This window comes from Salmo salar, chromosome 14, assembly GCF_965601325.2.
Source record: "Salmo salar chromosome 14, fSalSal1, whole genome shotgun sequence".
Classification (NCBI taxonomy): Eukaryota; Metazoa; Chordata; class Actinopteri; order Salmoniformes; family Salmonidae; genus Salmo; species Salmo salar.
The window spans coordinates 70,556,214-70,678,109 of NC_138304.1; the positions used below are offsets into that span (position 1 = coordinate 70,556,214).

General features: G+C 43.1%; 4 protein-coding genes across 6 annotated transcripts; 3 read left to right on the forward strand and 1 right to left on the reverse strand.

Moving 5' to 3' along the window:
* The first annotated feature begins 8,878 nt into the window (after positions 1–8,878).
* On the forward strand, positions 8,879–35,408 carry LOC106570002 (voltage-dependent calcium channel gamma-7 subunit). Its single transcript, XM_014141844.3, has 6 exons — positions 8,879–9,341; positions 17,809–18,004; positions 24,548–24,637; positions 28,606–28,746; positions 33,487–33,632; positions 34,893–35,408. Exons 2-6 carry the CDS (start codon positions 17,815–17,817, stop codon positions 35,382–35,384), a joined length of 1,059 nt encoding a protein of 352 aa, XP_013997319.2. The 5' UTR covers positions 8,879–9,341; positions 17,809–17,814; the 3' UTR covers positions 35,385–35,408.
* An 8,296-nt stretch (positions 35,409–43,704) lies between these two features.
* Positions 43,705–54,339, forward strand: LOC106570001 (voltage-dependent calcium channel gamma-4 subunit). 2 transcript variants are annotated; one of them, XM_014141841.3, is made up of 6 exons: positions 43,705–43,864; positions 46,954–47,244; positions 47,962–48,189; positions 51,255–51,338; positions 51,937–52,077; positions 52,676–54,339. In XM_014141841.3, exons 2-6 carry the CDS (start codon positions 47,214–47,216, stop codon positions 53,491–53,493), a joined length of 1,302 nt encoding a protein of 433 aa, XP_013997316.1. In that variant the 5' UTR covers positions 43,705–43,864; positions 46,954–47,213; the 3' UTR covers positions 53,494–54,339. The 2 variants fall into 2 exon arrangements, with proteins under 2 accessions (XP_013997316.1, XP_013997317.1); XM_014141842.3 differs by lacking the exon at positions 43,705–43,864 and adding an exon at positions 46,748–46,829.
* Positions 54,340–57,117: 2,778 nt separating this feature from the next.
* Positions 57,118–107,943, reverse strand: LOC106570000 (voltage-dependent calcium channel gamma-6 subunit). Of its 2 annotated transcripts, none has more exons than XM_014141840.3 (5): positions 107,870–107,943; positions 61,584–62,542; positions 60,795–60,869; positions 59,748–59,885; positions 57,118–58,708 (listed from the first exon to the last, which is right to left on the reverse strand). In XM_014141840.3, exons 2-5 carry the CDS (start codon positions 61,996–61,998, stop codon positions 58,485–58,487), a joined length of 852 nt encoding a protein of 283 aa, XP_013997315.1. In that variant the 5' UTR covers positions 61,999–62,542; positions 107,870–107,943; the 3' UTR covers positions 57,118–58,484. The 2 variants fall into 2 exon arrangements, with proteins under 2 accessions (XP_013997315.1, XP_013997313.1); XM_014141838.3 differs by lacking the exon at positions 107,870–107,943 and adding an exon at positions 65,307–65,427.
* On the forward strand, positions 99,178–109,035 carry si:dkey-14o18.2 (uncharacterized). The gene is made up of 5 exons (XM_014141835.3): positions 99,178–101,196; positions 102,928–103,654; positions 103,798–104,048; positions 105,039–105,218; positions 106,102–109,035. The coding sequence occupies exons 1-5, from the start codon at positions 100,453–100,455 to the stop codon at positions 106,309–106,311; spliced, it is 2,112 nt and encodes a 703-aa protein (XP_013997310.1). The 5' UTR covers positions 99,178–100,452; the 3' UTR covers positions 106,312–109,035.
* Positions 109,036–121,896: the final 12,861 nt, after the last annotated feature.

The window sequence follows — 121,896 nt, forward strand, 5'->3', positions numbered from 1 at the left end:
TAAAAATCAATTTAAATTACAGGTTGTAATGCAACAAAATAGGAAAAATTCCAAGGGGGCGAATACTTTTGCAAGACACTGTAGCTCTCTCTGCTTGTTCATTTAAGTGTTTGTATCCCATCCACGTTTCTCACCACTTTATTGTACATACTCATCCCCCTCCCTCTTTCTCTCCATAGACCACATCTCTCTCTCTCCTTCTCTCCTCTTCTCCTCCCTCCCCCATCCCGAACTCCCAGCTTCCTGTCTATCCCCTCTGTTTTTGCAGATGATAATTTCTTTTTTATCTTCCTCCCTCTCTCCCTCTCACTCTCCCACCTTTTTCTTCTGATATAATTTCTTTGAAGTCATGGTTGTCCCAGCAACAAGGTAATGACATTGAAAATATTAAAGACAATCTTTATAAGGAGAGTGGGAATTTCCAACAGGACGCACCCCCCAAACAAACACATTGAAACACGTTTGATGCATGTGGCGTCTTCATATATATAAAAATTATGTTGTAACATTTCCTGTTATACCTTGGTTCTCTTTATCATGCCATACTGGAAAATCATATTCATTGGCATAGGTTCAAGTATCAACATTGATCTGAAATTCTAAGCAGTTTTCTATGTTTCTTACGTGTGTATTTAATGCGTGGCGGTCAATGTACCGCATGCTATTTATATCACTATCCATGTATTGGATTTCCCTGGCATGCATCTAAAAATAGACTGGGAAAAAAGAGCAAAAGGACGAGGGGGATGGGGGGTTGGGGAGGAGGGGGAGGCCACAGAGGAATACAAAGCGGAAGACAGAGGGAGGGACGGTGAACGGTTAAGACTATGCTTCTCCTCTTAGTGTTGTTGGTGTTCCCTGAGCTAGGTTCAATCAATCAATCAATCAGTCAAATGTATTTATAAAGCCCTTCTTACATCAGCTGATGTCACAAAGGGCGGCAGGTAGCCTAGTGGTTAGAGTGTTGGACTTGTAACTGAAAGGTTGTAAGATTGAATCCCCGAGCTGACAAGGTAAAAATCTGTTGTTCTGCCCCTGAACAAGGCAGTTAACCCACTGTTCCTAGGCCGTCATTGAAAATAAGAATTTGTTCTTAACTGACTTGCCTAGTTAAATAAAGGTTAAAAAAAGGAAAAAAGTGCTGTAGTAAAACCCAAAAAGCAAGCAATGCAGGTGTAGAAGCACGGTGGCTAGGAAACCCCCCCTAGAAAGGCCAGAACATAGAGAGGAACCAGGCTATGAGGGGTGGCCAGTCCTCTCCTGGCTGTGCCGGGTGGAGATTATAACAGAACATGGCCAAGATGTTCAAATGTTCATAGATGACCAGCAGGGTCAAATAATAATAATCACAGTGGTTGTAGAGGGTGCAACAGGTCAGCACCTCAGGAGTAAATGTCAGTTGGCTTTTCATAGTCATTCAGAGTATCTCTACCGCTCCTGCTGTCTCTAGAGAGTTGAAAACAGCAGGTCTGGGACAGGTAGCACGTCCGGTGAACAGCTCAGGGTTCCATAGCCCCAGGCAGAACAGTTCAAACTGGAGCAGCAGCACGACCAGGTGGACTGGGGACAGCAAGGAGTCATCAGGCCAGGTAGTCCTGAGGCATGGTCCTAGGGCTCAGGTCCTCTGAGAAAGAAAAAAAAGAGAAAGAATTAGAGAGAGCATACTTAAATTCACACAGGACACCGGATAAGACAGGAGAAATACTCCAGATATAACAGACTGACCCTAGCACCCCGACATAAACTATTGCAGCATAAATACTGGAGGCTGAGACAGGAGGGGTCGGGAGACACTGTGGCCCTGTCCGATGATACCCCCGGACAGGGCCAAACAGGCAGGATATAACACCACCCACTTTGCCAAAGCACAGCCCCCACACCACTAGAGGGATAACTTCAACCACCAACTTACCATCCTGAGACAAGGCCGAGTATAGCCCATGAAGATCTCCCCCACTGCACAACCCAAGGGGGGGGGCGCCAACCCGGACAGGAAGATCATGTCAGTGACTCAACCCACTTAAGTGACGCACCCCTCCTAGGGACAGCATGGAGGAGCACCAGTAAGCCAGTGACTCAGCCCCTGTAATAGGGTTTGAGGCAGAGAATTCCAGTGGAGAGAAGGGAACCGGTCAGGCAGAGACAGCAAGGGTGGTTCGTTGCTCCAGTGCCTTTCCATTCACCTTCACACTCCTTGGCCGAGACTACACTCAAATCATAGTCTGCGTCTCTCACATAGATAGGCAGACCATTCCATAAAAATGCAGCTCTATAGGAGAAAGCCCTGCCACCAGCTGTTTGCTTAGAAATTCTAGGGACAGTAAGGAGGCCTGCGTCTTGTGACCGTAGCATACGTGTAGGTATGTACGGCCGGACCAAATCGGAAAGATAGGTAGGAGCAAGCACATGTAATGCTTCGTAGGTTAGCAGTAAAACCTTGAAATCAGCCCTTGCCTTAACAGGAAGCCAGTGTAGAGAGGCTAGCACTGAAGTAATATGATCCAATTTTTTGGTTCTAGTCAAGAATCTAGCAGCCGTGTTTAGAACTAACTGAAGTTTATTTAGTGCTTTTTCCGGGTAGCCAGAAAGTAGAGCATTGCAGTAGTCTAACCTAGAAGTGACAAAAGCATGGATTAATTGTTCTGCGCCATTTTTGGACAGAAAGTTGAATTTGACATTATGTTTCCGAATGACCTCACCAAGAGGTAAAATATATAGTGAAAACAATAGTGGTCCTAAAACGGAGCCTTGAGGAACAGCGAAATTTACAGTTGATTTGTCAGAGGACAAACCATCCACAGAGACAAACTGATATCTTTCCGACAGATAAGATCTAAACCAGGTCAGAACTTTTCCGTGTAGACCAATTTGGGTTTACAATCTCTCCAAAAGAATGTGGTGATCGATGGTATTAAAAGCAGCACCAAGGTCTAGGAGCATGAGGACAGATGCAGAGCCTCGGTCTGACGCCATTAAAAGGTCATTTACCACCTTCACAAGTGCAGTCTCAGTGCTATGATGGGGTCTAAAACCAGACTGAAGCATTTCGTATACATTGTTTGTCTTCAGAAGGGCAGTGAGTTGCTGCGCAACAGCTTTTTCAAAATGTTTTGAGAGGAATGGGAGATTCGATATAGACCGATAGTTTTTTACATTTTCTGGGTCAAGGTTTGGCTTTTTCAAGAGAGCCTTTATTACTGCCACTTTAAGTGAGTTTGGTACACATCCGGTGGATAGAGAGCCATTTATTATGTTCAACATAGGAGGGCCAAGCACAGGAAGCAGATCTTTCAGTAGTTTAGTTGAAATAGGGTCCAGTATGCAGCTTGAAGGTTTAGAGGCCATGATTATTTTCATCAATGTGTCAAGAGATATAGTATTAAAAAACTTGAGTGTCTCCCTTGATCCTAGGTCCTGGCAGAGTTGTGCAGACTCGCTTTGGAGGAATACGCAGATTTAAAGAGGAGTCCGTAATTTGCTTTCTAATGATCATGATCTTTTCATCAAAGAAGTTCATGAATTTATTACTGCTGAAGCGAAAGCCATCCTCTCTTGGGGAATGCTGCTTTTTAGTTAGCTTTGCGACAGTGTCAAAAATACATTTTGGATTGTTCTTATTTTCCTCAATTAAGTTGGAAAAATAGGATGATCGAGCAGCAGTGAGGGCTCTTCGATACTGCACGGTACTGTCTTTCTAAGCTAGCCGGAAGACTTCCAGTTTGGTGAAGCGCCATTTCTGTTCCAATTTTCTGGAAGCTTGCTTCAGAGCTTGGGTATTTTCTGTGTACCAGTTTCTTATGACAAATGTTTTTTGTTTTTAGAGGTGCGACTGCATCTAGGGTATTGCGCAAGGTTAAATTGAGTTCCTCAGTTAAGTGGTTAACTGATTGTTGTACTCTGACATCCTTGGGTAGGTGGAGGGAGTCTGGAAGGGCATCTAGGAATCTTTGGATTGTCCGAGAATTTATAGCACGGCTTTTGATTATCCTTGGTTGGGGTCTGAGCAGATTATTTGTTGCGATTGCAAACGTAATAAAATGGTGGTCCGATAGTCCAGCATTATGAGGAAAAACATTAAGATCCACAACATGTATTCCATGGGGCAAAACTATGTCCAGAGTATGACTGTGGCAGTGAGTAGGTCCGGAGACATGTTGGACAAAACCCACTGAGTCGATGATGGCTCCGAATGCCTTTTGGAGTGGGCCTGTGTACTTTTCCATGTGAATATTAAAGTCACCAAAAACTAGAATATTATCTGCCATGACTACAAGGTCCAAAACTAATTCAGGGAACTCAGTGAGGAATGCTGTATATGGCCCAGGAGGCCTGTAAACAGTAGCTATAAAAAGTGATTGAGTAGGCTGCATAGATTTCATGACTAGAAGCTCAAAAGGCGAAAATGTCGGGAGGGTTTTTGTAAATTGAAATTTGCTATCGTAAATGTTAGCAACCTCCACCTTTGCGGGATGCGCGGGGGATATCGTCACTAGTGTAACCAGGAGATGAGGCCTCATTTTAACACAGTAAATTCATTAGGCTTAAGCCATGTTTCTGTCAGGCCAATCACATCAAGATTATGATCAGTGATTAGTTCATTGACTATAACTGCCTTGGAAGTGAGGGATCTAACATTAAGTAGCACTATTTTGAGATGTGAGATATCACAATCTCTTTCAATAATGGCAGGAATGGAGGAGGTCTTAATTCCAGTGAGATTGCTAAGGCGAACCCCGCCATGTTTATTTTTGCACCACCTTGATCGAGGCACAGACAGGGTCTCAATGGGGATAGCTGAGCTGACTACACCAACTGTGCTAGTGGCAGGCTCCACTAAACTGGCAGGCTGGCCAACAGCCTGCTTCCTGGCCTACACCCTGCTTCCTGGAAAACACCCTGCTTCCTGGCATACACCCTGCTTCCTGGCCTACACCCTGCTTCCTGGCCTACACCCTGCTGCCTGGCCTACACCCTGCTGCCTGGCCTACACCCTGCTTCCTGGCCTGCACCCTGCTTCCTGGCCTACACCCTGCTGCCTGGCCTACACCCTATCTCATTGTGGAGCCAGGGGAGTTAGAGCCCTGTCTATGTTCATAGATAAGATGAGAGCACCCCCCCAGCTAGGATGGAGTCCGTCACTCCTCAACAGGCCACGCTTGGTCCTGTTTGTGGGTAAGTCCCAGAAAGAGGGCCAATTATCTATAAATTCTATATTTTGGGAGGGGCAGAAAACAGTTTTCAACCAGCGATTGAGTTGTGAGACTCTGCTGTAGAGCTCATCACTCCCCCTAACTGGCAGGGGTCCAGAGACAACTCGATGCGACACATCTTTCTAGCTAATTTACACACTGAAGCTATGTTGTGCTTGGTGAGCTCTGACTGTTTCATCCTAACATTTGTTGGTACCGACATGGATAACAATATCCCTATACTCTCTACACTCGCCAGTTTTAGCTTTAGCCAGCACCATCTTCAGATTAGCCTTAACGTCGGTAGTCCTGCCCCCTGGTAAACAGTGTATGATTGCTGGATGATTCGTTTTAAGTCTAATACTGCGGGTAATGGAGTTGCCAATGACTAGGGTTTTCAATTTGTCAGAGCTAATGGTGGGAGGCTTCGGCGTCTCAGACCCCGTAACGGGAGGAGTAGAGACCAGAGAAGGCTCGGCCTCTGACTCCGACCCGTTGCTTAATGGGGAGAACTGGTTGAAAGTTTCTGTCAGCTGAATGAGCGACACCGGTTGAGCATTCCTACAGAATTTCCTTCCAGAAGCCATGAGAAAATTGTCCGGCTGCTGGGACTGTGCTGGGGGATTTATACTACTATCTGCAAGTACTGGTGGCACAGACTCTGTTTCATCTTTTCCTACACTTAAAATACCCTTGCCTAATGATTGCGTCTGAAGCTGGGCTTGCAGCACAGCTATCCTCGCCATAAAGCGATCGTTCTCCTGTATAGTATGAGTATAGCGACTGCAATTAGAAGGCATCATGTTAATGTTACTATTTAGCTTCGGCTGGTGGAGGTCCTGACGAACCACGTCCAGATAAAGCGTCTGGTGTGAAAAAGTTGAATGAAAAAAGTTGAGCGAGGGAAAAACGAAAAATATAAACGGTAATTAAAAAGTTAAAAACGTAAAGTTGTCAGGTAGCAAAGTAAGGTTAGCAACAAACTGCACTGCAGCACGTAAACAAGTCTACAAGTTGTGACTGGAAATTACATCTCTCTATTCCAATCGGGTTTGGGTCGATATAGTCTACAAGCCCCTCTGTTAACTTAGGGATAGGCGTCCCGCTAGCGGGACAACTTCCGGTGAAACTGGAGGGCGTGCAATTCAAATAAATAATCATAAATATTATGGATATTAAACATTTAGGTACACATAAGTGTCTTATATCGGCTGAAAGCTTACATTTTTGTTAATCTAATTGCACTGTCCGATTTACAGTAGCTATTACAGTGAAAACATGCCATGCAATTGTTTGAGGACGGCGCCACATATCAAAATAAATTTATACCGGCACAGGTTTCATACATTCACAAATAACGATTTAAATATTCACTTACTTTTTGAAAATCTTAAAGGGGCCCAGCTATAACATGTAGTGTCGTTTTGTTAGATAAAATACTTCTTTATATCCCAAAAAGTCTGTTTAGTTGGCGCCATCGATTTGAGTAATCCACTCGTTCAACATGCAGAGAAAGGAATCCAAAAATCTACCCCTAAACTTTGTTTCAACAAGTCAAAATACGTTTCTATTTACTCCTCAGATACCCTAAAATGTAATCAAACTATAATATTTCTTACGGAAAGAAGTATGTTCAATAGGAAACTGATTTTAGCAGGTGTGTACTGTCTTCATGGCGCGTGCAAACACGAATTTCGAAGACTGTCGCTGTACTAAAACGAATATTTCTTATTCGTTTTTTAAGTCACAAGCCTGAAACCTTGAACATAAACTGCCGACACCCTGTGGAAGCCATAGGAATTGCATCCAGGGAGCTAATTTCCAATATGACCTTTTACTTGCCTTTCTAAGAGGATGGTTACTCAAAAGAAAATTCTGGTTGGTTTTTCTTTGGATTGTCTCCTACCATATCTATTGTGTTATATTCTCCTACATTATTTTAACATTTCTACAAACTTCAAAGTGTTTCCTTTCCAATGGTACCAATTATATGCATATCCTGGCTTCAGGGCCTGAGCTACAGGCAGTTTACTTTGGGCACGTCATTCAGGCGGAAATGGAGAAAAAAGGGGTCAAGCCCTAAGGATTGTATTCAAATGAAGGCTTCCGTTTAACATATATATTTCAGTAAGATATAAAGTTGTCTCTAGTTTTTCACTCTTGCATCCTATTTTAGATTTTGTCACAGATTACCTTTACTCGTCTCATGTTCGTGGCAATGCATCATTGGTGTGCATAACATAGTCCTGTCTCTTTAGTCTTCTCAGATATCGGCTCTTTCCCCAGAGCTTAAAGATTCTACAATCCAGGTCCAAGATATGTTTGTCACTGTAGGAGTTGGGAAGAGAGCACAAACATATCTGGGACCAAGCTAAAATTCCATTGCAGTTCCCAATCACCTTGATCTATGCAAAGGTGCCATAGCAGTGAACAGTTATACTCAAGTACAGAAAACAGGCAGTTATTCATTATTATAAACTGGGTGGTTCGAGCCTTGAATGCTGATTGGCTGAAAGCCATGGTACATCAGACAGTATACCACTGGGTTTGACAAAACGTTTATTTTTCTTCTCTAATTACGTTGGTAACCAGTTTATAATAGCAATAAGGTTCCTCTGGAGCTTATATTATATTGCCAATATACCACTGCTAAGGGCTGTATCCAGGCACTCCACGTTGCGTCGTGCAGGAACAGCTCTTAGCCCTGGTATATTGGGCATATACCACACCACCTCTGAGCCATATTGCTTAAATATAAGCCACATCGCACCTGGAAATAGCTAGTGGCTAACAACTCATGCAATTCAATGGAAAATGTATGCTAAATGTCAAAGAGAATCAGATCAGACCATGATTGACAGCTATGGTGATAGCATCCATACGGTCGAAAGGTCTAATTTCCCACATCAATAAAATAATCTCTGTTCTACTTTGTGACCTTTCAGTCTATTAGGAAGGATAGGCGGTACGTGGTACGTGGTGGTTGTGTGTGTTGGAAAGGGATCGATTCCAATGCTGACCAACCACACTGCTTCCACATGCCCCGTTGACGCACAACCATTCCCATCAGTCTGCTCAGGTTAATGTGACTGCTCGAGCATGAACGGGCGCATGCGATCATAAACACACACACACACCCTCCTTGGTGATTTATACAACATCTGGACGACCATGAAGTAAGGTATCGCCAGTGTCTGTGTGCGCGCGCGCGTGTGCGGCTGTGCAGGTGGCCGTAGGCATAGAAGCAGAGCGGTGTACGTCATGCTGTGGAGCGGCACACTTAACTGAGCCACTATAGCCAACCCCTCCTCGCCTTCCCTTCCCTTCTACATACAAATATCCCCTTACAACAGTACAACTTCAGCTCACACTACAAGCCAGTGCAGCTCACTCACATGCCATGTTAAGTATGCATCAAATATATTTCTGATCATAACATATAATTGATATATGATTCAAAACCATGCACATTGTCTGTGATGATCACTCCTCTCCCAAAAAACGGTTTTGTAATGTAAGTCCTCATTTGACTCTAACTCATGAGCAGTTTATACGTGTTCTTTCTCTGTTTCAATTTAAATGCTACTGTAAATGAATCAAGTAAACGTTTCCAAGCAAAGTAGATCTGGTAACATAATCACTGTCCTCATTACCCTCTCTCTCAATACCACGTTGAATACAGTGTGTGTGTGTGTGTTGCTTGCTGCGTGCGGGCGCGCACTTGCGTGAGTGTAATCGCCAACCCAACTGGGTGTCCCCGCTGGCTTCTGTGTCGTGTGTTTTTGGCTGTCTCCTTGCAACAGTAGAACGTCTCAACTCGCAACTCTCCACGGTCATGCTGCCTGTCCCTCGCTCTGTGTGGCGCTTCCCCCCGCTTCCAACCATCTCACGCATCTCCCGCGCCGTCCTCAGTATAGGCTATTCAACCGATTCTCCGCAGTGCTGAAATAGAGAGTGAGTGAAACGAGGGGGGCAAAAGAGAGAGGGAGAGAAGCGAGGGGGCGATACGGGGAAATACACGAGAGAGAGAGAGAGTCAGAGAGAGAGAGAGAGAGAGAGAGAGGCGCAAAAGGAAAACTGCACAATCTGAAAAGGCTCCCTAGCGCGCGGATCTTTCGACGGCTGCACCATTCATTTGGACTGTCGGAAAGGGTGAGTAGTTCCTAGTGAGTATGTGTCATCACTGCGCTATACAAATTACCATTAATTTAATAAACCGGCTTAAAAAATGTCTCATCATAGTTTTCATTTTGGGTTATAGCAGTTCACACGTTTCGTGCTTACGTCGGTCTGTCAGAGTGTTGTGGGCTACAGTCAGTCTGTCTGTAACATTTGCTGCGTCTATTTAGTCTGGCTGAATACACACAGGAAATGCATGCAACTGACATTTGGGTCTGAAATTCTGAAAAAGCACTGTCTGTCGTTGTATAATATACGGTCTCGGGTCTCTCTCTCTCTCTCTCTCTCTCTATCGCTTGCTCCCCGCAAAATGTGCGTGTGGTAGGCTCTGAGAATGTTATCTTTATGAATATTTCCTCCCCGTGACATGTCTTGGTGATTAGAATCATTTGCGTGTCGCATTTGCCACTGGCGAGCGTTGTTCAATGCAGTGCTATAGGCGCACTGGAGTGAGTGGTAAAGCTCTATGTGGATGTGTGAGGAGAGGGAGAATCAATTTTGATATGTAGTTGGTATGGGAGACAAAAAAGTCATGCCTGTTACTTGGGGAACCTGAGGGGAAGATGTGTGTGTGTGATGTGTGCTGCACTAGCCTAGTTGTTGTGTATCTGGGTCCATGTGCATGTTTAAAATTGTGTGTGTGTGTGTGTGTGTGTGTGTGTGTGTGTGTGTGTGTGTGTGTGTGTGTGTGTGTGTGTGTGTGTGTGTGTCGAGTTTTTGATGGGAGTGTGACAGGAGGAAAGAGAAGGGGAGGAGGAGAGATAGAGAGCGAAAAAAGTGTGGCTCTGAGTGTCCAATTTAAATGTTTGTTCACCTTTATTCAACTAGGCAAGTCAGTTAAGAACAAATTATTATTTACAATGATGGCCTATGGGGAACAGTGGGTTAACTGACTTGTTCAAGGGAAGAATGTCAGCTTGGGGATTTGATCCTGCAACCTTTCAGTTATCAGCCCAATGCTCTAACCACTAGGCTACCTGCCGCCCAACGATCTAACCCCTGGGCTACCTGCCGCCCAACGCTCTAACCACTGGGCTACGTGCCGCCCAACGCTCTAACCACTGGGCTACCTGCCGCCCAACGCTCTAACCACTGGGCTACCTGCCGCCCAACGCTCTAACCACTGGGCTACCTGCCGCCCAACGCTCTAACCACTGGGCTACCTGCCGCCCAACGCTCTAACCACTGGGCTACCTGCCGCCCCGGGTTATCCCTGTCTCTTTCAGGCAGTCTTAATAGCCTTCAATGCCTCAGCATATAATGCTAAAGAAAACAGACATGGCTGTCCATGTATTTGTGAATGGTGGTTGGTGCCTGTAACTGTAGGTATAGTTGGCCATGTACAGGCATGTGGCACTCCTGTGTGTGTGTGTGTGTAGGCTGAGTCAGAGCGCTTGGATTCTCCTAACATTATTTGGGCCAAGGTCTTTCCCCAGATATGTCTTCCCCTCTCTCGCCCAATCCCTCCCTCTCTCTTTCCCTCTTTCTATCTCTCCATATCTCTCCCCCTACAGTTTATCTTCCCACATTGAGCACATTTGATGTTCACTATCTTTGTCATTCATGCATTTTAATGCACTGCACTCTGTACATGCATACAATGTACTGCACTCTGTACATTACTGTGCTGTTCATGTACTTTCTCCGGTACGTGGTTCTTATCATTCAAGAGGCTGATGTCAGACCACCTACTTTTCCATCCCTGCTTTAAATACTGCATTCTTCATGCCAGTTGGCCGAGCCTGTTGACAGGGGAACATATTGCCGCCTCAACAGAAAACGACACCCCATCCTGAGCCTTCCATGGCCGCTTAGCTGGGAATACCATCTGTGGGGCTGGTCCCGCTGCCTTGGGAGTTGTAGTTTCTGTACGACTCAGCAGTTGTCTTGGTCCACTGGACCCATGATTGCTCCAAATTGCCTCATCCATCCCTTCTTTCCCTTCCTCTTTCCATCATACTGTACTACGATGTTTAATGCAATGCTCCAGGGAGACAATGCACAATGAAGCACTGTGCCTCTGCATAGTATACCAAGTATTTCTCCCGATTTGATTCTATAAACTGCAGAAGCCTGAAGCACACATTAAAACATGTAGCTGTGTGTCCTTGAAAGTGGCTGGATCTGCTAAATGTCATTGAGAGAACCCTCGTCCCATTTGACTGTACCTAATATGTATATCATAACACCTCTATTACATGGTCATAACACATTCATTAGAATTACATGAGACCTGTCATAACACGTCATGGCGGTTCATGTCAAGTTATACCACTGTCATGACACGTGGAACATTTTCAACACCAATTTTTCTTATGTATGCTGACATTGGATTCACTAGTAATGACCTATCATGACATGTTAAGATAATGGATAATGTGATTCTTATCACAACCCTATAATGCTGTGTGCTACAGGGCACAATACCTCACGTAAAGTGCCTATTCCCTGAATTATTCACTGGTGGAAGGTCTTAATTAATCAAACGTATTAATATTATTACCAGTGGTGAAAAAAGTACTCAATTCTTATACTTGAGTAAAAGTAAACATACCTTAGTAGAAAATTACTCATGTAAAAGTGAGTCACCCAGTAAAATGCTATTTGAGTAAAAGTCTAAAAGTATTTGGTTTTAAATATACTTAAGTATCAAAAGTAAAAGTATAAATAATTGCATATTACTTATTTTAAGCAAACCAGACAGCACAATTTTCTTGTTTTTTATTTATTTACAGACAGCCAGGGGCACACTCCAACACTCAGATATAATTTACAAACTAAGCATTTGTGTTCAGTGAGTGCGTCAGATCAGAGACAGTAGGGATGACCGGGGATGTTCTCTTGATAAGTGCATGAATTGGACCATTTTCCTGTCCTGCTAAGCATTCAAAATGTAATGAGTGCTTTTGGGTATCAGGGAAAATGTATGGAGTAAAAAGTACATTATTTTCTTTAGGAATGTAGTGAAGTAAAAGTTGTCAAAAATTGAAATAGTAAAGTAAAGTACAGATACTGAAAAAAACTACTTAAGTAGTATTTAAAGTATTTTTACTTAAGTGCTTTACACCACTGATTATTACACACTTATTAACACCTGTATATTAATGACCCCAAATTACTGCCTTAATTAATAAGCCTAGCTAATTCATTAAGTGTGAAGTTTGTTAATTAAGCTACAAAAAGGAGCTGACCCAGTACAGTAGTGTACTTGGACCCATACACGAGACTATAGGCAAGTAGTGTCCTTGGTTTTACACTATCTAGTTTTCTGGTATTTCAGCACCTCACTAGTGGACAGCTCCACACTCTAACCATGACCTCAAACATATTCCCCCTCAGCCACACTCTCTCTCTCCCCGCCCTCCCCCCACTCTCTCTCCAAACTCTTAGTTTTATGCTATCTATTTTTCTGTTATTTCAGCACCATACTAGTGGACAGATCCACACTCTCACTGACCTCAAACATTATTCCCTTGAAGCTTCTCTCTCTCTCTCCAAACTCTCCTCTACTGATCCCTTCTTTTATTTGTCCCTTCCTCCATTGATTCCCTCCCTCCTTCATGCTATAACATAAAGCACACTCTTAAAGGGAGTGCTCCTAACCGCAGCTTGTTACATGTATAAAAGACACCTGTCCACAGAAGAAATCAATCAATCAGATTCCAAACTCTCCACCATGGCCAAGACCAAAGAGCTCTCCAAGGATGTCAGGGACAAGATTGTAGACCTACACAAGGCTGGAATGGGCTACAAGACCATCGCCAAGCAGCTTGGTGAGAAGGTGACAACATTTGGTGCGATTATTCGCAAATGGAAGAAACACAAAAGAACAGTCAATATCCCTCGGCCTGGGGCACCATGCAAGATCTCACCTCGTGGAGTTGCAATGAGCATGAGAACGGTGAGGAATCAGCCCAGAACTACACGGGAGGATCTTGTCAATGATCCCAAGGCAGCTGGGACCATAGTCACCAAGAAAACAATTGGTAACACACTACGTCGTGAAGGACTGAAATCCTGCAGCGCTGCTCAAGAATACATACAAAGCGACAAGAATACATATACATGCCCGTCTGAAGTTTGCCAATGAACATCTGAATGATTCAGAGGACAACTGGTGGAAGTGTTGTGGTCAGATGAGACCAAAATGGAGCTCTTTGGCATCAACTCAACTCGCCGTGTTTGGAGAAGGAGGAATGCTGCCTATGACCCCAAGAACACCATCTCCACCGTCAAACATGGAGGTGGAAACATTATGCTTTGGGGGTGTTTTTCTGCTAAGGGGACAGGAAAACTTCACCGCATCATTTGAGGGGCCATGTACTGTCAAATCTTGGGTGAGAACCTCCTTCCCTCAGCCAGGGCATTGAAAATGGGTTGTGGATGGGTATTCCAGCATGACAATGACCCAAAACACACGGCCAAGACAACAAAGGAGTGGCTCAAGAAGAAGCACATTAAGGTCCTGCGAGTCCGGAGTGGGGACAAAATCCCTCCTGAGATGTGTGCAAACCTGGTGGCCAACTACAAGAAACATCTGACCGCTGTGATTGCCAACAAGGGTTTTTCCACCAAGTACTAAGTCATGTTTTGCAGAGGGGTCAAATACTTATTTCCCTCATTAAAATGCAAATCAATTTATATCATTTTTGACATGCATTTTTCTGGATTTTTTTGTTGTTATTCTGTCTCTCACTGTTCATATAAACCTACCATTAAAATGATAGACTGATCATTTCTTTCTAAGTGGGCAAACGTACAAAATCAGCAGGGGATCAAATACTTTTCCCCCCCACTGTAAGCTCTACCAGTCCCAAGACAAAGTGGTGGAGCCTAGAGCTTGAACGATGAACAAAAAATGATCGACACCGACCATACCCATAACTTATCGCAGGAATCTTGCTGATATTGTTCATTACGATATGTAGCCTATACTAGAGAAATGGGAAGTTTAACATGAAATAAGTTTGCTAATATTGGTGATTGTTAATTGCACAATTGACAGTTACAGACATCAAATTAGTAGTAGTAGTTTGAAGGATAATACAAAAAACTGGTGCAAATGAATGTTGCAAACTTATCATTGTATTTATTGTCATCACATCAATTCAGGCAATTTATAGCAATATGAATTTTGGTCCATATCGCCCAGCTCTAGTGGAACCTAACTGAGGCTGCAGCATGGGAATTGTGGTTTATTCTGTAGGCTTTAACTACAAAGGGAATCTCATCCACCTCAATGCCCCATCTTAGAGAAACATACAGTGGCTTGCAAAAATATTCACACCCTTTGGCATTTTTCCTATTTTGTTGCCTTACAACATGGAATTACAATTTATTTTGGGGGGGGTTCGTATCATTTAATTTACACAACAAGCCTACCACTTTGAAGATGCAAAATATTTTTGGGGTGAAACAAACAAGAAATAAGACAAAAAAACTGAAAACTTGAGCATGTATAACTATTCACCCCCCAAAGCCAATACTTTGTAGAGCCACCTTTTGCAACAATTCCAGCTGCAAGTCTCTTGGGGTATGTCTCTATAAGCTTGGCACATCTAGCCACTGGGATTTTTGCCCATTCTTCAAGGCTCCTTCAAGTTGGATGGGTTCCGCTGGTGTACAACAATCTTTAAGTGATACCACAGATTCTCAATTGGATTGAGGTCTGGGCTTTGACTAGGCCATTCCAAGACATTTAAATGTTTCCCCTTAAATCACTCGAGTGTTGCTTTAGCAGTATGCTTAGGGTCATTGTCCTGCTGGAAAGGGAACCTCCGTCCCAGTCTCAAATCTCTTGAAGACTGAAACAGGTTTCCCTCAAGAATTTCCCTGTATTTAGTGCCATCCATCATTCTTTCAATTCTGACAAGTTTCCCAGTCCCTGCCGATTAAAAACATACCCACAGCATGATGCTGCCGCCACCATGCTTCACTGTGGGGATGATGTTCTCGGGGTGATGAGAGGTGTTGGGTTTGCGCCAGACATAGCGTTTTCCTTGATGTCCAAAAAGCTCAATTTTAGTCTCATCTAACCAGAGTACCATCTTCCATATGTTTGGGGAGTCTCCCACATGCCTTTTGGGGAACACTTATTTTTTTCTTTAAGCAATGGCTTTTTTCTGGCCTCTCTTCTGTAAAGCCCAGCTCTGTGGAGTGTACGGCTTAAAGTGGTCATATGGACAGATACTCCAATCTCCGCCATGGAGCTTTGCAGCTCCTTCAGGGTTATCTTTGGTCTCTTTGTTGCCTCTCTGATTAATGCCCTCCTTGCCTGGTCTGTGAGTTTTGGTAGGCGGCCCTCTCTTGGCAGGTTTGTTGTGGTGCCATATTCTTTCCATTTTTAAAGAAAGGATTTAATGGTGCTCCGTGGGATGTTCATAGTTTTTTATATATTTTTATAACCCAACCCTGATCTGTACTTCTCCACAACTTTGTCCCTGACCTGTTTGGAGAGCTCCTTGGTCTTCATGGTGCCGCTTGCTTTCTTGGTGGTGCTCCTTGCTTAGTGCTGTTGCTGACTCTGGGGCCTTTCAGAACAGGTGTGTATATATTCTGAGATCATGTGACAGATCATGTGACACTTAGATTGCACACAGGTGGACTATATTTAACTAATTATGTGACTTCTGAAGGTAATTGGTTGCACCAGATCTTATTTAGTGGCTTCATATCAAAGGGGGTGAACACATATGCACTTTCCGTTTTTATTTTTTTGAATGTTTTGAAACAAGTAATTTCTTTCATTTCACTTCACCAATTTGGACAATTTTGTGTATGTCCATTACATGAAATCCAAATAAAATTCATTTCAATTACAGGTTGTAATGCAACAAAATCGGAAAAATGCCAAGGGGGGTGAATACTTTTGCAAGACACTGTAGGTCTCTTCATGTTACTGAAACCAAGGGAATTGTTCTTTCTCATATCTTCAAAATGTTAGCGCACACAATGAATGACCCATGAGGGATTGACCCTGGCCACGTTCCATGCCTCTTACTCAATGTATTCTGTACTTAATGTGTTCCATCCATAAGGCCAGATGGTATCTATTACCCTATCCACACATTGTGCCATCCCGAACTAACTGTGCTGGCTTGGATATTTTCTTCTCATATTATGCTTTTCAGAATGTTTCCAACAACTATTGTTGTTTTGGCTTGGCTCGGTTGCTCAGTAGTGTGAAAAGCCCTTAAATCTAAAGGGAATTGGATGTTTTACTACAAATGATCAAAGTATCTGTTTGAGACTGCGGTCTTCACTCTCTCTGGCTGCCATGTCTAACACGCACAGTCAACATTGTTTATACAGAAGAAGCCTCTTCTCAGCTGCCATTCAAATTCATCTTCACATTCTGTTTGACCTTGCAGACACAAGTATGTGTCATACACAAATACTGAGCACCACAGATGCTAACAGTTGCACCTCCTTACCACCTCCTCCTCTATCCTATCATCGGTGGTTGCCTTGAGGGAATCTTGACACGTACACAGTCCCCCCTTTACCCTCGGTCACTCTCTCCTTGAGGTGACAATGTTGATTCAACCACTTTCTGAAGGTCTGGGTTGACTGGGTTCACGCGACGTAGGCAGGCCGGGGCTGCTTTTTACCATATCAAATATTTGTAACGGGTGAGTCATCATGAGTGAGAAAAATCCATTGTGACATTGCTGAATGTGCACTGCTGCATCTCAAAGCAGTGATGAGGTCATTTGTTCGGCACCACGGTAGCTCTCCTCCTCTCCTCCTCTTTTCTTCCCCGTGCAGGTTTTTCTTTTTTTCTTTCTTCTCACCAGTGAAGCATTTGAGTGAGAAAAGCCACACAGTATCAGTGGAGGAGCCTCACCTCTAATTTGCTGCACGCTGTTCTGTGATGGTGAGGTCATTCCACTCACTGGCACAGCGGGCTGGGAAGTCATGTGGTCCCTGTGTTGCTTTTATCGCTTTGTATGTATTCACTTTTTCGCTATACCTATAGCCTAGTTAAACCAGACTGAATCATCATTGAGTGCAGCATTCAGCCTGGTTTAACCAAGATAGTATTTACCGGATAGGTAACAGTAGTTACCGTATGTAGCCACACTGGTGGATAAGCCTCCACTTCCCTCAGTCTTTGCTATTTTAAGATGAGTTGAAGACAGAACAACGAGGTGATGCTGGTTAATTATCTTCAATGAAATGTGAAGCATTGTGATAGAAGGGATCATTCAGTCATGTGGAGAAGTTTTCTTTTCATTTTTCTCAACGCTAGAGTGGTTCCTCCACTGAGTTTGTCTCTGTTGAGTTATCCTGATGAGAAAACCCACCAGGGGAGAGGTCAACTCCATTTCAACCATGGTTTCCATTCACATACAGAATTAGCTGAACTGAAATAGACTCGACCCTAAACCTCACCTGGCCTCTCACCTCCTCTCTCCTCTTTCTTATCCTCTCTCCTCAGACAAGCATGTTTAGCACGCGGGCACTCACGCTCCTGTCCTCTGTGTTTGGGGCGTGCGGCCTGCTCCTGGTGGGCGTGGCTGTGTCCACAGACTACTGGCTGCTGATGGAGGAGGGCGTCATTCTGCAGCAGAACCAGAGCATGGAGGTCAGGATGGCCCTGCACTCCGGCATGTGGAGGGTCTGCTTCGTGGCAGGTATGCCAGAAAAGACACATTTCGTTTATATGTACAGAAGCATGCATAAACATATAGTATACATATTTACACATAATGCTTTGTGGCAGGTTTTGTGTGAGGAAAGCAATACGCATAAACAGTAGTTCATATGTACAGAAGCACACCTACACATACATTATTGTAATGCTTTGTGGCAGGTACTGGAATAAACATAGTCTATATTTCAGATTTCATTCCTTAACACACACACACACACACACACACACACATATTATTGTTACCCCATTGTCTTACGTCAGATCGCGTCACTCATATGCGATGCCCATCCCTCAACGGTTGTCACTAGTTACCACAGCCATAAAGTCAAAATTGTCTAAATCGTAAAAATGTATGAAAATAAAAATGAGCTTTTTGCTCTTCATTTAAATGTAGGGTTAGGCATAATGTTAGCTGTGTGGTTAAGGAGTGTAGCACCTATTTCTCAAAGCCAGAAATGCATACACTGAGTGTACAAAACTTTCCATTACATAGACTGACCAGGTGAAATCTATGATCCCATATTGATGTAACCTGTTAAATCCACTTCAATCAGTGTAGCTGAAGGGGAGGAGACTGGGTAAAGAAGGATTTTTAAACCTTGAGACAATTAAGACATGGATTGTGTGTGTGCCATTCAGAGGGTGAATGGGGAAGACAAAATATTTAAGTGCCTTTGAACAGGGTATGGTAGTAGGTGCCAGGCGCACCGGTTTGAGTGTGTCAAGAATTGCAGCGCTGCTGGGTTTTTCACGCTCAACAGTTTCCCATGTGTATCAAGAATGGTCCGCCACCCAAAATACATCAAGCCATCTTGACACAACTGTGGGAAGCATTGGAGTCAACATGGGCCAGCATCCCTGTGGAACGCTTTCAACCTCAAATAATTGAGGCTGTTCTGAGGGCAAAAGGGGGTGCAACTCAATATTAGAAAGGTTTTCCTAATGTTTTGTATAATTAAGCTATAAAGCACCAGGGGGCGTGGTGTATATGGCTAATATACCATGGCAAAGGGCTGTTCTTAGGCAGTGTCCCATTTTTAACCATTTGATGTGTCTGAAGGTCAACTCTGCCTACCCGGCGGGCCCGGAGACCTGATCAAGTGCACCTATAGGCCTACCACTGGCCAATCAGATAGCTCAGATCACTGTGTCTGCCGTATTACGTCATTGGTCTGAAGCTTCCACGAGCCCACAGCGAAGTTGGTGGTCGACTCTACAGTGTGAGATTTAAAATCTTTAAAAACCAAGACTAACGAGAAAGACTGTCAACTAATACAGCAAAGAACCACATTTTTTATGAATGTTTAATATTTTATTCATCACTGTCAACACTTTTTTCAACACTTAATGAGCCATAAAACGTCCTCTCCCTATCCACTCGCGCTTGTGTCTTTTTCATATCGAGGAATATTTCACTTTCTCTGGTCAGATGAGTTACAACAGGAATTGATGCATGAGTCAGAAATAATGTGTAAATCGAGTTTGGCAATCAGCTTGAAGAAGGTGTCCCCTTTTTGGTCAGTCAGCACTCAGCGGAGGAAGAGCTCAGGGAAGGTGAGAGGCAGCCTTCTCGCTCTCGCTCTCCCTCCACTGAGACTGACCATCAGAGGCACCATCAGTCCAGTAAAAAAAAGAAAAGATTTTCCTTCATGCCTCACAAGTAATACACAAATGATATATTACCAGTGTGATGATAATTGGCAGGGCAATTCAAGAATAGCCAATATGCAGTGATCATTTATTAAGCCTGTAGCCTTCGGCACCAACCTCATTGCTACAGAACAGTTTTTAATAGGTTAATGTTGAATAGGCTTACATTTTTTTAAGACATGTTTAAAGAAAAATCAGAGCGGTAGATCTCTGCCTGCATTTTGATTCAGAAAGTGATCTCTGCTCAGAAAAGGTTGGTGACCGCTGAGGGAGGGCACCTTAAAGATATTCCATACACTGGACTGATGGCAGATTTTAGGAACGGAATATGGAATATGTGGGGTCTGCACGTTGCGGTAACGTTGTGACTCCGGGGGAGTTTTATACATGGCCTGCCTAGTGGGGGATAAACTGAAATGCGACACTTCGGCCAAGGATCCGACTGCGGATCTGGTGGCATTTCTGAGAAGCCCTGGAGCCAGACTTTCTTTGGACGGGTGCATTGTGGATTTTGCTCAATGGGATTTTTTTTCTTTTTCTTTTAGGATCAATGTTATCACAGTTCGCTATTTTCTTCCTCCGTTTCTGAATACATTTTTTGTTATTTCTTTCTAGTTGGCAAAATAAGTGAGCTAGATTTTTTGTGTGTGCTGCCATGTCAATAACATAGCTAAGTTTGTTACTGGTATGGGCTAGTGAGTATCCTAAACCCAGCTAGCTAAACAGATAGCCGGAAGTTAAAACAGGGTAGAGAGGGAGAGGTGAAATTATGATGAAATTACATTTTTATTATATAAAGACTGTAATTGTGTCTATGTTGTGAATATTGTAGAAAAATCCTCACAGCCATTTTCCATACTACAAATGTAAGTGCCACTTGGGGTGCACCAGTTTACCATCTACAGGCAATATGTTCTGAGTTTTTTGCGTTCTGAGCTTTTCACATTTGCATGTTTCTCCGCGATTGTTACTTTGGGGTCAGCGAGCGCAGCAGCAGCTGGGCTGGCGGCAGATCAGGCGCTAGTTGCTTCTCCAAACGTATTTGTTGTGATAAAATAATGTTGCTAAAGTAGCTTGCTAGCTAATGGAGAAAGCACTTGGTGTTTATCATTGAGTGTGTGGACCAGGTTAGCTTCCTATTCATTTCATACGAAGTGACTGACTTAGAGCTAATGCCATGGACAAATTTAAGCTAGTTGTCGGGCACATTGTCAAAATCAAGAAATACCAAACTTGTAGTTGTAAAATTGAGCGACATAGACTTCATCAGCAAAAAAACTTCACAATCAATTACGTATTTATTTTTACACTGAGTTTATAATAATTTGAGGGTGAAGTGGGTTCATTAGGCAGTGTCACCTAGGTAATTGTAACGACTGTTGAATGGAGTAGACCAAGGCGCAGCGTGGTTAGTGCTCATCATAATATTTTAATGGAACACTTACAACAAAACAAGAAACGAACGACAGCCAAAACAGTTCTGTCAGGTAAACACTAAACAGAAATTAACCACCCACAAAACCAAAAGGAAACCAGGCTACCTAAGTATGGCTCCCAATCAGCGACAACGAAGTACAGCTGTCCCTGGTTGAGAGCCATACCAGGCCAAAACAAAGAAATACAAAACATAGAAAAAGGACATAGAATATAACCCCAAAACACACAGAAAACCACCCCCTGCCACGCCCTGACCAAACTACAATAACAAATAACTCCTTTTACTGGTCAGGACATGACAGTAATATCAGACAGGTAGGCCAAGCGACAGCCCTTTCTTTTCCCAAAATCTGTCCCTCATTGAATATAAAAAAAAATCTATGAATCTCATTGTTAGGGCGGAAACAAAAGCATCTCATCATTATATCTATATCTCTGGTAATATTTATGGCAGCCCATTGTAGCCAGATTACTTTCAAGCTATCCCATTACCCTTTGCGAGATACGAGTAGGGTCTGTCTGCGGACCGCAGACTGGTGGGCGCGGCGTGTAGTACCGATCGAATACACACAGCACCCACCAAGTAGTACCACGCTAGAGTTGGGTTCAACAGGGTCTGGCTCCAGCAGATATGTCTACTAGCTAGCTAACTAGCTAGTGTGCATGTAGTGACGTAATGCTTGTAGTGATGTAATGCTAGTGGGCGAGGCATGTAATTATGTAATACTAATGGGCTTCGTACTGTTACAAGTACCCTCAATGGCAGTGGGTGTGGAGTGGAGTTACTGCAGTCCGCAGATAGATATTTAAGTGATAATGCCAGAGAAGCCAGTGTTTGGAGGATATATTGGCACTGGTGTTGTTAGGCCCGAGACGAAGTCGAAGGCCGGCAAACTGTGCCAATATATTCTCCAAACACCGGCTTCTCGGGCATTATCACGTTATACAATGGGTTACCAACATAATCAAATAATGATTGACATTTTTCATAAAAAACGTTATTTGGATTAATTTATTCATACTATTTCATCCTTCCACAATATATTGTCCCGAAACAAATCTAAGGTTGCTACCCAAGCCGGCTGGTCGTTCGTTCTATTGGTTCGGTTGCCAGAGACGCTACCCAGTCGTTCTGTAACGCGGGTCGTCTAATGGGGACCAAGACGCGGCGTGTGAAGTGCTCATATTCACTTTTATTTAACTCAAAATCAAACAAACAACAAAATGACCGTTAACAGTCCCGTCAGGTGCAACATACACAAAACAGGAAAGAACCACCCACAAAACACAGGAACAAACACCCCTACTAAATAGGACCTTCAATTAGAGGCAACGAGGAACAGCTGCCTCCAATTGAAGGTCAACCCAAGAAACTTAAACATAGAAATAGACACACTAGAACAAACATAGAAATATACTAACATAGAACATAAACCAAAACACATAAAACAAACACCACCTGACCAAACTACAATAACAAATAACCCCCTTTACTGGTCAGGACGTGACAGTACCCCCCCCCCCCCCCCCCAAAGGTGCAGACCCCGTATGCACCTCAAAGAAAATACAAAATAAACCCCAAATAAAGGGAGGGAAGGGAGGGTGGCTTCCGTCACCGACGGCTTCCGTGCTACACCCCCCCTTCCCAAACCTCCCCCCATGGAGGTGGCTCTGGCGCCGGGCTTAATCCCCATTCTAACCTGTCCACCCCTGCTGAAGGCTCAGGGCTGTAGCCCACCGCTGAAGGCTCTGGGCTGAGGGGCGACTCTGGCTGCGCCGGGCTGAGGGGCGAACACCCCCTGCCACGCCCTGACCAAACTACAATAACAAATAACCCCCTTTACTGGATAGGACGTGACACGTTCAGTCTTTTTGTTCTGTATCTACAGACGCGACCCAGTCATTCGTTCTAAACGTTCCATTGCCATACTGCCTGGCAACATTCTTATCCCTTGCTTGCTAACTAGCCAACTATGGCTAACTTACAGTCACGTCAAACAGTGCAGACAGAATAACAACAGTAGCTGCATTTGTTTAAGATGATTTCTAGTGACATTTATTTGGACACATCCATAATGAGCTAATGAAGCACGATTTTGCCTAGCATAGAAAATGTGCTCTCTCATTAGGACACTGTTGTTCAGAGGAGCTAGCCAACAACACAGCTAACACAACCACTTCAAACTGAAGCTGGAAAGAATGCAAACTAGCTGCACTTCGTTTCGTTTTCAATTCACATTTCTTTGTATATATCCATACAAATAATGCCAGCTGATTCATGATTTCGACTGGCTGAGAAATGCTGCCTGCCTCTCTCTGGTCCAGACTCCCGACCCCTACACATTCATTATTATGGGACAGGTTATTTCGATTTGAATATTGAAACAATGTTGCAAATGTTGGAGAGACCGACAGCAAGGTCTATACAAATCTCCGCTGTTGAAAACTAAATGTTAGTCTAAAAGAAATGTGTGGTAATGTCTAGATGCTTTTTATAGTGGAGATGAAGTTTATAACTTCCCTGCCAGGGCTGATGAGACATTGGATTGCGCAGTCAGATGGAACAGAGTAAATAGGCATTTTAACGTCATAACTTGTGGAATAGACACCGGCTGGAATGTGCTTTTAACCAATCAGCATTCAGGATTAGACCCACCCGTTGTATAACATTGGACAGATCAGTGCACGCGGAATCAACGCGCTATCTGACGTAAGACAATGATTGTTACCCATGACTCAGAGACTTTAGTCTGCTAAGGTCGAAGGGAAGGCTTAAGGAAAAATGTGCGCACACACGCACGCAGGCACGCACACACACACACACACACACACACACACACACACACACCCCCTTTAGCCAGGGTTATATTGGTGGCCCTCCAGGGGAATGGCATTGTATGTGCTGGTGCCTGGTACATAAGGTGAAAGGTGAAAGATGCTGCTGTCGTGTGGAATGTGGCTTTCCTCACTGACTGTTCACCTCTGTGCCACTCTGATTAAGTGTCCCCCTCTCTGTCCAAATTCCAGGTTAATGACTTCCTCTCCATTCCACCCCTTGTGTCTCTTCTGCTCATCCCCTATAAACCTTGATTTCCACTCTCCCTCTGGGCTTATTTTTTTTCTCTCTCTCTCTCTCTCTCTCTCTCTCTCTCTCTCTCTCTCTCTCTCTCTCTCTCTCTCTCTCTCTCTCTGTCTCTGTCTCTGTCTCTCCCTCGCTCTCTCTGTCTCTCTCTGTCTCTCCCTCTCTCTCTGTCTCTGTCTCTGTCTCTCCCTCTCCCTCGCTCTCGCTCTCTCTGTCTCTATCTCTCTCTCTCTGTATCTGTCTCTCTCTGTCTCTGTCTGTCTCTGTCTCTCTGTCTGTCTCTGTCTCTCTCTCTCTGTCTCTCTCTCTCTCTCTGTCTCTGTCTCTGTCACTCTCTCTCTCTCTCTCTCTCAGGACCTGAAAAGGGGAGATGTGTAGCATCAGAATACTTCACCACTGAAGCTGAGATAGATATTGTGACCGAAAACACTGCAAATATACTGAGTAAGTGATGACACCTGACCACAGTGGGAAACGTAGAGGAAAATGAACGGGGGGGGGGGGGGGGGGGGGGGGTCAAAATCAAAAGTAACAGTCAGTATCTGGTGTGGCCATTAAGTACTGCAGTGCATCTCCTCCTCATGGACGGCACCAGATTTGCCAGTTCTTGCTGTGAGATGTTACCCCACTCTTCCACCAAGGCATCTGCAAGTTCCCAGACATTTCTGGGGGGAATGGCCCTAGCCCTCACCCTCCGATCCAACAGGTCCCAGACGTGCTCAATGAGATTGAGATCCGGGCTCTTCGCTGGCCATGGCAGAACATTGACATTCCTGTCTTGCAGGAAATCACACAATGAGAACAAGCTCAGTCCGATGATGCTGTGACACACCGCCCCAGACCATGACAGACCCTCCACCTCCAAATCGATCCTGCTCCAGAGTACAGGCCTCGGTGTAACGCTCATTCCTTCGACGATAAACGCAAATCTGACCATCACCCCTGGTGAGACAAAACCGCAACTCGTCAGTGTAGAGCAGTTTTTGCCAGTCCTGTCTGGTTCAGCGACGGTGGGTTTGTGCCCATAGGTGACGTTGTTGCCGGTGATGTCTGGTGAGGACCTGCCTTACAACAGGCCTACAAGCCCTCAGTCCAGCCTCTCTCAGCCTATTGCGGACAGTCTAGGCACTGATGAAGGGATTGTGCATTCCTGGTGTAACTCGGGCAGTTGTTGTTGCCATCCTGTACCTGTCCCGCAGGTGTGATGTTCGGATGTACCGATCCTGTGCAGGTGTTGTTACACGTGGTCTGCCACTGCGAGGACGATCAGCTGTCCATCCTGTCTCCCTGTAGCGCTGACAGACATTGCAATTTATTGCCCTGGCCACATCTGCAGTCCTCATACCTCCTTGAGGCATGCCTTAGGCACATTCACACAGATGAGCAGGGACCCTTGGCATCTTTTTTGGGGGTGTTTTTCAGAGTCAGTAGAAAGGCCTCTTTAGTGTCCTAAGTTTTTATAACTGTGACCTTAATTGCCTACCGTCTGTAAGCTGTATGTGTCTTAACGACCGTTCCACAGGTGTATGTTCATTAATTGTTTATGGTTCATTGAACAAGCATGGGAAAAAAGTGTTTAAACCCTTTGCAATGAAGATCTGTGAAGTTATTTGGATTTTTACGAATGATCTTTGAAAGACAGGGTCCTGAAAAAGGGACGTTTCATTTTTTGCTAAGTTTATTTGAATTATTTAAGATGTGGAAACTTGGAAAACCTTATAAACTGTAGAACATTGTGGCCCAAAAGTGGACTGTATAGACCACAATGGAACCTGACACACTAGGACAAAGGGCATTGACCTTACTACAGTATAGGGTTCTATAAAGCATGCTGCAGGCGTAACAAACTGTTGGGAATGATAAACATTTTCCCTTGGGAATCAATGTTACTTAATCGTTATTTTAGATGATTTCCTTTCTTTGTGATTGACAAGTGATACAATTGAATTAGGATGGTGGGGGCTGGTATTAAACAAAGCATGTATTTCTGTACACAATTGCTCCTAATCCCAAGTCAACCTGTGTAACTACTTCATAAAGACTTTATAGTCATGTAAGAGAGGAAGGAAGTGAAGTAGATGACAATCTTTCTCTGTATAATTCATGTGTTCACTCATGACTTTCATTTGAATTAATAACAATTATTATTTGCAATGACAGCAAGAGGCAAAAGGCCTCCTGTGGGGCAGGGGGCGAAGATTAAAAGTGTATGGCAAGACAGACAACACACGGAAGACACTTGGCAACAGCACAGATACATCAGCAGACAGTGGAGACAAAGCACATCACGACAGGAGAGACACCGCCACAGTACATGACGGGAGACCTATGGCAACAAGACGACATGGCACACGCATTGTTAAGGGCAGACAACAGTACGACAAAATAGGCAGAGACAAAGCACATCACGACAAGCGGGACATCACAACACTACATGATGGGAGATCTATGGCAACAGTGTAAAACATTGTAGGAACAGGCAACAGCATGAGGGACAAGTGGCAGACTACAATACAAGTAACATAGCACTATTGAATAGACAAATAGACAAGGCAACAAATAATTGCAGAGCAAGCAGACAGATATAAAAAAGACGTAATCAGTAGCCTGAGTTATTGGTTTGCATGTAGTGCAAACCAAGCATGATGTTTGCATAACAGCTACAACATAACAGCTACAGCTTAACAGCTACAGCATAACAGTTACAGCTTAACAGCTACAGCATAACAGCTACAACATAAAAGCTACAGCATAACAGTTACAGCTTAACAGTTACAGCTTAACAGCTACAGCATAACAGCTACCGCATTACAGCTACACCATAACAACAACAACATAACAGTTACAGCTTAACAGCTACAACATAACAGTTACAGCTTAACAGCTACAGCATAACAGCTACCGCATTACAGCTACAGCATAACAGCTACACCATAACAACAACAACATAACAGCTACAACATAACAACTACAGCAGGACAGCTACAACATAACATCTACAACATATCAGCTACAACATTACAGCTACAACATAACAGCTACAGCATAACAGCTACAGCATTACAGCTACACCATAACAGCTACAGCATAACAGCTACAGCATTACAGCTACAACATAACAGCATTACAGTTACAGCATAACAGCTACAGCATTACAGGTACAGCATAACAGCTACAGCATTACAGCTACAACATTACAGATACAACATAACAGCTACAACATAACAGCTACAGCATTACAGCTACAGCATTACAGCTACAAAATAACAGCTCCAGCATAACAGCTACAGCATAACAGCTACAGCATTACAGCTACAGCATTACAGCTACAACATAAAAGCTACAACATACCAGCTACAACTTAACAGTTACAACATAACAATTACAAAATAACAGCTACAGCATTACAGCTACAACATACCAGCTACAGCATAACAGCTACAGCATAACAGCTACAGCGTTACAGCTACAGCGTTACAGCTACAGCGTAACAGCTACAGCGTAACAGCTACAGCATAACAGCTACAGCATAACAGCTACAACATAACAGCTACAACATACCAGCTAAAGCATAACAGCTACAGCATTACAGCTACAGCATAACAGCTACAGCATAACAGCCACAGCGTTACAGCCACAGCGTTACAGATACAGCGTTACAGATACAGCGTAACAGCTACAACGTAACAGCTACAGCGTAACAGCTACAGCATAACAGCTACAGCATAACAGCTACAACATAACATCTACAACATAACAGCTACAGTATTACAGCTACAGCATAACAGCTACAGCATAACAGCTACAACATAACATCTACAACATAACATCTACAACATAACAGCTATAACATAACATCTACAATATTTCAGCTACAGCATAACAGCTACAGCATTACAGCTACAACGTAACAGCTACAGCATAACAGCTACAGCATTACGGCTACAACATAACATCTACAACATAACAGCTAGAGCATGACAGCTACAGCATAACAGCTACAGCATAACATCTACAACATAACAGCTACAACCTAACAGCTACAACATAACAGCTACAACATAACATCAACAACATAACAACTACAAATCATTCATATAATTGTATACCAGTTTAGACCATTCATATTTGTTTAATGTGTTATGTATAGTGCATTCATTTATTTATGAACTTAATTATTCATAAATAGAGGAAGAGAATAACAGAAAGCATTTTCCACTGAATGCAGCTTAAGTTTTATTATCCCAGTGGGACACTGAAACTTGGTTTAAAACGATGTAAGAAATGTTGAATCTTTTGACTATGTTTGATTTTTTTATTTAATTGTTTTACTTAACTCTCCCTCCTCTCAATATATCTTTCTCTCTTCTTCTGTCTTTCTCTCATCCTGTTTCCTTCTATCCCTTCATCAGAGATGGTACGGACAGCCACGCCGTTCCCCATGGTGTCGCTGCTCTTCGTCTTCACTGCCTTCGTCATCAGTAACATCGGACACATCCGGCCACAGCGCACCATCCTGGCCTTCATCTCCGGAATATTCTTCATCCTCTCAGGTACGGAGCCACATGCTTTTTTATGATGAAAGGAAATTAAGTTTCCCATTGGCTGTTGTTTTAATGATGTTCAGTATTTAAGATACTTATTGGTTGATGAGAGCTGCCAATGGTTTGTAAAGTTGGTTCTGTGTGGTTTGGGTCTGGAACCCCCCTGATTGGTTGTTGGTTTAGTGGCTTGGCTGACAGCGTATCCTGATTCTCAGTTGTCTATAAGATTACATCAGTTTCTATTTGGGGGTATTGCAGATCTTGCTCACAGATGCTAGCCTAGCATGAGATGCTGCTGACAGAGCAGTTATGTGCCCATCTTGTCCTTATTATATGTCACTGGCCTGCAGCAGTGAACAATTGCACTGTTTCAGGCTCAAATGTATTAAGTAATGGTTTTCTAGTAGTTAACTCAATGAAGGTATTTTTTTGTGTAAATATTGAATTATAAATGTGCTTTCCTGTATTATACAGTGCATTCGGAAAGTATTCAGACCCCTTGACTTTTTCCACATTTTGTTACATTAAAGCCTTGTTCTAAAATTGATTAAATTGTTTTTTCCCCTCATCAGTCTACACTCAATACCCAAAAATGACAAAGGAAATACAGGTTTTTAGACATTTTTGCAAATGTATTAAAAATATAAAACTGAAATATCACATTTACAGAAGTAATCAGACCCTTTACTCAGTACTTTGTTGAAGCACCTTTGGCAGTGATTACAGCCTCGAGTCTTCTTGGGTATGAAGTAGAGGTCGACCGATTATGAATTTTCAACGCCGATACCGATTATTGGAGGACCAAAAAATTCCGATACCGATTAATCGGCCAATTTTTATTTATTTATTTGTAATAATGACAATTACAACAATACTGAATGAACACTTATTTTAACTTAATATAATACATCAATAAAATCAATTTAGCCTCAAATAAATAATGAAACATGTTCAATTTGGTTTAAATAATGCAAAAACAAAGTGTTGGAGAAGAAAGTAAAAGTGCAATATGTGCCATGTAAGAAAGCTAACGTTTAAGTTCCTTGCTCAGAACATGAGAACATATGAAAGCTGGTGGTTCCTTTTAACATGAGTCTTCAATATTCCCTGGTAAGAAGTTTTAGGTTGTAGTTATTATAGGAATTATAGGACTATTTCTCTCTATACGATTTGTATTTCATATACCTTTGACTATTGGATGTTCTTATAGGCACTTTAGTATTGCCAGTGTAACAGTATAGCTTCCGTCCCTCTCCTCGCTCCTACCTGGGCTCGAACCAGGAACACATCGACAACAGCCACCCTCGAAGCAGCGTTACCCATGCAGAGCAAGGGGAACAACTACTCCAAGTCTCAGAGCGAGTGACGTTTGAAACGCTATTAGCGTGCACCCCGCTAACTAGCTAGCCATTTCACATCGGTTACACCAGCCTAATCTTGGGAGTTGATAGGCTTGAAGTCATAAACAGCGCAATGCTTGAAGCACAGCGAAGAGCTGCTGGCAAAACGCACGAAAGTGCTGTTTGAATGAATGTTTACGAGCCTGCTGCTGCCTACCACGGCTCAGTCAGACTGCTCTATCAAATCATAGACTTAATTATAATATAATAAACACACAGAAATACGAGCCTTAGGTCATTAATATGGTCAAATCCAGAAACTATCATCTCGAAAACAAAACGTTTATTTTTTCAGTGAAATACAGAACCGTTCCGTATTTTATCTAACGGGTGGCATCCCTAAGTCTAAATATTGCTGTTACATTGCACAACCTTCAATATTATGTCATAATTACATAAAATTCTGGCAAATTAGTTCGCAACGAGCCAGGTGGCATATACCCTGACTCTGCGTGTAATGAACGCAAGAGAACTGACACAATTTCACCTGGTTAATATTGCCTGCTAACCTGGATTTCTTTTAGCTAAATATGCAGGTTTAAAAATATATACTTCTGTGTATTGATTTTAAGAAAGGCATTGATGTTTATGGTTATGTACAGTCGTGCAACGATTGTGCTTTTTTCGCAAATGCGCTTTTGTTAAATCATCCCCCGTTTGGCGAAGTTGGCTGTCTTTGTTAGGAAGAAATAGTATTCACACAGTTCGCAACGAGCCAGGCGGCCCAAACTGCTGCATATACCCTGACTCTGTTGCAGAGGTGACACATGGTTGGTTTTTGCTCTGACATGCACTGTCAACTGTGGGACCTTGTAGAGACAGGTGTGCCTTTCCAAATCATATCCAATCAATTGAATTTACCACAGGTGAACTGGAAACAGGATGCACCTGAGCTCAATTTCTAGTCTCATACCAAAGGGTCTCAATACTTATGTAGATAAGGTATTTCTGTTTTTTTTATTTGCCAACATTTAAAAAAAACTATTTTCAATTTGTCATATGGGGTATTGTGTGTAGATTGATGAGGAATTGTTTTTAAATAATCCATTTTAGAACAAGGCTTTAATGTAACAAAATGTGAAAAAAGAGAAGGGGTCTGAATGCTTTCCGAATGCACTGTACTTATGCTAAAATGTGTATTCTATTCTACTGAGCCATTTCCTTTATGTTCGTATTCTTATATTTTATTATTTCTTATTGTTGTTGAATAGACAAGAAGGAACCTGCAAGTAAGCATTTCGTTGGACTAATACAACTTGAAACTTGACACATTTTGGGCTGTGAATTGAGAAAAGAAAACTTAAAATATTGTAAAACCACAACAGCTTCAGATAATGGGTCCCAAGAAACGACTTGAGAAATTGACTGGACTTATTGAGTTTGTTGTTGTTATTCACTCTGTTTCTTTGAAGCCATTTGAACAAACGGACAACTCTATAGATGCTCAGCGTGGTATTGTTCTCAATGTCTTTGCCCTAGAAAAGATGTTTTGGTTGCCAATGAATTCAATTTCATTAACATTCCACAACACAAAATATAGAAAATGTAACGTTCTCACACACCGATCCAGGATCAGGATCATACACCCTAACCCAAACCATTCTGAAAAAAACAGAATGGAAGTTGCAAACTGGCTCCGGTGCAGCCTGCCTTTCTTCAGAGAGGGACAGCTCTCTGTTCTGTGTTTTCTAGCACGCCCACGCAGAATGGCTGACTTCTGCTGAGAGGGAAGCAGGCGAGGAGCTAGCAGCAGCTAGCCACAGCTCCCCCTGCTGAGACAGTAAGGGGGAGCCAGGTCACTGGTTCCCAGGAGCTTTGGTCGCTGCTGCTGCAGCTGCTGTTACTGCTGCCTGCTGGAGCCTGCTGCCTGAATCTCCTGCTGTTGTTTTTGTGCTGCTGGTCAGGGCTGATTATGTAGTGGGGCTGTTATGCTGGTTAATGGTGGTGGAGGAGTTTGGGGTCAGAGGCTGCAGAAGCCGAGGCTGGCTGGCTGGCTGGGGAAAAGCACTGACACATCGTTTAATGGGGGTTTCTTTCTCTTCCGTCACTCCGCTTCTATTTTGTCCACGTTTATCGCAAATTCGCAGGCATGCAGGCAGTGGTTGGGATTTGGTTTCCATTTAGAACGTGTAGTAAGGCTAATTTATTCAAAATAATGATTCATGAAAATGTGGTTCAAGAAGGGGTCTTGAGGATCTTCTTATTCAGTTGTTTTATTGTTTTTTTTTAATGCGTCAGGGGAAATGTGCTCAAATGTTTGGCCATACGAGCTCTTTTCAGTGTGAAGGCTGAAACATGGAGCAACAATGGTGGCTGTCGGAAGGCTATCTGAGCAAACAATTGCGATACTGCGGTTATTTTCAGCAGTGGCACTAATTTAGCTAGTCTAGTGTACTACAGCTGTGGCGCTCATATTTGTAGTAGTAGCAATGTATCATAATCACGTTTTACTATCTATAATTTATGATTCTTGTTTTCATAAAATAACACTCTCATAAACAAAACACACATTTCACTTTGACCTGCATCGTTGTGAAAACAAAAAGATTTTCACTGTACCCTGTAATCACACCTGCAACCCTGTACATGTTACTATTAAACTTTAAATCCTTTATAATACCTGGAATTCTACCTGGAACCAAAAAGGGTTCTTCAAAGGGTTCTTTTTAGGTTCTAGATAGCACCTTTTTTTCTAAGAGTGTAGGCCACATACTGTCCCACTTTCGGGTCTGTCTTGCCCTCTATGTCAAGGGGATCTATTTGGATGCCAAGACAATAAGCAGTCAGAGATGTACTCGTATAAAAGAATACTATGTCTCTCCACCTTTCTTTTCATCTCAAACTCTCTCCCTCCATCTTGCTCACTGTGTATCCTGCTGTCTCCAAATCTCTCTCTCGCTCTCCCTACTACCCACCCTCCCCTTCATGTTCACACTCTCTGACCCATTCCCCCACCCACTCTCGCCCCTGGCGTTTGTCCCTTCCCTCCTCCCTTCTGCTCTCTTTCCTCCACCCTTCTCTCTCTCATTCTCACTTATGATTCCCCATCACCCTTCCTCTCTCGCTCACTGTTTCCTATAATCTCCTCAACACTGCGCACTCCCTCTCTCCCCCTCTCCATTCTTTCTCTCTCTCCTCTTCCTCTCTCCCCCCTCCACTGGCTCGCCGCTTCTCCCCTCCTCCTTTCTCTCCCCTCTTCTCTCCCTCTCTCCATTCCATCTCTCTCTCTTTCCACTACTCCTTCCCATGTCTTTCTCTGCCTCTATGCCCCTCATTGCCTCTTTTTTTCGCACCATGCTTTCTCTTTCCCTCCCTTTTTCTCTCCACCCCGTCCTCTCCTCCTTCTCAGGGCTGAGCCTGGTGGTGGGCCTGGTCCTCTACATCAGCAGCATCAACGACGAGGTGATGAACCGGCCGCGTGAGCCCGAGCACTTCTTCCACTACCATTACGGCTGGTCCTTCGCCTTCGCTGCCAGCTCCTTCCTCCTCAAAGAGGTCAGCACACCTGTCCGCCTGCCAGCGTAGCGCCCGACCACTAACTATTAACCCCTGCTAACTGCTAACCGACTAGCTTAGTGCTTCACTGTTAGGACCCCCCCCCCCCCAATCTTGCATCAATATTCATAAATGTTAATAGCGCACACTTTAGGGCGACAGCTCTGTCACAGCGGCAGCTTAAAAACGCTGCTGTTGTCACATGAATATACTATTCGCTAGAGGGCTTTTCTTTTTTTCCAGCCCCTCTGCAGTGGCAGGAGGAAGAGGAGGGGGAATAAAGCTTAGCATTGGTGTCGACGTGCTCAAGTTTCAAGGATGTTGTACTAAGATGTCAGCGATGAATAGTGGATGAGGATGTAAATGTTTGTGTCGGCTGTTTGGCGCAACATTGCATTTTTGATAAGGAGTTATTACACAGAGGAGCGGTTTGAGCACTGTTATGTCTTCAGAGGTTTGTGCATCATAGAGACATATTCCACAGTTGAAAATAACTCACACATGTAATGTTATTAAAATGTTTAGTATTTATATTAATTGAAAACGTTGTGTAGCTCTTTCAGGATGCTACATTACGTCCTGTTGTATTGTGTTTTTATTAAAAGCACAGTGCAGTCAAATACGTGATTTACCTGTGTTTTATATATATTCTTCCACACTGTGAAGTTGTGAAAATTATTATAATGCCATTTTATGTAAGCACTGTTTGAAAAGACTGCTAGAAAGGTCTGCCTGTTTTGGAGTTTATAGACCAATAATAAAGACAGTTTCAAACCTCTCTGCCAGTAGCAGCTAGTTTTCAGTTTTCCCTTCCCAACTTCCCAGACAGTCCTAACAAAATCCTTGAATGAGAAATGACTCTTTGCTAAGAAGCTATTTTTGTTTCTTCTTGACCATTTTATTTGAAAACAATCACTGTGCTATAAAATTACTACTACTACTACTACTATTTCTACTTTAATTGAAAACAGTCACAGTGAGGTACTTCATCGTTACCCAGACATGATTTGATATTGAGATAAAAACGGCTGCATTGGACCTTTAAATGTTCCAGTGTTTGTGTTTCATAGTCCAATACTGTATGTCATTTTTATATAATATAATACATTTTTATTTAGGCTTATTTTTGCTGTGGTTCATAGTGTGCCTGATGTATGACGGCCAAATGTGTCACTTATGACTTCTTTGGGATGGTGTTTCATGTCATGTAGTAATATGAGTCACGGTATCTCATAGTGTGCTTGCGCTGCTCTCTCCCAGGGGGCTGGGGTGATGTCAGTGTACCTGTTCATGAAGCGCTACGCCGAGGAGGAGATGTACCGGCCCCACCCATCCCTCTACCGCCCCCGCCTGTCCGAGTGCAGCGACTACAGCGGCCAGTACCTTCACCCCGAGTCATGGCCTCCTCCACAGCGGGGCCGCAGCGCGTCTGAGGTCTCCAGCGACATCTCCATCCAGCTGAACCAGACGCCCCCGCCGCCCAAGGGCAGCTCCCAGCAGCAGCAACAACAGCAACAGCAGCAGGCCCCGTCCTCTGGCCCCTCCTCGGGCGCCAGCTACCAGCAGTCTTCCTCCTCCTCCTCCTACCCCCACCACACCATGTCCTCCCACCCCCTCCACTCCAGCCACCACACCATGTCCTCTCACCCCAGCGGGCCTCCTCCCCAGTCTATGCCCATGGCCATGCCCCCCTCTGCCCAGCCCCCTCCCCGCTACCACCAACACATGCGCATGAGTGCCTCGCCATGCTAGAAGGGGGGGTGAGGGATGAGAGGGGGGGGGGGGGGGTAGACAGAGTGGGGGTTGGCTCTGTTATACGCGCAACACACAGAGACAGATGCAAACACACACGCACGTACACACACCCAAGCACACAGATGCACGCATGAAGAGTGTGGGAGGAGAGATGGAAGCAAGGATGAGAGAAGGAGATTTAGGAGATCAAGAGAAAGAAGGGAATGAACGAGGGAAAGAGAACGAGGTGGGTGGAGGATGATTTAAAATGTATGCTGTGCCTCAGAGGAAGACAGACATTTTAGCAAACTTTCAGAGAGAGGGGGGGATATGATAATTATTTACACAATAAGAAAAAGAGGGAGGAGAGGTATGGGGGGCTGTGAAAAAGAGTGCTGCTGTTTCAGAAGAATAAGGATAAGATGCATTTCAAGCACTAACACACACAAGAATCAAGGACACATTGTATATGCATAGAGATTTATACTTCAACTGTATAGACATTTTTCTTTAAGTGCTGGGAAAACAAATGTTGAAAAATGAACCATGTTTGTCTTTCATGAGATGTGTATTACTGTATGATTAGGTCTATCATTGTATTCCTTGTTTGTTTTTGAGAGGCATTGTTGGATGAATGCTCCCATAGACTTCTGAAGATCATTCAAGATGGTTCTGTGACTCAAACTGTACATATTGTAACATATCAGATTCTCCTCTGCAGTTAGCATTCTTCTACTATACATGTCCAGGCTTCAGCATCCATTTTGGAATCCATAAAAAAACTTGAATTTTTGTTGTTATGTTTTTTGACTAAAATGTCATGGTAACAAAGAAAATCCATAACTTTCCATAATTTATAAATATTTACGACTGAGAATATAAGAAAAGCACCTATTTTACTACCAAGAATGAGAGCATATTTGCGGATCCCGCGAGGCTTAGGATCTTCCTTTGATTGCTAATTAGCTTGAGTGTTCATATTCTGTAGCACATGGCTGATTACCAGTAGAATATCGTCTCTTTATAGTTACCAGAAGAGCTTCCCGTTTAGCGATGGAGTAGATTGATGAAGTAAAGACTGTGTTTGTTTTGAAATGTTTACTTTTCTCCTTCTGACTGTGACTGGGTTTATATAATACATGCTGCCTATGTAGCCTACCTACTGTACTACATGTTTACATTCTATTCTATGTGTATTGGTATACTTATAGTAAATGTAACACACACACACCAGCTTCAACAGTCTTGCTATAACTACAATTACTACTACTACTACTATTTCTACTACTAATATCAAAGTAAAGATTGGGGCCATTATCATTAGCTATGTTTATAAAAATCTGTATTATAATAATAATGTAAGTAAATGCAACACGACAACTTATGAAACGATAAATGAGGATGTGAAAGAAAGAAAGGGGTTAATATGAATTTAACATGGTCTAATATAAAGCACAGAAATATATTTCAAGATAGCGTCTATGTTAGTGAGGTCTAAAGGAAAGCAAAACATAACCAATGGGTCTCTGTACCACCCTCTAGTGCTGTTGCTGTGAGTCTGATAGCTCTGCATCAGGGTTGAACTTTTGTATCATGACATGCACACTTTTGTAGCGAACAAGACCGATAGCAATTCCTGATTTGGGGATAGATTTATAACAAAGTCTTGCAATATCTCCGTACAAATAGTGAACAAATCCCACTAGACATTGAATTGCGTTCCAATTGTTTTTCTAATAAGATGTGATTGTTTTTCCGAATTCCAGATCTTTTCCTGCAATCAGATAACTTGATCAAATGTATTTTAATATTTATATTGTTCATTATGTAGCAGATGCACATACACATGTGATGGAAGGTAGTATTATTTAGTTTGGGACCCAGGACAGTGATGTACAGCCTATAATAGACTATAGAGTAAAATATATTAATTCAATTTCAAAGAACAGGACTGGCTCCTGCTGGAGAGAAAATGATAAGACAACTAATATTTGTAGCTTGTTCTATAATCATAATAGGTAGAATTGCGTATTGGTGTAGTTGTATTAAAGCTATAGTGTAATATATATATATACATATATATATATATATATATATATATATATATATATATATATATATATATATATATATATATAAAATATAGGCCTATTATAGGCCGATTATGATTTGGTGTGAGAGGTTGATTAATTGAAAGAGGGAGAGAGCGAGAGGGAGAGAGAGAGGGAGAGAGAGGTGACAGGGGTAGCTATAAGAATTGTTTAAAACGAATGCTAAAACTTTTTTGTATTTTGTCAATGAAGTATTATCCTCTGTTGTTTTTCCTCATTAAACTACTCTGTTAAATTGAGGTTTACTTTCAGAGAGCCATATGGCTTCACTAGCCAACGAATGTTATTGAAGTTGAGGACAATTGGGGTTTTCTGTAGTTAAAGTAAGATTCTGTTTTTCTTCAAGTTTGCCTTTTTTCCCCCCAACTGTTCATTGATTTCCTTAGGCTTCTTTGATTGCCTTCACTTCTTCCTCTTCTCGCTTTCCATCCCCTCATGACTACCTTTTGAACTTTATTGATCATTTGTCTTGGTTTGTTTCTCAAATCCCCATTAATGTAATGTCTCTTCTCTTTGCAGGCCTCGTTTCTCACTCATTCTCGATTTCTTTCTTCTTTTTGTAAAGGCGCTCTCTTAGAACCTGTCTATGAGCTTATTCAAATGAACTGTGCCTAACAACAGTAGCAGAGATCAAAGCTATTCATTATTAGGATTATTATATGATAATTATTGTTGTTACTTACTATTATTGTTAGTGTAAATATGTTACCCATATTTACAACAAACTCAGTGGTACTATTTAGTAGTAATAATGACAATAATGCCATTTTCTTTTTGCTAAGCAATGCACTAATGAATCTGAGCGATTGTTCATAACTGAGAACATGAATAATGTTATGCCTGGGGTTGTTGAGTAACATGTCATTGTTCTACAGCTATTGAATAAATCCTAGGGGTAAATCTGTGTGTGTGCTTAATGTTCGTGGTCAGATGTCTTTCTGTTTTTTGATTGCACGCACAATCACACACAAACTTGCAAGAACCTACCGCTGATGTCAGGAACTTTTAGAGCTGAAAAGATCAACATGGCTAAACTATATTGAGGTGAAATCCTGTTTGCACACTGGTGTAGAGAATGAATAGCAGGACTGGAGATTGACATACTGACATATTTTATATAGCTTTGTAATGCCCGCTGCTATTGTGTTACAGTTTTTTTTCAATTGTTTAAGCACAATTTTGAAAACAGGGCCCGGTTTGTCAAAACACCACACAATTAGCACAACCCTACACCAAAGTAGCACAACACTTCAGATCATTTGCAAAATGGAACACTTTGTCAAAACTATACACGACTTCATAAAAACAATATTTTGTTACCATACGAAACACACACATTTCATATGACTTCAATCTTTTTGAACCAGTTACACACTGCTGTTGCTAACCTAAAACCCTTTTAGCAAGTCTAATTGTCAGTGATTAGAGTACTGGAAATGAAGTACACAGAGAATGTGCAACTATACAAACACTACACAAGACCAATGCTGCAGACTGAGGAAAATATCATTTATTTCTCTCCATATACCCAAATCAGTCAACATGGAGAATCACAACAAAACATGTCCCAGTTTTCATGCTACTACAGTAGTGTGCATAACACTGTTAGCTCAGCAAACAGACAAACGTAAAATACTGTATCCAGTACAATTACAGTAAATAACAACAACAACAAACATAAAAAAATTATCTGAAAGAAACTGACAATATTGTACAGAAAATACTACAGTAAACATACTATACATTATCTCTTCGCCTAGCTGGATCTGGCCAGAGAATTTCATCAACATCACAAGCAATATCCTCATTAGCAAGACAACGCAGGAAGAACCGTCTTGAATGTCGAATCCATCCTTGCACAGCTGCAGCGCCGACTTGGTCACAGGCGTCCTCCATGGCCTGAATGAGGGGTACCTGAGCCTGGGGCTGGAGATCGTAAACCTTCCACCGCCATGCAGAGAAAAACTCTTCGATAGGGTTTAGAAACGGAGAGTATGGTGGAAGGTATAGTACTGTCAACTGTAGATGGTGTTGAAAACAGTTCTGGACCAAAGCAGAGCGGTGGAATGACACATTGTCTCAGATTACAGTGTATTGCATCTGGTGCATTTCATTACCTGCTGTGACGATGTGGTGCTGATGTGGTGCGGTCCAAAAATGCGAGAATGTGAGGTGTGTTGTAAGGGCCCATTTTGGCATGACGGAGGAGAACCCCATGCTGTGAAATGGCAGCGCAAAGGGTGATGTTACCCCCATGTTGCCCTGGGCCATTGATTATAGCCCTGTGGCCAATGATATTTCTGCCTCTCCTTCTTGCTTTTGTGAGGTTGAACCCTGTCTCATCAATATATATGAATTCATGCAGGATTTCCTCAGCATACATCTGCAAAACTCCCTGAAATACAGTGAAAGACAAGATTGTGTAGTTCAGGATAGGTCTAGTATACAGTCAATGTAAAAAAGTCATGTGTGCAGTATGCAACATCACAGTGCTAAAGTGAACAATACAAACCTCCACATACTCATGCCGCAGCCGTTTGACCCTCTCTGAATTCCGCTCAAAAGGCACTCGATAAAGTTGTTTCATTTGAACCTGATGTCTTTTCAGGATGCGTGCCAGTGTTGACTGAGAGACCTGATGGACATTATTGAAAATGGCATGGTCACCGATAATGTTGGCTTGTAGTTCTCTGAGCCTGATAGCATTATTGACCAAAACCATGTTTATTATCTCTCTCTCTTGTTCTTGCGTGAATATGGGCCTCCTTCCTCCTTGTCGTTCCCGACCCTCAATCCTATGTAGAGAATAATACATGTAACTTACTGTACAATGTCACAGGAAGGGGTATCACAAGTGCTGATATGGTGCATACAATAAGCGGCTGATTACTGTATCTGTAGACAGATCTTTTACCTGTTTTCCTGTCGAAAAGTCCTTATGACAGATGCCACTGTATATCTTCTAAGATTTGGCTGAATTCTCAGTCCAGCCTCCCTCAGCGTCAATCCGTGGTTCACAACATGGTCCACTAGTGTTGCACGAATGTAATTTGATAAATTTGGTCCTCTTCTTCTTTGTGCACGTTCTCCTCCTGCTTCAGGTCTTCCTCGACCTCTGGCTCGGCCTCTGCCTCTTCCTCTACCTCTACCTCCTTCTCCTCCTCTGTGTACTCCTCCTCTCACCCTCACTCTTCTTCTGACTCCTTCCATTTTGGTTGCATTTTTATAGTGCTTAAACCTGATTGATGTGCCTACAATTTAGCAATCATGTGTTTGTGCAATCTGATGGCTGTGTTTAACATATTGGCTAATAGGTTTGGTAATTTGACAGTCAGTGCTTTGGAATTGCAAGGAAGTGACATCATGACATACTTCTGTGTCTGATGTATACAAGTGTGTTTAGTGTTTTGCAAATCACTGTGTGTAATGTTTTGCAAATAGTGTGAAGCTGACAATGTGCTTACAGTTGTGCAAATCTAGCCTTGTGTTTTGCTCCTTGAGTGTAAGGTTTTGCTAATTGTGGGAAAAGTTCAATTTTAGTGTGTAAGCAATTGTAAAAAACTGTAATCCAAAGCTCAGCTTATTCAAGGCCATAAGAAATGTATCAGTTCCTTGTGTGTGTGTGTGTGTGTGTGTGTGTGTGTGTGTGTGTGTGTGTGTGTGTGTGTGTGTGTGTGTGTGTGTGTGTGTGTGTGTGTGTGTGTGTGTGTGTGTGTGTGTGTGTGGGGGGGGGGGGGGCGGACTAGTAAAGATGTAATTTAACTGTAAAAATGTGTTACCTTTTAATGTTCCATGAACACAACCAGTATTGATGTTTTCATCTGATTGTCAAACAAATCACTTCAAAAAGGAGGTTACCTTCACACGTTCATCCAAAATAATTCCAGCATCCAAACTTTGAACTGTGCACCCACCAACCTTCCTTCAATTCGCATGGCTGAAACTATCTCACCGAAGAAAGAATCCGAGCAACATGCCATACTATTTTTGTCCAGACAGCATCAGATACATTAGCTATACTCGAGCAGATCATGTGGGGGCCTTAAGCGGAGAAACTATATATATTTTCAAAATGTTTATTTTACTATGCCCAGCTCACGAGTCTGCCACTTTGTGTGTGTGTGTGTGTGTGTGTGTGTGTGTGTGTGTGTGTGTGTGTGTGTGTCTTATGGGGGCGGGGGGAGGGGGAGTACAGGTTACACATTACCTATACTTAATCACCTTTGGATATACTGGAAATACAATTGCAGACCATCAAAGCTGGCAGTGAACAGGTATTTCAGGTTTGCATTATGTTTTATGCCTATGTAAATAGAATTTTAATTCTATGAGTAGGCCTACAAAGACTGTTAGATGAATTACCTGTCACTTTGACTTTAATATGCATAACATCATGAATTCAATGCATTGTCACAATTAGGTTTTACATGACTTATGCCAGGATGAACAGCAATTTATCTCTCAATTTACTTCATTTATTGACCCACCAAAGGCTATAAATCACTTCAAATTGCACAGTAAAGCTTATTTCAAACATTGTACAAACTGTAGCCAATACCATGAACTGTTGGTGATAGCCTACATTTGAACATGGTATACATTTTTATCCCTGATTGCTAGCTGATGCTTCATGACACATGCAGGAAATGCTTCACAGGCTACTTACCGGGTGCAAGTGGACACAGCCCAGGTATTCTGTACCGTAGCGATTTAGGTTGTCACTTAAAACCCTCACAGACTTTTGCAGATGCACAATTGAGAGCATCCTGTCGAGCTGTATCACCGCAGTGCTCTCCAGAGGGTGGTGCGGTCTGCACAACACATCACCGGGGGCCAACTACCTGCCCTCCAGGACACCTACAGCACCCGATGTCACAGGAAGGCCAAAAATATCATCAAGGACAACAACCACCTGAGCCACTGCCTGTTCACCCCGCTACCATCCAGAAGGCGAGGTCAGTACAGGTGCATCAAAGCTGGGACCGAGAGACTGAAAAACAGCTTCTACAGTATCTCTAGGCCATCAGACTGTTAAACAGCCATCACTAGCACAGAGAGGCTGCTGCCTACATAGAGACTTGAACTCATTGACCACTTTAATAAATGAAACACTAGTCACTTTAATAATGCCACTTTAATAATGTTTACATATCTTGCATTTCTCATCTTATATATATATATACGGTATTCTATACTATCTATTGCATCTTAGCCTATGCCGCTCTGACATTGCTCATTCATATATTTATATATATTTATATATTCTTATTACATTCCTTCACTTAGATTTCTGTGTATTAAGTTGTGGAATTGCTAGATATTACTTGTTAGATATTGCTGCACTGTCATAACTAGAAGCACAAGCATTTCGCTACACTCGCAATAACATCTGCTAACCATGTGTATGTGACAAATAAAATTTGTTTTGATACCTAGAGATCCTATTAAATTACTGGAGGAGCTATGTCCTAAACCCCGCAATGTTCCAGAATGGAGTAAAAATGGCAGCCATATTGGTCAGGGAATGAATGGCAGTAGAGGCATAATCCTGAGTTTACTTATGCAGGAAAATCTAAGTAAGGCATTTTACAAAATATATTATCACAGCACTGGCAATGACCAACTCTCTGACCAAAATGGCTGACCTTTATACCATCATAAGAATGTTAATGACCATTCTAGTATTCTAATTCCTAATTCTATGTTCTGTATGGTGAACGATAGTGATTGATGTCATAATATAATATACTTATGTTAATGTCCCTCTTGGCTTCAATGTTTTACGGTATCAAATTAGAAACTGTTGGCTGATTTCTTTAGGAAATGGTGAGGACACCGGTCATAACAAGTTGATTGCACGTGTGCGAAGCTGTCTCGTGACTTCACTGCTAAAATTGGCGCGCTTCGACATGATTGGATACAAACCTTTTCCGTTAAACTCGTTCTCAAACCTTTGTCACGGTAGCACCTGTCAAACGTGGCTATGCATTTTATATAGCTAATCCTATTGCATAATATATCTATATTTTTTAAAGACTTGAGACTGGCATTACGTTCATATAACCCCCTCCACCCCCTTTATAATACACCTTGATATATTATTTTCATAATAACACAAAAATCTATAGGCTAGTAATTCATGCAATAATGTATATTATAATTGCTGTTATAATGAAGGAATTGAACGTCTGATTTGACCTATGGATTTGACCTATTATTCAAAAACACCTTTTTCACACACTCTCCCCCTCCATCCCACCACATCCCTCGACGTCGTTTAGTTCATTCTATTCTTGCAATGTCTACGGCTTTTTCTTACGTCTCTTGCCCATGCCTCGCATGCAGAGTCCGTCCACCGTCACCACTGAAGAAGTTCAACAATTACAGGTAAAACATTGAGCAATATTCTTTCCGTAATAATCTTTATCATTCTAATAAGGATAGTATGTAATACTGTTATACTTGCATGATAAAATGAGGGATGCGGACGTTAAGTGTTTGCAGAGCAGTTCCAGGTACTATACATAATTAACCTAGTATACATGTTTAACAGTATTAGCCTTTTACAGTATTAGCACATACTTAACCTATATGTTTATTTTTTTAATATTGCGTTTATTCATTTTAGAAAATACATATTTATTTTATGTTTACACAGAAATGTAGCCTACTTCGTACAATGATAGCTATGTCCAAATCAATAGCCTTGAGACTATTTACGTAAGCAAAGCACTCAAATATTCGTTGAATATTCCTATTGTGCATCAACTCTGTTCAGATGAATAGAGACTACTCAAAAGCTGTTAATAACTCAGCATCTTATATTACATCTGATTTTGTCAGGTTTCTTAACCTAGCGTCTCCCTCTCTCTCTGTTGGTGTCGCAAGTGGTATTTGTGTTAATTAACAAAATGTATTGATCTTAGCCAACAAGACAGAGGAAGTTCTACATCTAGCCAGACCTTCACTTGTCGGTTTTCTTGGTCCATGTACATTCAGCGGTTAATCAATACAATGGTTTTGCTTCTGCTTTCTATGACGCTTCAGTATGCAATACATGTTCTTGTCCCTTCAGCAGCAATTGCCAATGACTATAAGGGCATAATTGCTTAATCAGGGTGTTGTGCATTTCTTTTCACAGATAGCGATAGCCATATCAATGCAATGGTTCTGATTTATGATTTCAAGCACACATGCACGCACGCACACACATTAAGTATTCAGAGCTACTTGCCTCACCTCAACTTTTGCCAGACAGTTCTTCTTTACCGTCAGTAAATACAGTATGTAAATCAGGTGACTGTTCAGGATTCAGACCAAATATAAGGAAAGTGTGTATCTCTGTGTGTGCTTCTGCATGTATGTGTGTGTGTCTCTGTGTGCACAATGTTTTTCATGAAATTGAATACACACAGTGGAGAAATGCAATTAATATCAAGGTTATCCTCTTGTTGTTTTGGCCCATACCTTTTTATCACTCAACAATGTTATATTCTTACTGAATCTCCCCAATCACTCATCATTTAATGCCACATATGCCCCATGGCTGTATGTTCATGCATTTCAGTATGCGGTTCTGGTTGGTCCTTGAACTAGATCTCTTCATTTATTATCTTCTGTGTTTATGTTGCCGATGGCAACATTTCCTCCATATCTGTGCATCTGGGTTACTTGCTTCTAAACAGTACATACAGGAACAACTATAGAAACAAAAACCTTTTGTATGATTCAAACGAGTTTCAGTGGGTTCAGGTATAGATTGAACTAACTTTATTTTTTGAAATAAACTTGGTTTGAAATTGTGAGTCATAAACCACTGTTAGATGACTATCACCTAACTTTTCATCTATTATATTCTCATTACAATGCTCCTACTGCAGTAAACTGAATAATTTAATGCATGCTGCATCCATCAACGAACGTAATAAAGAAACAATTGCGTTGTAGGTAATTACTGGAAACATAACCGTATTCGCTGCTCATTAATCATACTGTACATACATTTTCAGTTGATGATACCAAAGATGCAGCATATGCATACAGCATAGGATAGCTCAACTAAATAATGATACTGATCGAAGAGCTTGTCATCATCAGAATGTTCTTGATTACTTCCTTAATTGAACAGTACAGTTTAAAGAGTCGCACCCGTGCGTCAATCTAAGTAACACAATACAAAAATCCCCATCAATATCCGTCAATTTAAGCTAGATTTAAATACGTTTTTGTGTATGGCTTGCGTCTCAATTCACCGCATCTGTCTATGGCGGCCTTCCGTATATGCGGTTGAAGGTGGTGGAGCAACAGCGCTGTTTGTCAGACCATGAGACATCTCGAAAATCGGTCTTCTCACAAAAACGTCTGTAGTGTCCGAACCGTTTGAGCGTCAAACTAATATAACCCCACTATGGAAAGGGGAGATATAACCCCACTAGTCTGAAAGTAACCGATACAAAACAATGGAAGTATGGAGGTAGTTTTGTGCCAACAAAAATAGGGGTTAAATATGTGTCAAAAAATGTAAATATTCCGAGCTTTCTTAAATCTCCGAGATATAAGACAGACACTTCAAAAAATTGTTCCTTATGATACATTTTTTTACTGTCTTTTTAACATTTATGAATGTATTTCTATGGCCTGTAGTGGTAAAGGCCAAATTCAATATATTTTGCATGTTTTTTTATTTAACTAGGCAAGTCAGTTAAGAACAAATTATTATTTACAATGACGGTCTACCCCGGCCAAATACTACCCAGACAACACTGGGCCAATTTTCCGATGCCCTATGATGGGACTCCCAATCACGGCCGGTTGTGATACAGCCTGGAATAAAACCAGGGTCTGTAGTGACGCCTCTAGCACTGAGATGCAGTGCCTTAGACCACTGCGCCACTCGGGAAACTTAAAACAAATGTTTTATGAAATATAATTTGGGATTTTTTTGGGGGGATACCTAAAGGGGTCCTAAAATAAAAAATCTAATATCTAAATGATCCATGATATGACCATCTTAAAACAATTCCATATGTTAGCTTAGTACTTATCATGGATTTTAAATGACTCACTCTATTAAAAATATATATTATATTGAGGTCTTCAGCATTGGTACTTATATGTGGTTTAATGTCGGCAAAATCCCCTCAGCTGTTTCAACTGCCCCTCACCCCCCACTCGCTTCTCGCTCGCCGTGTTCAGTTCCGTCCTAGACTTTGGAATTCGCTGTTGCCATGGCAATGGATAGAGCACGCTCTCTCACTTCTTTCCCGTTCCCTCTTGCTTTATATATCCCTCTCTCAGGGTGAAATGTGGAAACAGATCAGCTTCTTTCCTTTCTGGTCTGTCATCGCAGAATGTACAAACCCAATTTTATTAATGATTTATGTTTTTGTAAGGTTCGGAAAGAACATTTTACTTGGCTTCCCTCTCACGTCACATTCATTTATTCAATCCTTCCTTTTTTCTTCTTCTCCCCACAGGAGCAACACTGAGATGCCTGCCAGTGCCATGACCACCCACTGAGAAGAGGGACGGAACCTTGAGTTGCGGATCCACGCTCACATACAGACGAACCAGAGAGTGTGAAAGAGGAAGAACACGGGAGCAGAGAGAGAGAGAGACACAGGGGAACGAGAGAGAAGACAGGAAACGAGAGGGAGGAGCGGTCGATGGATGCCGCTTGGACAGAGGGGACTCTGAAGGCGCACTCTTCACTGACGAGGAACAGCAAGCTGCAGACATGGAGGCAAAAGGCAGAGGCATGCCCCAAGGTAACACATATTTCACTAGAAACGCACGCACAAAACACACACACACACGCTTAGGAAAATACACACTTAACAGATGCCTGTATTCAAAAGACAACAATATGATTTACCCAAGTCATTATTCTATAACTAGACTAGACTGAAGTCTTTTTGCCCTTTTTAGAAATTAGCTTTTGTATTAAAACAATTACAAGTCATCAGAAAGACAAAGCACTGACAATGCCTTTTTGTAATTGGCCCTCTGGGATTAATAAAGTCCTATTGAATTGAAATGAAAGCGAGACACACGGTTTTTGACATACAGCTCAATATCGGGTACATTTTGTTTTATCGGTTGTTACCTTGGAAACAACCAACAAATCCACACCAATCAAGACAATGCTTTTGATTTCTAGCTTTCAGGCGTCCTTACTATTTCACCAACTCTCCTTCTCTTTCTCCATCCCGCTCTCCTCCTCTCTCTCTCTCTCTCCTCTCTCTCCTCTCTCTCTCTCTCTCTCTCTCCTCTCTCTCTCCTCTCTCTCTCTCTCTCTCTCTCTCTCTCTCTCTCTCTCTCTCTCTCTCTCTCTCTCTCTCTCTCTCTCTCTCTCTCTCTCTCTCTCTCTCTCTCTCTCTCTCTCTCTCTCTCTCTCTCTCTCTCTCTCTCTCTCTCTCTCTCTCTCTCTCTCTCTCTCTCTCTCTCTCTCTCTCTCTCTCTCTCTCTCTCTCTCTCTCTCTCAGTCATGGTGTGGTGGGAAAAGGGGATCCAGGTTGTCCTCACCACTTTGGGGGCGTTTGCAGCCTTTTCCCTGATGGCGGTGGCCATTGGGACGGACTACTGGCTGTACGCACGGGCCTTCATCTGCAACAGCACGGCCAACTCCTCCCAGGACGACCCCAACAACAAGGACAAGAAAGACCCTGGAGCCCTCACACACTCTGGCCTCTGGAGGATCTGCTGTCTGGAGGGTAAGGGGAGGACTAGATGTGTGAGGGGAGGTGTGTGTGTGGAGGGGTGATGGGGGTCCAGTGTATTTCCAGAGTTTTGGTGGGGTCAGATGAATGGCTCAGTGTGTGTGTGTGTGTGTGTGTGTGTGTGTCTGGGTGGATCTGAAGTCTCTGAAGCTACTCAAAAATGTGCAGTTTCGTCACACGGCACAATGCTACAGATGCCTCAAGTTTCGAGGGAGCGTGCAATTAGCATGCTGACTGCAGGAATGTCCACTAGAATGTAATGTTCACTTCTCCACCATATGACGCCTCCAACGTCATTTTAGAGAATTTGGCAGTACGTCCAACCGACTTCACAAACGCAGACCATGTGTATGGCGTCATGCCATTAATCCGCCACCATCACTTCATGTTTCGGCATGATAATGCACGGCCCCATGTCGCAAGGATCTGTACACAATTCCGGGAAGTTGAAAATGTCCCCGTTCTTCCATGGCCTGCATACTCACCAGACATGTCACCCATTGAGCATGTTTGGGATGCTCTGGATGGACGACAGCGTGTTCCAGTTCCCACCAATATCCAGCAACTTCGCACAGCCACAATCAAAAGCCTGATCAACTCTATGCAAAGGAGATGTGTTGCACTGCATGAGGCAAATGGTGGTCACACCAGACACTGACTGGTTTTCTGATCCACGCATGTTTTTTTTAAGGTATCTGTGAACAACATTCCCAATAATGTGAATTCCATTGATTAGGGCCTAATGAATTCATTTCAATTGACTGATTTCCTTATATGAACTGTAACTCAGTAAAATCTTTTAAATTGTTGCCTGTTGCATTTATATTTTTGTTCAGTATATAGTTAACATTCGACATCTACATCTAGTTACATATTGATCTTCCATCCTCTCAGGCCAGGGGAACAATGTATGAATTTATTTAGCTCGCTATGATGCTTTCTTCAGTGAGATACACTATATATACAAAAATATGTAGACACCCCTTGAAATTTGTGGATTCGTCTATTTCAGCCACAGCCGTCACTGACAGGTGTATAAAATCGTGCACACAGCCATGAAATCTCCATAGACAAACATTGGCAGTAGAATGGCTTTACTGAAGAGCTCAGTGACTTTCAAAGTGGCACCGTCATAGGATGCCACCTTTCCAACAAGTCATTTCATCAAATCTCTGCCCTGCTAGAGCTGCTCTGGTCAACTGTAAGTGCTGTTGTTGTGAAGTAGAAATGTCTAGGAGCAACAACGGCTCAGCCGCGAAGTGGTAGGTTACATAAGTTCACAGAACAGAACCGCCAAGTGCTGAAGCGTGTATTCTATAAAAATTGTCTGTCCTCGGTTGCAACACTCACTACTGAGTTCCAAACTGCCTCTGGAAGCAACGTCAGCACAATAACTGTTCGTCAGTAGCTTCATGAAATGTGTTTCCATGGCCGAGCAGCCGCACTAAAGCCTAAGATCTCCATGCGCAATGCCAAGCGTCGGCTGGTGTGGTGTAAAGCTTGCCGCCATTGAACTCTTGAGCAGTGGAAACTTGTTTTCTGGAGTGATGAATCACGCTTCACCATCTGGCAGTCTGACGGATGAATCTGGGTTTGGCGGATGCCAGGAGAATGCTACCTGCCCCAATGCGTAGTGCCAACTGTAAAGTTTGGTGGAGGAGGAATAATGGTCTGGGGCTGTTTTTCATGATCCGGGCTAGGCCCCTTAGTTCCAGTGAAGTGAAATCTTAACGGTACAACATACAGTGATATTCTAGACGATTCTGTGCTTCCTATTTTGTGGCAACAGGGAAGGCCAATTCCTGTTTCAGTATGACAATGCCCTCATACACAAAGTGAGGTCCATACAGAAATGATTTGTTGAGATTGGTGTGGAAGAACTTGACTGGCCTCCACAGAGCCCTGACCTCAACCACATCTAACACCTTTTGGATGAATTGGAACGCCGACCTCGAGCAAGGCCTAATCACCCAACATCAGTGCCCAACCTCACTAACGCTCGTGGCTGAATGGAAGCAAGTCCCCCTAGCAATGTTCCAACATATAGTGGAAAGCCTTCCCAGAAGAGTGGAGGCTGTTATAACAGCAAAGGGGGACCAACTCCATATTAATATCCATGATTTTGGAATGAGATGTTCGACGAGCAGGAGTCCGACACAGTGAGACCTGGATGAGTGCATTCAGAGCAGTGGAGGCTGCTGAGGGGAGGATGACTCATAATAATGGACAGAATGGGGGGAATGGAATGGTATCAAACACAACGTTTTCATGTGTTTGATAGCACTCCATTCCAGCCATTACTATGATTTGTCCTCCCCTAAGTAGCCTCCACTGATTCAGAGGACATCCAGTGGGCAGTGGCAGACAGTCAGTAGGAGAAGGCTCATTTCAAGAGCTGCTTATCTAATGTATTGCCGTCTGCGAGAAACTAGCCTCATCGAGAACCAGGCGTGACAATGACGTGATTGTGGAGGTATGGCTATGCGAGACTAGCGAATGTCAAAGAGGACAATTATGAGCGATGAGTCAGTGGTGATAGTCTGATGGAGTGGTTCTCCATTTGCGGTAGACAGCTTCAACAAAAGAGGACAACAACACAGCCATTTTATATCATATTTGTGGTGTCTGCTCAACATACTGAAACCACTGATTATGGCTCCTTGATTATTATATAAAGTTTTTGTTGATTTAGTCTGCTGTTTTCTTCTGAGTACAAGGGGGGGTGGGGTTGTGGTTCATATGACTGTCATGAAAAATACATTGTGTTTGAGCTATTTCAACCGACTTGGAAAGAGATTCAAATGAATACTTAATATGTCCAAACACCAAGCCCCAGATATCTGATTCTCTCTCTAATACTCCCTAATCTCTCTCCAATATTTCTGTATCTCTCTCTCTGTCCATCTCTCTCTCTCTCTCTCTCTCTCTCTCTCTCTCTCTCTCTCTCTCTGTCTGTCTCTCTGTCCATCTCTCTGTCCGTCTCTCTGTCCGTCTCTCTGTCCGTCTCTCTGTCTGTCTCTCTCTGTCTGTCTGTCTGTCTCTCTGTCTCTCTCTCTCAGGGCTGAAGAGAGGAGTGTGTTCTCAGATCAATCATTTCCCGGACGATGCAGACTATGATCAGGATGCAGCAGAGTATCTCCTGCGTGAGTAAGGGGACGTGGGCAGTGGGAGGATGTCACTAGAGAGATGTGATGTCGAATTGAAAAGAAAAACCTGGGAAAACGCAGCTGTGAATGCCCAGGTGCAGGGTTATGAGTAAGCTAACTCAAAGAGTATCTCTCATTTGACAGAGGGAATTATGACAAAGCAATAGGATATTCCAATCAAACCAGAACATTGGTTGGAATTAGAATGTAGGATAGATTTATTCATTTATGTAAGGTGTTACAGAATACTGTAAATGCTTATTGTAGCACATTACTTTACTCCAGATGGTGACAAAGTAACATATGCAGCCTGAAATGTCACCTTCACGACTTCAGCTTTAATCATTCATCTTTAATATATTTTTGCTACGCTCAGCAGGTTATGACACCAAAGGTTGCAGTCGCTTCCAATATTATCAGAGGATAGGAAGTAATATCTAAGCAGAGCTCCAGGTAGAAGATACCCATAGGCACATATCTAGGATCAGCTACAATCTAGGATCTCCAAATGATAACTATAACCACCAACCACTGTCAACATAAAACTGACCTTAGATCAGCAAGTAAGGACAATTTCACCCCCATCCGTCTGCAGGTGTGGTCCGAGCCTCCAGTATCTTCCCCATCCTGAGTGCTATACTCCTCCTGATGGGAGCGATGTGTGTTGCATCCAGCAGCTTCTACAAGAGCAAGAGGAACATCATCCTAGGAGGAGGCATCCTGTTTGTGGCTGCTGGTAAGGCGCTGGTGTCTTGGTCTTGACTGTTTCTCTATTACTCAGTACACATGGGGATGGTTTCCTGGACACAGTTGAAGCCTAGTCCTGGAGTTAACATCATGCTCGATGGTGTCCCATATTTATTTTCCTCTTGTTCAGATGGAATGCAATAGCCCTACTCTTAAATGTTCTCAACGGTCTCTGAACTAATTCTCCTTTTTAACTGGTAAATAGTGTTATTATCAAGGAAGTTCCTCATCCTTTCATCCATCCATGATATTCACCTTTGTGTTGTTTTTCCCTCCTCATAACTCATTTCATGTTAATGATATTGGTTGCGGCTTAGATTTCCCAAATACATCATCCGTTGAGTGGAGACTCAGGTCAACAAGGCACAACACAGCAGTAGGGATAAAGTTTGTTCATTTAGTATTATGGGATAAATTACCTCCTGAGTGGAGATATGGGTCAATGAGACATTACACAAGAGAAGTAATCAAGTTGAGATGGCTCCCCCACCCCCCCATGGAAAAGCTCAGAGAAAATCAATGGCATATTATATTATAATCTCACAGAGCGTTTGACACCTCTCACTTCCTCTCTCTCTTTCCGCCAGGCCTGAGCAACATCATCGGTGTGATCGTGTACATCTCTGCGGCACTGAGCGACATCTCGCCCAAGAAGGATGAGGACAAGAAGTGGCATTACTCGTACGGCTGGTCCTTCTACTTCGGAGGCCTCTCCTTCATCCTGGCTGAGATGGTGGGTGTCCTGGCCGTCAACATCTACATCGAGAAGAACAAGGAGCTGCGCTGCCGCTCACGCACCGAACTCTTGAAGAGCACCACGCACGCCATGCTCCGCCTGCCCAGCTACCGCTTCCGCCGGCGCTCCCGCTCCAGCTCGCACTCTTCCGACCCGCCACGCTCCCCTTGCGACACCTCACCCACAGGCGCCAAGAGTTTTGCATTACCGCCATCTGCCCCGCCTTTCTCCGTGGCCACCCTGCCAAACCCGCACCATGCTGGTGGAGGAGTAGGGGGCGACATCTCCATGTATACCCTGACCCGGGACTCCAAGATGGGGAGTCTTGGTGGCGGGGGACCCCCCCTCTACGGCACGGTGGACCGGGCCTCCCTCTACCAACTGCACAACTACTTCCCCAAAGAGGAAGTGGGGGTGATGATGAGCGGCACGCTGCCTTCTCTCTCCAAGTCCAACCTCTCTGCGGCGGGCCAGAATTCCGCTGTCGGAGCCACTGCCATTGCGCCCCTGAATACCTTGTCGTCCTCCGGTCCTACCCCCCAGCAGCCACCTCTGCCCACTGGCACCATGGAGAGAGAGAGGGGCATGGGCACCCTGGACCGCCTGGGGGGCAAACGGAACAGGGACACCGACTCGGACACGCTGAACAGGAGAACCACGCCAGTGTGAGCCTCGGAGATTGGAGCAAGAGCCATGGAGGTGGAGGGCAAAATGGCGGGTAACGCTTTACAGTAAATCCCTGTCGCACAACCTACTTTTCGCTGCCATAACAATGACTTAACAAGTAATGCTTTACAGTTCACTACTGGTAAAGCCTACTGTTCGCTGCCATACACAACAATGACTTTGCGGATTTTATAAGCAGTCACGACAACTAGTGTACATTCATAACAACTGCCTTAACACGGTCATGACGGCTCATACAGTGGCCTCAATTCTGTAGTTAGCTTGCATAGTTAGCTTGCTGTATGCGACATACTAGTGTTTGACTACCTAATGTATTTGTGTTTATGACTGCTTATGACACTGATATTTTGAGGACTGTATGACAGGGCTTCTGTAAAGTGTTACCAAAAAGGGCTGTAGAAAAATGTAAGATAACTGAATGAGAATAATTGGCCATTCCCTGCCCTATCACTCCATCTCAGTCTGTTTTTGACTACTATGAATACATCTATTCCACTGACTAGAATATCAAATGTATTATTAACAATATTATTGAGTATATATTCATTTTGAAATGCACAATATGTCTATAGTGGTACTCTTTGGGTTGTCTTATCATTCTGAGTGCTTGATTATCATAGCCAGGTTACACGAGTGTAAAGATTGTAACTTCTTGAATATTATCACATTGCTGTTGTTTTTATTCTCGTAATCGTAAATGCAGGGTAAATTTGTACATTTTGAACTATGATTTTTGTATTTTTCTATTTCTTTAAAGTTGAAAATGTTCATTGATATCTAGCTCCATCACACTTAATCCGATGGTGTCAGGCGGGAAGCATGTGCGCAAATATGAGTGTAATATTGTATTTATATTTTATTTTAAATATATTTATTTTATTATTATTAATAATAATAATAATAGTCACTATTATTATTATTATTGTTATACTTATTGTTATTATTTTTAAGGCAATTTTTTTTGTTTGTTAATACAGATATAACCAACATAGCCTAATCTGTGTTTTTTATTGTTTATGACAAGTGTATTAGATTATAGACTTTATATGAGCCTATTTATTTTAGCGATGGTATATATTCTTAATGTTATTCTTTAAAGCAGCGATTCTCAACTGATGGGTCGCGACCCAAATTTGGGGTCGAATGGGTCACAGTCTGAACTTAAACGACTAAAACCAGGTAGTAAGTGATTAAACAATTGAATTTCTGAAATATCTTTCTTCAAACATAGTATTTTCAAAATAGAGCTAGCAGGGCTATTTAGCAGATTTGGTTGATTTTGTGGTCTCAAACCAGTGAGCTTATCAACATTCTTCATCAAGAATATGGGCAAATTTGGCTTATTTCCTTAGCATCAAAAATACATTCCAGATTACATTTTTTGGGGGGCGGGGGGGGTTACACTATGTGAATATTGGGTTGCGACTGGGACAACCTGGTTTAATTTGGGTCCCGAGGCAGAACCAGTTAAGAACCGCTGCTTTAAAGAGCCTACTTGGGGTTAGCGGGCTTTGATCCTGTGATCCTGTAAGTGAAGAAGACAACAATCTCTTCATGGTACATGATATTTCTACTCTACTGCACATGAATCAAACTAAGGACATTTGTGATGTTTAAGCAATACAAAATTCTGAGCCTCAAAAAGAAATACAAAAAATATATTCAATAAACTTCTATATGAAAATGTGTTGTGTGGAGTGTGTTATTTAACATCTAACCAAGATGGTAATATAACAAATGAATGTCAAAATGTTTGCCACCGCATATCTGGTAATTACATGGTGCTCATCGTTTCCATTCATATAGCTGGAGATACAAAACATATAACCTGGGACATGGACTCATCTCAACAGAAGACAACTTTTGAGGTAACAGAAAACATCTGAAAAACATGATTTTGGAGTGTAATGGCTCTTCAATACCTGAACAGGGGACCTTGAGTGTCCAGTTGGTATTGGGTCAGAGGTCAGAGGTCACAGAGATGAAAGCTGGGGCTAAGAGAGATCCAGGCCCAGGAAAGCAGCAGAATTCCTTAACACATGACTACAAAGGCAGTTAATTAATAATAATTGAATAACACTGAATCTCTTCACTCTTGGGATGGAAACGATGAAGACGATCTGCCCAGGGGGAAAGTGACTGTTTTAATCTCATTAAAGTAATGACTTTGGAGGAGGAAGGAAGCTAGGGAGGGAGAGGGATGCTCTATTTGTTCAACAGCATGGAGTGCACAGTTAATGTGTGATTTAGTTGGGGAGTTTAATTAGTCCTTCCTCTCTGGGGAGCCCTGGGTTGTGTTCAGTAGGGTACACTTTAGCAAAACGTTATAAAACATTACAGTGTTTCTTATTGGACAAGGTCAGGTAATATCTCCCTGTTTCACTCTGTTTCAAAATGTTTTGAAACACGACCCTGGTGGTGCAGTCTCTGTGGGTCTCTCGCCCTCAGATATCCACTCTGTACTGTACTGGTCTGGTTACGCATCAATCATAGTTACTGGAACCTTGCTATGAAGGAGAATGTGGAAAATAAAATCTATTTGGTTGGGTTGGCACGATAGTGTGACAAATTTCAACGTGCCCCTCGTCCCCAGAAAGCACCCCAAGAGGAAGAGGGACCGGTGACATGGACAGGAGACCTGTAAACCCTGCTGGTTCAGTACTACCATCATAACAAGGTGAGTTACGAGGTGGCCGGGCCTCCTCTATTTTGGTAACGTCAAGAGAGGCCAGTTCTTCTTATTACCTCTTGATCCTTGCTGACACACACAAAAGGTCGTAACACCCACGATCGCCATCACACACACCCGGATACAAACATATACAGTCTATACATACTTGCAAGCAAATGCATTGTAAACGATCAGACACACACACACTTCACATGGCCACACCGACACGCACCCACGCACTCACGCACACACAGACACACACACACACGTCAACAACAGGATTTGAGAGAAGCACTCCCACCACCGGACCCCCCCCCCCCCCCACACTGTTGAAAACGATGAACATCTATATATACAGCTTGGGCCGAGTGTCAGGTGTCTAGTGATGGTTGATTTGTGTTTCAGGGCTGCATGCGGAGTTGGCCAGGTCAGGAGGGGGGAGAACGAGGGTAGAGGTTAACACAGCACAGACTCCACCACCAGTCGTCTGGACCCCGTCCCACAGCAGCAGCCACCAGAGGCGGGGTGAGACATGAGTGACGGTGCGTGTGGCATTTATAGAGACACATGATAGGCCTACATGAGGACCAGACTGGACTGACTTCAGCAAGTAAGATGAAATAAAAGCTTGTGTGAAGGGTGGGCTGAGTTGGTGGTTGGGGAGGTGGGGGGGGGGGTCTTTGAATTGGACAATGTTGGCGATGGGGATCACAGTTTGAATCCAAGGTTTGTGATTCTTATAACCACTTCAGCAGGATTCACCACGCTCTAAATTTAGCGGCAGAGGGTGCCAACATGTGGGAGACAGTGGAGACAGAGAAAGCTGGAAACGGGTCAAGATGGTGACTGGGATGTGTGTTGAAGATGATGGAGAGATGAACGATGGAGGAGGGCAGAGTGGAAAAAAAGACAGAAAGAAAAGCACAAGAAAGGGATACAGTATGTTGTCTTCACATTTAATAATAAATCAAGTCTTACATACGCAATTATTTCCATTGAAAACCACAGACACAATTTACCTTTCAATACCCATTGAAATACAGATATGCACAGATTACCTCTGACAACTATCTCACTAGAAAAAGACAAAACAGATACAAAATCTTACAGTATTTATAAACGTGTGACATTTGGGTTACACAGAACACATGAAATGTTTTTACATTATTCATTTACAACACTGAAGGCTCATATGACTTTGAATAGTGTATTTACAATGCAACCTTATATTACTGGTTAGTAGCCAAAATGCTACAATAAATTGTAGCACTTTACCTCTTCAATAGGGTTTACGATGAAATTGCCTGTCCTTTCAGGCAGAGATGTTTTTAGGCAGTGCCGCTTTAATAATTTATTGTAATTTCTATAATATAGTCACCCACACACCAAGAGCAGATGGTGTATCTAAAATTTTAAGGGACATTAGACTCCAAAATCAAAATTTGTCAGATGTTTTTAGACCTCGAAGGTAGTCTAATGTCAATAGGAGTCCACACATCTTACACTACACAACTTAATGGAAAACATAAGCTCTGCATATCTGGAATTTGCATGGTGCTTGTCTTTTACATTACTTTTATATTGTGACATATAACTGAATCTACAAAACATGATGGCCTGGGACGTAGACTAATCTTGACCTTTGAGGTCTGAAAACATTTGGATTTAGAGGCTAATGTCTCTTTGATATATACTCATCTGTATATTAAAGACAGTTGTAAAAACATTGCAATATCATGAGATTGTGTATGTATTTATTTACTAGAAACTCTAGAATTTTTGTACTGTACTTTCATTCTGTGCAATACATCTGAATCCCAATTACTATCCTTAAGGATTATACTCTCTAATAAGACTGTCGATCAGAATATCACCAAAGATTTGGCAAAAATAATGAAGTAATGTTTACCAATTCAAAACACAACTGCAAAATGTTGTTTTTGTTAAATTCATTTAAAATGATTTTGAATTCAATTGAATTTCACACTTGGGGAGGGGGGGAACATACTGGCACATTACATTTTGCACATTCAATGTGAGAAAACATTTGCTGTCAACTAGCACACAAGTAATTTGGCATTGCGTTAATTCTTCACCTTTCATAAGTCAAGAACAGCATAGTGTCCCTTTAATGACCTACTGATTTATGCAAAATAAGGAGAGAAAAAACGTCCAAGACGATGAACAACTTGAACCCCTCTCTACACAACTTCAAATGATTCAATGCAAAATTGCAGGAGACCGTCCATTTCTCAACAGTTATAAGACAATACAGGTAAAGTGCAATACCTCCTCTTCGCCACTAGCTGTCACTTTCATTTTTGGGGGGAAAACACCTTTGCCAGGGGCTGAATGGTAGCGCAAGCAAGAGAAAGAGGGTTCCGCCCAAAATAAGAATGCCCCCTGCACACCCAACACAGGATACTGACCAAGACAACTCGTGATGCAACGGCACCGAGTGGTCACTGGCTAGGAAGGAGAGTACCGATTGGTTGAAAACAATAAGAGACAGGAGAATCAAGAGGCCTAAGAGAGAGGAGGAAAGAGTGATAGAGAAAGGGAGAGAGAGAAAGAGAGGGATAAAGAACAAAAGAGAGAGATATCAGGGGCTTGGTGTGTGTGGAGTTGGTAAATACATTTTACTGGTGGGATGGTGGAGGTGGTATTGATAACTGTGGTCTACTTCCCAGAGCATCACAGTATATCAGGACTGGACAGATGCCATGACTAATGCCCTGTGTATCTAATTAGTGAGCACCCTTGTTACACTTGAATAACGGCTATGTTTTTTTTTAAAGTGTTGAGTACCGGTAGCTTTTTTTTGCTGCATGCACAGGTTGACTCCTAACTGACTCCTAACTCTCTGCAACTGTCACACCCTGATCTGTTTCACCTGTGTTTGTGATTTTATCCACCCCCGCTCTAGGTGTCACCCATCTTTTCCATTATCTCCTGTGTATTTATACCTGTGTTTTCTGTCTGTCTGTGCCAGTTTGTCTTGTTTGCTAGGTCAACCAGCGTTTTTCTCTCAGCCCCTGCTTTTCCCCAGTCTCTCTCTTTTATCACCTTCCTGGTTTTGACCCTTGCCTGTCCTGACTCTGAACCCACCTGCCTGACCACTCTGCCTGCCCCTGAGCCTGCCTGCCGTCCTGCACCTTTGCCCCACCTCTGGATTACTGACCCGTCTGCCCTTGACCTGTTTTATGCCTGCCCCTGTTGGATTATTATTAAACTGTTGTTAATTCGACGTTGTCTGCATCTGGGTCGTACTGTACCTTCAAACCTGATAGCAACATAGGGAAGATCTCAATTGCGTACTCCTCGTGTCCTCGCTCCTCTCTTCTCGTCTCCTTCTCAAAACCTTGGATGACAAAGCCAGAGGTCTCTCCCCTCTGACCTTCTCCTCTAATGGGTTTGGAGAAGGAGATGAGGAGAGAGGACACGAGGAGTATGCAATTGAGATCTTCCCATGGTCTCATTAGCCATGTCAAAATAGTAACATTTAATCATTGTATTTATACATGTACAGTATGTCACCTTGGCTGCCATATGTCTACTCACTCACCTGACAGAATGAAGCAAACCGATGCAGCCTTGAGGAAGAATGATTCTCCTTTGCTGAGGGCTGTGGTGATGCATATGGCCCCTGTGACCATCAGGAAGAGACCGAAGAGGGCCATCATGGCCGCCGCCACATTCAGACCTGGGAAGAGAGAAACAGTTATTGTCTTGAAACAGGTGCATTCCATTATTCATAGTACACTGGCACCAGGTACGTTTACATTTGAGTAATTTAGCAGACCCTCTTATCCAGGGCGACTTGCAATGAGTTCATTCAACTTAGGTAAGTAAAATAACCAAATAAGTTAAACCTTATTCAAAATGGCCAATCCACAAAAGGTAAAGTCCTTGCATCCACTTGTAATTCTAACAGATATTGGTACATCCCCTCACTGACATACTCTAGGGCAGAGTTTCCCAAACTCGGTCCTGCGGACCCCAAGTAGTACACATTTAGTTTTTTGCCCTAGCACAACACAACTGATTCAAATGATCAAAGCTTGATGATGAGTTGATTATTTGAATCAGCTGTGTAGTGCTAGGGCAAAAAACTAAATGTGCTCCCCTTGGGGTCCCCAGGACCGAGTTTGGGAAGTGCTGCCCATGCTGCCCTAGGAGTTACTGACTTGCCTAGAGGATAATAGAAACGTTAAATATCGCACTCCTGACATGTAGGGCATCATACCCATTGAAACGAACCAAAAATCCAGAAGATAGTTTATTTTGCGCATAATATATCCAAAGAAATAGAATTTGGCCATCAGTGCCCCTTTTAAAAAATGTGGCGCATGACACCTCTGGTTTAGAGCCCCCCCCCCCCCCCCCCAAAAAAAAGGATTTCACCGTTTTTACACATTGACCCATGAAGAAACAGTCTTACTGACTTCAATGCTATAATGGAAAAGGAGTAGGTGGAATACATTTTAGACACTCACTGCAGTCAATGGCTGACCCAGTGCAACATAGATGACAGACTTGAGGAAGAAAGAAAGCGTGTGGGTGGGCAAGGTGAGACATGGGTTGAAAGAAGGCAGGGGACAAGCTGACTCACTCTTTTCTGTTGTCTTCTGGAAGATGACGGCATTCTCTCCAGTGGTGTAGAACTTGAAGTAGGTGCAGTTAGATTCTAGAGGAGATAGGGAGAGACAAGGAACTTATTTGAAACAGATGGAGACCTTATCAACTTGCACATCACCATAATCTTATTGAGATTCATACGGCTTGCTGCACACTAATTATTATGCATTCATGCACATCGATGACAATGCCAAGGTTATGTCTTCTATGCAATTAGTGTTATGGCATCTTGTAGTCTGATAAAAGGTAGTTTATCCTACATATAGACTGTGCTCTCTAGTAAGACATTTTAGTACAGTATTTGTGGGTTATAGGTGTGTGAGTATAAGGTAAGCATCTATCCCTACAGAATGTAAATGTATATTGCAGTCCATCTGTGACCCAGTCTACACCTGAAGGCCAGTCATTGGATTGTGGCCACAATACAAATAACTGATATCTAGCTGTATCTAACGGGGGGCTATAGCTAAGTAATCATATAATTGTCACTTCTGGCCTTGAAATTTGGGATCATGAAATTTGGCTACCTTTAAAATCTAACATAAAGGGCCATAGGATTTCTCAAGAGAGTGTTTTGTATAGTTTTGAATGTATGAGTTTGAGTGAATGCGGTTTGGTTTACACAATTTGCCAGTATGCAAAAAATGGGTCTGTGATTTCTGATAGGTGGTTTTGTACAGATTGGATTGCATGAGTTTGAGTGGATACCGTTTGGTTTACACAAAATAATGTAGGCCTATTCATGCAACTCCAGAGCAGTTACCTCCGGGCAGTTCAGCCGGCCCACAGCTCTCTCGCTCAGGGTCTATGTCAGCCACCCACAGAGTCCGGGTGCATCCTTTCCACAGCCCGTAGTGTGCTGCCAGACACGTCTGGTTGTTGTAGAAGTTCTTGGGCGGGGACAGCTCCACCCAATACTCTGTGCCCAAGCCCAAGACAGTCAACACCACACCCACGATGGCCACGAAGAACGCCAGCTTGATCTTGCCCTCCTGGACCTCGCTCATGCCTCCTGATGTTGACGCTTTTGCACGGCGCTTAACTCCCATAGCACCAGCCCCAGCCCCTCTGCCACCCATGACACCGGTCAGTCCCAGAGTACCTGCTCCGGGTCCTATTCCCGCCCCTGGTGGAATCGGCCTGCCATCCTCTTCGTGCAGAAAGAAGGTGGACCACATGGCTTTGCAGATGTTTACGATTGAAAAAAATAAATATGAATAATGGATAAAGACAGGCAGAGAGTGTAGGAGACAGGGAATGGGTTTATCAGGTGAGGTGGCAGTGGAGCGATAGAAAGGATGGTAGACAGGGGTTGGTGAGGAAAGAGGAATGGAGGGAGGGAAACAGGAAGATGTGGGAGGACAGGAAAATAAGGGAAATGGGAATTAGCAGCACTGATGACTCAGTTTATAAAGCAAACATACCAAACCCACCATAAAAAAAGGATAAGGCATGTTAAGGATTATCAGTGCAGAAAATATATATTTGTGTTTTTTTTTTTTTTTCGGCACAAATCATTAATTGTTAGGTATTAACACCAGACATCGAAAGCTTGATGTAAAAGGTGGTTTGGAAGAAGTATGTAATGACCGAGTCATAATGAAAAATGGTTCAAAAGATAGAATAGATTAGAAAAAAAGATCAAAAAGAGAGGTAGCTTCCGTGTAAACGTTGGGAAACAGAGATATGGAGGAGAAGCCAGGAGGGAGAAAGCAGCTTATACTAGAAGAAAAAACAAGAAAAACAACAACAATGAGTTTTAACATCAGTAGAAGAAAATCTACTGACTTTTATCCATCACAGTGTTAGTACAATCTAAAATGAACAACTGCCATGTCACCTTATAGTGTCTGATCCAATCCAACATGGCAAATATCATTTTAATGCTGCAAAGAATACTTTCCAACTGCATGGTTGGATATCAATACTGAACCAGCATGTTAATGAGTGCTAAATGGATACTTTCTCTCCTTTTCATAGCAAATATTGTGTGCACCAGTGGAGGTCAGTACCGTTTTAAGATGAGGGCAGACACAAAAAATGTTTATGTGCATGGCCTTATTTCTATCACAGCATATTGGATGACTGTCATTCATATTCCATTCCTCCAGCTCAAAGTAACATTGATAGGTTTAGGCTACTACATCATACTCCAATTTTCCCTGTACCCATCATGAGGTTGCTACAACTAGCATATGAATAAAAGTTTACAACGTAGGTGCACAGGTCGAGAGAATGTTTTGTAATCATGGTGACAGATCGGGTTACATTCAATACCGCCTTGCACACACTTTTGCCAGCATTTAATGTTAGCTGATCTAGGGTGTAATCATTAGTCCTACAGTTGAAAACGAGTGTTGCTATTGGACATATTCAGGCATGTTTATACCTGTTTCTGTCACGTTCTGAATCCTCAAATTCCCTGTCATAAAGGAGCCAAGGTGCAGCGTGCCGGTAATTCCACATCTTTATTTAGCGAAACCGAAACAAAAACAATAAACAGGTACGCAGTAAGAACGTAACGCATTGTGCCGTACACACACAGAAATAACAATAACCAGCAAACACAGGTGGGGAACAGGCTGCCTAAGTATGATTCCTAATCAGAGACAACGAAAGACAGCTGCCTCTGATTAGGAACCATACACGGCCCAACAAAGAAATACAAAAACAACATAGACATACAACACATAGAATGCCCACCCCATGTCACACCCTGACCTAACCAAACAGAGAAAAACGACTCTCTCAGGTCAGGGCATGACAGTTTCGTCACGTTTGCTTCCGTTTAAGAAACATTTTTCAACAGAATTGGAGGAATGAATACACCCCTGATCACACGCAAACACAGTTCACTTTCATAGCAGCCATAAACAAAGAGCATGATCACTTTGTTTGTTGTAATTCCTTTTCGCATCTACGCACGCTACTCCTCTCTCACCTTTTCCCTTCACTTGTGGACTTCAGTGCACAACACATTAGCTGTCTGTCCCCAGGCAAAAAAAATACTTTCCAAGCCAACCCTTCATAACATAACCGCTAACTGCTACACACAGCCTACATCGTTGTCACTATATTATCTAACGTCATAGTCAACATAGCTAATAGAACTAACGCATTAGTAAACCTGCTACAATCATGCAGTACAGTGTTCAGTCAGCAATCAGTTTAGCAGTTACACCGGCAGGCCCCAGTGGCAATAAATGAATAAAACCTTCCTTGACTTGGAAGACTTCCAGTGTTGGATAGCCATAGCCAGCTAGCTAACCTAGCACCCCTCTCCGTTTGAGCCGGGTGTTTGAGTAGGCTAAACTAGCTAGCTAGCTAAGCTAGCTAAGTACTGTAAGTGAAAGTGAAAAAAATACTACGAAAACTAGCTCTCTCGCTCTCCATCTTTCTTCAATTTTGAAGAAATGTATTTGTTAACTGTAACTATTGTCTTTCTATCTCTTCGAGTCAACTACTCACCACAAGTTATGCACTGCAATGCTAGCTGTAGCTTATACTCTCAGTACTAGATTAATTCTCTGATCCTTTCATTGGGTGGACAAAATGGAAATTCATGCTGCAAGAGCACTGATAGGCTGGAGGACGTCCTCTGGGAGTTGCCATAATTACTGTGTAAGTCTATGGAAGGGGGTGAGAACCATGAGCCTCCTAGGTTTTGTATTGAAGTCAAATGTACTCAGAGGAGAACATAAACTAGCTGTCCTCCAGCTACACCATGGTGCTACCCTACAGAGTGCTGCTTAGGCTACTGTAGACCTTCATTGCAAAACAGTGTGTTTTATCAAATATTTGGTGAAAAATGATAGCTTTTTTTATGTTTCACTATTTTTATGAAATTCTGTGAGGAGCCTCAACTGGTATGCACGTCATTAAGTCAGAGTTGTGTTAAAGTCACTTACACATCTTAAAGAACTATATCTATATTTACTGTAGACTGAAAGATGAACAGCAGTAGTAATTATCCTACACATAGCTACCTTACAAAGAAGTCTAAGCAACTAGTATGCCAACTAAAAATAAGACAATGAAAAGGTTTCATCACGAATATTTGCACAGCATTACTGTTACCCTCGCATGACATACAAATTGACAGCTTAATGAGAGGAAGCTCTGAACTATAGAGATTACAATTACAGATGCAAAACAATCCTCTATGATTCAGTTTTGAATACTTAAAGTGCCTCGCAATATTCCATTCAAATCAACTTATTCAATTACAATACACATTGAAATATACAACAGTGTGATCAACATGAAATTGAAATAAGCAAAAACACAAACGGCAACAAATGCAGACAGCCCAGAACAACATTCAAGGCCATCATTTGAGCATAAGCAATTCAGTTAATTTTTCAGCGATGTAATTCAATATCTACAACGGACACAAATGAATTAACTTCTACTCATTTTGCTTTACTATACACTTTAGTCATGACCACGTTACGAATCATAACAATGATATGAAGAAGTTGCTGACCTGCCTGGTGTGTGTGTGGTTCAGTTCGGGAATGAAATAGGGCGAGGCGAAGAGAGGGAGTGAGCGAGAGAGGGATCGCAGAGGAAGAGAGGAGAGGAGGTATGGGCAGTGGAAAGAGGGTGGAGGCCAAAGTAGCCTTGTGTTGCAGAGAGTTGATGAATGGGTGGGTTTAGTAACTATGTAGCCACATGCCTACGTGGTGTTTGAAAGTGTATATGTTTGTTTAGACATGCACGTATGGTTGTGCTGGAACTATCTGTCTTTGCTGGCCCCTGTAAAATGTATTTGCGAGAATATGCGTCATGAGTGTGTGGTCTCTATATCACTCTGTGTCTGTGTCGTGTGTGCGTGCGTGCGTGCGTGCGTGAATATGTGTGTGTGTGTGAGCATGCACCCGTTACTGTGTGTGTGTGTGTGCATGTGTGTTTGCGTGTGCCTGCACCTGATAGTGTGTTTGTCTGAGTGAGAGAGAGAGAGAGCGCGTGTACACGAGAGAGTTTGGTGTGTGTGTTTCTTCATTCTATTTTTGACAACCACCTGTTAATGACATAAAAAAAAGAACTAGAGGCAATGGACCCCGACGAGGTTATGTCAGGAAAGGGGGTGGAGGTAAATTCCTGGGGCTTCTGCTAGTATTTTGTTGATTAAAGAATTGTGGCTGCAACACTTCAAGAAAGAAACTCTGCATATAGCCTTGATGTGACGTAGGTGGAGCAAGATTGAGTAACGGCAAGGGGCAAACCAAATACTCTGCCTCTGCTGACAACATCAAACCCACCATTTATCCATGGTCAATCTGGGTTTGTGTAGGAGACAGTATTATCTGATTACAGCTAAGCAACTGGACTTGCAGGATCTATTCACAGGGTCTATAACACTTAACGGTAATGTACCCTTGAGCAAGATCCAACCTGTACTGCTTGAGTTAATGCAAAGTCTATTTTAAAGCGGCTATATAAAGCGGCTATATAAAGCGGCTATGCAAAAGTAAGTGTGACTTCTGTACATTGCCCTAGATAAAGGCGTCCTCTTGGCAGGAGGAAGATGAAATGGAGACATTTTAGAAATGTGCTTAATGTGTTCCATTCTAAAGGTGACATTATTACAGTTGTTGCTGGGGAGACTTATTAGTGAAGGATTTATAAAAACTCTAAATCAAGTCAACTCAAAAGTAAATGTCACTTTCTCCTGTATCGGAAAGTAAAAAAACAACAAATGTGATCGTGCATGTAAATCTTTTATACTGCCGCTGCCCAATGCTGAACCTTATACAGTGAGTGCATGGGGATGGCTGTTACCAGCACATACCGTTCAGATCCTATGTCCTGAAGCACATACTGCACAGTACACAACATAGGCATAAGGACCTCAACACCATACCCCAACTCCCTATCAGGGTGAAAGACCTATTTAGTTAGGTCATAGAGGGAATCCAGGGATGACTGTCTCCAAACCTTGCTACACTGAAAGACAGGACGAGGGTAATCAGTTAAAGCCAGTCGAAACAGTCATCCTGAATTGATTAATTGACTTGTTTAATGTATTTATTGTACTAGTTTTGCATAAAAAATTATACATACTGTATGAACAAATAATTGTTTAACAAAAATACATGTACTGCTGGTATGTATATTTGGGCCCACATAATAACATATTAGTCTATAAGAATGCAACGCAGGGGTAGTTGTGACCTCTCTGGTCTGAACAGTGCTTCAACAGAGTTGGTCATTATGCGTCTGGAAACATTCATTCACGTAGGGAATTATTCTCCTGTCAGTGACAGAATGCTGCAGTCAGATGTGCTCAGCATTGTGATAAGTAATGAGAGAGACCGGGCCGTGTTCGAATACAGAAATGCATCCTTCCTTCCTTGTTTCCTCAAATATCTTTGAAATGCGTCCTTCCTTCCTTGAGTCCATGAGGTAAGCGGAGATTTATATGTGATTGGATAGGTGTAAGAAATGTTACCACCCCATTACTTTCACCAATCCAACTCATTGATATCTCTGATTACCTCAAGGAAGGTTGGAGGGAAGGATGCATTTCTGAAGTATTAGAAAAGGGTCCTGGACTGCGACTTACTAAGAAACTGTAGCAGCAAATTATCTCCATAAGATGGCACTACCAGTCAGAGCTTTGTGGGGTTGCAGTACATGACAAAATGAGCCCCCCTGATTTAAAAGGCATGGCGAGGTTGAATTCTAATGCGTAATAGGAGTAGAGCAGTGTGAGGGGGATTCATTCGGGACAAAGTTGAGGTTGGGTTGCGTTGTACTGTTGTGGTCTATGGATAATACATTACTATTATAAAAAAAGGCTTCAAAGTTGATGAAGAGCTGAAACATGTTGGATGGTCTGGTGTGCTATCTAAGGCTTATAGTGGTACTTAATGCCTTATTTGGCATGTATGGCATGGAGTTCTTTCTGAAAAGGGGACCTGACACGGGAAATGTAGGGTTTATTATAGGTTAGCTGCAGTATAGCTAGAAGGATTGTATATGGTGTGGTATTAAGGTATAGTAGGGTATATTCCATTGTGGTGCACTATGTGCTGTCAGTATGGCAGTGCATCCACTCCTCCCTGACTATGAGCTGCATTATAGCCAGTGGTAATACGGTGCTTCCTTCTCTCTCTGATTATATTAAGGTCCTGGCTGACGCAGAGCGAGATAAGGGGATTGCCACAGGAGGAGCGCCTGCCAGTTCTGTGCACTGTGAAGAAGAACGATTACTCATCAACCTCCTTGTCTCTCTCTCTCTCTCTATCACTCACTTAGTGACACACAAAGTAAATTTAACATACAATATGCACGCACACCCTAGTCTCAGACCCTTTCTCTGTTGATTTACTCTATCAACAATTATTTGTCACACTCTATCCTCGCTCTCACTCATATTTCCCTTTCTCAATTTTCTCTAAACAAATTTGCTCTCCCAAATCACCTGACAACATTATCGTTGTGAAGACTGTGTGAAAGGGAAATGACCGTTACTGGAGTTATACCTAGTACTGATGTGCACTCAGTATAACGTTTCAACAGCAACATATCAAAAGTAACGAAAATCAAATCAAATGTATTTATAAAGCCCTTTTCACATCAGCTGATATCTCAAAGTGCTATACAGAAACCCGGCCTAAAACCCCAAACGGCAATCAATGCAGATGTAGAAGCACGGAGGCTAGGAAAAACTCCCTAGAAAGGAACCTAGGAAGAAACCTAGAGAGGAGCCAGGCCCTGAGGGGTGGCCAGTCCTCTTCTGGCTGTGCCAGGTGGAGATTATAAGAGTACATGGCCATTAAGGCCAGATCGTTCTTCAAGATGTTCAAATGTTCATAGATGACCAGCAGGGTCAAATAATAATCACGGTGGTTGTAGAGGGTGCAACAGGTCAGCACCTCAGGGGTAAATGTCAGTTGGCTTTTCATGGCTGAGCATTCAGAGGTCTAGACAGCAGGTGCGGTAGAGAGGGAGAAAGAGGGGGAGTTAAAACTCTAGCAGCAGCACGACAGGGTAGCACGCCTGGTGAACAGGTCAGGGTTCCATAGCCACATGCAGAAGAGCAGAAACTGGATCTGCAGCATGACCAAGTGGACTGGGGACAGCCAGGAGTCATCAGGCCAGCTAGTCCTGAGGAATGGTCCTAGGGCTCAGGTCCTCCGGGGAGGGGTGAGCGAGATGGGAGAATTACAGGGAGCATACTTAAGTCCACACAGGACACCAGATAAGACAGGAGAATTTCACCAGATAGGAAAGAGTAATGCTAGCCCCCCCGGTACATTGACTATTGCAGCATAGATACTGGAAGATGAGACGGGAGGGAGGGATCGGGGGACACTGTGGCCCTGTCCAAGGATACCCCCAAACAGGGCCAACCAGGCAGGATATAATCCCACCCACTTTGCCAAAGCACAGCCCGCACACCACTAGAGGGATATTAACAGACCACCAACTTACTACCCTGAGACAAGGCTGAGTATAGCCCACGGATATCTCCTCCACCTCATAAGCCCACAGGGGCGCAAAACCGGAGAGTAGAGCATTGCAGTAGTCTAATCTAGAAATGACCAAAGCATGGATTGGCATTTCTGCATAATTTTTGGACAAAACATTTCAGATTTTTGCAATGATAAGAAGATGGAAAAGCTGACCTTGAAATATTCTTGATATGTTCGTCAAAAGAGAGATCAGTTTTATTTGAGACGACTGTACAGCCATCAAGATTGTCATATCAAACAGCAGATTTCTTTTTTTCTTGGGACCTAGAACTAGCATATCTGTTTTGTCCGAGTTTAAAAGTGAAACATTTGCCGTAATCCACTTCCTTATATCTGAAACACAGGCTTCCTTGGTAGGCTTCACCATGTTCAAAATGTACAGCTGTGTGTCGCCATACAGCAGTGAAAGTTGACATTGTGTTTCCGAATCCCATCACCAAGATGTAGAATATATATTTAAAACAATAGTGGTCCTAAAATGGAACCTTGAGGAACACCGAAACTTACCATTGATTTGTCAGAGGACAAACCATCCACAGAGACAAACTAATATCTTTCTGATAGATAATATCTAAACCAGGCAATAACTTTTCTGTGTAGACAAGGGATTATCAACTTTTATCTGGAGCGGATGGTCGAGGGGCAGGAACATAATTACAAATCATTTGTAGACTGCAAATTGACCGCAAGAATCCCAAACAGATATAGCGATTGACTAAATCATAATAATTTCAAACCTTGCTTTCATTTGTATATGATCACGTGTCTCTCTATTATGGGCGTGTAACAGCTGTCTGGAAGAGGGAACCAAGGTGCAGCAGAGGATGTGTTCATCATTAGAATTTTAATTCAAATGAACAAGAGAACACTACAAAATGAACAAAAACGACAGCAAACAGTCCTGTTAAGAAAATACTCAAAACAGAAACAATTACCCACAAAACCCAAAGGAAAAACATGCTCCTTATGTGTGACTCTCAATCAGCAGCAACGAGCTTCAGCTGTGCCTGATTGGGAGCCACACACATGGCCCAAAACAAAGAAATACCAAAACATAGAAAAAGGAACATAGAACGCCCACCCAATGTAACACCCTGGCCTAACCAAAATAAAGAACAAAAAACCCCTCTCTATGGCCAGGGCGTTACAGGGCGAGAATACTTGGGAACAGATTTCTGAAATTAATGTCACTTGGAGCTGATTTCTTGGTGTTTTTACAGTCTTATGTCCAACAACGAAAATTCCACACAGAAAAATACATATATACACTACCAGTCAAAAGTTTTAGAATACCTACTCATTCAAGGGGTTTTCTTTATTTTTAATATTTTCTACATTGTAGAATAATAGTGAAGACATCAAAACTATGAAATAATACATATGGAATCGTGTAGTAACCAAAAACAATCAAAATATTTTATATTTGAGATTCTTCAAATAGCCAACCTTTGCCTTGATGACAGCTTTGCACACTCTTGGCATTCTCTCAGTCAGCTTCACCTGGAATGCTTCTCCAACAGTCTTGAAGGAGTTCCCACATATGCTGAGCACTTATTGACTGCTTTTCCTTCCCTCTGCGGTCCGATTCATCCTAAACCATCCCAATCTCGTTGAGGTTGGGGGGATTGTGGAGGCCAGGTCATCTGATGCAGCACTCCATCACTCTCCTTCTTGGTCAAATAGCCCTTACACAGCCTGAAGGTGTGTTTGGCCATTGTCCTGTTGAAAAACAAATGATAGTCCCACTAAGCCAAAACCAGATGGGATGGCGTATCGCTGCAGAATGCTGTGGTATTCATGCTGGTTAAGTGTGCCTTGAATTCTAAATAAATCACAGACAGTGTCAGCAGCAAAGCACCCCCACACCATAACACCTCCTCCTCCCTGCTTTATGGTGGGAAACACACATGCAGAGATCATCAGTTCACCCACACTGCATCTCACAAAGTCATGGAACCAAAAATCTCAGATTTGGACTCCAGACCAAAGGACAAATTTCCACCTGTCTAATGTCCATTGCTCGTGTTTCTTAGCCCAAGCAAGTTTCTTATTCTTATTGGTGTCCTTTAGTAGTGGTCTATTTGCAGCAATTTGACCATGAATGCGTGATTCACACAGTCTCCTCTGAACAGTTGATGTTGAGATGTGTATGTTACTTGAACTCTGGACTTGGTCTTTTACCAAATAGGGCTATTTTCTGTATACCCCCCCCCCCCCCCCCCCCATCTCACAACACATCTGATTGGCTCAAACACATTAAGAAGGAAAGAAATTCCACAAATTAACTTTTAAGTGGGCACACCTGTTAATTGAAATTCATTCCAGGTGACTACCTCGTGAAGCTGGTTGAGAGAATGCCAAGGCAAAGGGTGGCGCCGACAGAGATCGTGACTAGCTCTTAGAAAACTTTGCAGTATTTAGTTTGTTTCTGTACTATTTTTTACGTTATTAGCTCAGGAAATGTATTGTGACATTATATACAGGCGGGAAGAACTATTGGATATTAGAGCGGCGGTAACTCACCAGAACTACCAGCATTATGACCAGGAATATGACTTCCCTGGAGCAGATCCTTTGTTCACTCTCCCCTGAGCAATTGAACTTATTCCAGAGGCCGACCCAAAACATCGCCGGCGGAGGAGAGGCACTCGAGGCAGCCTGCTGGTTCAACTTAGGAGGTGTGCACACCACCCACCGCTTCCGAGTATATTACTCGCTAATGTTCAGTCTTTGGATAACAAAGTTGATGAGCTTAGAGCAAGGATTTCTTTCCAGAGAGACATCGGGGCTGTAACATACTTTGTTTCACAGAAACATGGCTCTCTCGGGATACTCTGTCGGAGTCAGCATGGTAGCATTTGCGGGAAACTGAAAGCGTGAAGCACCGCATTTAACAATGGCAAGGCGACTGGTAATATGGCAGAATATAAACAGTGTAGTCATTCAATCTGCAAGCCAATCAAACAAGCTAAATGTCAGTATAGAAATAAAGTGGAGTCGCAACGGCTCAGACACGAGACGTATATGGCAGGGACTACAGACAATCACGGACTACAAAAGGAAAACACTCACCTCTGTCATCATGAAGTGCTTTGAGAGACTAGTCAAGGATCATATCACCTCTACCTTACCTGCCACCCTAGACCCACTTCAATTTGCTTACTGCCCCAATAGATCCACAGACAATGCAAACGCCATCACTCTGCACACTGCCCTATCCCATCTGGACAAGAGGAATACCTATGTAAGAAGGCTGTTTATTGACTATAGCTCAGCATTCAACACCATAGTACCCTCCAAGCTCATCATGAAGCTTGAAGCCCTGGATCTGAACCCTTGCCCTGTGCAACTGGGTCCTGGACTTCCTAAAGAGCCGCCCCCAGGTGGTGAAGGTAGGAAACATTCACTTCACTGATGCTCAACACTCGGGCTCCACAAGGGTGCGTGCTCAGTCCCCTCTTGTACTCTCTGTTCACCCATGACTGCGTGGCTAAGCACGCCTCCAACTCAATCATCAAGTTTGCAGACGACACAACAGTAATAGGCTTGATTACCTACGATGACGGGACAGTCTTCAGGGAGGAGGTGAAGGCTCTGGGAATGTGGTGCCTGGAAAACAACCTCTCAGTCAACATCAACAAAACAAAGGAGATGATCATGGACTTCAGGAAACATCAGAGGGGGCACCCCCTTATCTACATCGACGGGACTGCAGTGGAGAAGGTGAAAAGCTTGAAGTTCCTTTGCGTACACATCACTGACAAACCGAAATGGACCACCCACACAGACAGTGTGGTGAAGAAGGCGCAACAGAGCCTCTTCAACCTCAAGAGACTAAAGAATTTTGGCTTGTCACCTAAAACCCTCACAAATTTTACAGATGCACTATTGAAAGCGTCCTGTTGGGCTGTATCACCACCTGGTACGGCAACTGCACCTCCCACAACCGCAAGGCTCTCCAGAGGGTGGTGCGGTCTGCCCAACGCATTCCCAGGGGCCAACTACCTGCCCTCCAGGACACCTACAGCACCCAATGTCATAGGAAGGCCAAAAAGATCATCAAGGACATCAACCACCCGAGCCACTGCCTGTTCACCCCGTTATCATCCAGAAGTCGAGGTCAGTACAGGTGCATCAAAGCTGGGACCGAGTGGCTGAAAAACAGCTTATATCTCAAGGCCATCAGACTGTTAAACAGCCATCACTATCACATTCGAGGCTGCTGTCTGTAGGCATAGACTAGGAATCACTGGCCACTTTAAGGAATGGAACACTAGTCACTTTAATAATGTTTACATATCTGGCATTGCTCATCTCATATGTTTATACTGTATTCTATTCTATTCTATAGTATCTTAGTCACTTAATGTTTACATATCTTGCATTACTCATCTCATATGTATATACTGTATTCTATACTATTCTACCGATCTTAGTCACTTAATGTTTACATATCTGGCATTACTCATCTCATGTGTATATACTGTTTTCTATACTATTCTATGGTATCTCATTCACTTAATAATGCTTACATATCTTGCATTACTCATCTCATATGTATATACTGCTTTTCTATACTATTCTACTGTATTTTAGTCCATTCCACTCGTCCATATGCATATAGTCTTAATTCACTCCTACTTAGATTTGTGTGTACTGGGTATATGTTGTGTAATTTGTTAGATATTACTTGTTATATATTACTGCACTGTCAGAGCTAGTAGCACAAGCATTTCGCTACACCCACAATAACATCTGCTAATCACTGGTACAATAAAATTGTATTTGATTTTAAGAATCTCAAACAAAATATATTTTGATTTGTTTAACACTTTTTTTTGTTTTCTACATGATTCCATGTGTTATTTCATAGTTTTGATTTCTCACTATTATTCTACAATGTAGAAAATAGTAAAAATAAAGAAAAACCCTTGAATTAGTAGGTGTTCTAAAACCTTTGACCGGTAGTATATACATATTTGTTTGTATGTGGAATTTTCATTGTTGGACATAAGACTGTAAAAACACCAGGAAATCAGCTCCAAGTGATTTTAATTTAAGAAATGCGTTCCCAAGTATTCCCACCCATAATAGAGACGTGATCGTACTCAAATGTAAGCAAGGTTTGAAAGGATTATGTTTTAGTCAAACATATCTGTTTGGACTTCTTGCGGTCAATTTGTAGTCTACAAATTATTTGTAACTATGTTCCTCCAGACAAAAAGTTCATGATCCCTGGTCTATACAAAATAGTTACTGCATGGTTTAGATCTTATCTATCAGAAATATATTATATTTTTTGCTCAGAAAACTTGGGGGCCAAATATAACCACCCGCGGTCCACCAGTTGCCGAACCCTGTGGTAGACCCATTAGGGTTTCCAAACTCTCCAAAATAATGTGGTTATCGATGGTGTCAAAAGCCGCACTAAGTTCCAGGAGCAGGAGAACAGATGCAGAGCCTTGGTCTGACACCATTATAAGGTAATTTACCACCTTCACGAATGCAGTCTCAGTGCAATGAAGCGACCTAAAACCAGACTGGAGTGTTTCGTATACATTATTTGTCTTCAGGAAGGCAGTGAGTTGCTGCGCAACAGCTTTTTCAAAATTGTTTTAGAGGAATGGGAGATTCAATATGCTCTAGGCCGATAGTTTATTACATTTTCGGGGTTAAGGTTTGGCTTTTTCAGGAGAGGCTTTATTACTACCACTTTTAGTGAGTTTGGTGCACATCCGGAGGATAGGGAGCCGTTTATTATGTTCAACAAGCTAGGGCCAAGCACAGGAAGCAGCTCTTTCATTAGTTTAGTTTAGAGTTCGTACAGACAATAGCAAGTGAAATTCAAGGATTTAAGTACTTTTTCAAGCACTAATATTTATTTTCAAAGACCATCAATTTGAAAATAGTTGCTATTATGCAATTGTTTCTAGTTGCCACCAGATGGCGGCATATCGCCACAACCTCCTATATATTTTTTACTAACTTACTATCTAGCTAGCTAATGGCATTTATAATCCACTTCTTCAATCAGAGGATTAACTAACTAGCAAATATATACATTTTCCCCTCGCATCTAAAGCTGCCTGATAAAGCTAGCCAATTTATAGTAAAGCTAGGATGAACGTCTGAGGCTAGCTATCGCAATAGCGGCTGTCAATGCAATGGCTGGTCTGGAGTTCATCTGAAATGCACCATTATACACTACATGACAAAAAGTACATGGACACCAGTTCGTCGATCATCTCATTCCAAAATCATGGGCATTAATATGGAGTGGGTCCCCCTTTTGCTGCTATAACAGCCTCCACTCTTCTTGGAAGGCTTTCCACTAGATGTTGGAACTTCGCTGCGGGGACTTGCTTCCATTCAGAATCAAGAACATTACTGAGGTGGGTGATTAGGCCTGGCTCACAGTCTGCGTTCCAATCCCAGGTGTACGATGGTTGAGGTCAAGGCTCTGTGCAGGCCAGTCAGGTTCTTCCATACTGATTTCAACAAACCATTTCTGTATGGACCTCACTTTGTGCACGGGGGCATTGTCATGCTGAAACAGGAAAGGGCCTTCCCATACTGTTGCCATAAAGGTGGAAGCACAGAACCGTCTAGAATGTCACTGTATGCTGTAGAGTTAAGATTTCCCTTCACTGCAACTAAGGGGCCTAGCCCGAACCATGAAAAACAGCCCCAGACCATTATTCCTCCTCCGCCAAACTTTACAGTTGGCACTGTGCATTGGGGCAGGTAGAGTTCTCCTGGCATCCGCCAAACCCAGATTTGTCCGTCAGACTGCCAGATGGTGAAGCGTGATTCATCACTCCAGAGAACACATTTCCACTGCTCCAGAGTCTAATGACGACAAGATTTACACCACTCCAGCCGACGCTTGGCATTGCGTATGGTGATCTTAGGCTTGTGTGCGGCTGCTCGGCCATGGAAACCTATTTCATGAAGCTCCCAACGAACAGTTCTTGTGCTGATTTTGCTTCCATAGGCAGGTTGGAACTCAATAGTGTGTTGCATCTGAGGACATACAATTTTTACGCGCTATGTGCTTCAGCACTCGGCGGTCCAGTTCTGTGAGCTTGTGTGGCCTACCACTTTGTGGCTGCTCCTAGACGTTTCCACTTCACAACAACAGCACTTACAGTTGACCGGGGCAGCTCTAGCAGGGCAGGAATTTGACAAACTGGAAAGGTGGCATCCAATGACAGTGCAATGTTGAAAGTCACTAAGCTCTTCAGTAAGGTCATTATACTGCCAATGTTTGTCTATGGAGATTGCATGGCTGTGTGCTAGATGTTAAACACCTGTCAGCAACGGGTGTGGGTGAAATAGCCGAATCCACTAATTGCAACTTGGCTATCCTCACCATACGGCGATAGTTCTCCTGTATATTAAGGGTACAGCGACTGCAATGAGAAGGCATAATGTTACTTAGTATTTCTTTGAGCCATAGGAGGTCCTGCAGATCTATGTCCAGATAAAGCGTCCGGGGTAAAAAAGTTAAATGAAAAAGTAGTGTGAGGACAAAACTAAAACTAAGACCTTGGTAAACATAAATACAACGTTTGATTAAATAGTTATTAGGAGTTTAAAAGTTTGGCAGGTAGCCAAGTAGCAACAAAGAGAACAGCAGTACGGAGACGATTCAGAAGTGCATTACGTCACCAGTCACGTGAAAAAGGGAATGTCCGTCCAACCATTGCAGGAGACACAAAATGACCGTCCAGCCACTCAACAAAGTATTTTATTTCCCCAAAGGATCATTTAGCTGGCCAGGTGTTGGACTGAGCAGTTCAACCACACCTCCCTAATTGGATTTCACAACAGGAACGGACATCAATTGAATGCCTGACAGCCTCAAGACACAACAGGACACCTCACCGGACTGAATGGCTCCAGCCGTTCTACACTGAAGCTAAATTAGGATGACTCTGGATGGCCCCATCACATGTGGGAACCTGTCACTCAGCAGATTGGATTGTTGGTGTGAAAGAGGATATGTTACAACCGGCTGAGACACATGTCCCTAATTCACCCTGCGGCCAAATGTATTCATAGTGCGACTGCTTGGCACTGCTGGTAGGCTTGGCTGAACATTTCTGGTGTCATCTTTTTTACTTTATGTAAATACAGCGAAATGCACACTGCTCTAATCCTGGCTATTAGAAACAGACACTTACAGTATTCACACCCCTTGACTTTTTCCACATTTTGTTGTGTTACAGCCTGAATTTAAAATTGATTACATTTAGATTTTGTTGTCCCTGGCCTACACACAATACTCCATAATATCAAAGTGGAATTCTGTTTTTAGACATTTTTACAAGTTAATTAAAACTGAAAAGCTGAAATGTCTTGAGTCAAAAAGTATTCAACCCCTCTGTTATGGCAAGCCTAAATAAGTTTAGGAATAGAAATGTGCTTAACAAGTCACATAATAAGTTGCATGGACTCATTGTGTGCAAAAATAGTGTAAACTTATTTTGAATGAGTACCTCATCTCTGTACACCAAACATACACATAATTGTAAGGTCCCTCAGTCGAGCAGTGAATTTCAAACACAAATTCAACCACAAAGACCAGGGAGGTTTTCCAATGCCTCGCAAAGAAGGGCACCTATTTGTAGATGGGTAAAAAAAAAAAAAGCAGACATTGAATATCTCCATATACAGTATATAGTGTATGTAAATGAGATATTTCTGTATTTAATGTTCAATGTGCAAAAATGTCTAAAAACATGTTTTCACTTTGTCATCATTGTGTGTTGATGGGTGAGAAAAAAAATATATGTAATCCATTTTGAATTCAGGCTGTAACAATAAATGTGGAATCAGTCAAGGGGTATGAATACTTTCTGAAGGCACTGTATGTAGCCTCGTCGCTGGCGATGGTAGATAGAGGATGAGTCATATAGACAGAGAGGTAGAACCGCGCTTCCTCTCAACTGGTGCCCCCAGAGAAATAATCAGATGGCAGCATACTGTAACACTTATGTTCAGAGGTTGCCACTCATGTTCAGACAAAGTGATGTTCACTTTTCCATGCTCTCCCCAATCTTTGGCCAGTGCACTCGAAGCTGCGGCATTACATAACAGAAGTCTGGCAACAGAACGTTCTTTTTTCAAACCAGCAATGTATGCAGGCAATTCCATGTGAAACTTAAAATGATCTACAATTTTTAATTTTACTTGACGCTTTTTGCAATTTGAATGAATAAAGATATTAGAATTTAATTTAAATGATTCAGTCTTTGATTCCATTAAAATGGAAAACTGAACTATCCCATAACCTGTCTATATGGTACAACTTCCTGTGGTAAATAAAGGAATGTGTTTGGGGGAAGTTGAGAAGTCAGTCATCATTAGCGTGCGTTGGACCCACAGTCATTATATAATTCCATCCACAACATTGAAGATATAGGTGTGGTGTTCCAAAAAGATCCCAAAGCTGTTAGGTCTATTATTGTGGTACCATAAGAAGGATAATTAGGGTCAGGCTAGAAGGAAAGGCCTATGTTTAGCACCATCGAGCCACAAAGAGTGGAGTGCCCTTGTTTGGGGTTATGAAATGTGCTTAGTTGTGATCTTATAGGTTGGATGGGACTGCGCGACTGTTGCCAATGCCAAGGATTTTACCCTCCTCCATCAATGGGGCTTTTGTCAGTCCTGTGCAAAATGTGGACTTGGCAAAAGAAACTGGCGCCAGTGTAGAGTTAACGCAACAATAATCAGTGTTGGCCAGTGTTAACCTCTTATACTGTATGTAACTAAATGTAATTCAAACCAGGGTGTCTGTAGTGACGCTTCTAGCACTGAGATGCAGTGCCTTAGACTGCTGCGCCACTCGGGAGCCCAAATGTAGCCTCGGTATTGTTATTTTACTGCTGCTCTTTAATTATTTGTTACTTTTATATTTTTTTTAACTATTTTTTTCTTAAAACTGCCTTGTTGGTTAAAAGCATTTCACTGTAAGGTCTAATACACCTGTTGTATTCGGCGCATGTTACAAATAAAATTTGATTTGACTTGAACGGATGATCTCCGTATGTCTGGTTCGCACCGTGAAACATGGGGAAGGAGGTGTGATGGTGCCTTGCTGGTGACACTGTCTGTGATTCAAGGCACACTTAACCAGCATGGCTACCACAGCATTCTGCAGCAATACGCCATCCCATCTGGTTTGCGCTTAGTGGGACTATCATTTGTTTTTCAACAGGACAATGACCCAACACACCTCCAGGCTGTTTAAGGGCTATTTGACCAAGAAGGAGAGTGATGGAGTGCTGCATCAGATGACCTGGCCTCTACAATCAACCGACCTCAACCCAATTGAGATGGTTTGGGATGAGTTGGACCACAGAGTGAAGGAAAGGCAGCCAATAAGTGCTCAGCATATGGGGAATCTCCTTCAAGACTGTTGGAAAAGCATTCCAGGTGAAGCTGGTTGAGAGTGTGAAAGCTGTCATCAATGCAAAGGGTGGCTACTTGATTCCATATGTGTGTTGTTTCATCGTTTTGATGTCTTCCCTATTATTCTACAGTGTAAAAAAAAAAAATTGACTGGTACTGTATAAGCAAAAATGTCAGTCGAAAACAATACCAGAACCACGCAGGTCCATAAAACAGGGGACTTTACATCTATTAAATTGCAACTATTTGCGGAGGTAGACAATTTTTTTGTGTTAAATTTAACACTATTAGAGTTGATGTAACACTTGCATTTTTTCTCACTCTCAACTCTAACTTTACAGTCGACCCCCTGAGTGACCATTGCTCTCAAATTTAGCAATATGGAACAACAATAGCCATGTGCAACCAGATGCAGTGCTATGAAAATGCCAATTGGTGTTGTGCACTGACCATGCCATTCTTATTGACCTCAGCAGATAAGAGGCCACACTGGCTGGACCGAAGTATCACTGGACAGTCTCTCATGGCCAGGACTACTTGGCGTTCACATGGCAATTAGTGTCTAATGTCCATTTCACCTCTCTCTCTCTCATACTCCCTCCTCATCATCATTGTTCTTCCTCCTGTCCACCCTCCTCCTTACTCACCCTCTCTTTTCCACCCTCCTCGCTTCGTCTAGGAATCTGTTACTCTCTCTCATCCAACATCTTCTGTTCAAACTCTCTGAACTCTCCGAAACCCTTAAAACCTGTTAGGGCTAGGGGGCAGCATTGACACGGCTGGATAAAAAACATACCCGATTTAATCTGGTTACCACTCCTACTCAGTAACTAGAATATGCATATACTTATTACATATGGATAGAAAACACCCTAAATTTTCTAAAACTGTTTGAATGGTGTCTGTGAGTATAACAGAACTCAAATGGCAGGTCAAAACCTGAGAGATTCCTTTACAGGAAGTGGCCTGTCTGACCATTTCTGGAACTTCTTTGCCATCTCTATCATTTACTAAGGATCTCTGCTCTAACGTGACACTTCCCACGTCGTCCATAGGCTCTCATAGCCCGGGAAAAAAGAGAATGTCGTCATTCCAGCCCCAGGCTGAAACACATTATCGCCTTTCTCAAGTGGCCCATCAAGAGACACTAGCTTATGCGCGTGACCCCGACCGCCCCCGCCTTTGGGATTTTTTCCTCTGTTTGCCGAAAAGGAGATTCCCTGTCGGAATTTTACCGCTTTTCTACGAGAAAAATGACGTAAAAATTGATTTTAAACAGCGGTTGACATGCTTCGACGTACGGCAATTGAATACTTTGAATTTTATTGTCAGGAATTGCGCCAAGCGCGCGACACTTCTTTACTATTTCGGATAGTGTCTGGAACGCACGAACAAAACGCCGCTATTCGGATATAACGATGGATTATTTTGGACCAAACCAACATTTGTTATTGAAGTAGACGTCCTGGGTGTGCATTCTGACGAAGACAACAAAAGGTAATGACATTTTTATAATAGTAAATATGATTATGGTGAGTGCTAAACTTGCCGGATGTCTAAATAGCGAGCCCGTGATGCCTGGGCTATATACTTAGAATATTGCAAAATGTGCTTTCACCAAAAAGCTATTTTAAAATCGGACATATCGAGTGCATAGAGGAGGTCTGTATCTATAATTCTTAAAATAATTGTTATGCTTTTTGTGAACGTTTATCGTGAGTAATTTAGTAAAATGTTAGCGAATTCCCCGTAAGTTTGCGGGGGGTATGCTAGTTCTGAACGTCACATGCTAATGTAAAAAGCTGGTTTTTGATATAAATATGAACTTGATTGAACAAAACATGCATGTATTGTATAACATAATGTCCTAGGGTTGTCATCTGATGAAGATCATCAAAGGTGAGTGCTGCATTTAGCTGTCTTCTGGGTTTTGGTGACATTATATGCTGGCTTGAAAAATGGGTGTCTGATTATTTCTGGCTTGGTACTCTGCTGACATAATCTAATGTTTTGCTTTCGTTGTAAAGCCTTTTTGAAATCGGACAGTGTGGTTAGATTAACGAGAGTCTTATCTTTAAATGGCTGTAAAATAGTCATATGTTTGAGAAATTGAAGTAATAGGATTTTGAAGATTTTGAAAATCGCGCCACAGGCTGGCAGTGGATGTTACGTAGGTGGGACGAATTCGTCCCGCCGGTCCCATAGAGGTTAAGCAAAATTAGCATTAGAAAATATATTTCTGATTTGGTTCATTTTTATCATTATTATGGGCATGTGAAAAGTGAAAGGGCACTTTCAAAAAGTGTATCAAGGTATTTACAAAAAATCTAGAAAAAGTACATTTTTCTTTAATGTGACAACCTATGCTTCTGCAGTATTTGCCATATCAATGTAATGTGAAGTCTACTGTATGTTCAGTATCATATAACCACCTTGCATTTTTTTGTTTTATTTCCGCAATGGTCTTTGCTTTATATTCAGTGCCTTCAGAAAGTATTCATACCCCATCCACATTTTGTTGTGTTACAGCCTGAATTCAAAATGTGTTAAATAGTTTTTTTCTCTCACCCATCTACACACAATACCTCATAATTACAAAATGACAACATGTTTTTAGAGATTTATGCAAACATATTGACAATGACATACAGAAATATCTAATTTACAAAGTATTACACCCCTTTGCTATGACACTCTAAATTGAGCTCAGGTGCATCTAATTTCCTTTGATCATCCTTGAGACATCACTACAACTTGATTGGAGTCCACCTGTGACTAATACAATTATTTGGAAATGATTTACAAAGAAACACACCTGTCTATATAAGGTCCCACAGTTGACAGTGTATGTCAGAGCAGAAACTATACCAAGAAGTCCAAGGAATTGTCTGTAGATCTCAAAAATATAATTGTGATGAGGCATATATCTGAGGATCGGTATAAAAAAAATTCAATAGCACAGTGGTCACCGTCATTGGGAAATTGAAAAAATATGGAACTACCTAGACTCTGCCGAGAGCTGGCCGTCTGACCAAACTGAGCAACCTGGCAAGAAGAACCTTGGTCAGGGAGGTGACCAAGAACCAAATGACCTCTCTGACAGAACTACAGAGTTCCTTCACTGAGATGGGAGAAATCAAATCAAATCAAAGTTTATTTGTCACGTGTGCCGAATAGAACAGGTGTAGACCTTACAGTGAAATGCTTACTTACAGGCTCTAACCAATAGTGCAAAAAAGGTATTAGGTGAACAATAGGTAAGTAAAGAAATAAAACAACAGTAAAAAGACAGGCTATATACAGTAGCGAGGCTATAAAAGTAGCGAGAATACATACAGACACCGGTTAGTCAGGCTGATTGAGGTAGTATGTACATGTAGATATGGTTAAAGTGACTATGCATATATGATGAACAGAGAGTAGCAGTAGCGTAAAAAGAGGGGTTGGCGGGTGGTTGGACACAATGCAGATAGCCCGGTTAGCCAATGTGCGGGAGCACTGGTTGGTCGGCCCAATTGAGGTAGTATGTACATGAATGTATAGTTAAAGTGACTATGCATATATGATAAACAGAGAGTAGCAGCAAAATGAGGGGTTGGGGGGGGGGCACACAATGCAAATAGTCCGGGTAGCCATTTGATTACCTGTTCAGGAGTCTTATGGCTTGGGGGTAAAAACTGTTGAGAAGCCTATTTGGCCTAGACTTGGCACTCCGGTACCTCTTGCCATGCGGTAGTAGAGAGAACAGTCTATGACTGGGGTGGCTGGGGTCTTTGACAATTTTTAGGGCCTTCTTCTTACACTGCCAGGTGTAGAGGTCCTGGATGGCAGGCAACTTAGCCCCAGTGATGTACTGGGCCGTACGCACTACCATCTGTAGTGTCTTGCGGTCAGAGGCTGAGCAATTGCTGTACCAGGCAGTGATGCAACCAGTCAGGATGCTCTCGATGTTGCAGCTGTAGAACCTTTTGAGGATCTCAGGACCCATGCCAAATCTTTTTAGTTTCCTGAGGGGGAATAGGCTTTGTCGTGCCCTCTTCATGACTGTGTTGGTGTGTTAGGACCATTCTAGTTTGTTGGTGATGTGGACACCAAGGAACTTGAAGCTCTCAACCTGCTCCACTACAGCCCCATCAATGAGAATGTGGGCGTGCTCGGTCCTCCTTTTCCTGTAGTCCACAATCATCTCCTTAGTCATGGTTACGTTGAGGGATAGGTTGTTATTCTGGCACCACCCGGCCAGGTCTCTGACCTCCTCCCTATAGGCTGTCTCGTCGTGGTCGGTGATCAGGCCTACCACTGTTGTGTTGTCTGCAAACTTAATGATAGTGTTGGAGTCGTGCCTGGCCATGCAGTTGTGGGTGAACAGGGAGTACAGGAGGGGACTGAGCACGCACCCCTGGGGGGCTCCAGTGTTGAGGATCAGCGTGGCAGATGTGTTGCTACCTACCCTCACCACCTGGGGGCGGCCCGTCAGGAAGACCAGGATCCAGTTGCAGAGGGTGGTGTTTAGTCCCAGGATCCTTAGCTTAGTGATGAGCTTTGAGGGTACTATGGTGTTGAACGCTGAGCTGTAGTCAATGAGTAGCATTCTCACATAAGTGTTCCTTTTGTCCAGGTGGGAAAGGGCAGCGTGGAGTGCAATAGAGATTGCATCATCTGTGGATCTGTTTGGGCGGTATGCAAATGGGAGTGGGTCTAGGGTTTCTGGGATAATGGTGTTGATGTGAGCCATGACCAGGCTTTCAAAGCACTTCATGGCTACAGACGTGAGTGCTACGGGTCAGTAGTCATTTAGGCAGGTTACCTTAGTGTTTTTTGGGCACAGGGACAATGGTGGTCTGCTTGTTGGTATTACAGACTCAGCCAGGGACAGGTTGAAAATGTCAGTGAAGACACTTGCCAGTTGGTCAGCGCATGCTCGGAGTACACGTCCTGGTAATTCGTCTGGTCCTGCAGCCTTGTGAATGTTGACCTGTTTAAAGGTGTTACTCACATCGGCTACAGAGAGAGTGATCACACAGTCATCCGGAACAGCTGATGCTCTCATGCATGCTTCAGTGTTGCTTGCCTCGAAGCGAGCATAGAAGTAATTTAGCTCGTCTGGTAGGCTCGTGTCACTGGGCATCTCGCGGCTGTGCTTCTTGTTCTGCCACATCCGACAAGGTTCGGAGCCGGTGTAGTACGATTCAATCTTAGTCCTGTATTGATGCTTTGCCTGTTTGATGGTTCGTCTGAGGGAATAGCGGGATTTCTTGTAAGTGTCTGGGTTAGAGTCCCGCTCCTTAAAGGGGCAGATCTACCCTTTAGCTCAGTGCAGATGTTGCCTGTAATCCATGGCTTCTGGTTGGGGTATGTACGTACGGTCACTGTGGGGACGACGTCATCAATGCACTTATTGATGAAGCCTGTGACTGATGTGGCGTACTCCTCAATGCCATCGGATAGAATCCCAGAACATATTCCAGTCTGTGCTAGCAAAACAGTCCGGTAGTCTAGCATCTGCGTCATCTGACCACTTCTTTATTGACCGAGTCACTGGTGCTTTCTGCTTTAGTTTTTCCTTGTAAGCAGAAATCAGGAGGATAAAATTATGGTCAGATTTGCCAAATGGAGGGCGAGAGAGAGCTTTGTACATGTCTCGGTGTGTGGAGTAAAGGTGGTCTAGAGTTTTCTTCCCTCTGGTTGCACATTTAACATGCTGGTAGAAATTAGGTAAACGGATCTAAATTTCCCTGCATTAAAGTCCCCGGCCACTAGGAGCGCCGCCTCTGGATGAGCGTTTTCCTTTTTGCTTATGCCTTTATACAGCTCATTGAGTGTGGACTTAGCACCAGCATCGGTTTGTGGTGGTAAATAGATAGCTACAAAAAATATAGATGAAAACTCTCTTGGAAAATAGTGTGGTCTACAGCTTATCATGATATACTCAACCTCAGACGAGCAAAACCTTGAGACTTTCATAATATTAGATTTTGTGCACCAGCTGTTGTTTACAAATATACACAGGCTGCCACCCCTTCTCTTACCGGAGTTAGCTGTACTATCTTGCCGATGCAGCGTAAATCCTGCCAGCTGTATTTTATCCACGTCGTTGTTCAGCCACGACTTGGTGAAACATAAGATATTACCGTTTTTAATGTCCCGTTGGTAGGATATTCGTGATCATAGTTCGTCTATTTTGTTATCCAATGATTGTACGTTGGCTAATTGGACTGACTGATGGTAGAGGCAGGTTACCCACCCGCCGTCGGATCCTTCCAAGACCGATGTACACGATGTCTCTTTCTCATGCGAATGACGAGGATGAAGGCCTTCTCTGGTATCTGAAGTAAGTCCTTTGCGTCCGACTCGTTGTAGAAAAAATTGTTGTCCGGTACGAGGTGAGTAATCGCTGTCCTGATATCCAGAAGCTCTTTTCGGCTATAAGAGACGGTGGCAGAAACATTATGTACAAAATAAGTTACAAATAACGTGAAAAAACACACACAATAGCACAATTGGTTGAGAGCCCGTAAAACTGTAGCCATCTCCCCCGGCGCCATTATGTCCCATAACCTGCCAGAAGGACAACAGTCTCTACAGCACTTTACCAATCTCGGCTTTATGGGAGAGTGGCCAGACGGAACCACTCCTGAGAAAAAGGCAAATGACAGCACGCCTGCAGTTTGCAAAAATGCACATGAAAGACTCTGAGATCATAAGGCAAAAGATTCTTTGGTCAGATGAGACAAAAATCTTACTCTTTGGCCTGAATGCAAGGTGCCATGTCTGGAGAAAACCAGGAACAGCTCATCACCCACTGTCACGAGAATTTTCAATCCCAATGATAATAACTAACAATTATTAAACCTTTGACTAATTCCCGATGTTTGTAAGACCCTGGGTTTAATAATAATTAGGCAAAGACTCAGCTTATGTGAAAGGTTCATACAGTTTATTCACGAGAATGTTCTAAAGTCCACAATACAAAGACATGCCATTTTATAACTCACTCCCTACTTACACACATACCTCCACATAAACAGTAGATAGCCTACGCACATACATACACACGAACAGTAGGTAGAATATATCCTTCTCCATGGTTCTCACCACTGTTTATCACTACCAAACTGGCAGTTCCATCCCCCCGAGATTAGAGGAACCTTGATAGGACTCCCTGTCCTATCGTAAGTTTCTCAGAGTTCTAGCCAGGTCAGGTCATACACAGTTTAATTGTTCTCGGTATCTTCTTAGTCACACACGCACACATTTCTCTCCCTCACATGTCTCTACCGAACCTTATTGGACTTACATTTAGTACTTTAATTGTTCATGCTACATAAACTAATAATCACTAATAGTTACGTTTCAGGGTGGAATTCTTTAATCATTACCTTTAAGCATATAAATTCCCTTATCACCATCCCTACCGTGAAGCATGGTGGTGGCAGCATCATGGTGTGTTGTGAAATCTGTTATGAATGTATTGTAATGTTTTTAAAATTGTATAACTGCTTTAATTTGCCGGACCCCAGGAAGAGTAGCTACTGCCTTGGCTGCAGCTAATGGGGATCCATAATAAATACAAATACAAATATGAATGGTATGGAGATACTTTTCAGCGACAGGGACTGGGAGACTGGTAAGGATAGAGGGAACAATGAAGGGAACCAAATACATGCAAATCCTTGATGAGAACCTGCTTCAGAGTGCAAACGACCTTAGACTGGGGTGATGATTTATGTTCTAACAGGACAATGACCCCAAGCATACAGCCTAAGTGATGCTGGAATGGCTTCAGAACAAGGATGTGAAAGTCCTTGAGTGGCACAAGTGGCCAAAATCCCAGACATGAATTCCATTGAAAATATGTGGAAAGACATGCTGTACCACAGCTGCTCCCCAAGGAAGAATGGGAGAAAATCCCCAAATCCAGATGTGCAAAGCTGATACAGAAATACCCAAGACGATTCAAAGCTGTTATCATGGCCAAATGTGCTTATACTGACTCGGGTGTGAATACTTTTGTTATGTAAAGGAGAAATTTCTGTATTTCATTTTCAATACATTTTTCAAAACATGTTTTCATTTTGTTGTTATGGGCTATTGTGTGTAGATGGGTGAGAATGTATTCTTTTTTTATTCAGTTTTAATTCAGGCTGTAACGCAACAAAATGTGGAATACGTCAAGGGGTATGAATACTTTCTGAAGGGACTGTAAATGGTTCCCTAGTTTGTTCTGTTACATGGAAGTAGAATATAGTGTAGTTACAATGTATCTGTTGCTTGGACTTAATTAATCAACTTCTACAGGTGAAGTCAGAAGTTTACATACACTTAGGTTGGAGTCATTAAAACTCGTTTTTCAACCACTCCACAAATTTCTTGTTAACAAACTATAGTTTTGCAAGTCGGTTAGGACATCTACTTTGTGCATGACAAGTCATTTTTCCAACAATTGTTTACAGACAGATTATTTCACTTATAATTCACTGTATCACAATTCCAGTGGGTCAGAAGTTTACATACGCTAAGTTGACTGTGCCTTTAAACAGCTTGGAAAATTCCAGAAAATTATGTCATGGCTTTAGAAGCTTCTGATAGGCTAATTGACATCATTTGAGTCATTGGAGGTGTACCTGTGGATGTATTTCAAGGCCCACCTTCAAACTCATTGCCTCTGCTTGACATCATGGGAAAATCAAAAGAAATCAGCCAAGACCTAAAAAAAAAATTTGTAGACCTCCACATGACTGGTTCATCCTTGTGAGCAATTTACAAATGCCTGAAGGTACCACGTTCATCTGTACAAACAATAGTACGCAAGTATTAACACCAATGGACCACGCAGCCGTCATACCGCTCAGGAAGGAGATGCGTTCTGTCTCCTAGAGATGAACGTACTTTGGTGCGAAAAGTGCAAATCAATCCCAGAACAACAGCAAATGACCCTGTGAAGATGCTGGAGGAAACAGGTACAAAAGTATCTATATCCACAGTAAAACAAGTCCTATATCGACATAACCTGAAAGGCTCCTCAGCAAGGAAAAAGCCAGACTACGGTTTGCAACTACACATGGGGACAAAGATTGTAATTTTTGGAGAAATGTCCTCTGGTCTGATGAAACAAAAATAGAACTGTTTGGCCATAATGACCATCATTATGTTGGGAGGAAAAAGGGGGAGGCTTGCAAGCCGAAGAACACCATCCCAACCATGAAGCACGGGAGTGGCAGCATCATGTTGTGGGGGTGCTTTGCTGCAGGAGGGACTGGTGCACTTCACAAAATAGATGGCATCATGAGAAAGGAAAATTATGTGGATATATTGAAGCAAGATCTCGACATCAGTCAGGAAGTTTTAAAGTTTGGTCGCAAATGGGTCTTCCAAATGGACAATGACTCCAAGCATACTTCCAAAGTTGTGGCAAAATGGCTTAAGGACAACAAAGTCAAGGTATTGGAGTGGCCATCAGAAAGCCCTGACCTTTGTGGGCAGAACTGAAAAAGTGTGTGCAAGCAAGGAGGCCTACAAACCTGACTCAATTACACCAGCTCTGTCAGGAGGAATGGGCCAAAATTCACCCAACTTATTGTGGGAAGCTCGTGGAAGGCTACCCGAAACGTTTGACCCAAGTTAAAAAATGTAATGCCAATGCTACCAATGCTACTAATTGAGTGTATGTAAACTTCTGACCCACTGGGAATGTGATGAAAGAAATAAAAGCTGAAGTAACTCATTCTGACATTTCACTTTCTTAAAATAAACTGGTGATCCTAACTGACCTAAGACAGGGGATTTTTAGGATTAAACGTCAGGAATTGTGAAAAACTGAGTTTAAATGTATTTGGCTAAGGTGTATGTAAACTTCCGACTTCAACTGTGTGTATTACATATTGTAAATATATGCTCATAAACACCTGTATTATACTGAGACAAATTGAATGCTTGTGTGTTCTTGGGCAAAGGTCTGTCCAAAGCTATGTAGGGAAATAAACAGAACCTGAGAAAGGGTACATATGGGTGTCTGTAAAAGAAAGCCAAGAAGAATCAAGAAAATGGCTGACCGTGAGAATCTGTAGGAGTGGAGGGATATTTAAACAAAGGGGTGAGAGAGGGAGGGAGAGGAAGAGAGAGTTAAAATTATCCTCCTAGAGCAAATCCTTTTCAATCTGATCAGTGTTTGGGGATGGACTAACCAGCTTGGGACTGTAGCTTGTGACCAGGTAAGGAAACTTATTCACCCTAAAAACACTTATTACTCCTTGGGATGGTTGCATTTTTTTTAAATATACAAATCTAAAAAGGTATTTTTGGATTACATTCAGGATAATCTGCTTTGCTTTGTCCAAACAGTTGAGAGCCTGGCTTTAACTGTATTTAGAAACAGAGAGTTGAGTCTTTCTGATTGAAAGTAAATGTCTCCAAAGTTGTAGGGTGCTGTTCTTACTCTCTGGTGAAGTCTTGGATTCAGAAGAAAAAGGTAGTATAAAACAATGTGCTCAAATTTGAGGGCATAGCTTTAATTGATCTCACTCACTGTAGAAGAGTGTTAGTAATTGTCAAGACACTTTACCTGGAATTCTACGAATGCCTATAATATGTCACTTGAAATAGGTTAAAAAAAATCATGTAAATCAATTCTACAATAGACAGATTTTCCATAAGATCAAATGTGATATTTCAACTTCAGTATATAGGGGGATGATCTGAAATAGTTTGACGTGACAAAGTCGTGCAAATAGATAAGTTGTGACTGCTTATTTAGGAATAAAATAATTCATTTGGAGTAACCAAATGTATTGCTGCAATTGTGCATGTTTGTTTTCAAGCTGCATTGGGATTTGGATTATGTATTATTTATTGCTATTGGTAATTTTTCAATTTTCAACATTTATGGTCATTTCTGAAATCTTGTTTGTCAACTGCATATTCTCTCAAGTTCGTACTGTGGTATTGTGATTATGCTTCCCTAGATATAGAATAGAGAAGTAGATTGAAATGTCAAGAACCCTTTTGAAACCCTTTTTTCTAAGAGTGTAATGCTAAATCACGACATGATGATTGCTTGACTTGCGATACTGAATAGAGAATTTGTCCGAAATAGTTGGATAACAAGGTATTTCCCCAGTACATAAACACTTCCACTGTGCCAAGTTGGGTTTGGATAGTGCTAGTTTACAGAGTCAATGGGAACTTATAGTGTGAAGTCAGACGATCACCTTGGTTGTGTTAATGGGAATATTCACCACTATAGGCATATTTCTCAGTCCAATGACTTCTTTCAGCTGTTCTCTGGATGGGTTTGTGGCCACATGCTTGTGTCGAGGTCATGACATGACCTTTGACCCAGGCCCACGCTTGGCCACTTCAAATATTTGGCATCTCTACTTACTTGCGGTGACACAGAACCAATTATTTATTTGTTGCAGATATTTCTTATTGGTCATAAGAATACTACATTTCACAAGTTATTTTAGAACGAAAGATTGAAAGGAAACACAGTCATTATTTTAGATCATTTCCTGTCCTCTGTGGATTACAATGAAACATTGGCTCTTCTGCAGCTTCAACTAATCTATGGTCAGATTAAGTGTCTGTTTTATTCTTAACACACTTGGAGTTTTTGAAGGCATGGTATACAGTAGTATAGGAGACACCTGTCCTGCAGGATCCTGATACTGTAGCTGCCCAGTGGTAAATGTCACATCGTGTCATGGTTGAGGTTAAGTCGGGCACAACGTTTACACCTTTGCTTTAACCCTTGCAGTGAGGTTAACATGGCTCAGCCTATTTATATGAAGTGTTATCAGCAAGCATGTTTAACAAGCCAAAATTAAGGGTCTGTTGATCACATGTTCCTGTTACTAATTTTTAAAAACTCCAGTTAACAAAACACTTGTTGGAAACAGCATGGGTCCCACTTAGACTGTGTTTTAGTAATTACATGGATGGACCAGTCTGTGGTGGTACACTGTAATTGTGCTACACAGTCGGGGGTAGCACAGAGGGGTATGGCACAGTGGTGCCCAGAGAATGAATGAGAGCCACACGGTACATGTTAAAGTGCAACTCCACCATTTCTCAACCTCATTTTCATTATCTCCAGCACAATAGAAGTGTCAACATGTGAAAATGGCACATTTCTAAGTTTTGTAGAAATAAAAATATAAAGTAAAAAAATGACAATCAAAAGCTAAAACATTTTAAAAACAGTGACTTTCAAACACTGAGATTTGCGGTGACATGGGGAGCAAGAAAATACCCTCCCTTGGACTAGAAACTTGTTGCGAGGTTTGAAAATCACCGTTTTTTTTACTTTTAATCCTGCCCTGTGATGTCACAGAGAAGCCTTTTTGGTTGGACTTTTTAACCACAGATCATAGAAATGCGCTGTTTCACATATGTAGACACTGGTTTGGTGCTGGAGATTATGAATATGAGGTTGAAAAGTGGCAGAATTGTCCTTTAAGTGTTGAGAGCAAAAGGCGAGAAAGAAAAGTCGTATTTCTATTTCTACACAGCTAATGTGCTAAGTATATACCCATGATATAATACATGATATGATACAAACCCATGAAGTGATATACTGTACAATTTTAAAACTTTAATTTAGATGTAGGTTAATGGAAATTGTGAGAATGAATGAGAGCCACACTGTATGTGTTTAAGGGCAACTCCACCACTTTTCAACCTCATTTTCATTATCTCCAGCACAATAGAAGTGTCAACATGTGAAAATGGCACATTTCTAAGTTTTGTAGAAAAAAATATAAAGTAAAAAATGACAATCAAAAGTTAAAACATTTTAAAAACAGTGACCTTCAAACACTGAGATTTGCGGTGACATGGGGAGCAAGAAAATACCCTCCTAATATATTGTACAATTTTATTTTTTTTATTTAGATTTAGGTTAAAGGAAATTGTGTACCATTCTTAGCACCTACAGTATACTGAACATTTATTCTATGACATTATTTGTGGAGTGCAAATATTTGCAAATACTCTGTGAGCAGTTATATGCTAGCGTATTCTATATATTGCGTCAAGGTTAACCCTCTCCTCTCTACTCTTTCTAATTGATCACAGGCTTTCATTAGTCTCGTTCAAGCAACAGGGTGAATCACTGTACCAAGTTTACATGCCAATCAGCCCTGTTCAATGCGCATGCCGTGGAGCATTAATCAAGCACAGCATGGCACGAGGAGGAAAAGCTTCTTAAAAGCAACAGGACAGGGCATATGGAGATGTCAACCGACGTCTGGCTTGAATTGGCTTGTGGCCTGTAGACTGGCCCAGCTTCTCTGACCCGTGTGATAACGATGCTTTGACTTTCTGAAGTGAGCAGGCCAGGGCCAATCCTCTGCCCTACCATCAGGTATTAATCCTGGGAATCCTATTAGTAAGTCAACCTTGAGAGGAGGAAAGTCCCTCCGGGTTAGAAGACTTTGACTTGCCAAGGCTTGGGAAGATTCTTTGTGCGTAGGTAATCGTCCAAAACATTTTGTCATTCCATTGACTTATTAAAGGGATACTTCAGGATTTTGCCAATGAGGTCCTTTATCTACTTCCCAAGTGTCAGATGAACTCGTGGATGCCATTTTTATGTCTCTGCATACAGTTTGAAGGAATTTACTAACTAGCGTTAGCACAATTGCAAAATATCATTAGCATAACGACCAGAAGTCTATGGTATCAGTTTGCATACTAGCAGATACCCATAGACCTCCAGTCATTGCGCTAGTTAGCATTGGCTCGCGAAACTACCTTTAACTTCCTTCATACTGGACACAGACATAAAAATGGTATCCATGAGTTCATCTGACTCTGGGGAAGTAGATGAAGGGCCTTGTTGCCAAAATCCCGAAGTGTCCCTTTAAAGGCAGCTAACAGATTACTTATAACCTATAGGAAGTATCAATGTTACTGTAATTGCTCTATGAAGGAGCAGTGAAGCAGAAAGGAGCAAAGAAGTAGAAACACATGATAATGATGATTTGAGCAAGACTTGGTAAGACTAATCTAAAAATGATGTCCTTTATGATGGCTCTGAATTTACAGTACCAGTCAAAAGTTTGGACACACCTACTCATTCAAGGGTTTTTCTTAATTTTTTACTATTTTCTACATTGTAGAATAATAGTGAAGATATCAAAAATATGAAATAACACATATGGAATTATGTAGTAATCAAAAAAGTGTTAAACAAATCAAAAATATTTTAGATTTTAGATTCTTCAAAGTAGCCACCCTTTGCATTGATGACAGCTTTGCACACTCTTGGCATTCTCTCAAACAGCTTCACCTGGAATGCTATTCCAACAGTCTTGAAGGAGTTCCCACATATGCTGAGCACTTGTTGGCTTCTTTTCCTTCACTCTGCTGTCCCATTCATCCCAAACCATCTCAATCAGGTTGAGGTCGGGTGATTGTAGAGGCCAAGTCATCTGATGCAGCAATCCATCACTCTCCTTCTTGGTAAAATAGCCCTTACACAGCCTGGAGGTGTGTTGGGTCATTGTCCTGTTGAAAAACAAATTATAGTCCCACTAAGTGTAAACCAGATGGGATAGCGTATTGCTGCAAAATTCTGTGGTAGCCATGCTGGTTAAGTGTGCCTTGAATTCTAAATAAATCACCAGCAAAGCACCCCCACACCATCACACCTCCTCCTCCATGCTTCACAGTGGGAACTACACATGCAGAGATCCTCCGTTCACCTACTCTGCATCTCACAAAGACACAGCGGTTGGAACCAAAAATAAAAAAAATTGAACTCATCAGCCCAAGGACAGATTTCCACCAGTTTAATGTCCATTGCTCGTGTTTCTTAGCCCAAGCAAGACTCTTCTTATTATTGGTGTCCTTTAGTAGTGGTTTCTTTGCAGCAATTCGACTATGAAGGTCTGATTCATGCAGCTTCCTCTGAACAGTTGATGTTGAGATGTGTCTGTTACTTGAACTCTGTGAAGCATTTATTTAGGCTGCAATCTGAGACATAAAAATGGTATCCACGAGTTCATCTGACTTTGAGTAAATTGAAAAACTGAGCAATTACCAGAATCTCTCACTAGACTAAGACTTTTCTGTAATTCCAATAGTAAAACATTGTAGAATGCACAGTAAAATACTGTAAATCTGTTTAACAGCATTCATGCTGTAGATTGCTCTGCATTATGGGTAAAATGCTGAACAAAATACTGTAATTGGAAGCCTCCTGTAAAAATTACTCAAACATACTGTATTTCTTTATTATAATAGCTTATGCCTACTGTAGATTCAAATGATCAGTTTCAGGCACTAACCTCATGCTGTCAGGTGAGACACATGAATATCAGACTATTTTATTAAATATATTTTTGAAGATGCTGTGAAGTGGAAGAAAATGTTCAGCAACTACTGGGTAGGTACTGTACTTTGACTTATTTCTAAGTAATTTTATTGCTAGCCAACGTGGAATTACTGCATGTTTTTTTAGCTAACTTTGCTAGCTCAAGTTGACACAAGCCATTTCAGTCTGCTCTAAATTGCTTTGTAAATATCTTGCTGTGCGACCTAGACAAGAAATCACCCAGATAATAATTGCTGTGCTTCGCGGTACCGCAGCTTCTGAGTGCCATAGAGAATAAACTGAGTGCAGATTCTGGACCATTATGTTTTCAACATTACTACAGAGAAAACGGCTTATTTCTAGCAATTAAAAAGATATGACCATTGGATATGACCCATATTACCGGCGCAATTTTTTTTCTCCGGATTGACATGCAGCATTTAACACAAACCACGTAGAGGTCCGTTAAAGTACTCATGAGCCTCAGCCGCTAAAGCCAATGAGAATGACCAGTGCACCGGTGTTGTGTTGAGGTGCCTGCCGACCTAAGGTGCTTCCACTGGGCAGCTCTATCACAGTGTCGCCGGCGGTAGCTAGTAACGTGGCCAATTTTTACAAATATATTTTAGATTTCAAGTAGGATAGCAGCCTACACAAGAAATAACGAATATTGGTAGCCATCTAGATGTCACCGTGATACAGTCACAGTCCACTCTAGGGGGAAGAGCATGAATGGCAACAACACCGGGACCATGTCCTCCTTAGCTGTCACAACCGTGTGACACATCCGTGTGCGTACAACCTCTCAACAACATTGTTCCATAATGTTACAGTATTAGCTAAACCTGTTCACTTTACCAGTAGTATACAAACATTAGGCGGCACAGAAATAAAGAAAAATGTTTTGAGTCTGGTAAAATCATCTGTGGTATTGTGTAGGCTATAGTGTTTTATTAGTTAGCTAGGGTTTGAGGTAGGTGTATCTAGTAGTCTTATTTGTATTTGTTCAACACCTCAATTGATTTCATAAACTAAATTGGATATATGGCTGTACAGATTGGAATCAACCCAAGATGATGAATCTTGAAGATGGGGCAAAGTGACAAGGTGGGCCAGAGGAAGCCAGCTGTTTTCAACCCCTACCTTGCCCCATTCTTCCAAGAGCTCACTGAGTTTGAATGAAGACCTCTAGTGAGGTAAGTACAGTACACACACACACACCAATGGAGGCTGGCTCATAATAATGGCTGGAACAGAGTTAATGGAATGGCATCTAACACATGGAGACGATGTATTTGGTGTATTTGATACCATTCCACTGATTCCGCTCCAGCAATGAGCCCGTCATCTCCAACTAGTGTGCCACCAACTTCCTGTGACACATACACACACGACACCGGCTTGATATGTCCCTTGTCACCTATCTTTTTACTCACAGAGTAACCAGCTCTGGTGCTCTCTGCCTCTCATTCTATTCTTCATTTTTCTATGCTTGTCCTAGGGGTGAGAAGAGCTGACAAATCAGAACTGAGGATGATTGTTATGGAGCCCCATGAGGAACACCTGATGCTGCGCTGACTTCTCTCTCCTGGCTGCTCTCCAGCCCAAACTGTCCCGTTGTGTGTTTCAGCGCCTCTAACCCCCCTTACCCCGAATAGATGCTCTGATGACCATGGAGCTAGGATTGTACCCAATCTCCATCTTGGGAACAATTAACTCCATCTCCCTCTTTGTCTCACTCTCTCCCCCACACAATATAGTTTTTAAATTAGTGTTGTAGTGATCTTATTTGGTTACATATGTGTTAACAATTCTTACTTCTATTGTCAATTCTGTTGTTGATTTGTTAATGTTTTTACCAATTTGAATAAATGTATTTTATTTACAAATGTATTATTTTTCTTACATTTAGATTTTAGGGAGAATTTTACTACATTTACAGCATTATACAGACACCACACTTAATACTGATATTTTGCTTTACAGCAGGGATGTATGTTACTGTCATAGGCGTCGTAAGGATTGGACCAAGGCGCAGCTGGTAAAGTGCTCATCTTCTTAATTTATTTAAAGAAAACACTTAAACAAAATAAACAAATGACGTAAAACAGTTCCATAAGGCTCCCAGGCTATACAGAAAATAACCACCCACAAAACACAAGTGAAACAAACCTCAACTAAATATAGCCTCCAATTAGAGGCAACGACAACCAGCTGTCTCTAATTGGAGGTCCTACCAAAAACCCAACATAGAAATAGAAAACTAGATTTAAACATAGAAATAGAAAACATAGAACCTAAACCAAAAACACTGAAACACACAAAACAAACACCCCCTGCCACGCCCTGACCAAACTACAATGACAAATAACCCCTTTTACTGGTCAGGACGTGACAGTACCCTCCCCCAAAGGTGCAGACCCCGAATGCACCTCAAAAACAAAAACCCAACAAAAACAACCCCAAACTTAAAGGGAGGGAAGGGAGGGTGGCCACCGTCAACGACGGTCCCAATCCTCCCACTACGGAGATGGCACTGGCTCTGGGTGTAGCTCCCGCTCAGAAGACTCTATGCTGGGGAGCGTCGCTGGAGGCTCCTGGCTGAGGAGCGTCGCTGGAGGCTCCGGGCTGGGGAGCGTGGCTGGAGGCTCCTGGCTGAGGAGCGTCGCTGGAGGCTCCGGGCTGGGGAGCGTGGCTGGAGGCTCAGGGCTGGGGAGCGTGGCTGGAGGCTCAGGGCTGGGGAGCGTGGCTGGAGGCTCAGGGCTGGGGAGCGTGGCTGGAGGCTCAGGGCTGGGGAGCGTGGCTGGAGGCTCAGGGCTGGGGAACGTGGCTGGAAGCTCAGGGCTGGGGAGCGTCGCTGGAAGCTCAGGGCTGGGGAGCGTCGCTGGAAGCTCAGGGCTGGGGAGCGTCGCTGGCAGCTCCGGGCTGAGGAGCGTCGCTGGAGGCCTCCTGCGTGGAGCTGGGACCGTCTCCCCGGACTGGGGAGACTTACAGGAGATTGGGTGCGCAGAGCGGGCACAGGGCTCACTGGGCCATGGAGGCGCACCGGCGGTCTGGAACTCAGGGCTGGCACACCCCGTCCTGGCTGAGTGGTCACTGTAGTCCGGCACGGGCGGAGCGCTGGCACAGGGCGAACTGGGCTGTGCTGGAGAGTGAGGGCTGCCGTGCGTAGAGCAGGCGCAGGGTAAGCTGGACCGAGGAGACGCACTGGTGGCCAGATGCGCTGCGCCGGCGCACTTCTCCCTGGCTGCCGGCCAACTCTCGCCTCGTCACCAGCTCCCCACGGTAAGCACGGGGAGTTGGCTCAGGACTCCACCCTGACTCTGCCCAACTCCCCGTGTGGCCCCCCCAATTTTTTGGGGGGGATGCCTCTCGGCCTCATGTAGCTCCCTTAATTTCCTCTCCCAGAAACGTCGTTCTGCCTCCCACGTCCATCCTTTTTCTCGGTGCTCCAATACCTGCTGCTTGGTCCTTGTTTGGTGGGTGGTTCTGTCATAGGCATCATAAGGATTGGACCAAGGCGCAGCTGGTAAAGTGCTCATCTTCTTAATTTATTTAAAGAAAACACTTAAACAAAATAAACAAATGACAAAAAACGGTTCCATAAGGCCCCCAGGCTATACAGAAAATAACCACCCACAAAACACAAGTGAAACAAACCTCAACTAAATATAGCCTCCAATTAGAGACAACGACAACCAGCTGTCTCTAATTGGAGGTCCTACCAAAAACCCAACATAGAAAGAGAAAACTAGATTTAAACATAGAAATAGAAAACATAGAACCTAAACCAAAAACACTGAAACACACAAAACAAACACCCCCTGCCACACCTTGACCAAACTACAATGACAAATAACCCCCTTTACTGGTCAGGACGTGACAGTTACAATACTATTTTCCTTACTGCTGTAAATTTACAGTAAGGAAAATAGTTAAACACATTATTTGTCTAATCCACTGTTGATGTAAAAAATATAGCTTGCTGATATAAAGAATTGCCAACTTGACATTGACAAATTTATATTGTATGTATTAATCTCATCAAAATATAGGACTGGGGATTATATTTTAAGAAGAAGGAGGCCTATCGGTAGGTGTGGTGAATTGATGATAGCCATGGCTTATAAGGCAGTGTCCTTGAGCTCTCTGTTACCTTCTCTCTTTGCCTCACTTTCTGTCCAACCTCCTATTCAGGAACTGTTGGAATAATTGAGGCCTTATACCTACTCTTAGAATGTTTGCTGAAGTCATTTAGGTGGTTTGATCGACGACAATCTCTGATTAGGAATAACATATATATTAACGCTAACAATGCTAACTTTGCGTAATAGGTCAGTCAATGCCATTCCCCAGATAAACATGTGCATAAACAACATTCTACTATATCCCTGGTCAAGAGCAGTTCTTTCCATTACTGTACATTGTAACTCATGACTACGGTGCTCCTGTATCCTAGTCTGGACACACCTCCTCAATCACACTGGCATTATTTGCAGCTCTTTCAATATAGCTTCTTTGGTGATAGCCCCTTGTCTCGCACACCTGTTCCCCTGTTGTTCCACTATGAATAACCTCCTAGCCCTGCATAGTAAACAGCCTGCCTGCCCACATTAAAATGAAAACCATCATTCATTAACTGCATCCTGCTGGCTGTCTTGTAATCTGATTACATTGCCCAGGGGGGTTCTCAGCTGTTGGCATCATTCACTGAAGGCCATTGCTGGCTCATTGAAAACCAATAGCGGTGACTGATTGACTAAATAATTGTAGTTTAATTGTTTATGACCCTAGCTCCATTACTCCCCACCGCTGCTCTGCTCGAGTTCTGTCAACGCCATCCTATTGCTCTGTACTGTTCAGTATATCAATGTACTTCTGATCATGCCCCCGTATGTTGCTGTTGTTGTCTATTCACTGAAGTGATAGCATTTACCAAGACTTAAAAAAGTATTTCCAATTAAGCTTTTAAGTGTTAATTAAATGTATGACTTATCACCTTTGTCTTTTCCTTCCAGATGGAAGCACCATTGGACCTCACGGATAGATAGAAGCCGGCTATAAAGGGATTATTTTGGCTGCCGAACACAGGAGGCACGCTGTGCCACGAGAGATCACCTGGAGGCAGACCCTTCTTCCCTGAACAGAGGAAAAGGACACGTCAACACCCATTTGTCCGGTTATGGAGCCAGTCCACATGGTGGCACAGTGATGAAGCACTAACTGCTTTGGCACAAGGTCCTGCGTGTTGGAACACTTCTTGAAGGAATTTACCCTGTTAGACAGGGGATTTGGACTGTTTTGCCATGTGTCAAATCAGCTTGCCATCCGCCCCAAATGACCTCTACTCGTGGTATACATCACACCAAAAATAAAGCGTGGAAGGACAGTCTCCCTTGACAGGAGAGAACAAAAATATGGCCGACAACGCCGTCCCACCCCTGATGCTTTTGCCTACAGGGAAAATGCGTTGGAGTGGAGTACTCCCTGGTTTCATCCTACCCTCTTTGTCTCTTTTTTTTCTACTCCTTTATACTCTCATATCTTCCTCAATGGCTGTTGTTAGTTTGCCGGGATTAGACTATGACTATGGAGCCCAGCCAAAGTTTGTTTGCACCCCGATTCCAGCGGATGCAGACCCCAGCTGCTTCACACCAGGCGGGGCAGCACACGGACCTGCCCACGACAGACCCAGCAGTAATGGGCATCATGGACCTGCTGCAGGGGCGCCCAATGGTAACGGCAGGAGGTCGATGGGAATGGGGATAGGAATATCAGACGAGGCCAAATCCACCATCCTGCACCTTCGCGAGAGCCTGGTGCGGCAAAAGGAGACCATCTTAGACCAGCGGGAGACGATCAGGGAACTGACTGCCAAGCTGACCCTCTGTGAGGGCTTTGGCCGGGGGGTGGGTCATCATGATGACCATCACGACAACCACCATGGACCCCCGCGTCTCAACACCCATCACCCGAGCTCGCACCATGCCTACCATGATGCTGACCACCACGGGGATCCACACTACCCACTGAACAATGGACATCGATCGGACCCACACCACCGAGGGAAGGACAACGCTGGGAGCAAGCATGGGGCCTTCTCCCCTGAGAAAACTAGGAAAACGCTACAGACACTCAAGGAGAGGCTGGAGAACTTGCAGGTCAGTGGGAACAACAACAAAGGATGAGTAGGAAGTGGGATAGGAAGCTTATTGGCCCTGTGTGCGAATTTAGGTTATCTTATGCGTCACTACGGGGCACTGTGTCTCGCTACTGACCTGAAATGAAGCACGACAAAAGGTGCTCCGGCTTTCTCTCATGACGTGAGGATATCAGTGGCCTACAGCCCAAGCTCCATCCATGTGTATGCGTAGGAAGACCTAAGTTGATTAGTTAATTATCCTGACTCTCACCCTGGAGGATATATTGCACTGATCCCATGGGAATTCATGAAGCCTAGGAGAAGGTCTGGTTGAGTGATTGTATGACATATGACCATTGACACTAACAAACAACTGAACACCGTTTTCTTCTTCTTCATTTTCCCATGCATTAAGGAAGTTCCTGTATATACAAAATCCTTCTTCTTCATTTTCCCATGCATTAAGGAAGTTCCTGTATATACAAAATCCAACTTGATTGACCAATATTTTGGGGATTCTGGAAGATAATTTTTGGGTTCTAATTGATTTTGTTTCTCACCAATTTGCTTAAAGTGATTCTAGCACTCTATAATGAACTGTAAGACTTGTTATAAGACATGCTATAGACGTATATCCTATACAAGTACTACTAATACTTAATAACACTGGTGGTTCATAGAAAGTAGAGCCCAAGCTATATGTTTTCTTTGGGGTCCGATAACGATTCAGATATTTTGTGGGACAAAACTTACCAACACCAATATATCTGCCGATTTAGTGTTTTACAACAGGGAAATTAAAAAGTTACATTTTCCACACCAAGTTCTCATAAATTTCCATCCAAAAGAGTAATTGTCCAAGAAATTTCTTCAAATGTTGATTTCTTACATTGTGACAATAATGAAAATGAGAATGGGCGACAGTGTTCAGATAAGCATGAGATTAACTTTTTTCCATCCCATGTACTGAATAATGAAACTATATATATCGGTCAGGCTCTAAAAATAAAGTGTTACCAAGAAAACGTGCTATAAGACATCACAGTGGCGTATATCCTATACAAGCATTAATAACACTGATGGTTCATAGAAAGTGTTACCAAATGTCTTGAGGGTGTTAGACAAAGACAGTTCAGCTGAGATTGGCCTCCCGAGTGGCGCAACTGTCTAAGGCACTGCATCGCAGTACTAGAGGCGTCACTACAGATCCGGGTTCGATCCCGGGCTGTGTCGAAGCCGGCCAGGACCGGGACACCCATGAGGTGGCACACGATCGGCCCAGCGTCGACAGGCTTAGGGGAAGGTTTGGCCCCTCAGACTGTCCTTGTCCCATCGCACTCTAGCGACTCCTTGTAGCGGCCGGGCGCATGTACGCTGACTTCGGTCACCAGCTGTACAGTGTTTCCTCCGACACATTGGTGCGGCTGGCTTCCGGGTTAAGTGAGCAGTGTGTCAAGAAGCAGTGTGGCTTGGCAGGGTCGTGTTTCGGAGGACTCTTGGCTCTCGAACTTTACCTCTCCCGAGTCTGTCGGGAGTTGCAGCGATGGGAAAAGACTTTAACTGCCAATTGGATATCACGAAATTCGGGAGGAAAAGGGGTAAACAAATAGAAAAAAAGTCCTATTATGGAAATAAATTCCAACTGCTATTCTAGTTTGCTCCACAAAGTTTGAATAACCAAGCACATGGACTAATAAGGCATGCAAACATTTCCTATTGTAACTATTACTCATTTTCTCCATTTCTCCAGGCCAGGAATTCCTCCAGCTCCTATTCAAGCTCACTGAGAGACCTCCTGCAACGCAAAATCAATGCACTTGAGAAGCAGCTCAACAATCATTATGGTGGGCATCATGATTATGGTCACCATGACGACCACCACGATGACCACCATGACGACCACCACGATGACCACCATGACGACCACCACGATGACCACCATGACGACCACCACGATGACCACCATGGACCCGACCACCACCATGATGATCGACACGATGACCACCACGATGACCACCATGGACCCAGTCACCCCGACGATCACCATGATGACCACCACGACACCCACACCTCCACCCCCGCTCGCCACAACAACCGCCACAACAACCGTCAAAACAGTCACCATGACCGACACTATGACCGCCATTATGATCGTAGCCATGGCCGCCATGACACCCACCATAACGACCACAATGACGATCACCATGATGACCATCACAACGACCGTCATGGCGAACACCATGATGACCATCATGACCTTCACCACGATGACCACCATGATGATCTTCACGATGACCACCATGATGACCACCATGGAAACGGTCACCGTGACGATGGTCACCATGGCAACGATAACCATGGCCATCATCCTCGTCCATCCTATAACAGCAAGCCACCGGCTTCAAGACCTCTTGGCCGTGGACACAACAAGCTTGAAACTGTGCTGAGCCACCTTAACCACAGGAACACTGACCCTGGTATTGAAACTCTGATAATAACCCACTTTGATACTGTATACTATTTTCCGAGTTATATCATGCATGCCGAGTTGTATTTGCAGGTACAGATACTCAGTATCAGCTGTTCATTGCTCATATTTTGCTGTCTTGTATCCCAACAGGTACCCGGAAAAAGCCAAAGAGTCCGGATGCTTTCCAGATTGGCTTCCCTATGCGCACTAACTACATATATGGAAAAATAAAGAGGACCCTACTCAACGAAATCTTCGCCCTCACCGTCTGCCTCTGGATAAAAGGGGGGTCAGGGCCAGGCCTCGGCACGCCCTTCTCCTACTCTGTACCGGGACAGGCCAACGAACTGGTTCTGATCGAATGGGGCAACAACCCCATGGAACTACTGGTCAACGACAAGGTAAGAGCATGATTGATTATTTTGCATACATTCACGTGGTGCCCCTAGTGACCAATTTGCGAAGATATATATATTTTCCCTCACCTTTTACACAAATACACTCTCCTACTATAAGGTTTCCTACTGTGATGTGTCATACCATTTAGAAAGGAGTGTTTCAGCATTTTTTATCAAAATTTGAAGTAAGACGACACTTATGTTATCAGTCAGTTGCCCCATTGGCAGCACAAGTGGAAAATGAATGACCTCAAGGTAAGCAAGCTCACACCTCAGTGTCAGGTGACTCCGTTCTCATCCGATCAGGCACCGGAATTTGATTTATCTCCTGTCCTCAAGGAGCGAGGCAGAAAGCAGTTGTCACAGTTACAGTTCACCTGCAGCCTGCTCTCACCTAGTCTTGCCCCCTGAGAGATAGTGGCTCTGTCCTCATCTATCATCCTCCCTAATGGCATAAGACCACAGAGGGCAAAGGGCAAGCAGCTTATCTAGCACAGTCATGTGAAGAGGCGTCTAATGAGAGGGTGGACGAGGAGATAGACACATGGTCTGGGCCCATACCTTAGCATGAGTCAGGGTTTCTCCCAGACAAGAGGGGATTTGGTGGTTAAACCTGGGAGCTATGGAACCTGAAGGATATAACACAAAATAAAAGAAAGCTCACTAATTGAAATGCGATGGCCATTTGTACCTATTCACAAAACCTGGCAAATCTTTTACAAAATATCTCCCCAAAAAACGACAACATTTGTGTTTAATTTACCTTCTGAAGGTGTCATTTTTCGAAATGGCCAAGACAATGACACTAACATCCTGTTCTGTGACAGTCAATTAACCTGGTAATAATCTCTCTTTCTCCGAACAGGCAGTGACTTTGCTCCTTTTACTCACGGAAATCTTTTGTTTAGACTCTTCGGATTGAGCCAATCAATCAATCAATTAGCCCATCATGCAATTAGTTAATCATGCCATTGCCTCTATTTTTCTGCACAGGCAGTGACATTGCCCATGGCAATGACGGACGGGAAGTGGCAACATCTGTGCGTGACATGGTCAACACACGATGGGCATTGGGAGGCCTTCCAGGACGGCGTAAAAAGGGGATCTGGAGAGAATCTATCTGCATGGCATCCCATCAAGCCTGGTGGAGTCTTTATTCTGGGCCAGGAACAGGTACAATTATACATTTTCTTTCTATGAAGTTACATACTCAAAGTTCTGAAGAACATATAAAAGCCAGAAACTTCTAAACAGCAATACTGGATCCAACAGCAGGCACAAAATGTTGCCAGCAGGGAATTACTTGTCACACTTAAAGTGTGTGTTTGCTGATTTTAGGCTTTGCAGAACACAAAAAGCTGTTAATACAATCATGTTAAAGCTGATTATCGTCTAGTTGTGTCCCGAGAAGACACAGGCTATTGCCAAAAACTAAGCTTGGAAATCAGTACATTGGTGACTGTGATATGTGGTTGTCTCACTTAGCTATCTTAAGATGAATGTAAGAACTGTAAGTTGCTCTAGACAAGAGAGTCCAGCCTGGTCTCATAGACTAGACGTAAGATAGTATATGTAAATCTGGGACACCCAAATTAGTATAATATGTATGGTATGGTTACATTAGACAGAAGTTTATTTAAGGCTAAAACGAAAGTAGGGTGGTTAGTAGGGGTGGATAGGGGATGGGTGGGCATATAATGCAAACTTCTAGAAACCCAAAGGTTGCGTGTTAGAATGTCATCATGGACAACTATCAATTTTGCAACTACTTACTACTTTTTTGCTACTTAGCATGTTAGTTAAACCTTCCCCTTAAGCCTAACCTTAACATGACACTAGGTCATGAGAAGGTTTAAGAACAAAGGTTTGATCTGAACTGCCTAGTTTTAGAACATTGTTGGTGACTAACCAACCTTGTTTTAAAGGAATAAAAGGTGGAAAACTCAAGACATCTGTTTAAATAATTGCGTCTTCATCGTTTACTGTGGGATAGATGGTTCTTGTTCATGTTTTGTGGGCCTTTACTCTTAATAATAATGCTGTGCTTTCCTAACAGGACGCCCTAGGTGGCCGATTTGACGCCACTCAGTCCTTCGTGGGCGAAATGTCAGACCTCCAGTTGTGGTCCCGCATTCTCACGCCCAATGAAATCTACAGCCAGGCTTCCTGCGGAGGTCACATGGCCGGTGACCTCATCTCCTGGACAGAGGCAGCGGTTGAGCTTCACGGTGGGGTCACCAAATACCCCTTCGACCCCTGTCACTAAGCACTACCCCACTCTGCCTCATTAAAAATGTCTGATCACCAAGCCAATGATGTCAGTCAACCAGCTGTACGGTGTGGCAGCAGGGCTCTGTGCACTACGCTGCAGAGACATTCTGCTATTTTTGCCATCCATTTCCTCTCTGTTCTGCCTTCCCCCTCGCTGGGCCGAGGAACTGGGAGGACTGTTAAAGAGAAAAGGCTGGATTTAACCGAATGGTCATGACTACCACTGCTCCCAAGATCCAGTACAGCTAATAGGATTCCCTGTCTCTAGATGGGTCCATCCATGTTTGCCCCGGCCTTAGCAAAGCCCTTCATCAGTCAGGTGTTCAAAGAATCAAAACATTTTTCTGGGACGTATTACGCCTGGATATGGTTCTCAAAGTCACAATACTCCAGATGTTATTTGTTGGTCTTTCTGTTTTTGACTGGTGAGTAGGATGATACCAGTGATTAAAAGGGAAGCACTGAGGTAGAATGCTCATAAACCAACTTTGGACAGTATTGAATGAACAACCTGAAGGCACTGAAAACAGAGCCATGCACATGGCAAGTGTATGAGTTGGAAGACATTGATAAAGATTTGATGAGTGAATGTGAGGGATTATGTTGTATTTTTTTGTACAGGAAGATGGAGGAGCTCATCTAGGGATTTTGTTTTTAGGCTTTTAGACAGTCCCAACTCTACCTTGCCCACAGAGATTTTAGAGGCCTATTTTCTACTACTGTGTTGTACACACATGCAACTGATCAACATTCCACTAGATTTTTCACAGGAACTTAGCTCTACAAATAGCTGATGGTGCTCTGCTTTTGGTTAAAGGAGTTTGCTTTGTCTGTTTGCAAAAACATAATATTTTTGTAAGTACTCCTTAAAAAAGGGACATTTTGTAAGCTGGAATGTCTGTTTTAACACAGCAAAACTTGTGGGTTTGGTTTCGACTTGTATTTCTATCAGTGTGTCTGAAATGGCTGCCAGGTTTTATGCAACAGCAGAGTTGACATTGTCAAGTCTGACTTGTGGACAGGAGCCCGCATAAATACAGGCTAACTGGCTGTCAAGAGGTCTAAGGTAATGCTGACATCTCCATGGTAACTTGTGGCTTACAGTGGGATTTACCTGACAAGTAGAGCTCTGATCTAGATCCAGACTATTTCTGTGCTGTCAGTAGCATACACATGTTCTCAAATAGGCTAAATTCACACATGTTCTCAAATAGGCTAAATTCACACATGCACGCACATGCACTCAAAACAGCTTGGAAACAAAAATGTAATGCTGTAATGCTCTAAAAATCTGTTGCTTTTTATTAGTTGGGTCTTATGTTTTTAATGCATGTAAAATGCTTAAACAAATCTGAAAAATATAGCCGATGTATTGAATATCAACTGTGAAATTGCATAAACAAATATACACCATTACATTTTTGGTAAATATAACTTATTGTACACAACAACACATCCTTTCCTTATATTTTCTTTCAGTGTATATGGCCATCCCTTTTCTGTCTGTAAAGCATACAAATGAGGAATGTATTTTATTTTATTAGTTTACTTACCCCCATTTCAGTGTATTAAGTTCAGACTGTCTATCGTCTCATTGTTTCACATGAACACTGATCGTAAAAGCACAGATAGAACAATGAGACAGATATTTCACCGGATGTATAAATGTGAAGCATCCGGTTGCTGTTTCCACTAACTACCAAATATGGTGATGAGAGGAAGCCCAGTGGCTGGCATTGGGAGAAGATGGTAGCGAGATGGATTTTGGCTGACATTCTGCAAATGTTTTCCTTGATAAAACATTTCATCTCAATACAGTTCTCTGTAATCTGTAACAAACAGAGTGGACAACGTCTTGTAAACTTTACCCTTTGCCAAAGTTTCAAAAAATAGTGTTGTTTAGAAGGAGTGCAAGGGCGAATTGAGTTGTTGCACACGCACACTTCCCAAAGTAGACATTCCCTAATGTAAATATGCAACGCGCCAATAGGATCTCGCTAGTTCGTGCTTGGTTCTGCCCACATTCTTGCTTTGTTCTGCCCACTATGATTCATTTGCTCCCATTGAAAATAAAAGGCTCTGGTCTATCTTGGGCTAGTTATAAAAATCTTTGATAAACGGGTCTGTTGTTGCCATGGTGATAGTACAGCCCTTGGCTGGACATAGCCCCTTGTTGCTATTAATCATTACAACCATTACAGAACACAACCATTACAGTATGTTTGTAAATATTTGTTAATGCACCTTTGTGAGAGGACATAGTGGTTTGGATTGTTTTATAAGAGTTTATAATGCCAAGATGAGCATTAAAAACCCCATGCTCCAGTTTATTTTCCTGATAGTGGGCTAAATGTATGTAATGTTTCCGAACATTTTGTGTGTATGTTTCTAATTCATTACATTTAAAAAAGATGATTGATTAATGAATGCTAATACAATTGGATAAAATTCAGTTTAAACATAGCATTGAATGCAGTTTCACCATCAGAATCTATGTTGCTTCCATAAAGTTTGTATAATCTCGCCTTTGGTATACATTTCATCTGTATATAAAGAAACACTCAATAGATTCGTTTTTCTTGTCTGTAAATATTGAACAACCTTTTATTTATTAATGTCTGTGTATTTGTTCAAAAGTTCCTTTCCTGTGTATGTAAGCCAAAAATGTAAGACGAATCGTAAAACTTAAACAAGAAATAAATGGACTAACTCTGGTAAATATTATTGCATATTTCATGAACAGATATTTCATGTAATTTCTTTCATTGGTGGTCAGTCTTACGCACAAATGCTGGTGTTGGTCCAAGCTTTTGCTCCGGTCAAGCAGAAACACTCCTAAATTAAAGCATTGAATAAAGACTAATAATGTTTGTTAAAACTGTGATTAGTAGAATCGGATGTGTTACTGCTTGGATAGAGCAAAAACGTGTACCCACACCAGCCATCGCAGGGTAAAAATTCCCAACATGGAGCATATACTGAAGGGCAGCTACTGCTATATTGCTTACACCTATCCAGTCCCTTTACAGATCTGTAAACAACAAAGGGGTAATGGGTGGGGGCTACACACAAAGGAAGCAGCAGCATGACTCATGATTATAATTCTTCAGTGAGTCCACCTTGTTTGCCACAAGAGGGTGTTAGTTGCCTTTGGAGGGTGTTCTGTATATTCAGTAGCCTATATTGTCATGACGGCTTAAAGACCCCAACACAAGTCAAAGTCAGAACGCTGGGGCTTTGTTTTGTATGCTTTTAAAGCAGCAATCAGCAGTTGAAATCACATATTACAGACCAGATTAGAAAAACAAAGTATGATACGAAAATACGTTTACTTTTGGCAAAGCTTGGGAACGATATAGGCTAGGTTTGGAATATGCAACAGCAATAGCAACGCTACAGGGTCTAATCTACAGCTGCAGCCTGTATTAAGTCACAATAGTAACTTAGCCTCGGATCTGTACACTATGTTCTTGTTGAATAGCACTTTGAAACCCCCCAGGAATTGTGCATGCCTTGATATTTGCCTGTGTTGAGAACAGAGCTGATAAGAGTGCGGTTGGAAGAATTCAAATCCTGTGGCTGCCGGTCTTAAATGACTGGGGATTATCAGTTGCCAAAACAAGACTCTCACACAGCCTAGAAATGGGTCCGCTTAAAAGCAAAACATAGCACCTAAATCGCGTCGGTTGAAGCAGATAATACTGTGGATTATTGAGGAGAAGGGGAATGTCTAGCAACACCGTAGGTGTCAAAGTATAGATAAGCAATGCATTTTACGGAGGGCATTTGCATAGAAGTCTTGGGGCTGTACATTGCGTTCCGTTATGGCCTAGATACTGTTTGCTGACATCTTTATTCTGGGTGCCATATTGAATTGGTCTGACCAAGACAACACTTACAGACTAGGGCCAGGTTTCCTAAAAACATCTTAAGGCTACATTCATCGTTAGAACCATAGGATCCTGAGATGCTTTCGGGTAACCGGGCCCTGGACAACCACGCATATTCTAAACAGAAATGTCACCACAAGCTACATAAAGTTGTCCACAAACAACACAATAGAATAAGGGTATTTGGCCATAATCGAGACTTCTCCGGCCTGACAGGTTTTGCTATCAAATGTACTTTGCATGAAGCTAAGGGTGACATACCGTCTCAAAGCTTATTTGTGAATTGGAACTAAGGAGAGCTGGATCTATATTCAGTCTCCAGCAGTCTCCAGCTACTCTGGGGGAATGGGAGTCATAAGACCAGGAGAGAACGGGGGCGTCTGAACCGGGCCAGCTACAGCCTAAAAAGATGGAGGGGTCAACAGTGAGAGGTGATCCCATTATCATCCAATTATAGTGCATTTTATCCAAAGAAATAAGATCAAGATCAAGTTCAGATTATTGCATGTTTGATATTTAAAAAGCACAACGCTATACTTTTTAGTATGCATCATGTTTATACTGACATTACTGTATGTGGCTGAAATATGTCCCCCTCTCAGATTGGTGGCATACACAGTACAGACAGTTATCACATTACCTGGCCCTGCTCTGTTTTCTGCTGACTGTGGCCACACTCCTACAGACCTTCTACTGTGAGTTTCATTACCACATATTTTTTTATTTAATAGATTCGAGGGTCAGAAATAGGAGTCCACTGATTTACATTGTTATGGAAGGTCAAGACTTGAGGTTTTAACCCTAACTTTACCTTTTAATTGGCTCTCTATGCTACCTCATCCTCACTTTTTTTTGTATCCATGGCAAAGGGGTCGCGGGGGTCAGACTCAAAGACCTGACTCAGAAGCTGAACACCCTGAACCACTCCTACCTCCTCCTCATCCACAAGTACCCAGCACTCAACCTGTACTGTCCGGTCACCACCCCTAGTGGTGAGCACAGACATTCAGGTTGCTTTTAGCTGGGGAAAAAAATACTCTAATCCAATAATCTGTTAAATATATGGACAGGCAGAGAAAAGATGATGAAGAATAACCAGGATCAACTTAATATTCCAAAATGGCTGACAATGACAAGAGTTGTGAAAATTGGGTACCATCACACTAGGCCTATGCTAATAACAGCATTACTTTAGCAATTTTCAGATTAGTCGATGTAGACATGTAACACCATAAATAATCCCCACTTGATGGTTTTAAGAGTATTTTTTACTGATATATTTAGGGAATATTGTATTTATACATGTGATCATATAGAGATTGAAAAACCTATTTTACACGGGGAACCTGTTTCACCCCTGTTCACCATTACCCCTATAACTAACTGAGTAACCTCTGGCGTAAACTTGTTTCACAGTACGTGAGTGCAGGCCATGCCCAGAGGGATGGGAGTCTTTTGGGGAGAGATGCAGCCTCTACACCCAGGAGAGACAGAACTGGATATCCAGCCAGTACCACTTCTTGTCTGTAGGGGGCAACCTTGCCATGGTGAAGAGTGAGGAGGAGCAAGTATGAGAGAGCCATGAACCCCATCACCCAATGATACCTACACACCTTAAGGTTTCTTTGGAGGACTGTATTGTAGCCTATTTCTCAATTCTGTATTAATTTGCATCTCAAATGTGGATCCCTTTCGAATCAAGAGATGATTTAGAACCTAAATCATGACAAATGGAAATCCTCAAAATGTCCTGAGCTTTGGAGGTAAATAGAGAACTGAGATTTACTGAGAATTACTTGGAAATATTAGCAATATATAGGGTGCCCTATCACTCAAAGCTGTGGTATTCCTTTATACAGTATATCTAACACAGACACGGACATAATCTATACGGTCAGTCATGAATGTTTAGACACATTGCATTCACTGTGTAATATCACATTTGACACCCTCAGTTAAAGTTAATAATAGATTTAGGAGTTCTACGAAAATGTGGGGCCGTGTCTATTTGAGGCCTCCATCTGAGTGTTGCATTTCTCTCAGATCTTCCCGTGGAAGAGAGCCAAGGAGCTGAGCCAGGGAGACTCCTACTGGATCGGCCTGAAGAACGGTAACCCAGGCGGGGCTGGCACTGGGCGGACAACTCCCAGTGGAAAAAGGGTAACTTAGAATCTTAACTTAAAGTTATGGAAGATTTGCCTCTGAAGGTAGTCTTGAGATAAAAAAAAATAGGTCCTGTAAATGGATAAAAATATCATCCAGAAATTGAGTTTGGATCTCAATTCTATCGTTTGGCATGGAGTCCTGTATCGAGAATCGAGTCTGCGTTACTGTGATTACATTACCTCAAATGACAATATCAGATGAGGATACTTACTGTAGGAGGTCCCTAGTTAAGGTCATGAAGAGAGCATATTTATTGCCATAAATCCATTTCCTATAAGTAAACCTTTTCTGAGATAGTGTGAGGTTAGGGTAGCCACAGTCAGTGCAGTATGATTGCATGAAATATCCAATGTGTCTTTTGTAGGCCTAATTGGTAATTATGCAATGTATGTACAACTGAAAATAAAGTTGCTGTAAAATTGCTAGCATACAGTTGTCATACAGTTGTCCTACACTACCTGGCTAAAATACTTGCTCGTTAGCCTATGGACAACGAAATGTCAGGCCAGGTAGTTAACATTAGCATACTACATCTAGCTACAGTTGAAGTCGGAAGTTTACATACACTTAGGTTGGAGTCATTAAAACTCGTTTTTCAACCACTCCACAAATTTCTTGTTAACAAACTATAGTTTTGGCAAGTCAGTTAGGACATGACACAAGTAATTTTTCCAACAATTTTTTACAGACCGAATATTCCACTTATAATTCACTGTATCACAATTCCAGTGGGTCAGAAGTTTACATACACTAAGTTGACTGTGCCTTTAAACAGCTTGGAATAATCCAGAAAATGATGCCATGGCTTTAGAAGCTTCTGATAGGCTAATTGACAACATTTGAGTCAATTGGAGGTGTTCCTGTGGATGTATTTCAAGGCCTACCTTCAAAATCAGTGCCTCTTTGCTTGACATCATGGTGCCTCTTTGCTTGATAACCAAGCACATGGACTAATAAGGCATGCAAACATTTCCTATTGTAACTATTACTCATTTTCTCCATTTCTCCAGGCCAGGAATTCCTCCAGCTCCTATTCAAGCTCACTGAGAGCCCCAGACCAGTATACCTCCTCCACCAAACTTTAAACTTGGCTCTATGCATTGGGGCAGGGAGCGTTCTCCTGGCATCCGCCAAACCCAGATTTGTCCATTGGACTGCCAGATGGTGAAGCGTGATTCATCACTCCAGAGAACACGCTTCCACTGCTCCAGAGTCCAATGGCAGCGAGCTTTACACCACTCCAGCTGACGCTTGGCATTGCACATGGTGATCTTAGGCTTGTGTGCGGCAGCTCGGCCATGGAAACCAATTTCATGAAGCTCCTGACGAACGTTGGTTCCGGAAGCAGTTTGGAACTCGGTAGTGGGTGTTGCAACCGAGGACAGACGATTTTTACGTGCTACGCACTTCAGCACTCGTCTATCCCTTTCTGTAAGCATGTGTGACAAACCACTTTGCGGCTGAGCCGTTGTTGCTCCTAGACATTTCCACTTCACAATAACAGCACTTATAGTTGACCGGGGCAGCTCTAGTAGGGCAGAAATTAGACAAACTGACTTGTTGGAAAGGTGGCATCCTATGACGGTGCCACATTTAAAGTCACTGAGCTCTTGAGCAAGGCCATTCTACAGCCAGTGTTTGTCTATGGAGATTGCATGGCAGTGTACTCAAATGTTATATACCTATCAGCAACGGTGTGGCTGAAACAGCCGCAGCCACTAATTTAAAGGGGTGTCCACATACTTTTGCTTATACAGAGCATTCGGAAAGTATTCAGACCCCTTCACTTTTTCCACATTGTTACGTTACAGCCTTATTCTAAAATGTATTAAATAGTTTTTTTTCCTCATCAATCTACACACAATACCCCATAATGACAAAGCAAAAACAGGTGTGTTGTAAAAAAAATTATTAAAAATACATTTAAAAAATATAACATTTACATCAGTATTCAGACACTTTACTTAGTACTTTGTTGAAGCACATTTGGCAGCGATTACAGCCTCGGGTCTTCTTGGGTATGTCACTACATACTTGGCACACCTGTATTTGGGGAGTTTCTCCCATTCTTCTCTGCAGATCCTCTCAAGCTCTGTCAGGTTGGATGGGGAGCGTCACTGCACATCTATTTTCAGGTCTCTCCAGAGATGTTCGATTGGGTTCAAGAACGGGCTCTGGCTGGGCCAGTCAAGGACATTCAGAGACATATCCCGAAGCCACTCCTGTGTTGTCTTGGCTGTGTGCTTAGGGTCGTTGTCCTGTTGGAAGGTATAACCTTTGCCCCAGTCTGAGGTCCTGAGCGCTCTGGAGCAGGTTTTCATCAAGGATGTCTCTGTACTTTGCGCCACTTATCTTTCCCTCAATCCTGACCAAAGAGTTCAGTCTTGACTTCATCAGACCAGAGAATCTTGTTTCTCATGTTCTGAGAGTCCTTTAGGTAACTTTGGGGAAACTCAAAGTGGGCTGTCATGTGCCTTTTACTGAGGAATGGCTTCCATCAGGCCACTCTACCATAGAGGCCTGATTGGAGCTCTGTCAGAGTCAACATCGGTTTCTTGTTCACCTCCCTCGCCAAGGCCCCAATTGCTCAGTTTGGTCAGGCAGCCACCTCTAGGAAGGGTCCTGGTGTTTACAAACTTCTTCTATTTAAGAATGATGGACGTCACTGTCTTCTTGGGGTCCTTCAATTCTGTAGAAATGTTTGGTACCCTTCCCCAGATCTGTGCCTCGACACAATCCTGTCCCGGAGCTCTACAGACAATTCCATCGAAATCATGCCTTGGTTTTTGCTCTGACATGCACTGTCAACTGTGGGGCCTTATATAGACAGGTGTGTGCCTTTCCAAATCATGTCCAATCAATTGAATTTACCACAGGTGGACTCCAATCAAGTAGAAGAAACATCTCAAGGATGATCAATGGAAACAGGATGTACCTGAGCTCAATTTCGAGTCTCATAGCAAAGGATCTGAATTATTTTGTAAATAAGGTCTGTTTGTTTTAAAAATTTCTAAAAACCTGTTTTTCGCTTTGACATTACTGGGTATTGTGTGTAGATTGATGAGGAAAATGTTTTATTTAATCCATTTTAGAATAAGGCCGTAACGTAACAAAGTGTGGAAAACGTGAAGCGGTCTGAATACTTTCCAAATGCACTGTTTAGTGTACATTCAGCCTTGTCACGTCCTGGCCAGTATAAGGGTTAATTGTCATTGTAGTTTGGTCAGGACGTGGCAGAGGGGATTCGTTTTATGTGGTTTGGGGTGGTGTGTTTGTTGAAGGGGCATTTGATTTAAGTATTCCGGGTTTTTGGGCACTGTTTGATTTTCATGTATTCTATGTTTAGTCTAGTGTGTCTGTTTCTATGTTTGGTTAATTGGGGTTGGGACTCTCAGTTGAAGGCAGGTGTTGTCTATTTGCCTTTGATTGAGAGTCCCATATATTAGGGTGTGTTTGTGTTTGTCATTGGTGTTCATTTTGAATTTATTAAACGTCAAGGTGAGCATACACATATCTGCTGCGTTTTGGTCTTATCACTATGACAACTGTGACAGAATCTCCCACCAAACCAGGACCAAGCAGCAGAGGAAGGAGCAGAGGGATTTTGAATTGGACAAACAGGAGAGATGGACATGGAAGCAAGTTATGGCTGGAGAGGGCCCATGGAGAATGGCTGGTAAGGACCGGGAACGTTTCCGAGGAACACGACTGGCGTTGAAGCACGAGAGGCACCCCCAAGAAATGTTGGGGGGGGGGGGGCACACGGGTAGTTTGGCTAGGCCAAGGAAGAGCCAGAAGCCAGCTACCCGTGGTTATATGGAGGAGCGTATGAGGTGGAGGGCGCCATGTTTCGCTGAAGAGCGCACTATCTCACCCATACGCACGCACAGTCCGGTGCGCGTTATTCCAGCCCCTCGCAGGTGCCGTGCTAGAGTGGGCATCCAGCCTGGTAGGAGGATGCCTGCGCAGCGCATCTGGTCGCCGGTACGCCTCCGAGGACCAGGCTACCCAACTCCCGCTCTACGCACGGCTACCATCAGGCCCCTGCACAGCCCAGTCCGCCCTGTACAAGCACCCCGCTCGTACAGGGCTACTAGTTCCATCCAGCCAGGACGGGTTGTGCAGGAGGTAAGATCAAGACCGCCTGTGCGCCTCAATAGCCCGGTGTTTCCAGTTCCTGTCTCTCGTGCGGACCCGGAAGTGCGTCAGCCCAGTCCGACTCGTCCTGTTCCCGCTCCCCGCACTAGCCTGGAGGTACGTGTTCCCAGTCTGGTACGTCCAGTACCAGCACCACGCACCAGGCTTCAAGTGCGTCATCCCAGTCCGACGTCACCAGGGCTGCCCGTCAGTCAAGAGTCGTCAGAGCTGCCCGTCAGTCAAGAGTCGCCAGAGCTGCCCGTCAGTCAAGAGTCGTCAGAGCTGCCCGTCAGTCAAGAGTCGCCAGAGCTGCCCGTCAGTCAAGAGTCGCCAGAGCCGCCCGCCAGTCAGGAGTCGCCAGAGCCGCCCGTCAGTCAAGAGTCGCCAGAGCCGCCCGTCAGTCAGGAGTCGCCAGAGCCGCCCGTCAGTCAGGAGTCGCCAGAGCCGCCCGCCAGTCAGGAGCCGCCAGAGCCACCCACTAGTCAGGAGCTGCCAGAGTGGCCAGACTGCCCAGAGATGCCAGAGTGGCCAGACTGCCCGGAGATGCCAGAGTGGCCAGACTGCCCGGCGATGCCAGAGTGGCCAGACTGCCCGGCGATGCCAGAGTGGCCAGACTGCCCGGCGATGCCAGAGTGGCCAGACTGCCCGGCGATGCCAGAGTGGCCAGACTGCCCGGCGATGCCAGAGTGGCCAGACTGCCCGGCGATGCCAGAGTGGCCAGATTGCCCGGCGATGCCAGAGTGGCCAGATTGCCCGGCGATGTCAGAGTGGCCAGACTGCCCGGAGCTGCCAGACTGCCCCATCGGCCAGGATCAGCCAGAGTGGCCCATCGGCCCAGAGTCTGCCGATTACGAAGAACCAAGGGAGTCGAGCAGCAACCCTGAACTGAATAAGCCTGACAATCCAGAACTTAAAATGATTAACTGTTCAATTAATGAGTCTGTATACAGGGTGGAGAGGAGGAGGTCTGCCCAGGATCCAGAGCAAGGGGAGTCTGCCTACGGTCCGAGGCTGATCGGGGTCGGCACTCTGGAGGACAATAGGCCGGAGCCTGAACCACCACCTGCATAGGTGGGTTGGGGAGGGGGGGTGTAGCACAAGTGCCGTCGGTGACGGCAGCCACCCTCCCTTCCCTCCCTTTAGTTTAGGGGGATTTTTTTGTTGTTGTTTGGGGTTTTGTTATTCTTGAGGTGCTTCCGGGGTTAGCACCTTTGGGGGGGGGGGGGGGGGGGGTACTGTCACATCCTGGCCAGTATAAGGGTTAATTGTCATTGTAGTTTGGTCAGGACGTGGCAGAGGGTATTCGTTTTATGTGGTTCGGGGTGGTGTGTTTGTTGAAGGGGCATTTGATTTAAGTATTCCGGGGTTTTTGGGCACTGTTTGATTTTCATGTATTCTATGTTTAGTCTAGTGTGTCTGTTTCTATGTTTGGTTAATTGGGGTTGGGACTCTCAGTTGAAGGCAGGGGTTGTCTATTTGCCTTTGATTGAGAGTCCCATATATTAGGGTGTGTTTGTGTTTGTCATTGGTGTTCATTTTGAATTTATTAAACGTCAAGATGAGCATACACATACCTGCTGCGTTTTGGTCTCATCACTACGACAACTGTGACAAGCCTCTTGCGAATTGAAGGAAATTAATGAAACACAGAGACGAAAGATACATTATTTTGTTTATTTTTTAATTGGTAGCTTTTTGGGGGAATCCTGGCTTCCCTTGGCAACCATGAATACATGCCACTGCCTATTGGTAGATAAAAAATATATTTTTTAAAAAAGCAGACAATGAATATCCCTTTGAGCATGGTTTAGTTATTTATTACACTTTGGATGGTATATCAATACACTCAGTCACTACAAAGATACAGAGAGGAAAGAAACTGCTCAGGGGTTTCACCATGAGGTGACTTTAAAACAGTTACAGAAGTTTAATGGCTGTGATAGGAGAAAACTCAGGATGGATCAACAACATTGTAGTTACTCCACAATACTAACCTAATTCAAAAGAAGGAAGCCTGCACAGAATATTCCAAAACATGCATCCTGTTTGCAACAAGGCACTAAAATAATACTGCAAGAAATGTGGCAAAGCAATTTACTTTTTGTCCTGAATACAAAGTGTTATGTTTGGGGAAAATCCAACACAACACATTACTGAGTACATTTACATTTACATTACATTTAAGTCATTTAGCAGACGCTCTTATCCAGAGCGACTTACAAATTGGTGCATTCACCTTATGATATCCAGTGGAACAACCACTTTACAATAGTGCATCTAAATCTTTTAAGGGGGGGGGGGGGGTTAGAAGGATTACTTTATCCTATCCTAGGTATTCCTTAAAGAGGTGGGGTTTCAGGTGTCTCCGGAAGGTGGTGATTGACTCCGCTGTCCTGGCGTCGTGAGGGAGCATGTTCCACCATTGGGGTGCCAGAGCAGCGAACAGTTTTGACTGGGCTGAGCGGGAACTGTGCTTCCTCAGAGGTAGGGGGGCCAGCAGGCCAGAGGTGGATGAACGCAGTGCCCTTGTTTGGGTGTAGGGCCTGATCAGAGCCTGAAGGTAGAGCCTGCGCCGCTTCCTGTGTGAGGCAGGGTCGTACTCTGCAAATGTTGTAGAGCATGAACCTACAGGATCGGGTCACCGCCTTGATGTTAGTGGAGAACGACAGGGTGTTGTCCAGGATCACGCCAAGGTTCTTAGCACTCTGGGAGGAGGGGACAAGGGAGTTGTCAACCGTGATGGCGAGATCATGGAACGGGCAGTCCTTCCCCGGGAGGAAGAGCAGCTCCGTCTTGCCGAGGTTCAGCTTGAGCTGGTGATCCGTCATCCACACTGATATGTCTGACAGACATGCAGAGATGCGATTCGCCGCCTGGTTATCAGAAGGGGGAAAGGAGAAGATTAATTGTGTGTCGTCTGCATAGCAATGATAGGAGAGACCATGTGAGGATATGACAGAGCCAAGTGACTTGGTGTATAGCGAGAATAGGAGAGGGCCTAGAACAGAGCCCTGGGGGACACCAGTGGTGAGAGCGCATGGTGCGGAGACAGATTCTCGCCACGCCACCTGGTAGGAGCGACCTGTCAGGTAGGACGCAATCCAAACGTGGGCCGCGCCGGAGATGCCCAACTCGGAGAGGGTGGAGAGGAGGATCTGATGGTTCACAGTATCAAAGGCAGCAGAAAGGTCTAGAAGGATGAGAGCAGAGGAGAGAGAGTTAGCTTTAGCAGTGCGGAGAGCCTCCGTGACACAGAGAAGAGCAGTCTCAGTTGAATGCCCAGTCTTGAAACCTGACTGATTAGGATCAAGAAGGTCATTCTGAGAGAGATAGCAGGAGAGCTGGCCAAGGACGGCACGTTCAAGAGTTTTGGAGAGAAAAGAAAGAAGGGATACTGGTCTGTAGTTGTTGACATCGGAGGGATCGAGTGTAGGTTTTTTCAGAAGGGGTGCAACTCTCGCTCTCTTGAAGACGGAAGGGACGTAGCCAGCGGTCAAGGATGAGTTGATGAGCGAGGTGAGGAAGGGGAGAAGGTCTCCGGAAATGGTCTGGAGGAGAGAGGAGGGGATAGGGTCAAGTGGGCAGGTTGTTGGGCGGCCGGCCGTCACAAGACGCGAGATTTCATCTGGAGAGAGAGGGGAGAAAGAGGTCAAAGCACAGGGTAGGGCCGTGTGAGCAGGACCAGCGATGTCGTTTGACTTAGCAAACGAGGATCGGATATCGTCAACCTTCTTTTCAAAATGGTTGACGAAGTCATCCGCAGAGAGGGAGGAGGGGGGGGAGGGGGAGGAGGATTCAGGAGGGAGGAGAAGGTAGCAAAGAGCTTCCTAGGGTTAGAGGCAGATGCTTGGAATTTAGAGTGGTAGAAAGTGGCTTTAGCAGCAGAGACAGAAGAGGAGAATGTAGAGAGGAGGGAGTGAAAGGATGCCAGGTCCGCAGGGAGGCGAGTTTTCCTCCATTTCCGCTCGGCTGCCCGGAGCCCTGTTCTGTGAGCTCGTAGTGAGTCGTCGAGCCACGGAGCAGGAGGGGAGGACCGAGCCGGCCTGGAGGATAGGGGACAGAGAATATCAAAGGATGCAGAAAGGGAGGAGAGGAGGGTTGAGGAGGCAGAATCAGGAGATAGGTTGGAGAAGGTTTGAGCAGAGGGAAGAGATGATAGGATGGAAGAGGAGAGAGTAGCGGGAGAGAGAGAGCAAAGGTTGGGACGGCGCAATACCATCCGAGTAGGGGCAGAGTGAGAAGTGTTGGATGAGAGCGAGAGGAAAAAGGATACAAGGTAGTGGTCGGAGATTTGGAGGGGAGTTGCAATGAGATTAGTGGAAGAACAGCATCTAGTAAAAATGAGGTCAAGCGTATTGCCTGCCTTGTGAGTAGGGGGGGAAGGTGAGAGGGTGAGGTCAAAAGAGGAGAGGAGTGGAAAGAAGGAGGCAGAGAGGAATGAGTCAAAGGTAGACGTGGGGAGGTTAAAGTCACCCAGAACTGTGAGAGGTGAGCCATCCTCAGGAAAGGAACTTATCAAGGCGTCAAGCTCATTGATGAACTCTCCAAGGGAACCTGGAGGGCGATAAATGATAAGGATGTTAAGCTTGAAAGGGCTGGTAACTGTGACAGCATGGAATTCAAATGAGGAGATAGACAGATGGGTTAGGGAAGAAAGAGAGAATGTCCACTTGGGAGAGATGAGGTTTCCAGTGCCACCACCCCGTTGGCTCGATGCTCTAGGGGTATGCGAGAACACGTGGGCAGACGAAGAGAGAGCAGTAGGAGTAGCAGTGTTATCTGTGGTAATCCATGTTTCTGTCAGCGCCAGGAAGTCTAGGGACTGGAGGGTAGCATAGGCTGAGATGAACTCAGCCTTGTTGGCTGCAGACCGGCAGTTCCAGAGGCTGCCGGAGACCTGGAACTCCACGTGGGTCGTGCGCGCTGGGACCACCAGGTTAGAGTGGCAGCGGCCACGCGGTGTGAAGCGTTTGTATGGCCTGTGCAGAGAGGAGAGAACAGGGATAGACAGACACATAGTTGACAAGCTACAGAAGTGTTGTTTCTTGTATTATTGTCTCTTGTGTCTTTAGAGAACTGTTTCACTTTGATATCCTTTTTCTTCTGTCCTGATTTTCTCTTTCTTTTCTTCTGTTAACTAGATATTCTTTGTTGTTCTTCGTTAGCTAGCTAGCTTCTTCCAAAAGAGTCCCTAGCAACTGCTTAGCAACTGGTAAACAATTCAGCTAGCTAAGATAACTACAATTTTATGAAAAATAGTTATTTTTCAAAAGCCTATCTTCTTTGTTTGTTGCTTGTTTTTTTCTCCTATTCAGTCTTGCAGTTTTCTTTTGCTTTTTTCCGATGTACTTCACTCTAAAAACCATGTAAATTTCAATATTTGTAGG

Bases quoted from the DNA above. Each gene is read 5' to 3' on its own strand.
- LOC106570001 (XM_014141841.3), top strand. From the start codon at position 47,214: ATGGAGGCAAAAGGCAGAGGCATGCCCCAAG. The intron at 48,190-51,254 runs GTAAGGGGAGGA...TCTCTCTCTCAG, and splicing joins GAGGATCTGCTGTCTGGAGG to GGCTGAAGAGAGGAGTGTGT. The intron at 52,078-52,675 runs GTAAGGCGCTGG...TCTTTCCGCCAG, and splicing joins CATCCTGTTTGTGGCTGCTG to GCCTGAGCAACATCATCGGT.
- LOC106570000 (XM_014141840.3), bottom strand. From the start codon at position 61,998: ATGTGGTCCACCTTCTTTCTGCACGAAGAGGATGGCAGGCCGATTCCA. The intron at 59,886-60,794 runs GTGAGTCAGCTT...CTCTCTTCCCAG, and splicing joins CCAGAAGACAACAGAAAAGA to GTCTGAATGTGGCGGCGGCC. The intron at 58,709-59,747 runs GTGAGTGAGTAG...CCTCTCTCTTAG, and splicing joins GGTTTGCTTCATTCTGTCAG to GCCTCTTGATTCTCCTGTCT.
- si:dkey-14o18.2 (XM_014141835.3), top strand. From the start codon at position 100,453: ATGGCCGACAACGCCGTCCCACCCCTGATGCTTTTGCCTACAGGGAAA. The intron at 101,197-102,927 runs GTCAGTGGGAAC...CCATTTCTCCAG, and splicing joins AGAGGCTGGAGAACTTGCAG to GCCAGGAATTCCTCCAGCTC. The intron at 103,655-103,797 runs GTATTGAAACTC...GTATCCCAACAG, and splicing joins CCACAGGAACACTGACCCTG to GTACCCGGAAAAAGCCAAAG.
- LOC106570002 (XM_014141844.3), top strand. From the start codon at position 17,815: ATGTTTAGCACGCGGGCACTCACGCTCCTGTCCTCTGTGTTTGGGGCG. The intron at 18,005-24,547 runs GTATGCCAGAAA...TCTCTCTCTCAG, and splicing joins GAGGGTCTGCTTCGTGGCAG to GACCTGAAAAGGGGAGATGT. The intron at 24,638-28,605 runs GTAAGTGATGAC...TCCCTTCATCAG, and splicing joins AAACACTGCAAATATACTGA to AGATGGTACGGACAGCCACG.